Source organism: Diceros bicornis, chromosome 33 (genome assembly GCF_020826845.1).
Source record: "Diceros bicornis minor isolate mBicDic1 chromosome 33, mDicBic1.mat.cur, whole genome shotgun sequence".
In the NCBI taxonomy this organism is placed as follows: domain Eukaryota; kingdom Metazoa; phylum Chordata; class Mammalia; order Perissodactyla; family Rhinocerotidae; genus Diceros; species Diceros bicornis.
The window spans coordinates 25,623,104-25,767,282 of record NC_080772.1 but is presented as its reverse complement, the minus strand read 5'-3'; the positions used below and the strand labels follow the sequence as shown (position 1 = coordinate 25,767,282).

Here is a 144,179-nt window from a genome sequence, read left to right as displayed (position 1 = left end):
GAAAAAGGCTTATTTAAAAAAATATATTAACTCTGGGTGACAGAATTATAGTCAGAAGACTTGTTTTAAATCATATTTGAGTACTTAGGAAGAGGAGGAGGAATAAAAGGAAGTGAAAAGCAGGAAGAGAGAGGAGAAAGAGAGTGGAGAAGAGGAGGGAAGGGAGAGAGAAGGAGGAGTATCAAAAAGAAGAAAAATAACATAAGTAAAAGAGTGATAAAGGTGAGCTGTGAGGGAATGGAAAGGATGTAGTTTCTGGATTTAGAAGATCTGGGTTTGCGTGCTCCTAGTCAAACGCCCCAGAGTCTGACCACAGCTGCCTTCCCTTTCCTTCCTGTCCCCGTTGCCTGTGCCCCAGAGCACACCTCCCTCAGCTCCACATCTCATGCACTGGCCCTACTCTACCCTCTGGATAGGAGGCAAGGAGAGAGAGCTGGATATCCCAACTCAATGTCAATAAATCTCCAATCACTGAATTTAGAGGTAGAGTAATGGTTAGCTCCCTGTAGTCCAGCTCCTTCACATAATGAAACAGAAATTAAGGACCAGAAATGTTAACTCAGTTGCCCATAATCCCCAGCAGATCCAAGCCTTTCTGATTCCCAGTCCATCTGTCCATGAGGACATGTTATGGTCTTTACTTTTCCACAGGCTATTCTTCTGACTTTTATCCAAGCTTGGCCCTCAAGACCAAGAGCTGGAAATCAGGTCCTACAGACAATAAGTGTCCAGCTGAAGCCCAGATTAATCTGACAGGTGCATGGATAGATCTATAACATACATGTCCATGAAGCAAACTCAACAACTCGGTTCCCAGTCTTCTCTCAATGACCGTGAGATGTGCTAGGTCTCAAAATGAAATAAAAGAAACTTGAGACAGAATTCCAGGTCTTTAAGATTTTTACATACTGCGAATCCTTGTTGTTGCATAAGCTGGGATCATGGAGTCCACAGTCAGTTCAGGATGTAGAATGCAGCCATGTGTATAGGCATCCATGGGCAAAGAGTCAAGCAGTTCTCGATAATGTTGTACCCGCGGGTAATACATGCTTCCTTTATCAGGCATCAACCTGGGTGTTTTTTCTAAAATGCACACACAAACACATACACAAACATTAAAGGAAAAGTTACTACTGAGATGTTACATCCACAAGCAAAAACAATAACCCAACCCCCTCATCATTAACATTTTCAACATTATATCAAGGCATTTAAAAGACAATATCTCCGCAGCCCAGACATTCAAAATTTGAAATGGACTAATGTACCAGACCAGATCTGAAACCATGATCACACTGGCATTCTCTCATTTCTCCACCTTGCAAATTGCTACTCAACCCTCAAGGTCTAGTTATTTATGCCAACTCCTTGTGCATTCCCTGACCTCCCACAACTACCAAAATTTGACTGGGTGTGCCTTCCTCCGTACATGCAAAATACCTTGTACACAATCCGTTAGAGCCCTTATCACCTTAATTAGTTGTTTGTATCTTCTTGCCCCATGAATCCCTTCAGGGCAAGGAACCTATGATCTAGGGTCTAGCATGGTGCCTCATATATTTTAGGCCTTTCATAAAGGTGGGTTAAGTGAACGAAAGCTCACTCTGGGAAGATGATCATGGACCACTCTTTTCTAGGTTCCAACAAATACCAAGAGTGACCCTGTTGATGTTATGAGAATGTGAAATGACAATCTTCATGGAATTCACCAGGAATTTCTAATATTTTTTCTCTGGAAAGTGGGTTCTACATAAATCCTCATTTGCTGGTTAAAGTCTAGACTATAGACTCCTTGAGGGCAGGGACCATGTCCTGTTCTCTGTTGAATCCCCAGTGCCTAATATCGTGTTTGGCTCATGGTACATGTTCAATAAATTTTAATTAATGAATGAATTAATGAATATATTCCCAAGTTTCTAGTTATTAGAGAATATTTGAGCTGGAGAACCTCTGTAGTAGTTAATGAGGACACTGGGATGTAGAGACTAAGAAGTTCTCCCAAGATCCCACAGCTAATTAGAGGCAGAACAAGAACTAAAGTCATTAACTCCCAATGCAGTCCTCTGTTTTATTACATTACCATAACATTTTCAAAGGGTTTACTTTTTGGAGACTATCCAAGAACAATAAAGATGAACCACATGACCCAAAGATCAGGGCTATGTCCCTTCAGAATTACTTCTCACTTCTGATGCTCAAATTGCCCCTGAAAAATGCCAACTAGGTTATTCCAACAAGTGAAAAGAATAGCCTCAAATTTATTTATTTATTGCTTAGTTTAGGTTATTTATTTAATTTAGAATCCTTTTGAGCATCCCACACTCATTCATAAGTGTCAACAATTCAGAGTTGGTTGCAGAGAGTTTCAGGCAAGATCTCACAATGCCAGACCAAGTGGAACAAGCTTTTTTAGCCAACAGGCTATTTCTGACTCTCTAAGAAAAAAAAGACGGATTACTCCTCAAACCAGTGGGCAAATGTCTAATGCCCTGCAGGGGAGTCCAATTCTGAAGGCCGCAGTGGAATATCCAAGAATGAAGTGTCAGCCACATTGCTCATCAACAGCGGATTCACCCAACCAGGGTACACTTCCTTGCTAACCTTTCAGCATCTCACCAGCATCCCAAGCAATGCATGGTAGACATTTCCATGAGTACAACAGACTGGAGGTCTTCTAAGGCCCTTGAAATTATACAGAATTCTTAACCTTTTGTGTGCCACCGACCTCTTCTCAAAATAATGTTCTTAAATGCATAAAATACAAGATATAGGATTGCATAGGAAATTGGTTATACTAAAACATAGCTATCAAAATAATTTTAAATTATAAAATACTAATATGGGTTCCTATTATTAATACATTAACAAGATCTAGCAGCAGGTCTACCATAATTTTAAAGTAGTTATGAGCATAAGTGATATTTTAAGATATCTGTAATAACTTGATATGCTATGAACATATCTGTGATTTCTGTTGGTAACAAAGTCACAGGCTCTCCTGGTATTGCTGTGGATTATGCCTACATTGGAGATGAAAGGAAATAATAAATTTCCATTGGAAGTTAGTAAAAATAAGGTATAACTTTAATTTTTTCCCCATGTAAGTTCTCAGATCTCCTGAATTCTATTCCTAGACCACTAAGGGCAACAGTTCTCAAAGTATGGTCTGAGAATCCCTGGGCTTCCCCAAGACAGTCTCAAGGGGTTCACAAAGTCAAAGCTATTTTTATAGTAACACGAAGATGGTAATTGCTTTTTCACCCTTATTGTCTCTCAAGTGTACAGCAGAGTTTTCCAGAGGCTACGTGACACATGATGACTCCATCACTCTGACAATTCACAGGATGTGTGCTTGTGTGTTCTTGTGCTTTAAATTTTTCTCCACTTTAATTGCTAATACGGTAAAGATTGATAGATATGGCCCATATAAATAAAAGCTCTCGGGTATCCTCAATAATTTTTAAGACAAAGGGGCCCTGAAACCAAAAAGTTTAAGAACCACTGCTTTAAGAGTCCAAGAACCACAGGTTAATAATCATAAATGGTACAGCATTTAAAAACGCTTCCCAAATGGTTAAATTTATGGCTACTGGCTCTGGCTACCTTCTGGGGCCAGGCCTGGGGCTTGTCTCCAGAAGAACATACCACTTCTTTCCTGGGGAAGTGAATGAGAGCAGGAAAAACAACGCCTAATTGCTTTCTGGGGAAGTTCCATCTGGCCAAGGCTGAATTTGTCAAAGGAGGACAAATGTTTAAATCCATGAGAATAATTTTCTTCTATTCGGTGCACCATTGCTGGATAACTCCCTCCTGCAACACTCTGTGGGACAGAGCATAAGACACCCACTGAACCCAGGTTCTCTTCCAGGCTCACTTTCTCTCTTCAAGGACGCCCTGTCCAGTGTCACACCGACAATGTGCTCCATCCTTCTCCTCACACTAGAGCATCACGGTGCCCACTGCCTCTGGAAACACTCTTTCAAAAGACAATCGGGAATTTCCTTTGAATTGCACAGGAGAGCTTCCCTCTCACTCTCATCCTATTTTATTTTCCAATCCTTCCATAAAGCATCTTTGTTCCAATACTAAAAACAAGAAAATATTTTCTTGGTATTGTACCTCAATCAGGAGTGAGAAAGCAATAGCAGGCTTACAGGGGCAAGACGGGGAATCAGGGGACTTTTAGGAAGCAGGCAATGAGAAGAGTCCCCAGCACTGGGGAACACAAGTACAAGATGGAAGCAGGATTAGTGACTAAGCTGGAAGAATAAATAAGAATAAAGAAATAAGTTGGCATAAGACCTGACTTCCTAGAAGAACTGAGTAGGGGACAAGGCAGGTCTTGTATTGCACCAAATATAGGCAGCACTTTAGAAACAGGCAGAGAGACATAAAGCAGAAAGACGTGATAAACAGTGAGAGAAAACAAAAGTTTAAAAAAAAATCTGAAACAGTAAAAGTGTTCTGCAGCCATTTAATGGGGACAGAAAGCTCCATACATTCTCAAGTCCCCGTTTGCTGGTTAGAATAACAAGGGCCCTGAGCCATTTTTAAAAAATTACATTCAGTTTCCCCAAGAGCAAAAAATAAAAAGAATTTACGGGCTTAAAGGCGTAAGTTTCCGTTATTTTACTGAATTCACTTACTCTGATTTCCTACCTTCCCCAGTGATGGCAGATAAAGGAGGCATTATTATGCCTTGTTTTCAAGAAAGGCTTCCCCTAGGTCTATCTAAATAACTTCCAGGTCTTCCTTACTAGCTCAAGGAAAACAGATTAGGCTTCATTTCTAACTCTATTCCTTTGCTGATTTTTTATTTTACTCAGATCACTTAGTGATGATATTAGTATATACTATATATGCATATGCATTATGTAGCTGAACAAAATTGTACCCTTCAATTCCTCATACAGTAGGCTATTAAAAAATCTAATAATAATGGTAAACAGTTATGACCTGAAGCAAAAGATATGGTTACAAACTGACTACAATTCAAGGCTATTATAACTCTGGAACTAGAAAGATCAAATCTAAACAGATGAGAAAAATCACATGGTGTCAAATTACACAAGTTCACTATATGCATCCAGGATTTTCTGCGACAGAGCCAAATTTATACGATCATTTTCAATAAATTTTATACCTTAAATGTTTAACTACTTTTTATTTAATTGGTATTATATTTCAGACTTTTAAAAGAAACATTCGTAATCAGGGGGCAAAAACTCTTTTATTAGACAGTTTGTTCGAACTGCTGGATACACATAATATAGAACTAGGACTTCTGCATTTTAATACCTCCACCTGTTCACTACAATTGGACAAATCACAGAGAGGGGAAAAAAAGTTACTTTTTAAAGCCACTTTTATTGGCCCAATCATGAGTTTTAAAGACTCATTCTCTTTTCCTTACCATGTACCATATTTCCTCCAAACTCATTAGAAACTTGGTGCTATTCTGCAATTTCAGTAGATGTGCTAAAAGGTATATAAAGTTATTCCACTGTGTACGAGAGCCTTTTACCGAAGACACAAAATTATTTATTCTATGAACCTTAACAATAATTGGAAATTTCTTACATAAATAGCTATTTTTTAATGCAGCAGTGACTTCAGAATTAATGTTCTTTTTAAAATCTGATACAGTGGATTTTCAACATATATTGACAAAATTGTATCTATAAAATAAATTTTTATTTCCTAATCAAACTTATATGTGATATTTTAATATCATACCAGAATATGTTGATTATTTCCAAACCGAATCCTATTTCCTAATACTTCAAATGATATATATAGATATAAGACATGGGACATAATCTTGAACTGTTATATAATATATTAAATTGCCAAAATTCAATATTCATCACATGATATCCTTGATTCCAGGTTACCACTGAGTTATCTGGCAGTAATAAATAGTATATGTTTTAGTATTTTGTAGTTATTTCATGCCCACATTTTTTTATCATCTAGTGGCCAAGTTAAAATTCAATGAAAGAGGTTATTATTAGTATAAGAAATATCTAGATTTTAAAATCTACATTGTTAGTGTGTATATTCACTTGGTACATCCACTGCTCCTGAGTTTCCCTAGTTTGCTTCCTATCATATCTCATTGAGCTTAATCATTTGCTTGCTTTAATATAACTATTCTTCATTACATGCCCAGATAGAAAAAGGTGTCATGTACATGAAAGAGAGTCTGTAAAACTAGTAGTAACAATAGTACATGCATGCATTACAGACAAGTTTGGCATTATTAAAAAGTGCATAAAATAATCTTTGAAGATTAGTAAGCTTCTAATGATTTGGGATCTTTGAAATATCCCAGGACCTTGCTCCAGTTAATACGCAATAAATGGCTACTGAAGGAATGAATGAAGAGATTGCTCTTGGCCAGCCTTTGGTTCAGCAGCCATTACTGAATACTTCTAAATTCTTCTTTTGACCCAATTCTGACCTCAGGAACATCACTGATGTCTACACGAGACTTCCATGAAACTGCCTCCAAAAAAAATCAAGCATAGCCATCATCCAACTTAGACAGTCACATTTTTAGGCTAAGACTTGAAAAGGATTGCATTGGCTATCAAATTTTTACCCCCAAACTACCAGTTACTTAATGCACTTATCCCGAAAGCATGAGGACACAAATATGAAAATACTAATTACACAGAAAGGTTGAGAAAGAAGTCAGCAAGCCATCACTTTTAGTACAATCCTCAGCTGATAGACTAATAAGGGACAGCAAATAACAGGGAGATACCAGATGACTATACTCTGTTCTTTGGATGAATGGAGACAAAGTCTCCTCTTATAACCATGAGCAACTATACACCTCATGAAATCCATTCACTTATGATCATCCTAATTTGTCAACGTTCCTGAAAGTTCCATGCATAATTGAACAAAATAACCAGTTTAGAATGTAGCGGGTCACAGTTCGCCATGTTCTGAATAGAACCTATACTTCTGAAACAACTTAAGATTACACTAGCCTTTTATTTTATTATTGGCTTTTATTGGTAACTTAGTAGCAAGCCAGGTCTCCCATCCTTCATTAATGCAGCTGATTTTTAAAAACAAAATTCACATACATATTTAGCCTTGTTAAACTTTATCTTACTGATTTTTCCATATTATTGTTCCATGAGAAGCATTTCATAAGCTAGTCATCATTTTAACTATCCCAGCTTTTGTCATTCGCAAATGTAATAGTATTTCTACTGTGTCTTTCTTCAAGTCATTTATAGAATTGCTAAGCTCAAGTCAGAGAACAGAAGCCTAAAACAACACCAGTAGTGTCCGATCCCTGTCCAGGCTGACATCTATTTTCAATAATTCATTCATTTTAATCATTTCAAAGTATTTATTAAGCTTATACTAAAAAACATTCACCATACGAAGCATTGGGGATACAGTTGTTAATGAGACACCGTCTCTGACCTCATGGTTCTTACAGTGGTCTACAAGTAATTCAAATAATTAAAATAAAGTGTGATAAAATTATTCTAGGATAAGTAAAATGAAAATCTATAGCTGAATGGGCAACCTGATATAAGAAATTTGTAAATGAATATTCTTCAATACGATGGTTTATTCATCTGAAAATGTGCATTACTTTCATCCAGCCATATTTGCTCCTTCATTTCACAAAGGTATCACATGAAGTAATCTCAAATGCTCTACTTAAACCAAGATACACTGTATCTAGAACCATGCCCAGCAGATAACAGACTCATTTTTTTTAAGTTTTAGTTAAAGACATTCTCCAGTAATGTAAAACTTAAGCTGGTTCCTTTTAACTGAGATACTAAATATATATATATATATATATATACACACACACACATATATATATTTTAAGTTTTGACAATCCATTCTGGAACTCTGCCACATTTAAAGACAGTAATTTACAGCACTGCTTAAAGCTTAAGCAATTACTTAATGCACAGTAACTTGTAGCAGTGCTTCTCAAACTTTAATGTATGGATCTTGTTAAAATGCAGATTCTAATTCAAGAGATCTGCAGTAGAGTCTAGGATTCTGCATTTCTAACAAACTCCGAGGTGACACCAATGATGCTGGTCAATGGAACACATTTTAAGTAGCCAGTATTGGCAGAATGCACCTTTCCCCACTCCTTGACGACTGGGATAACATTTGTCTATCTCTTGTCAGGCTCTTCTCCTAATCTCCATGAGTTCTTAATGACAAATATAAATTTTAATTACACATTTGTCGTTTATTTTAATACTTTGGGATAAACTTCATCTGTGGACTAGACTAGCCTTCATTTATATCACTAATTGTTTTCTTGCTGTCTTCATATCTACCATGGGTTTTAGGTCCCTTAATCTTAATCTTCTTTGAACCCTTTCCAACTGAATGACTACCCTCCTGGGAAAGAGGAAAGAGCGAAATAAGAATTGATTGGACTTGCTTTATCTCTGCAACTGATAAAACAATATCACGTAACACAAAAGGACAAACAGAGAAGTCAAGTCACCAAGGATATGCAACAAGTTCATGACAGCTTCAGACTAAGAGCTAGGATTCTTGATTGTTTACTTATTCTCTTGGCACAACCAGAATTAAAATCCTTAGTTTCCATATGTTCATCTTAACATTCAGCTCACAGTGCTTTCTCCTCTGATTCAATAAATACTAAGAAGAACAACTTAGTATTTCCTTTGTTTGAGCCAGACTCAGAGTATATTTCAGTTTTGTTATTGTATAATCAAAGCAAAAGAAAAAGCATAAGGAAAATTTTAGGAAGCCTAATAATCATTAACATTACTATGTTATAAAGTAACATTTTACATTACTGAACATCTTAGAGGGGAAACAATGTAAGGAGAAGGAGAAGAGGAGGAGGAAGATGGTAGCAGTAATAGTTCAAAATATGCTAACAAAAGATTTAAATATAATTTTCCACTTACTGTATCTTTTTAAAGTTTTTGATTATTTAAAATAGAATTCTTATGCAATTATTTTGTTTTATTCACAGTATTATAATTACTTCTCCCAAGAAATACAAATTCTTATTTAACAGACTTGTCCATTTCCAAAAAGCTTAAGGTTGAGAAAAATTGTCTTTAATCAATTAAGCACCATTTTCAGTACAGTTCCCAGCATACAGACTTATAAGAGATAGCAAGTAATGGTGAAGGAGAAAGTAGTTCATTAAACTCTTTGGTTTAGATCAATGGCCACCTCTGATTAAAACCTTCAATCACCATCCTAGGGAACTAAACACTTGGATTACGTATAGGGGTAGCCCATTGCTAATCTAATTCCCTGGGGTTTCTCTACCACCATCACCATTTAGGTCCCATACCTATTTTCCTTCTAAATACCTCAGATGTTTTTGGGCCAGTAATTTCCATTCTCAGCTTCTAGTAGTTTAGCGTTATATTCTGGTTTTTTCTCCCCAATTAACATCAACATAACTGGCGATAGATGGAGAGTAACTGGATTTCATGAAGCTTATTTGTTCAGAAAAGTACTCAGCAGAAAGCTAGGAGCCCTCTCTTCTGCTCTCAATTCTGCCAGTGATCAGCTGTAATCTTAGGTAAATATTGAAACTACAGTTCACCTCTAGGGTTGTGATTAGGAACAATCAAGACAACGTATAAGTGGCAATGACTATGGGAGACAGTCAGTGTAACATGAAGGTCTGGATTTGAAAGACTTGCATTCCAGCCCTTCTCTGTCATAAAACAGCTATATTACCTTAGGCAACCCCTCTGTTTCTCTTTCCTCATGTACAAAATGGGAGTAATTAGTCTACCATGCCTGTCTCAGATGCGTTCTTTTGAAGACTGAAGAGAACAGAAATTATTAAGTGCCTGACATAAGACAGGCTGTCAATAAATGATTATTACTTAAAAGTACAATACAAATTTAAGCCCTATAATTCCTTACAAAAGATATAAAATTCAAACTATACATAAGGAACAAGGGCAAAGATCTCCAAGTTCACCAACATTCTATTCTCCCTTGCCTAATATTTATTCCTCTTTTTCCTTCCTATTGTTTTTAAGGTGGAACCATTTGGTAAACGAGATGAAACTGATTTTCACAGTGTACATTTAGAATCCATATTATGAATTTGACTTCAAGGCTAATAAATCACCACTACAAACCAGACACCTGCAAGGTTTTTTGCAAGTGAATTGAAAAGGAAAGTCTCAACATTAAAATTTGTAGTTTACATGAAATGTTTCAAATGAAGTTACACTGGCTTATACAAAATTTATGTCATTGACTTATTTTATATTTGTGTGCTTATGGAAATGGAAAAGGTTTTTAGCACTAAACCACCATCATGAAACCAAAAAGAGGGAGGGAAGGAAGGGAGGGAGGGAGGGAGGAAGGAAGGAAGGAAAGGAGGGGGGGAGGGAGGGAAGCAGGGAGGGAGGGAAGGAAGGTGGGTGGAAAGGGACACACATATTTGTGTTTAAAGTAAATCCAAGAAATCACAAATAGCCTTAACATTACCATCCAGGAAAGTCTGTTCAAGATAATCAATGATCTGAGTGGCCTCACAAATAATGTTTTCCCCGTGGATAAGGACGGGCACTTCTCCGGTTGAGTTCAAACGCATAAACCAAGGCTCATTGTGCTCACTCAGGGGCAGACTTACATCATGTTCCTCGCACTTCAATGCCTTTTCAGCAATTACCAGGCGCACCTGGAAGAGTTCACACCGGTTACCACAACACGTAGAGACTATCAATGAAACGACGTCCCCGAACACCACTAAGCCGATTTTCCGTGCTTCCCCGAGTTATTAATATTTGCAACATTCTTTTTAACTGTTCCTATGGTTGGAATTGATAAGTGAGATATATTCTACAGTCTTACTCTTATAAATTAGAAAAGATAATAAAATAAGTCATGAAAGTGATTCTAGCTATATTCATTTCACAGTCACTCTCTCCATCACCCCTGCTTTGTGTGTGCCCACACCTGATTACGTGAATCTGAAATACCGACATGCTAGGCCTCGCTGGAGAGAGTGAATACGAACAAGCATGAGGAAAAGAAGGAACCGTAGATGACGCGGCTGCAGGAAGGCCCTTGCTTCTGCCTCACTCTCCAAGGCCCAGGGGGCAAGGCCTCCAGCCTCCAGCATCACCGAAAGTGATGCTTTTTTGTCGCAATTCATGAGTGGCAGTGCCTGGGTCACAGCCTCTCCGTCTCAGACTGAGTCTGCCTGCTCCCCCACCGGGCGCACCCTGCCCTCCAGGGAGCGCCCCCGGGTTGGGGCGTCGGAGGCCCGTTTCTGGGTGGGCCGGCGCTCCCGGGCGAGACCCAGGGGGAGCTGTCCCGGTGCTGAAACCCGATCCGCGCGGCCCGCCCGCGAGGCCTGTACCTTCTGAGAGCTGAAGGAATGCGTCCAGTGGTACAGGATGAGCCTAACCTCCGCGTCCGACCTGCCCTCCGCCATCGAGGGCGCGCCCCCTCTCTGCTCGTCCTGCCTCCGAGCCATTGCCAGGTGCGCGAGCGGCCGGAGCGCCTCGAGGGTCCGCCCGGTACTTCTCCCACCCACACTGCCCCGCAAAGCGTCGTTAGTTTTTCCGCGACGCCTCCCGGAGCCGGGCAACACGAGTTCGCGCGGACGAACAGACCGCTGGGAAGTGTAGTTTCGGCGGCGAGGAAGCTGCGGGGCCCAATCTGCAAAGATGCGGGATTGTCTGCGCGCCAGCAAGCCTCTGCAGTACGCGAGTCACGTGGCAGGCGCAATTGATGCTTTCTAGGGGAAACGATCTAAAATATGAGTCCCTGATTATTAAAGTGCATAAGGAATAATGTTGATTGCAAATTACTCGTCAGTTTTGGAGGTGGAGTGGAGGTTGCTCAGATATAAAAGCAGCAATTTCCAAAGATACTTAGGGTTTCTCTTGGAGAGTCTGTGCCTTTAGCGGAAGGGAAGTTCCAGTTAACAGACGAAACAATAGGATAAGGATCTATGAGTTTTCATTGGAAGATGGTAGTATGGAGTCATGCAAATAATAAAAACAACCATAATAAATCTTACAAACAATGGTGAGTTAAAATAGCCTAGTTGTTAAGCACAGAATTTTTTTTTTGTTGTAAGACTGGCCCTGAGCTAACATCTGTGCCAGTCTTCCTCTATTTTTGTATGTGGGACACTGCCACAGCATGGCTTGACCCGTGGTGGGTAGGTCTGCAGCCAAGATCCGACCCAGGAACCCGGGGCTGCAGAGGCAGAGGGAGCAAACTTAACCACTACACCATCAGGCCGGCCCCAAACACAGAATTTTTAGAGCAGAACTACTTGGGTTCATGTCAGTTTTTCAATATTCCCAATTTTTGAAGTGGAGATAATATTTCTATTTCCCCCATAAGGTTTTTATGAGAATCAAATAATTAAATACAATGTTAAACACTCAAAACAGCCCAGCACTTCGTAGGTATTCCATATTATTCACAAATTCAGTTGCCTTTTAAATGTTCTCGTTATAGCCATGGTCAAAATCATACCTTTATACTAGTCTAGCTATTATTGTACACCTCTCAAAATTTTGCGTAAGAGTAAATTAATAAAATTTCTCTTTCAGTAAATATGCTTTAATATGACCATGAAATGAATGCTTGTATAATTCATTCAGCAAAGATTTACGGAGCACCTACCAGTTCCACACATTGCGCTGGGCCCTGGGAATACAAAGATGTGTAAGACCTGACACCTGGTACCCAAGATGTAAGTCTGGTGGCAGAGACAGCAAAATAAATAGACACCACAACAGAGATGAGAACTATCAGTGTTAGGGTGAACACAAGGTATTATGAGAAAAGAGAGGCAGGCATCCAACTCACATCAGAAAAGGCTCCCGGAAGAGACAAAATCTCATGAGGTCCTTCCTTCCCTTTACAACACTTCATTTGTTATTCTCTATAATTCTTTTATAATTTTTAAAGATTTTATAATGTCTTTTTATACCCTTAAGTTAATGCAAATGCTACAGCAAAAGTGATCCTTACCAAATTTGTTTATGAGTTCACTCTTCGGAGTAGAAGGGGAAAGAGCAAAACTTTGACATCCCCAGGGTGGGGTTTAAAATTCTAGTTCTACCCCTAACTTGACCTAACTTCATCATGTGTAAAATATGGATACATAAAAATACATGACCGCCATGGGAGTTCCATGAAAGACTGTATCTAAAGAACTTAGGACACTGCCAGCAATAGAGCAGTTGATGAGAGCATATGTGGAAAAGCCCCTCCATGACCTTAACAGGACATCATATGACACTTGCTCTCCTCTCTTTAGGCCTCAAAACTTTTACAACTACCAGTCGAATCCTCCACTCCCATTCCTCTTCAGAAGAACTTCATTTTTAATTCTCCAACTTCAGATTCCAACATACACTCTACAGTTCCCTTTTCTTTGTTTATTCGATCACCTCAATATCTGAATAAACTCAACACTCTCGTTGGGCCATCTGTCACTTGCAGCTGGAAGAGTCCTGACAGTAAAGCCCAGGTCTAGCAGACACGGAGCACTGTCTCTATCACACCTTCCCAACAGCAAAGCCGTATAGTAAACATTGAATGAATTGATTGATTACTGTGTTGGTGTTTAATATTAAGTATTCGCATATGTCCTTGGGAGTATAAATGTATACAGAGCTTCTGAAGAGAAATTTATCAATATGCATCAAACACCTTGAAAGTGAGCGTAACTTCTAACCTAGCAATTCCTCTATTTGCAATTTAACTAAGGAAGTAACTGCAGCAAATTCTGACAGTTGGCCCTAAAAATCTATTTTCCCCTTCTTCAATGGTAATAGAAATTTTAGCTAAGCATATGGCTGCTGAGAATAAAGACTGCGTTTCCCAGACTCCACTGCAGCTAAATGTGGCCTTGTGACTGTGTTCTAACAAATGGATGTAATGGGCATGTCGCAGGGCAAGCTCTGGGGATCTTCTTTAAAGAGACAGTTGGCCCTGTGCCTCTTCTTCGTCGCATCCCCCATCCTGCTTCCAGGAGTGTGGACGCTGATTTGGACGGGGAACAATAGGGTCACACCCTAGGAATGCCAAGCCCTGAGCTGCCCTGAGCCCATAAGGACATTGGGAAGCAGAACCAGCACACCAACCTCAGTCTGCAAACCTCCAGACTTACTTGAAGAAGAAATAAAGCATCTTGTTGAAGCCACTGTTATTTGGTGCTTTCCGGGTGTTATTGTCTTAACCTATTCTTATTAATACATCAACCTTGTAAAATATAGGTGGCTTTTATTTCTTTATGCTTTGATATATTGTAATTTTTCTACACTGAATATGTGCTGCTTTTACCTCTTAAAGATTCGAACATTAAAAGAATATCATTAAACAGATGAGATAAGGAAACCTGATGGTGTTTTGTTTTGTTTTTAAATCACAACAGGGGTAGAAACAGAACTGTTACATCTACTTTCATTGATCTGTAATCTCTGTTATTTTCCATCCTAATAAAAGCCACTTGTAAGTAATATAAAAACCTTATTATCCAATCACGTTTATTCAGAGCTTCTACCAAATTGTGTCCTAATTTATAGTTGAGGAAATAAGGTTTAGTGACTGAGACGAGTCCAACATCCCAGAGCTAGTAAGTGAAAGAGCTATAACTCAAACACGACTTTCCTGACTACTAGTCAAGTATTATTTTCTACTACACTCTGCTAGCTTTAAATCAAAGAGAGAAAGTTGTGGACTTTCAAGCTTTACCCAGCCTGGGGTAGACTTGGGGGAAAACACAGCCACCTTCTTGAAAATTAGTCCACATAGATATATACACTTCTATTCGAGCACAAAGTACTATATCAAACTACTGTTTATATGTCTCCCTTGTGCATTAGACTCTGAGCCTCTTAAGGGCAAGGAGCCATTATTATTCATTTTAGTATCCCCAAGAACCCAAAATAGTGCTTGGTACATAAAAGATGCTCCATAACTGCTTATTAATTAATGGAGGAAAAAAGTAGATCACCATCACTAACACCAACAGCAAACAATTACAAACACCACCACCAACAAATAATAATAATAATAACAATAATAAATTATAGCCTGTTTAGTCTACTGCTCTGGAAATTCTATGTGTAAAAGTAATTTCATTTGACAAAATTTGATATTTATATATCTGGACTGTTGATCATGTCTCTGTAAATTGACTGTCTTTTATGTTAATATTTATTGTAATTCTTTATTCATTGAAATATTTCTGAGTGAATGAAGTTAAAATGGATTTGATTGATGTTATGAAATAACAGATCACATAACCTTTCTAAGCCTGAGTCACCTTACCTATAAAATTATGATAAAAATCTACCAGATATGCTGGCTACACAGATATATCCAATTTGGGAAAATTTCTTGAGGTAGACAATTATGATTTGTTTGTGCACTTTCCTTTATGTTTTATGCTTCAATAAAGTTTTAATATATCACAGAGAACTGTTAAGGCTGGAGGAAATATATATTTATAAAAGTTACCATTATGTAAAGTCCTATTACTGATCTTATCTATTTTGGTAGGTATTAGATAATTCATATATATATATATATATATATATATATTTTTTTTTATGTATGTCAGCTAAGCCAGAGATCTTGCAACCTTTTGACGAATTGGAATATTCTAGGTTTCTGTTTTTTAAAGTACTTTTACGAATGACCACAAGGGGTCTCTATATTTTGGAGAATAATCAATCCCCTGCTATATTTTTCCTTGACAAATTAGAAAACAGAAATGGTGATATTCTCCAGAGAATATATTTAACTAATTAAGCTATCTAGTTCAAAACCAAATTTTCCAAAATTAGAAAAAAATTTTTTATACATATGTAAAAAATAGAATTGTCTCCACTTTCTCCTGATAGTAGCAACGTTAATACCAAGCACCCAACAGCTAATTTGCCTGCTCAGCCCTGACCCGTGCCAGTTATTTGACCATGTGAATTGCATAGGATTTGTAATTGGTATAAACATAAGAAAAAAAAAGGCTGGGGAAGTCCTTAATTAGAAAATATTTTTGAGAATTTTTATCTCAAATGAGAACAATTCCTGTTACCTTATATTCTCAAGCACTTACGAAACTCTAAGTATTATCTAATGGAATGAGATAAAAGATGGCTCATTGAGTACATCAATTTGGTACAAGAATACCAATGGTTCTGGCTAGTTTACAGGACCCCTAATCAACTTGACTCCTGTGTTTGATTTATCGCAGTGGATCTCAAAGTGTAGTCCTCTGACAAAAGGATCAACATCACCTAGGAACTTGTTAGAAATGCACATTCTACTGAATCAGAAACTCTGGAGGTGGAGCCCAGCAATCAGTGTTTTAAAAATCCCTCCAGTTTTTTAAACTGATGGAAAAACGTCCATCAGTTTTTCTGATGCACGTCAAGTCCGAGAATTACCAATTTAGCGTATAATTGATGAGCCATCCTAATTCTCAGTCCTTAGTTTTCCTCATCTGTAAAATTTGTAGAGCAGAAGAATGTATGCAAGTCAAAGGCTGACTTAGAGTATCTGGAAGAAAAGGTTAAATAATTTGGAACCACTTCCACAAAACAGCCCAGTAAAACCCCACAGCGCTAAACAAGCCACCAGTTAGAATTTAGAGGCTCAAGATGCCAAGATTCCTCCACTTCTCCCTCAAAAAATGTAGATTATCCCCTGCAGGCTTCTAAGCAAAAGCCTCAAAGACCTTAGAATAGCCCAGATCCGCTTTTGAAACTCTGAAGTGTTTCCTCTGGCCTTTCTTGCATCCCAGAGCAAATAATGGTATTTAATCCCAAGTGCAACTTACTAATTCCAGAGCTTCTCGCTGTGAGGTTACTGTAGACTTATAATAACTTGATTAATTTTCTAGTTTCTCAAAGAATGACTACTGACATTAATGATGCACTAAATTCTTTATTTTTTTAGCAGAGAATTCACTTTCAGCAGCATTTCTGGTGGAAAGAAGTTGACATATCTGTCCACCCTCTCTCATCCATCTTTACTGTGATGAATGGTGTATATTTCAGAATAAATACATGAATATGGACCAATACATATAATTCAAACAAAGATGCATTTGCACTACATGGTTGCTAATATGTTTTGGAGTGTGTGCCAGGAACTATTTCAAGGGCTTTACATGTATATTGTATTTAACACTTGCAAAATCCCTTAAGGCAGGGAGAGATATCATCCCAGTTTTATAGATGAGAATGTTGAGGCACAGAGAGGTCAGGAAATTTCCCAAACTCACACTATTAGTAAGTGCCAAAATTGGGACATAACCCCAGAAGTCTGGTCTAGAGTTCAAGTTCTTACCACTGCAAGATCCAGCCATAGTGTATGAGGGAAAGTGTATGAGAGTCATCAGCTGTGATTTCAGTAGTCTCATACGCAAGTATTACCTATTCCTTAAGTTACTAATTGTTTTACTTCAGGAATTTTTTGCCCAAGATTGTTTAGAGTTCATAGAAAAAATGGGGAGGAACAGGGTAGGAAGAATATCCTCCTTAAACTAAACCAACACTTATTACAAATTTGTACCAACATTTCTCTAATAATATCTAATTTCCTTCTACAAGTCTATAAAGAGCTTTAAAAAAACAGTACTCATTTGATTCTCCCAACAGCTTCCTTTTAGAGATAAGGAATCAGCACTGAGATATGAAGTTAACTACCCCACTAATAATTAGCAGAGTAAAAACTAAAACTCAAGGCTTCTAGCTCCAAATTCTAAGCCCATTTAACCACATCCCACACCTTCCACGTGGCCCACCACTTGCCTCAGCCTAGATACGGGCCAACTCTAGAGCCTTCTGTTATTTATGCATTACATCACAGTCTGACTTCTGTTCAGTTTCTTGGCTTTACGATGAATTAGGACACTGAGGGTCCTCTCATTGTATGAGTGCTGTGCCTGAGGTTAACTGTGTAATTTCTCCACTGTAACTGGACATTACCCTCCACCCCAGAACATGGAGTAGCAGTTAAGAGCTAAAGTCAGAACTGGATTCAAATCCTGGCTCCACTGCTCACCAGCTACGTGATCATGGGCACAGCTTCCTCACCTACAAATCAGGTAAAATAATAATACCACCTTCACTGGAATATATTAAGGATTAATTGTGATTTTTTTAAAATGTTAAATATTTAACACAATGTTTAGCACAGGATATATAAAAATTATAACACATAATAATACTAGAATGGTAAAAATAACTGGTATTTTTTAACACTCTGGGTAAATGTTAACTATTCATATGGAATGTCCTCCAGTGAAAGGAGCGCGACCGCTAGATTCTCTCTAATAATTTAATGTGAATTTTAGCCATTTATACTTTAAAAAATGCATGTAAAGGGGCCGGCCTTTACAAAGTGGCGCAAGCGGTTAATTGCGTGCGCTCCGCTGTGGCGGCCCGGGGTTCGCCGGTTCGGATCCCGGGCGTGCACCAACGCACCACTTGGCAAGCCATGCTGTGGCGGCATCCCATATAAAGTGAAGGAAGATGGGCATGGATGTTAGCCCACGGCCAGTCTTCCTCAGCAAAAAGAGGATTGGCAGATGTTAGCTCAGGGCCGATCTTCCTCACAAAAAAAAAAAATGCATGTAGAATAATCAGTATTAGGTGGAAATTAAATTTTCTAGTGAAAGAAATAACAAATGATAAAATACTGAGATGCTACTCACAGACCCACACAGGTTCATTTCTGGACTTCATGCTGTGCCCACTGGAATAGGTCATTAAGAGAACACTTTGATGACTATGTTAATATTATGCAAATATCACTTATAATATGAAGGTAAGAGAAGTCAAGGTGAAAAAAGTCACTTCCCAGTGTGCTCTACTGGTGTTTGAATAATATTAGCATTTCTTTCATTAACGTTACAACAATTAAGAAGTCTATTTATAAATGTTTGCAACTATGAAAGCCTCTAGGATATTTAGACACAATCTTGGAAAAGGCACATTCTGTAGAGGATAGTTAATGCTTAGGTCTGAAATTTCAGCTTTTTATTATATTTCCTAGAGTTAGGTGCTTTCTTCCTAATTTACAGTGTGCATGTGTACAGTTCATCCTTTCATCCTGTCTACAGAATGCCAGCCTCTCGGTGGAATGTGACTTTTTCTTCCTATTTCCCAATGAATGATTCAGGTAGTCTTCCCGGACACCTTATTTTATCATTCTCTTTCTACGCTTAAAGGAATCTTTCCAGGGATTTAAGATCATTTGGTGTTTATCTTTGTAATTCAAATTAGAATATTCAATAATACACTGGAATTTATTTTCCAATGTCTTTGCTTTTGTAATCTCTTAGTCACTAAATAATAAGTGCAGAAGTTAATTTATGCCTGCCTTGTCTCTGGCTGCATGAGAAAAATGGCATAAAAACTCAAAGACAGAAGCTTTAAAGAAAGAAAATGCTAATGTTGCAAGGATTACTCTAAGTAAGATTTTGCTTTGTGAATGTATAAATAGGACAAGATAAGGTTCTGGGCAGCAGCAGATCCTGGGCACCAAATAGTCGTCTGTGTTCCTTTGGCACCAACTTCAACACACTGGCGTGATTTTTTTCTTAACCACCCAACGTCACCAGGAACGTTCAGAGAACAAACATGAGAGCTAGTGCTATAAAAACTACTTCATTTATCTTGTTGGTCTTAATAAGATCCTAAAGAAGCATAATAGTGACAACAAAATACGGTGCTGAATTTTACATGGAGATATCAAAGCCTAAAGCAACATTTCCTTTAATTTTTTACGTACTACATTTTTCAAATAAAAGCAATATTGTGGTCCATAGACAAAAGATTAGTTTAAATCCTAAGCATATAACTGAGACAAACGAAAGCATGGAATTGAATCTGTGCCTGTTAAAGCTACATGAGAGAAATGGGTGACATGTGGCCACAATGAACCTATTTCCAGTGACTTCCCATGTGACATTGGGAACTAGTTGGAGAGACAGTGAACTACAAAAACCACAGAGAGAAGGAGCTTGGCTTTATAAGAAATTATATCCTTTTAGAGCAGGGAAGTTTAACAGAAAAAGGAAAACTGGTCAAATTCAGGTGATGCTTTGATTTTCAAAATACATTAAAAAAATCAGGAATGTATGTTAGCTTAAAACTGTTTCAGCCTAAAAGACTACTGCTGTTTGCAAGTTATGAAAATGTGAAAGCCCAATCCTGCCAATTCCAAGTGGCAAAAGAATGTAACGATGGTAACACCACAACCACACAGAGACATGGCTACATATTCTACAAAACTGAAATACATATGAAGGACAGATGAAGATGAAGGACAAGGACTCCCAGAAATGGCTAGAGCCCAGTGGCTTGCAAAGGGAGACTTGAGGAGCTTTGAAGCGAGGGACAGCCCCTTCCTCTAAGATCTCCCAGAGCAAAGGTGCTGATTCTGTACAATGAAGTGGCTGAAATCTGATGGGCCCTCTTTAAATAACTGATGACCCAGGAGAGCCCTCTTTTTCACCTTCCTCATTACGCATGTGCCTTGATGGCTGTGGCAGCTGCAGATAACAGCAAGTTCTCAGGCAGACGTGCAGTGAAGTTCTCTGCTCAGCTCTCAAGAGCCCTGAGCCAGCTGTCCCGAAAGCTGATTTAGAATATACTCCTCTGTGGCCAGAATGGTGCGGAGCCCCTTCTAGCTCTGTGGTGGCATCTGTGCCCTCTTTGTGCTAAGTCATAGCTCCGAAATCAGGCCTCTCCAGTTGTACATTTCCTCCAAACCCCTGAGCCAGCCTCTTGAAGCCAGTAGGCCTGTTGGGTGCCGCAAATGTGATCCCGTCTGTCGTTTCGGCCTCAGCAGAAGAGCGACATGACCATATTTATTGCTGTTGCTATTCTGGGGGCTGGATGACGTTCTTCTCCCCTTGTGGCTGAGCACTGCCCGTTCATCTTTCACCACTCCCTCCAAGTCTGCAAGGCTAAAACCAGTGATACAAATAGATTCTATCAGGAGGAAAATTAAAACGAGAAGTTCTTAAGTATTCCCAAATCGCTTTGCTGGATGGCATTAAAAGCTTTAAATTCTGTCGTCCTGTATTGCAAAGGCGTACTGTTAGTTTCCTACTATTATCTTAAACTGCTCTTGGTGGTAACTTTGCTAAGGAAAGAAAACATGGCTGAAGGGGGAAAAAACAACCTGACTGATAAACACAGCTTGGAAATTAAGCAAATGTCAAGTTTTCCACTGTTGAGTGTTGGGAGGGTCCAAATGTTACCAGAACGCTTGAAGATTTCTCACTTGCTTCAGTCCCTTCCTTCTTCCTTACTAAGACACTCCTCTTCTGTGACGTCAAAGGGACTAAATGACAAGCCAAAGAACTCCTATTAAGGATACAATGATACAGGGCACAGGTGACAGCTCCTGGAAAGGAACTATATACAGATTTTCTAAATGAAGAACTTAGACACATAAATAACTAATTACCACATTCATTACACGATGCTCCAAATGAGAGTGATTCTGACTTTACCACGAACTCCTATTCATTACCTATTAGTCAAATCTTCCACCACAGCTAATAATCTCTCCACGTTTGTAACTCACCTGGCTGATCACCTGCTCTTGGCAATAATGATGTCTCTAGATTTGCTAAAATGACCCTTCAGATTTCATGTGCCCTTCCGCAAATCCAATTTGTAACGTACACGAAGGCAGAAAGTGTAGTGGATGCAGAGGGTTGCAGTGGTGGCACGTGTGGGCTCTGGAGCCAGATGGCCGGGTTTGAATCCTGACTCAGCCATGGCCCAGCTGGGAGACCTCGTTAAGCCTCCATTTTCCTCTGTAAAATCTGGATGATAATAGTAATCCCTCCATAGGGTTGTGATTAGAATGAGAAAACTATACGCAAACTCAGCAAGATTAAAAGGCTGAGATCAGAGCCTTGTTTTCATTTTAGAGCAGAGAAACTTAACCTCACTCTGGCACATTTCCTTTGGATCAGTTATGGTTCATCTTCAACCTGCCTGTTCCCTCTGCAGATGACAATAAGCAGGAGCTGTGCTCCAGGTCTGGATGAGCCTGGCTGCTTGCCGGGGAGATGCCTTTTCCAGATCCAGGGTAGTACTGAAAGTGTACTATCAGCTGGCAGCTTGGCTAATTTTCACCTGAAAAGTCTATAAACTATAGAACTATTTAAATAAAAGCACTTAGAACAAGGCCTAGTCCTTAGTGTTAACCCATATATGGCTTTTTTGCCCTGATATTGTGTTTTTGTCTTTCCTCCCTTTTTTCAGTTGCATATTTCTGCATGGTGGAATAATGAAATGGAAATCCATTTCCACTGATGTTGGAAAAACTTTTAATTTTGTCCCTTTCAGGGTAACTCAGCCACCTCTGGTACAAATCCCTTTGGAGGAAATACTCAGTCACCCTTTCCCCTCCCTCTGGTGATGGGAGAGAAGGTAGAGAGTGGATCTAATTTTCTGGTGGCTCAGTATTCACCGGACCTCAAGAGATGGGCAACCATTTGACAGCTATTCTCTGGTCCTCACTGGCCTCCCCTGTGGTGTCTTGTCCAGATAGATCTTTGAGACTTAACCTCTGGCCTTGCTGCATCTGCTGAAGGGTTCATATCTGGGGTCACTTGTGGCCAGTCCTTCCAGCATGGTTGGGCATGGTCAGCATGTGGCCATCCATGTCTCCCCACCAACGCTGACTCAATCTTTGGCTCTAACTGATCCTCTGAAATTCAACCACATCTTCCATCCAGTCTCTGCCTTTGTGACATCCCCCCAAAGCTTTACCTCTCACCCCAGCACAGCACCTGCTTGTAATTCTCGTCTATATCAGGTCAGGAGAACTCACGTCAGGTTTCCTCCATACTTCAGACCTCCAACCCCAGAACTGAGGAAATCTAGGAGGCCTGCTGTAGCTGATGTTCTCCAGGAAACAGACTTTGTGATTTGTCTATAAAAGATTTATTGGCAAACGTTCTCCAGAACAACACTGTAAGGAAGTGAGGGAAGCTGGGTTGAGCAGAGAGAGACATGAAAACGGCCATGCAATTGCAGAGAAGCTGATTGCACAGGTTGCTCTGGAGCTGGGAAGGCCTTTTAGAAGTTGTTCCAATTGCAGCCAAGAGGCTAGACCTTTATATTCCCCACAATGGACCAGCCATTGGATGTGGGCTACTCCAGGAAGCTCACATGACCTTGGGCTAGGACGCCTTCTTTGGCTAAGGGCAATTCTTAGGAGAAGGGCTCAGCTGCAAGGCATCAGCTGCCAGCTCACAGCTGCTGGGGGAATGGGTGCCTGGTCCAGAAGAGGGATCTGGGCAGGGCTTCAGGTCTACTACATAGCCATCTCAGGCTCTGTCTGCCTAAATACCCCACACCGTCCCCTCTGTCCTAACATGGCTGTCCTGTGTTGGTTCTAATTATTTGATGAGGCTGCTGCCATCCATCTCCCCAGATGTCTGAGAGGGAAATGGACAATGCAACATTTCTACCCTTGGATTCTCAATATAGCTGGGAATTTCTATCCCCACTCAACCTCTCCCAAACCTCTCCAAACTGCTCTGATATCATATTCTACATCCTTTCTAATCTATGATTCACAGTAAACACCATGTGTTCAAGTCTCCAATTGATGGCTTTTGGGAACCCCATAAATAATTTTTTCTCTCAGCAAAGCCTGAATCTTACAAATACTAGCCTTGATCTCTTGTGTATCACTTCGCCTAAAGTTAAAATTTGTTTTCAAGTTGGAAGTATCAAGTTTACACCTTTGTACCTTGCCCACCCCTCTCCAGGAAGTAATGGACATCGTTGATGGATGGGAAGACTTGTGACACCTTGGAAGAGTAAAACAACTTTAGTTGACATTTCCAATATATTAAACTGACCAACTTACAGTTGTAGACTACATCTACATTACTTTTACTGGCTGCTCTTTGCATTTGATAAATTATACAAACTGTCAAGAGCTCTCAGTTTTACAGAGCCCCCACTCAAACTTATTTGAGACCTGTTCTTTATGTGTCTGAGGGCAGGGCTTATGTTTCCCAGGGCCCTAAATATTTTCTTCGTACTCCCCAGTGGATCGGTTTGTGCACCTAACTTGGGAAGTCAGTGCTGTAAGCCTTTTTCAGCCACATGGCCAGGGAAGCAAAGACCTTTCAGTCGCCTCTTTCTAATCTTGTCTGTCCTGAGTACTATAAGCAGGACCCACAAGGACTTATGACCACACCCAAGTTGGTCTCTCCTTACACTCAAATCTTAATGATCCCTCTTGACCCCACCAAACCTTGGATTCCAATGAGCTCTTTTTAGAATGTTAGAAGGAACAATTTATCCTGTCCCCAGGGCTCTATGTGAGAAGGAACATTTTCCCTTTTTCCTCTAGGAAGTCTCTGGGAATAACACACTCTCATATTTAGAATTATTTTCCAAATAGAAATCCAGGCACCCATGGGAGTTCACCCATGTATTCTAAGGGGGCTGGTAATTCTCTCTAGATTTTTCATCTCCATGGACTGTTACTTGGTTTTGGTGGCTGACCTTGTGTTTATGTTTAGACTGACTTTAGCACTGAGTTTTTCTACTTTAATTGTTTCTGACTAATGAAGAAGAGAGGCAGACCTAATATATAAATGACTGCGTCTCCACCAAGCAACAGCCAAATGGTATGCCGGCACACTGTACAAAGCAAGGCTTCCTAATAGATCCCATTGAGGAGTCTTAATGGCATCTGGCAGAATGCATGTGCTGAATCAGGAGAAGCCTCGGCGGTGCCATAACTTTTTAAAATGCAAGCAGCAATTTCATTGCATCCAAACATCATCTGTCACATTACATTCAGGTTGTTAATTTCAATATGATTTGTTTCCAATTTATGCTGGTTTTATGTTGTAAATAAACTATAAGCACACAGAGGTATACCTTATTTTATGGTTTACCTATTTAAGCATACATATACAATGATTGTGTATTTAAATAAAATTATTTAAACCGCCATGAGACAGAGATTGGGATAAATTTTTGTTTTCCTTCAAAAGCTATTTGTGCATTTCTCAAGTTTGAAAAACACTGTTCTGTAGCAGAGCGGGTCACATCTTGCTTCAGGGTGTACATCAGAATCAACAAGGAGGGGCTGGCATTTAGCACCTTTTTCATATTTTCTTTCCAGTACTACCCTTCTTCCTCTATTCCTTTCTCTGTCCTACCCCCAGCTATGGGGGAATTGACTACACAGTCATGATTTTTTACTTAGCTCTTAGAATAAGATCACAATCAGGCCCTGGTTGCTGCCTCCCTCCCCACCATCATCTGTCACCAAGATGCTCTCCCTTGCTCAATGAGCCTGAGCACACTGTCCTGTTTTTGGTTCCTCTATGTGCCAAGCTCTTTTCTACCTCAGTGTTGTTTCCTCTTCTCCAGCTAATCTCATACTTACTTTGCAGGCTGTCTCCTACGCATTCTTCAGAACTTAGTTTAAATGTCACTTTAGAGTATTTAGGTAGTATTTAGGTAGAGAAGCATCTGAGCAATATCTGTTGGAATGATGGATGGATGGATGGATGGATGGATGGATGGATGGATGGATGGATGAATGGATAGACAGATGAACAGATGGATAAGGAGGACTTTCCTGACCTTGCAATCTAAATGAAAATGTCCCTTGATATTCTTTTCTATAGCACTCCTTTTTCTTCTATAGTACAGCAATTTTCAATGACATATTGATTTGGTATCTATTCCCCCTACCCCCCAACCCAGTGGACTGTACATTTCATGAGGGTGGGTCGTTAATGACTTCATTAACTTACGGCATCATGGGATGCCATAAGAGGGCATCCCATTTAGAAGGTACTCACTATATATACGTTGAGTAAATAAGCAAAAGGAAAACCTGAAGATTATATTCACATCACTAAAATAGCTGTAAAGAGGGAAAAAGACCTTTCCTTACATTTTAAAGTCTTTTAATTAGTGGATTACATTAACATGGAACAATCCAAAAGAATGATAAACTTTGAGGAAAAGTAACATATGGCCTTTGAGATGAAAGAGAATCACAAAGTGAAACCGCCCTTGCATATGGCCTCCTGAGATACTAATTGAAGACAAAATATACGTACAGTATAATCAGTATGAAAGTGACCATAAAGGCTACAGATTTTTTAGCTAAATTCAGTTACTGCTTGAACATAATAGCTCTTAAGATATATATGATTCAGCAATCACCAAACATTTGCCAATAATAGTAGGAAGGAAAGATTTATCTTTTTCAACTATCTGACATAGCTATTTAAAAAGAAAATTGGAAGAGGTGGTCCAGGATCATGTGGACACATTCTCTTTCTGTGTGTTCAACTCTAAGCCCCTCCTATCTCAGTGCTGCTCTAAACCCCCAGGAATGACAGACAGGAAGGCCAGTTAATACAGGTGCCGATAATCAGGCACATGGGGCAGGCTGGTGTGCCCGGCTGCGACAGTGCCCAGCTAGTCCAGGGCCATGTGAAACTTGCCAGCAGGCTCAAGGCTATACTTCTAAACCACTGGAAACCTCAGGAGCTGGTGCTAGGGGTACTTTGCTATGTGGTAACCCTCAGCTCTTCCCTGCTTAGCCCAAGCCCTGTGCCCTTCCACTTCTCCAAGATGGATGAAGGAGACTGGTCTCTCAAGGCCAGTGATCCCTAAAAACAGCATACCTCCTGAGACCATGCTGCAGAGATGGTGGGCAAGGAACAGAGAACTTACAAGTCCATCAACTGATTTGGTCCAGAGTTATCAGATTTTTGTTAAGGTCACCTCATTAATGGCTTGTTTTACTTTGTAAATATTCACTGTCTATTGTACACTCCTCTTTACGAGGCATGCTCTTACACAGTACTTTTGAATTTTGCTTTTAAAATAATGAGGAGGATATTATTTATCATTTTTGAAGCACTTTGAAAGAGAATTCATGCAAGAAAGATGAACTAATGCTAAGATCACTAGTGTCAGGCAACTTTGAATTTATTTTATTGATTTATGGATTCTAAGGGAGTCCAGATGAAGGGATTACCCTACAATAATGTTTCCCTGAGGAACACTCAGAGCATTTATTAAAAACACAGATTCCTAGGGCCGGCCTGGTGGTGTAGTGGTTGGGTTTGCGCTCTCTGCTCCAGTGGCTCAGGGTTCATGGGTTTGGATCCTGGGCCTGGACCTACATACCACTTATCAACCCAGGCTGTGGCAGGCACCCACATACAAAGTAGAGGAAGATGGGCATGGATGTTAGCCCATGGCCAATGTTCCTCAGAAAAAACAGGAGGATTGGCAACAGATGTTAGCTCAGGGCTAATCTTCCACACACACAAAAAAAACCCCACAGATTCCTGAGCTCCAACTCAAACCCACTGAATCAGAATTCACCAAGGGAGAGACTTGGGCATGTGTATGCTTAACAAGCAGCCCCTGGTGATTGTCATCAGGGGAGTTTTGGAAATTGCCCTACAGAAATGATTCTTCGTCAGAGAAATACATTAGGATCACTGGGGAAGCTCTCAGAATGTATGTGATGGGGCCTCTCTGAGAGATTTTGCTAGGGGAGGGTGGAACCTGGGCAAGCTTCTTTTCAAAATGCTCAGCAAGGGGTTCTTACCTGCTTTGATGAAGTATGCCCTGAGTATTTAATATGGATCTGAGGTGTGGAAATGAGGCATAATTTAGTCTAGGCTATAATACTCAAGAAGGAAATGGTGGTGCATACTTGTTTCTAGAAGTAGCAAAACTTGCAGACAAGCAAACACAGCAGGACTGACACACCAGTATACAGCTGGAAGTTTCTAAATGTCCACTTCTGTCACAGTTAGGCAGACAGTCTATGAATTATTCAATCAGTTGGTGAGTCAGACATCACTCATGCCGTCTGGATTACCCAGACAGTCTTTTTCCCTTTGGGACACTAAGTTTTAGAGGGTCCTAAAATTCATTAGTTCCACTCACCGTTGTTGTATACATATTACCACATCTTTCTTTTCGATCACATATAAAGGATTGATTTTTAAAATAATAGCATGCTATGATGCTGAAGAATGACATTTCAATGTAATTACTAATAGGTAGTACAATTTCATCACTCAACATAAAAACAAATCCAAATGTTCTTCAATGAGCATTGTCACACCCACCCCCTTTATTTTTCTTTGTATCTTTACAGGTTTTTACATACATATAAGTACAGAAAAACACAGCACGTTACATACACCATTCTTGCTTTTTTCCCCCTACTAGATATGGGGATTTTTCCATATCAGTACATAGAGAGCTTCTTGATTCTTTTTTAAGGACCATGAAATCTGAATTTCAATTCAATTTTATTAAGTGCTAAATCAGACTTTCATCTCTCTTTGACCAAGGCCCACCTGTAAATGTAAGTGTGCATGTGTGAGTGTGCATGTGTGTTTATTTATAAAAGATCACTGGGTGTGTCAGTTGTGGACCTCTGAGAAGCAAATGCTAGGACAGAATTAGACATAAGAAATTTCCTGGGGGGAACACAGGTGAAGGACAAATGTCAGAGGAAGCAGGAGTAGGTAGGGAGACTTTAAGTCAAGATGCAGGTCTGAAACCTGTGAAAGGAAAGAGGGAAGGTTTCATCCCGGTCAGTGGGGACCACAGAAAATACCTGCCTGTCAGAGGAGGCCTGTGTTGAGAAGGAATGGCCCAGCTCCAGCAATCCCGTCGTGCTCAATTATTGGCTGGAGACAGTCTGGGTAGAGCATGGCCTCAGCATGACCGCTGCCAGGATCCAAAGATGTGGCAGCTGAAGGCTGCGCACCAATCTCCCTCCTTGCAGCAAGTTCTCTTGAAGGAGTATCTGAACAGTGCACAGCCATGGCCACCACAGTCTCCTCTTACATTGCAAAGACAGTCTTCTCCACACATGTTTGGGGAGCAGCTCCCACAGGCCTCGCTTCCTGAGAGAAAGCTTGAAAAAGGGAAGTCAACGGAATAGGAGCCCCCATCTCTGCAGTAGGTCTTGGGGCTGCAAATGGTTATCTTCTCCCTCTTTCTCTGTCCATTCTAAACTCCCCTCACCCTAAGCTATCATAGGAGCAGCTTCTGGTGATTTACGTGGTGGTATGACCCCAACCTTTGTTCCTGGAAGATCTAAATCGCTTGGTAAGTCACTCCCTTCTCAGACGAGGGTTGCTGCAGGCATTCATTCATAGTTACAAGGGGTCAGGGAGCACCAAGAAGCATCCAACGAATCACCAGTTGTACACATATTCCTTTCTGTCCTCTTTGTACAAAAGCCTCTTCCTGCTCATCAGGGTCATTATCCCTGCCAGTACAGTAATTCCTCTTCTCATCTGCTGATCCTTGGGCACAAGGAATCAATGGGACTGTCAGGCAGCAGTCAGAATTTGCAGTTCAACAGGACTCTCACTTTGTCCTCTTACAAGAGTCTTTCCCCACTGGGGACCCTGCAGAGCCCAGGATTGCAAAGATAAGAGCAAAAAGCCTTAGCAGGTCATTGGACGTGATGGTGAGTGGGGTACTCTTGCTTGCACCTCTTAATTCCCAGGCCTGGGTGTTCTTCCTACTGGGAATATAGTGCTCCATAGAAGTCTGATTTAGTGAATATATTGCATCCTGAAGGACACCATTCCATCTTTGCAGATTATTACCAGCAAACTGGAACTTCAGTTATGTCTTTAGGAAACCATTCCATCATTCTATGAGGATAGCTCCTCATAGATAATAGAGGTATATGGTCATGTAGAACGTAATAAGACCAATGGATCCCACAGTCAGGGCTCACTTTGGCACCTCCTTCACTGTGAAGTGGGTCCACTGGTCAGACATTTTATTGAGTGAAATTCCATGCCTATGGATCAGGCATTCCATAAACTCCTGGATGGTGGTGATACAGGCTGAGGCTCTGTGGACAGAAAAGGCAAACTCATACCCAGAATAGGTATCTATCCCTAGAGGGGACACTAACTCTTCTGGGCTGGAAGGGGCCCAATATAGTCAACTTTCCACCAAGTGGATGATTGGTATTCTCAAGAAACAGTCTCTGTTGCTGGCAGGTTGGCCATTCAGAGGCAGCAGTAGCTAAATTGTCCTTGGTAAGTGGGAGTTCTTCCCGATGGGCTCATGTATAACCTCCATCTCCGGCACCAAGGCCACTAAGTTCATGTGCCCCTTGTCCCAGATCTGGGATGGCTGATGCAAAAAGCAGGCTGACATCAACTGGCTGAGTCCTGTTGTCTACTGGGTTTTCAGTGCCTCTTCCATGGCTTAGTGCCCACTCTCATATGTTCATCCACGTTTCTACCCTAGGCCTCCATGTCTCCAATCTTCCAGCCCTTTCCTTTCTAGGCTTTTGACCAGATGGCCAGGCTGTTGGCCATTGCCCAGAAATCTACAAATATTCCTACCTCAGGCCACTTTTTCTTTCACACAAAATAGATAACCAGCTTCACCACTCACAGCTCTGTCCTTTGGAGAGATTTTCCCTCTCTACAGACTTTAAAGACTACTCCTGTGGGTGGCTGTAATACAGCCTCCATGCATTTTCAGCTTCACCCACATACTGAGCCTAACCATCCATAAAGTAAGTACAGGCTTTTCTTCCTCCTTCAGCTGGGTGTATGGAACCCCAATCTTCCTCTAGGTGAGAGCTGGAGAAAGGATGCTAGTGCAACCTTGGTGGGGGACCTGGGAGTCTACACAACCTATTCTTGCAGCTTACTCATGCCCGCTGGTTCTGCTCAGCTTGATTCTGGATATACCGTGTCCATCTTACAATAGACTTCCTCTTGGTCTCTCTGACTTTGTCTTGGCAGGTTCAACAGGACCCAGCTCACAATGGGAAATTCTAGAAGAACAGTCACTTGGTGTCCTATGGTTAAGTGTTCCTTTTCTACCAAAGTCAAGTAACTTACCAGGAACTGTTTTTCAAAAGATATATAACTCTCTTTTGCAGATGATCTGGCCTTGCTTCAGCTCCCCGTAGACCTGCATTGTGATTCTTCCTCTGGGGCTTGCCATAATCTTTATATTGTATCTTTTCTCACCACTGACACCAAACACCAGAACCAAAGGATCTGCCTGATCATATGGCCCAAGAGGCAGGTCTGCTTGCACCACAGCCTGGGCCTCCTGCAAAACTCTTTCCTGTTCTGAGCCTCTCACAGCTGGCAGCCTTTCTTCCATGTCACTCAGCATATAGGCTGGATCAGTTTCTAAGTGTAGTATATGTTGCTTCCAGAATCCAAGAGGCCTACCAGGTGCTCTGCTTCCTTTTTTGTATTACAGGCCTCAAGATGCAGCAATTTGCCTTTTACTTTGGAGGGGATGTCCTGGGCAGAGCGGGACCTTGATGAGAACACTGCAGCAGATCTGAAGTTGCAGCAGCTGGAGGCCATCTGCCAAGTACCCTCCTCACTGTGGGTTCTCTTTATGGGAGATCTGAGCAGTGCACCTCCATGGCCAGCCCATGGGGTGTTCTTGCTTCTCAGTAAGCCTTAAAAAGTGCTTGCCACATGAAAGTAATAAGTGAAACGCAAGAGATGACAAAAATGCTAGAGCGTGTTTAAGGCAAGGAAGAAGAATTTAAGCTTTGTCTGGAACGCAATCAGTACCTGAAGAATCCAACAAGGGCTTTGAGGTGTGCATGTAGAGGTGATATGTGGATTGGGACTCCAACACTTGGCAAGGACAAAACATTCCCGTCTGTCATTCAGTCAGAGGAAAGCCTTTTCTATTATTGGCTATTGTTTCAAATCCCAATTCAGAGCTCTTGGAACCATTCAGTCCCCAATTATAATTTACATTTCTTTTACTGCCTAATAATTTCTTATTTTCTCCTTCAGCAATCAGTCATTTAGCAACGACTTACTCCCTAGCAGCGCTTTCTGCAATATTGTGCCTCCCTTCTTTGTTCAACCGCTTTATGAAAAGGGCATCTCATCCATTTTCACAACTTTTAACATCTTAATACCAACACTTCCAAACACACTTTTATATTCCCTTGCCACCCCCAGTTTGTGCTATTTCAAATACTGAGTTGCCTCTCATCAGCCCTATCTTCAGAACAAAGCATTGTGATTCAATGTAGCACGAGAGAGAGGAGCTCATCATCTATCTTGTCTCCTCAGAGTCCAGGGACCTCTTTTCCCAGAAGTTTCTTTCATTCTCATAATCAGACATGGATTCCCATCACTCCTTCCCTCTGTAGAATGTCTCAACTCCAGAAGATCATTCCTTTATAGATGTCTGGAAGGATGACCCTTCCACTTAATCCACAAAGCTAAACAATATGCCTGTGATTCCCCAAAATAGTTTCAACCATGGCAGCCCACAAAATCACTCTGTCCTCTGAACACTGATGACACTTAGTGTTTGCTACTTATAGTTGTCTCCCTTGTGATTTTATTATTTTCCTTTTATATCTCCTGCCTCCTTAGAGATGTTTTATACCCTTATGAGTAAGGTCTTAGCCTTACTCCTCCGTGTCTCCAAACCTAACCCAGTAACCATATATACATGTGCAAATATATATATACATATACACATGCACATATATCTACATTTTATGGTTTGCTTCAGCTACTAGGTCTTCAATACAGATCTGCAATCCACTCTCTGTCTTCAAGCTTACTACCTCTTTTAAGTCTCCCTTTCACCTTTCGTTACCTTTCCATTGCTAGAACTTTCCTGAAACCCTCTGTAAGCCTCATCATTGGACACATATGCTGTTTAAGTCTACGTGGAGCTCTGCCCATTAGGAAGAGCAGGCACAGAGCCCCAAAGGATAAGTCATGGGAAGAAACCAAAGCACTGCCCTGGAGACTTAAATAAGGCTCAGCTGGTGTTTTTATATTGGAATTAGACTATGTCTAAATTAGACTTTGAGCCTCTAGGGCAGGATTGCCTAGTTGTATAAGATAAGTCCATAAGTATCCAGCAATTACACAAAATTCTGGTACCATGAAGCTAATGTTTTCAACACAAAAGATAGCCTAAAATTAAGGAGACTAGAAAGGGATAAGAGGGAAAACACACAGGGAAAGAGACAGCTGAAGTGATGGGAGAGGAAGAAGGAGAGGAGAAGGCGACAGATACAGGTTTTACAGAAGCCGAGGGAGATAAGTGCTCACAAGAATCAAATTCGCAGCTGCCACTAGCAGGATAGGAACTGAAGAGATGCCATTATATCTGTCAACCAGGAGGTCCCTAATGGCTAAACAAGCTTCACTAGACTGGTGAAGAGAGAACCCAAATTGAGCGGCATGAGAACGAAAGTGTGGAAGTAAAGGCTTGAACATAATATACTCTTTCAAGGAGGTCTACAGTTTCAAGAACAGACGTAGAGGACTTGAGGGGACAGCAGGACCAGGAAATGAGGACTGTTTTTACATGGAGGGCACATGAGCATGTTCGTTGGATGGAAGGAAAGAAATTAAAGCATACTCAAAAGAGAGAAGGAATTGACTCAGAACTTGGAGAGGAAAATGGACATCTTTTCCTCTGGGATGGGAGGGGGTAGGCAGAGAGAGGAAGAAAACAAGAACCGACGGTAAGTTTTGAAGAAAGGAAAGAGAGGGCAGGTGTTTCCACGTGTTAGCTCTTTTCCTCTGTGAGCGAAAAGACAAGGCCTCTGCTCAGTAGGAAAGAACTGGGCTGAGAGGGGCTGGGAGACAGTGATGGGCATCTGGGAGTTGCCTGGGAAGAGATCTGCTGTGCAGTATGGAGGAACTGACCTGAAGCTTGCCACCCACAATCTGCAATGGCAACTGGTAAATGATATGATTATCTCCAGCAGGGGCTTCCTCAGAGCAGGGATAAGAAATGGTGGTTTAAGATTGGAGACTGGACAGGCCGATGCACCAGGAGGTCACTGTGGAAAGGACAGTGCAGTGGAAATGACTCACTAGGGCCTTCGGGCAGGGTAGGGAAGGGCCAGGAGGACATGGAGGGCATCAAAGAAGTGGAGACTTTAATACAAGTCAATGGTTTGTTCAGCGAGTGTGAAAAAACAGAGAGTGTTGACAAAGAGTGGAATTGTAAAGTTCCAGTTTTCAGCATTGGTCTACGTCTGGGTCAAAGTAAGGTCCAGGCTGTGTCTGAAGACTTTAAGATAAAAGTCATAATACTGAGAGAGGCAATGAAGCTTGCCCAGGACAACAGCAGGGAACAGCATGTGGGGGAAGAGCAGATAAGCCATTAGACCTAGACGAACACGGGGAATGACCCAGAAAAGATGGCGGCAAGAGTGGGCCACTGATGGCATGAGCAGTGCAAGTCTCAAAAGGAGGCACTGCTGAACAATGGCATCAGAGAGGGGAGAAAGCAAGGATTATTTACTTGTTGACTAATTTGTTTTTCATTTTTGACCTGCATTACCAACTGCCTACTGAACACCTCCTCTGGGATATATTTCTGGATCATCTTTTCCTTAATGAACCTATCTGCCCAACCTCTGTAATTTACTTGTCTTCCTCCATTTCTTTAATTCTAGACAGTAGCATCACCGTTCATCTGGGCAGCTATTCTAAAAAATAAATAAAAGTCATCTTCACTACCCCTTCTTGCTCTCCACCCAGCCTACTTCCTTCCCTCATTTGATAGCTCTCACCCTTACTCTGACAAAGAATGGTAATAAAGAGAACGGCCTCTAAAGTCAGACAGACCTGGTTTAAATCCCAGCTCAACCATTTCTACCTTGAATGATCTTGGGCACATAAATGTCTTAAGCTTTATTTTCTTCTTCTGTAAAATGGTTATAATATTAGTACTAATCACAGAGGTTATTATGAGATTTCAATGAATTAATGCATGTAAACAATTTAGCACAGAATCCGGCACACAGTAATTGCCATCAAAGTTTTGAAGACCATTAATTTTGGAATTCTCTTCCTCTTCTGACCTCATGTTGTCTACAGAACTTACGACCAGATTTCTTTTTTTTTTTTTAATGTCTTTATAATTTTTTTTATTTAATTTTTTCCCCCAAAGTCCCCGTAGATAGCTGTATGTCATAGCTGCACATCCTTCTAGTTGCTGTATGTGGGACGTGGCCTCAGCATGGCCGGAGAAGTGGTGCGTCGGTGCGCGCCCGGGATCCGAACCCGGGCCGCCAGCAGTGGAGCGCGCGCACTTAACCGCTAAGCCACGGGGCTGGCCCCACGACCATATTTCTTAACTTTTGTATTTATTGTGGACAAATTTCTTAAATTTTTATGAATGCTTTACTACAAATGTGCTAGTAATACTCATTTTGACTTATAATAAATCAAGTAATTTTAATTGTACGTGCTTGTTTTACACACTTCGAGTAAATAAACACACTTTAGACAATAAACACCTACAGATTAGTTTTTTGTCATTTGTAATTTTTTATTAAAAATTCTCAATTAATTATAATATGTAAATAAAATGAAGTCACCAATAAATTTTTAAACACACCGTCACTAAAAAAAAAAAGATTAAATTCTAAGCAAAGCATCCTCACCAATATGTTCTTACTAGATATTCACATTCAAAATGGCTTACCTTTTGTTACAAAGTGTTCTAGATTGGAAATGTATAATAGCTGGGTTTTGAGCGTGGAGGAAAACAAACTGCTAGAGTGGTTGTTGGCCCCTGGGCTTTAATGGCCTCCCCCACCCCACCTGTCAAACCAACTTTCACATTCTCTTCTTACTAATCCCTTCTTAAAGCTAAATTCAACTCCCCCTTATCCAGGGCAAAGGTTCACAGAGAGGGAAAATAAGGACATTACCAACCCTAACTAGTAAACCACAGCATTATCCCACTACCTACGATCTCCTCTGCCATCACTCTCAGCACCTCCTCCTTCTCCTAGCTCTCTTTCCCAGTCTTCTCCAACCATGACCATTGAATATGAACACTACCATAATGAACACATCAGTGAGGCTGGGGAAACATGCCATTGTGATGATCACAGGTAAACAGAAGCATGGGCTGGATGGTTACTTTCCCAGAAACTGTTCAGTGAGCTACGGAAAATTCAATTTTCTTCCATGAAGACAGTCAATGGCAGAATCCGGTTAGGATTGATGACTTGAAATTTAATAGCGAATATGTGGTAGTGGATTCTCTCTTTTAATGGATGTTCCTTCCAAGGAATAGGGATAGCAAGAGGAAAAGATTAAGAGATAAATGGCCATATCTTTTATCCTCCCCAAATTTCCATGTTCTACTCAGATGTATATGCACCACCACCCTTTGTCCATCCACCACAGATGGACTACACATCCATTATAGAGGCCAGAAACTTGCTGTGCGCTGCATATTCCAGAAAATCCATAATTTGCATGAAAGCTAATTAGGAAAAGTAAAAAATTAAATGTTTCCACCATGCTTGCAAACAAAAACTTAGCCCTTAAATGTTCATATATGGATCCTAACACACATGGGTGGGTCCAAAAAAAAGGCAAAGGGACAAAGGTTACTCTGTGAAGAAAGTCAGTTTAAAGAGAGAAAAAATTGTTGGCCTGAGCAACCACACTGCTTCTCCCAACAAACAGAACCCCAAAATAGATGAAACGTGTCTATCTATGCTAGCTCCTAATCCTGATGTGTCCCATAACAGAAAAATGGAATTATGGTTCAGCTGCAAAATCCTGGGCCCTCGTTTTCCCAGTGGCCTAAATCAATCCTCAGTCCAAGACAAGATGCTGAGCAAGATGCGTAATTATTTCAGGCCACTAGGGTAAGCACTATTCCTGGCAACTCTGCAGGCAGAGCCATGGATGAGGGTTTCTAATTCTCTTTGGTGATTTGGTTCTGTGTAAACTGAGATTTTTCTTTCAGTGTTTCAGCCAGATAAGCAGGAAACGCCAGCTCCAGTCCTGAGTTAGAGCCGATCGAGGTCAATTTCTGGTCCTTTTCTGTGCAGTTTAGTCTACTTTTTCCCCCTCGCTGCCTTCCCTGACACCTGTCCTTATAGTTTTATCTGATTATCAAATACCTAGTGAGAGAACCTTTGGCAGCCCCTGGTGCTTGCTCAGCCATCCAAAAGTCTCTCAGCCTAAGGAATACCATGAATACTCTGCAAAGCAGTGTCCTTGAGAAGCCAACCTAAGACCCCCCCGCTATGAACCACTGAGAAGCGTCTCCTACGGGTATTTTGAGGGTGATGTTAAGACCAAATCCTGCTTTCACCAGAGGCAATACTGACGAATTCAACTTGCCTATTAACAAATCTCTAATTCTTGGCTTTGTATTGCACGCACAATATACTCAGTTATCATCTAAGATAGAAAGGGAAAGGCAAATCTCATCACTCCCATTTGGAAGATGGTGAAATAGAGGTTTTAAAAGTTTAAAGGAGTTGTCTAAAGCGAATTCAACAAAGCAGTGTTGTAGTTGGAAAGCAGATCAGCTGACACCTATCCCTGGTTTTGTAGGTCACCGACTCTGTAAGTTTAGAGCTGCGTTTTACTTACCATATTCCTCCTTGAAAGTTTCTATTTACTCTCTTAAACTGGATACCAGTGTCTGCAGGTGTACATTCCAAACACTTACAAAATATACACAGACTGAGCCGTCTGCCTGTTGGGTACACAGCGCTAGGCTGAAGAATTTCTAAGGTTATTAGAAGAACAAATGAGGTATTAGAGGGAACAGGCTCTGATGTAAAAGGAAATATGCTATATCTCTGCAGAGACATTAAAAATATCCTCTTCATTATTACAAATAAAAAACTAACCAATTTCTTCTGTGCTTTTTCAAACTGCATTGTTCTCCCCCTGTATCTTCATTAAATAAATGCAAACCCATGTGCTTTGAAATGGGTAGGTGTAAAAGAACATTCTGCACAATTATATCTAGGCTGCCGCAGATTTATATCACATGCATACATATATCTGGGAGATATTAATTCAATGATGACAGCTGAGCATGACAAATGCAACACTACACGAGTTGGAATGCGAAAAAAAATGCAACTACAAACCGCATGCAAACACGCACACATGAGTTCTTCAACACACGTGGCCGCAGTCACAGGCGCTTAAGCACATTGATAAACCCCAACACAAACACAGGAGGCTCCGCCGCCCGCGAGCTGCCCCCACACATGCAGCCGCGCCTTCACGTGCAGGCAGGGACTCGCGTGCGTCCCCGGGTACCCTCGGCCTCCCACCGGCATCCCACTGCGCGAACACACGCGCGCCAGCCGGTCCCCGCGCCCGGGAAGCGGCGGTGCCCGGGGCTGGGGGCAGGGCCCGGGGGGGGGGGCGGGGGGAGCGGGCGCGCCGCGGGGCCGGGCCTCGGCGCCCGGGGAGGGGACAGGGGCGGGCGCGGGGCGGCGCCCGGCTCACGTGGGCGGGCGGGAGCAGCTGAAGGTCCGCTCCGGAGCCTGGGCTGTCCTCTCGCGCGCGGCGCTGGCCGGAGCGGCGGCGGCGGCGGAGGCGGAGGCGGAGGAGGAGGAGGAGGAGGAAGAGGAGGAGGAAGGCGGCGGTGGCGGCGGCGAAGGAAGAGGGGAGGACGGGGTCGGCGTCGGACTGGAGCCGAGCGGCGGCGCGAGCTGCCCGGGGCGCTGTCGTGAGCTCGCCCGCCGGGCCCCCACCCCCGAGCTACACCCTGCGGTGCCCAGCCCTGCCCGCGTCCGTGCCCCCGCGGGGAGCGCGCCGGGGCTGCCCCCCGAATGACGGGCGGAAGGTTCGACTTCGACGATGGCGGCACCTACTGCGGCGGCTGGGAGGAGGGCAAGGCGCACGGGCATGGCATCTGCACGGGGCCCAAGGGCCAGGGCGAGTACTCGGGCTCCTGGTCGCACGGCTTCGAGGTGGTCGGAGGCTACACCTGGCCCAGCGGCAACACCTACCAGGGCTACTGGGCGCAGGGCAAGCGGCACGGGCTGGGGGTGGAGACGAAGGGCAAGTGGATGTACCGGGGGGAGTGGTCACATGGTTTCAAGGGGCGCTACGGGGTCCGGCAGAGCCTGTGCACCCCCGCTCGCTACGAGGGTACCTGGAGTAACGGGCTGCAGGACGGGTACGGCGTGGAGACCTACGGGGACGGAGGTGAGCGGCGTCGCAGGCGGCTCGGCTGCTCCGGGAGCTGGTGCGGTGGGCTTTGCCCAGGCTGCGGGGAAGCGGGGAGGACGCGAGGCGCACGTGTCCGGAAACCCGCCAAAACACCTGGGGTAGCCTCCCACCCACCGCCCCGCGCCAGCCCTCTCGCAGGGGGTGCGTTGGGACGCGACTGGTGCGCGGTGGTTTGATCCGACGCGGTTCTTGGAGCGGGCGATGTCCACACCCGGGAGAGCGAGGCGTGAATATACCTGGCCGGCGCTGCACTGCCATTAGGAGGGAGCGCCGCCCGGGAGGGTTGGGCTGGAGAGAGGACGCTGTCACTTGAGCCTGTCACATTACGTTCCTGATCCCTCCCTCTCCCGACTGGGTTTGAAATCGCCACTCCCGTGGAGTTAGAGCGAACGCCCTGGGCTTGTGAGGCTGGCGGTCGCTGCTGCCCGCTCCCCGGATTGGTTTCACGTGGAGTCGTATTTCACTTCTGGTCCTCCAGTAGCCTAAAGATAGAAGCCAGAACCCCATAACTAGGATGTTGGGGAATTGTATCTTATTTGGGGTGCATTTGGAAACACCCTAGTTATGGGAGCGGGGAGGTCACCTGATGCAGGTGGGGTCCGAGGGTGTGGGTTTTTCTTCCTAGTTTTCATTCGGTTCCTTAAAGTGTTGGTTTTCCAGCAAAAGGATGGTAGTCGACCTGGAGATCTTTGGACAAATTACTAGGAAAACATTTTAGAAATGAACAATGAAGTCTGCGTTTTAAAAATACAATTGGAGGGTATATTCTTATAGTTGCTAAGTTAGCAGCTGGTTTACCCCTGAGAATCGCAGTACCAGATCACTGATTTGCACTAAGGTCTATGACCTAAACAGCATGCTGGTTGTGAACAAAATTCACCTTATTTGAATATTTAACAATATTTGCAAAAGAAATTGTGTATATAATAGGGCAGAGTTCCCTTTTTTTTTCCAATTAGGTATACATTATTGAAATAGGTGTCAAAAGCTGGTGAATTTCCCTGTGTAACAAGTTGAGAAGGATGAATAGCTTATGCTTTGGCAAAATACATTTTCTGATAATGAACATAATCATAGTTAATTGAAAAGGATTGTAGGAGGCAATGTCACCTTTTGGAATTATGCAGCTCAGAGTTGGAGGATATTAAAGGGATCCAATTAAAAGTTTCTCCAGCCCACTGCAACCCCAGTTAGGCCACTGCTTATATAAAAGCTTATACAATTTGTACACTTCACTTACTCGGAACACTTGGGCCGTGTTTCAAATGCAAAACGGCAGAATGGTAGGATTTGCTAAAAAGGACATCTTTTCGTTCTACGGTATAAGGATATGGTTCTCATGGATTAAAACAGGGGGAAAAAAAAAGTTGCTCTAATACTTTTATATGGGCTACATGAGTCTTGAGTTCCACAGTAGTTAATTAGAGCCCTTTAATGTTCTGAATGGGCATAGAGTGCCTCTGTTGACAGCCTTATAAATATGTTAGCTTGTGATTGGATTTTATTGGAGGCCTCAGGTCTACAATATAACTAAATTCCATGCTCAAAAGTGGAATGCAAAATTTATTTTTTAAATGTGTGTATTATTTTTTAACCTTTTTAGGAAGGCTGTGAATAGTTCTCTTCAGTTTTGGAAGGTTAAAAATGAATTAGTCTTCTTTTAAAGTTACTACTCATTAAACAAAATCTCTTGGTTTAGGGTATTCATTATACCTAGCAGTCAAATATATATATAGCACAGTAAAGGTTGTCTGTGTATGTGTCGTAGAAGCTCAAATAAGTGTCCAGGATGACTTTATGGATAATCTGCCTTCTGTTTCAAAACAAACTTTAAAAAAATTTTTTTAAAAACCTCAAAATCTGGCATCACCATAGGACTGTGGTTTTCTTTTTCTACCAAAAAAAAAAAAAATCTAATGTGCTACCAATTAGGAAGGAAAAAAAACCTCTTAAAATCACTACTAAATGTCTACTCTGTGCTAGTCAATTTTCTGCCTTCTTTCATGTCAATCCGTTTAATTAGAAAGTCCTTAATCATAAAATGGAAGTCTAAGTGGAAATGTATTGCTATAACCTACCTCATACAAAGGTGTTGGCCCAAATAGGAAATATTACTTTCCCTACTCTTAGTTAAGAGTTAGCTTGTTTCCTGCCTCTGTACCACCACGTTTCCATCCCTGTACACTCTCGGTCAGACTTACGGAAAATCGGATCCATGCATTTTGTGGTGACATTAAACTAGAGGAGGAAGGAAGTAGTAATTCCATGTGAGAAGTATCCTGATTTATTTTATTAGTGACTTGTGTGTGAAGTGTTCCTGAAAATAGAAACCCCCTGAATGTTAATTAAGAATAAATTAGTACTATACTCATGAAATCCAAGTCTAGGAGGCTGGAATATTTTGTGCAAATTCTGATCTGTACTTCCTTTTTTCACCTGTCATAAAACTCCTGAAGATACCTAGGGAGACACATGGTTTTGTTAAGACATGCAAAGTTGCACATACCCATTTGTAGCATGTAAACATAAGTTTGGCAGAGTGCAGTCTAAATGTGACTGGAACTCGTTCTGAACTGGATGCCTTCCACTGCCAGATTGTGTGGTTACAATGGCTGTATCTAGAAAGTCAGCTCCCAGATGAAAAATCAGAGAACATAATTTAAAACAAAACCCAGAAAAATAATTTTTACACTTGTGAAATATGCATCTCTATTTAAGGCATCGAGGGGAACTAATTAGAACTTGATTTGAGCAGCAGAGAGAAGTTGGAACCCACCTGCTTAATAAAGAAATAGAGGCCCCTTTTACTTCTAGGTTCATTGACTAAACTAAACCTATTTAAATTTCAGATGAACTGCTAAGAGTTTGACTGTAAATCGGTTTCTAGCAATTCCATGGAGGAATTCTTCCATATACTCTGACTTAACAGAATAGGATCGGGATGTGGCCAATGCTGCTGTCGCACCTTGCCCACTTGACAGTTAAGCAGAGACCTAAACTTTCTAATTATTGCTGTTGCCTTAAACCGCTTAGATTTTCAAGCAATACTTCTTTGCAAATTCTAAATACTAGCCTTACCTTTGGAGATATCAGTTTAAGGAAACTAGCTGTTCATTTCCCCTCGATGTCAAACATTTACTAAGATAGTATGGTTGTGTTTTAAAGTATAAATGCTTATTAATATCCAACAGTATCTTTGGAAATTGTTCTAGCAAAATTGTCATTATGTAGAAAAGTTAGAAGGATATGATTATAGCAGTCCTCATTTACTTAAACAAAATATGAAAAAGATAAGGTGGTTTGTTTTAGTGCGTGTAAGTCAGGTTGTATAACTTTTATCCTAGAACTTAAATTTTATCTAGTTAAGCGAAGGAAAATCAAAGTTGAACTTTCTTAATAATTCAATTTCCTTCCCTATTAAAGTGGTGGTGTTTGAAGATAAGTAATATTCAGCAGGATGCCTCTTAACCGGAAATGTTCTATATGACTATCTTATCTTTTTGGGTTTATTCTTTTAAGAAAGCTATGGCCCATCCACTTCCTCAGAAGTTCATAGATGTCAGGTGAAGACTTTTACACCCACCCAGACTAGAACATTCACAGTACCAGACCCACTTAGTATTTCATTGTCGCCCTAGTGTGTATTTACATAACATAAATATATCAGAATGAACAGAAAGAGATGGTAGTCCTGAAATTAGTCAAAACTTTTGATTTTGGAGCTATTACAGTTTCATGTGCAATGAAATAATCAGTCCTTGTTAACAGAATGGTATAAAACCACTAGCAGTATTGCTCAGTATTTAACAAAAAAAAAAAACGTGTGCCACACAGTGGAAATCTTTGCGTGGCAATGTAAAATAAAAAGTGACTGCAAGTTAGCGCATTATAATCAGAAACTGAAAGAGGTCCAGACTCTTTCATGATTTATTTTCTATGATATTATGAATTGTTACAAATAATACAGAAGTAATTGTGTCTTAAAATTTCCACTTAGCTTCTTTTGGGGGATACTATAATTTAAAATTTGCCTTTAATTAAAGAAATGGCCTTGATTTAGAAAAGAAAATTCTAAGTTCCCTAATTTTAACATTAAATTCCTCCTAAGATTATTTAAAAAGCTGTACCAGGATATTTTTTAAACAACTTTGCTAATTTATTTAATAGAAAAACTTACTGAAAACAAATGCTTTAGATTAGAGATTATCATATTCCTGAAAAGGCATAATATTCATTGAAAAAGTGATCTGGTGTCAACAAAGTTTTAAGGGACACTGTCAAACATACCGTTGCTCTGAGATGAATTCCATAATGTTAAGAGGGGAAGGTTTCCTCTGGCCTTATCTCAGTTTTTTTAAAGGCAAATAGTGTACTCTTTTTAGCCACTATAGCTGTTTACTGTAAAGCCATCAAACACCTACAGACCAGAGCCATGAGTCTGGCAATTCCTGCCCTCAGAGTGATTCTAGTTCACGATGTGATTCACAATACGGTAGCAGAGGCTAGGGAAATCCGTGAGGAGAATGGGCAGGAAAATGCAGAAATTTGGCAAGTAATATGGGACAAATCTTGGCTTTTTCATTTGGAAGTACAAAATATTGACACGAACTGCCCATCTTTTCATGACGGTTGACTATATCAGGATATATATTTGTCAAACCAGTCTCAGCTCAAAAAGTTTCACCCAAATCTAAATAATAATCCTAAATATTAAAGTGTTTCCCAACCCTTAAAAAGGATGATGACTATGGCATAAAGAAAATGTAAGATAATTTGTTTGATGCCCCATGTCCAAGTATTCAGATCAGTCATAATTTTGAGTTTGTTGGAATGTTATACTGAAGACCTAGAAGTTTTCGGCTACATTGGTAAAATTAGAATAAAATTCACAAATAGAACTCATTGCATCTTCTACTGTGGCACTGCCTTCCCAGGAGGGATTTTTTGATGTGTTAATTTCAGGGGAGAAAAGTTGTTTTCTAATGATCACTCTTTTTGTCTTAGAAAGTAGTGGTTTTCATCCGAAACACTCGGATAAATTTTTAAATGAAAAGCCAAAATTACCAGAGTAGTGGAACGCCCTGTACACTTGCATGGAAGGCAGAGACGCAAAATGACAAGGCGGGAATTCACAAGTGGGTGAGAAGTAGACCTCCGGGGTGGACTCGGAGGTGTGCGGGGTTCGGCCGCGGGCCGGCCTGCTGTGCGCGCCGGGCACCCCAGCGCACGCCTGGCGCTCGCAGGCGACCGCGCCCCTCCTGCCCCCGACTCACACTGCTTTCTTGTGGTCTCTCGAAGGTACCTACCAGGGCCAGTGGGCCGGCGGCATGCGGCACGGCTATGGCGTGCGCCAGAGCGTGCCCTATGGCATGGCCACGGTGATCCGCTCGCCGCTGCGCACCTCCCTGGCCTCGCTGCGCAGCGAGCAGAGCAACGGCAGCGTGCTCCACGACGCCGCGGCCGCCGCCGACAGCCCGGCCGGCACCCGCGGCGGCTTCGTGCTCAACTTCCACGCCGACGCCGAGCTCGCGGGCAAGAAGAAGGGCGGCCTCTTCCGAAGGGGCTCCCTTCTGGGGAGCATGAAACTTCGCAAGTCCGATTCCAAGTCTTCCATCTCCAGCAAGCGCAGCTCGGTGCGCAGCGACGCGGCCATGAGCAGAATTAGCTCCAGCGATGCCAACTCCACCATCAGCTTCGGCGACGTCGACTGTGATTTTTGCCCCGTGGAAGACCACGTCGACGCCACCACCACGGAAACCTACATGGGCGAGTGGAAGAACGACAAGCGCACGGGCTTCGGCATCAGCGAGCGCTCCAACGGCATGAAGTACGAAGGCGAGTGGGCAAACAACAAGAGGCACGGGTACGGCTGCACCGTGTTTCCTGACGGCTCCAAAGAAGAGGGGAAGTACAAAAATAATATTCTGGTCCGCGGAATAAGGAAGCAGCTTATTCCGATACGAAATACAAAAACTAGGGAAAAGGTGGACAGAGCAATCGAAGGTGCGCAAAGGGCAGCCGCCATGGCCAGAACCAAAGTGGAAATAGCGAATTCAAGGTATGTGCGCGCAGGGTGGGTGGTTCTGCCGGGTCGCTCCAAACAGTAGAATATCAAATATTGTGTATGTCAGTCTGTTGGTGACATCGCCAAATAGGTTGTACAACTGCCGGAATCAGAGGTGGAAAGCCCTCCCAGAGGGCTTGTGGGGGGTAGGAACAAAGGATGTGGGTGGAGGTCGTTTTAGGGCTGTACCCCCTCCCCTTTGGGTATCTGCAGCATCTCCATATGAGTGCTCTGGTCGCTGGACAAGTTTCCCTGTTTCTTCTTTTATAAAATGTGGATGATAATGTGGTTCATAAGGCCACAGGGAAGAATAACGGAAACTAATACAAAACTCTTAGCAAAATACTTGGCACGTGGTAGGAACTCAAATATAGTAGAGATTTATTACTAGTATATACATGTGATATAATAATACTATGAGATACCATGAGAGTCAGAAATGTACCTGTACTGATCTGAAACTTTCCATCATCAAAAAATATTGAAGGCACATTGAGGTCCCCTTCCTCTTTTAAATTACTTCCCTAATGCTTAATGTGATGGAGTTCACTCTGACCCTGTGTATGTTTTCCGGAGTCCAGAAAGTTACATTAAACAAAAAAAAACTACTCCGAAGTACTGCCACGGAGAGCACTATGCTTTGTGTGCCAGAAAGAAAATACTCATCCACGTGGAAACATACTTAGTATAGTTGAGTCCCTTTATTCTGATATTTAAGTTGGAGGTGTGTACAACGCCCCCTATAAAATTATCTTAATGTATAAAATTCAAATTCTGTTTATTGCTGCTTGGTTTTGAGAAAGTCACCAAGATCTAGATGTGGCAGAAGTGAAAAGTTGCACGACAGAATCGGGCGTGCATTCTGTAAACAAGAGAGCTCGTCTCCATGGGAAAGGCAGAGGGCCTGAGGCTCACAAGAATGGCCAGGTTCTATGCAGGAAAGATTACATCACTGGTGTATTAAAAGGAAAGGGGTGGGGGGACCTGACATGGACAGATGGGACTGTCAACGTGCCAGGATTGGAAGAAAGGAGAGCAGTAGAGAAGGGCTGGAGTGAGTAGGAGAAAGCGGGTGAATAATAGATTGAGACTGGGGTGTATGTGGGCACAAAAGAACTATGTGCTTGAAGTTTTACTGTTAATAACAGGGTTCAGGGCTCCAAGGAGAGGGATGGGGAAATTTATTGGGAATAGAATTTTATTAGGAATAGATGTCATATGTTAGACCAAAAAGAAAAAGGATGATTATAGATGGAAAAACTTATTTTTAGGCTTAAGTGGGTACTGAGTGGCTAGTTTTGTGTGACTTGAGGCATACACTTAGCATAAAGTATTAAAAGTCCTTTTCCTGATTCAGTAATATTCTTCCGTAGAAGTAAACCTCCTTTTGAAACAAAATATTAGCATGTCTTCAGGTTTTTAGTCTTGACATCGAATTAATGAGCTTTCTTGATTGAACCGTATGAAATTTCTGATATTTGAACATTTTATGTATAAAAAAATGGCAATTGGATATGGTTCGACTTAATACTTCTAGACTTTTAAAGTTTCTTTTTTTGTTGTTTTTTAATGCCCATATTTTATGGCTACTGTTTACTTCTGAGTGTCTGAAACGCTAATTGGAAAATGGAAGAGGTCTTTTTTTTTTTCATTATTTGTAGATATATATTAAAAGTCTTCAAGGTTTCCATTTTATCCCAAACGAATCCTATTTTCAAGTTAATATTTCTTGTTAATTGGCACAAAATTTCGTGAAGGGTCACTCTTCTTTTCACATCTTTTATTTTAGATCGTAGTTTTCTCTGATCACGGAGGGTTGCATCTACTTGCTTTTCAGTTTGCTTGTAGATAGGATACTTGGCATATCTAATCTTGCTGGCTTCCCCAGCCCTCGGCTAACTTTTAGAGCTAGTGATGTACTTTCTGTTAGGCCCTAGCTTCTAATTTGAATTGCACTCCTGGATTCTTCCATTTTATTTTCACCATACAATCTAGTGATATACTAGAGGCAATTCAGTCTTGGCAGATTTAAGATAAACCTGGGCAGGACACTCTAGCAAATGACTTTCTTGTGCTTGCTTTAATTACTGACTTTTATGACTAGTTTCAGTTGGAGGAATCTACATTATGAAAGGGAACTGCTCGTAACACAAAGATGATCTTTGATAATACTAGTATCATAAAACTCTTACCTAAGCCCAAGCCACATTCTCTCTGTTGAAAGTCTTTTGGGGGTAGTATTATGCAGTTTGGGAGTACCATATTATACAGTTTATAATCAAGTCTTTAGGTTAAGATATTATACTTTTAGTTAACTTCGTAAAGATCTCAAGATTTAGCTGTTTAAAAAACACTGAATTTATTATGCTAACTGAAATAAGCCAGTCACAGGACAAATACTGCGTGATTCTACTTATATGAGGTCTCTAACTAAAATGGTCAAACTCAGAGTAGAAACAGAGAGTGAAATGGTCGTTGCCAGGGGCTGGGAGGAGAGAGAAGTGGGAAGTTGCTGTTCAACGGGTATAAAGTTTCAGTTAAGCGAGATGAGTAAGTTCCAGAGATCTGCTCTGCTCTGCAACATTGGGCCTGTAGTTGACAGTACAGTATTGTGCGCTTAAAATTTTGTTAATAGGGTAAATCTCATGTTAAGTGTTCTTACCACAATAAAAAAAAAAAATAGTGTTTGGATGGCACAAAAGACAAAAAATTAAAAAGCTCAATTAACCTGTTATATTTTACTTCCTTTGACTGTGTTAGTCCTCTTTCCAGATTCCTTGCTTTAATGACTACTTCCGATATGGGGTTTTGCAACTTGTTTTTGTAGAAAGTAGCTGAAGGACTGACATGCCCCTTATAATAGCTCTGAGTACAGAGTTCCACGTTCTTGTAAAAACCTTTTTAAAAATAAAGAGAAAAAAAAGATTCTGTTAATGTTTTGGAGATTGCTTCCTGGAGGAAGGGCTTCTAGCTATATTACTGTCATAAACTATGGCTCTTTATAATGCCTGAGTATCTGCTGGGTCCTTCCCGGCCCCTTTAGCGGTTGTTGTTATTAATGTTTTCATTTTTAAAAATATCGAAAGTTTAAGAACATGAAAGTGACACTCTCGCCCTGCCCTGGGATTGGCGGAATAAGAACTAGAAAGTACGACTCCTGGCAGCTGCCACTGTTGAAATCACTAGTTCACCATTAGCAACACAGGGAGATGATCAATTAATAGTTATTGATCGTGTCAGTTTGCCACCCAGATAGTGTTCATCATTGTTCTATGGCTGTTATTTCTTATGCTATAGAGATTTTTATTTAAGTCCCAGGGAAATAGATCCACTTTTGCACCATCACCCTGTTTTATCTTGAAGCGAAGCCTGAAGCTCTGAGGGAAAATAGTTGTATCCTCTGATAGTGTCTTCGCAGGGAAATCAGGAGCCATGGAGCCAACCATCGTTGGTCCAAAGATTCAGGAAAACATAGTAGATCTGTGGACCTTTCCTGTGCTTCTCTGAAGAAGGAATGGTGTGTCTTCCAGTAAACACACAGGAGGCTTATTTCGGAAGGCTTATTACGGGCCTCTGTTTAATTCTCACAGATCAGGGAATATGGGGGTGACATAACAGTTAGTAGATAGCAGAAATAAGGCAGCAGATACAGAATTAATAGATACTGATAGTTTACTAGCAGATTAGCACTTAAAGAGTTAAAATTGTAAGGGGTGCTAATAATTTTCTGACTCCTATAATTTTTCTTTAGGTTCTTATTCTAATCCCCAAAGTGCTATGTTTATTAGATTTAACAAAATGTTTTGTTCCCCTCATGTCTTGGTCCTGAGGGTAAACATCAACACTTGGAATTGAGCAAATGCCTCAACCTTGTGTTTTTAAGAAATGTTCAAGAAGTTGGGGAGTAACTCGGAACATTTCGAGCCCCTCATTTTCAAAGGCAGAGACAGAGACTCTGCCCAAGATCACTCCACTATCCCTGTTGTTTCAATTCCATTTCTCATTTGGTCATTTTTTACTCCCTTAATTCTTGTCGCTAATAATTCCTTGAGAGAGATGTCCACATTACTGTTCCTTGAGCAAAATATTTTAAGGAAGAATTTTAAGGTGAGGCATTTGGTTGAGATAGCAAATAAGCGGCCCTTAGAGAACCACACTTGCGTGGAAATGAAGAAATAAGTTAGAAACGGATGTAGACAAAAGAAGAGCTTTGTAGAATCTGAGCCGTAGAGGAAATAATTGTCATACTAGAGGATGGAAGAGATATGGTGAAGAGGATGGGAGAGAGCTGGCCTAAAGCAATTGAGGACCATTGCTTATACTAGCTTCGTTGTGTGGGACAGATTAGAAGAAAGAAAACCAAGTGGGAGGATAGAGGAGGATAGAGTGGAGTGGAGTAGTTCCCGCTGTTGGCTGACCCTGTGGCCAGCCTCACTGAAGCTAGGAGGATGCTGGCTGGGCAGGCTCCCAGCACCACTGTGGAGGGCCAGTGATGGGACAGGCCAGCCAGTTGTGCTGCTCTCAACCTCTCCCCAACCATTAGTGCCACTTCAGGTGGTACCAGCAGCACCTAGACAGGTAATGTCAGGAGGGGGCCCTGTGCTGTCCCCCGCCCAGCCTCAGCCCTACTGTGCTTGCCACAGATACAGCTGTACTAGGGGGTGGAAGCAGCCAGATAGAACGTGGAGGGCCTGGGGCTCAAGGGACCTGGTCGCAGGTGAGCTTGCTGCCTCTGTTTATAGAACTGGAGATTGGATTCCGTGTTTGCCAATTTGGGGCTTAAGTATCAAAATGATATCATTTTTTAAAAAAATCCTACAGGAAAAATATATTTCCCATACTTTTCTTTTAAAAAGACATATTACAGTTTCATACCACTCTCGCCCTTTCCTCCAGGCTCCGAGTGATTCAGCCTGGACAGCTTTCCTTCAGTTCTGAGGAAAGTCTTTGCTCATCCCTTCCCTCTGCCTGGCGCCCTTGCCCAGCTCCCGTGGCCAGCCCCTCAGGCTGCTCCCTCCGCAGGTTTAGGCATGAAGTCGCTTCTTCACAGAAGGTTTCCCTAACCCCACACCCTCCAGCCCACTGCCATCCCCCTCACTGTAAATCCCGTTAATCTAAATGTCGTCGTTTTTCGCTGTCTTTGTTCAATATCTCTTCCTCCAACGAGACTGGAGAGCCGGACCCTGAAGACAGCTTGGCTCGCCTTGGCTCGCCTACCCAGCAGCTGGTTCAGAGCAGGGCACTTCTGTAAGGGCTCTAGTAAATATTTGATGAATGAGTGAATTAAATTCTCACTACATGGGGTTTGAACACTGCCAGTGCTTCTAATTCTGTTTTGCTGGACGTTTATAAACCGCAGTTTTAAGGAAGGAAACATAGCTCTCATCATTCATCATACTATGGTCTGACATAGTCAAGGAAGTGTGGAAAATGCATAAGCATGTGTGACAGGTACCCTTTTACCTAAATCAACATCATTAAAGTGTCAGAACTGAGGCGTGGCCAGGGAATAAGAGCTTCGGGTTAAGCCAGACTGTTACCTCCCTGCTCCGTAGGTCTGAGCTGGTCCAGTGGTACCTGTGAGTTGCCTCCCTTAAACAGAGATGGAATCTCCCAGAAGTCGGCTTATACTGACTATAACAACAGTAGCTCATCCTGTGTGTTTGACATCACCAAAATATGTAATAAGTCAGAACATAAGCGCTTACTGTCTTTTAAAAATCTAAGTTTGCTGAATGTTCAGCTGTCTTGATTTCCTTTTGAAAGTTTTTCTTGTCCTGCCTCTTTTTTTGTCATTTTTCTTAAGATCAAATAAGAATATTCGATAGAACTGTCCCTCACAGCATTACTTGATTTGGTACACACTTCACTTATTAGTAATTAAAGCCCAAAGTCAACCATAAGTCAGTGTGCATTCTGGATCCAAACTAAACTTACTACTACCAATTTTAGGAAAAAGTTTAATCTCTGCCAAGTTATTGTGAGAGCCCAGAAGTTTGAAATTCTCAAATTCTGTTGGACAAAAGGATTCTCTTTCTCTTTTGCAAATCAAAATTATAGTTTATAGGCTATCTTGATTTCTCTTGTGTAATAGTAGTAGTCATATCTTTAAAAACAATTTTAAATTACCTTTTCCGTGAATTTTTTGTTTCTTCTCCTGGGGCTCTGGTTAATTTTTAGCCATTAGCATAAGTGATTTTTGCAGGAAGGTGAATTCCTTGTAACGCCTTGTAAGTCATTTTAATGAAGATAGGTAAAGAAATTTTATGAAAAAGCACCTATTGTGGGAATTTACAGCTGAGGAGAGCACTCATTATTTTCTTTAGTTGGTCCTCCTGTTCTTCCATATTTGCCTTTGCTACCTGTTGCCCTTTTCCACCTGTCATAACCAGCTGTTCTACAAACAAATTCCAGAGGGTTGAAACTCGTGGGCTCTGAGATGCAGAAAAGTTACTGTGAACAGGGATTGATATTTGCCTCTTTCTTCACAGAAGGGTCGTTTTAAGGTTGAATGAGAGAGTGGGTGTCACAGGGCTCTGTCAACTGTAAATCACTATATACAGTTAATGTTTTTGGAAATGTGTCAGTCCTACAAGTCCCATTCCCCAAGGTGAAAATTGCCGGATGACCAAGAAGCCAGACTGGGCTAGAGGTGAAGATGGAGAAGGGAAGGAAGACGGAAGGGAAGGAAGGCTTGGGAAGCAGAAATAGGGATAAGCAAAGGGAAGGGAGTTAATCCACCAAGCTTGACCACCCTGTGTGCAGATGTGAGCGTGTGTCATGACTGGGCCCGTTCCCAGCCGCAGACCTGTGTGAAGTCAATGTACTGTCAACCAATATTGTTTAAGACTGAAAAGAAAATGAACAGGGAAATGGCATATATACCTACATCAGGCTATGCTGGAGTACCACTCTGAAGACAAGAAAGGATAATAAAGATTTTACCTTCATATTGTTTAGGTATATTAGTGTAGGTCGCCATTATCCTTTATGTGCATTCTAGCTTTTGTATTGCACATACAATTTTTAAATACGTTTCTCCTCTTTAGCAAAGAACGCCCATTTCCCATGGGAGAAAGTGAGGAGGCTGTGCTAATTTCCTTGCATCCTTCTCCAGGCTGTTTAAAGAAAGACACAGTTCTCCGTATCACGGGGCGCAGGACTTCTTTATGGGCCGAGCAGTCACTGAGAATTCTCTGTGTGGGTGTGCGGAGGGAGCAGCTGAAACTGGGAAGATAACCTAGGCATCACCTCTGTCCTGCCCTCAAGCAAGGGGTAAAGCTTGGATATACTCCAGAGGCCTCACTGGGGAACACAGAAATTCCTTCCCAGCTTCTCTCCTTCAACCCTGGTGTTATGTCACTTCACCATTTAACAGGTCATTACACATAACATGGGAACGTATTGTGTTATGAGAACCTTATACAATGTTCTTAGGGTATCTTGTTTCTAAAGATCTTTCTTTAAAAAAACTCTTCATCCGGCCCTCCCAAGTCCAGGCCCATTCAGAAATCCTGAGGCCTTGAGGTCGGCATATGTTTTAATGATTAACAAGTAGTTTCAAGCAATGCAAATTTAATGAAAATTAGTCTTAGCCCATAACAATGGGAGAGTCACCCAGTTATCCAGAGTTTTGGCCCGTTAAAAACACTTTTCAGGAGCTGGCCTGGTGGCCTATTGGTTAGGTTTGTGCGCTCTGCTTCAGCCACCCAGGATTCGTGGGTTCCGATCCCGGTGTGGACCTACACACAGCTCATCAAGCCATGCTGTGACAGTGTTCTACATATAAAATAGAGGAAGATGGGCACAGGTGTTAGCTCAGGGACAGTCTTCTTCAAGCAAAAAGAGAAAGATTGGCAATGGATGTTAGCTCAGGGCCAGTATTCCTCACAGAAAAAAAAACCAAAACAAAAAAAATGCTATTTAAACCCTGAATCATGTAGCATGGCTCTCCACTTTGATTAAACAGGGAGGGCAGGAGAAGATGCTGTATATGATGTGAATGGGCTATGAGGTAATATTCAATTCTGCAGAGATCTCCTTGGTGAAAACTGGCTGTGAAGACTGGAGGAAAAAAACAACAATCCAGGGTGATGATAAGCTAGGTTTTTGGGACGCGTGTTGGCCTTGTTTTAGCTGTAGAGATCTGCGTTTGCTTTAAACGGTGCAAATTTCAGCAGATTCCATCTCATTTACCTCTGAAGTATGACATTTTCCTGATTCTGTAAATACGAAGAATTAAAGCAGCAATTAATTTTTAGGATAGCTTCATTTGTAATGAAAACCACCCTCATAGAATGTTTTCTTATAATGTTCCATCCTGTATGAATTTTAGCTTTGACCTGGAGAAACTGCTTTGGGGCGCGTGGCAGAGTTCCGTGTGCATGCTAACATAGCCGGTCGACTTCTCTGAGCAGCAGCTGCCAGGCAGCCAAAGCACCGCCTCACAACTTCCCATGATGGATTAAGCTGACTCTGCCAATCTCACTTTACCCAAGACACCAAACTGGACGCTTGCAAGACTAGTGCCTTGCAAATCTTTGAGATGCTTTTCTTATTATAGATGAAATATGAACATTGTGTTTAGGAACAGGATCCAACAAATGCCAAAGGTATTTATGTAAGTCATTCAGCTTTAGTACAACGGCCTCTTGAGAATAAAACCAAATAAGCTTTTAATAATTTTGCCCTTCTGTTTTCGTTGATGTTTCATATTTATTTGTATAATATGCTCGATTCAAAATAAGCTTCTTTATCAGGAATTTAATTAACATATAAGGAATCAAGATTGCCTCCAAAATACTCTGCCTCTTTGAAGTCAAATCTTCTTAGAATTTCCCTGTGTGCCAAAAGAAACTTAAGCCGAGTAAAAGACATTAATTCACTTTCTAGAGTTTTTAAAACAATCGGGTATGCCAGAGATTAACAAATAATTTTGTTATGTTTTTGTTAGTTTTTAAAAACTTTTAAATAAGGTAAAAAATTTCCTGAATTTTACTCTATCAAGTCAATCAAATTTTGACCTCAGTGACTTGGTCTAGAAGTCCCTGTGTAATTTTTTACATTGGTGTGGAAGCTTTTTTGAATTAGTATTTCGAGATTTCATATGTTTACTTCCGTCCATTAGGAGAAGGGTTTGAGATACATGTGAGGGAGCCTATTCGTCAAAACACGTTGAGGAGATATCCCATAGAAGCTAGCAGTTTAGGGTCAAGAGTGAGAATAGAGGAGCATCAGACGATGGGCTTTCACCCCCCTCCACCAGCCCTGGTCACTTTCCCCACCCCTGCTGCTCAGCACAGTGATGTGAGAACCAGTTGAGCTATGGACTGATAGATTACCTTGGAAAGATGCAAAAGATGCAAATGCATCTTTAGCCCTATCTGTCGTCAGTAAACACGTTAGTTAACACTCTAGCCTGGATTCACAGAAAAGACAGTTACCAGCCCATTTTATGAGGTTTGGTTCTTTTCTCCATGAAATAGTAATTTTAATCAGTCTTTGTAATATTAATCAGTTACGTACTATGTAAATGTAAAATTATGATTAGGACCATCATAGAATCTGATTGGGACGGATAGAAAAGCAGTTACCTATTGGATGATTGGCACCTTGCTAGGAACTTAGGTAACACAGGAGGAACTTAATCATAGCCTGGGGCTGAAGGCAGGATTCTGCAGGTGGCATCCAGCTTGAGAACCAAAGAATATGTGGATATGTTCGTTTCCTAGAGGAAGATGGAGGAGGGTGCAAAAGACAGTGGCCCGCATATATTTGGGGTACTGTAAGATGTTTGATATGGGTGGAAAAGAGTGGTAGGTGAGGGGTCTTGAGAGATGAGGCAGAGAAGTAAGTAGGGGCTCGTTGACCTATAAGGGGGAGTTTGGACATTATCCCAAAGACGGTGGAGAGCTCTTGATAGTTTTAAGCAGAAGAATTACATGATCAAATTGAGGAGGATCACTCTGGTTGCAGGCGGTATAGGGTTTGGGAAGAGTAGGGAGCAATAAAACTGGAGACAAATCAAGTAGTAATCTGCTAACTAGTAATCTAGGTAAGAGCCCCCGGGCTGAGCCAAGCGGTGGCAGTGGGGATGGAAGGAAGAGAATGTGTGGGTGAGATCCTCCCAAGCAAACTCAATAGGACTTGATGGTTGGTTGAATAAGTGTGGCGGGCCTAGAAAATGCCCTTAGAAGAATCAGACTGACTTCTGAGTTTCTGGCTTGGCCAACTGGATGGATGGTGGTACTTATTCAGACAGGGACCAGAGAGGAAGGTACAAGTTTAGAGAGGAAGATGAGTTTGGATTTTTGACTTCTTGAATTTTAAGATACTGGCCCAAAAGATAACAGGGAACATGGGCCTGGAACTCAAAAAGATTTGCTCTATACGTACAGAGCACAGACCCGAACCCTGAGGAGCAAAGACATTGATGAGGCATGCTGAGAAAGGGCTTCCACGTACTTAATACTAAACACAGTTCTTTTTAAGGAGTACAAATAAAGCAATTCTCACATTAAGTGACTGGGAATCTGTTGCCTTATGACAATGCAGTTCAAGTATCAGAATGTCTGTTCTTGAATTTGTGAAATTATGCTTTCTAAGATTTGTGCTCAAGGGACCTACCCAGTGAGCAAGATCTGTTGGCCTCTTTCTTTCTTGGCAATGGACTAGAACAAAATATCACTCTCACAAATTTTTATGCTAAAGAAACATCATTTGGCAAACACTTATTGAGTGCCAGTTCTGTCCAAACATGGCACTGGGCCCCAGGAATACAGAGATGAATAAGAAACAAAACCTGTCGTTAAGAGCAAACACCCTGGTGGGTTCGTAGCGCTCCTGTGCGGCGGGACAGGTGCTGTGAGCTCAGTGGGGCTGCAGGTTGGCGGGACCTGCCTAGAAGCACCTGAACCAGCCTGGGCGAGCTTGTCCAAGACACTTTCCTGGGGTTCTTTGCACAAGCAGCTGTCTGCCTGGAATGCCCTCATCCCCAGGCCCCTTTCCTTTACGTAACCCCTGTAAGTCTTTTGTGACCACACTCAAGGTCTGTAGCAGGCATGGACTAAATTAAGAAACCTAACAAAATGTCTCTTCAAATAAGTAATTCTACCCCTGACAATAGGGCCGCTATCAACAGAATATACATAAAGTGGATAAGAATTTTATAATGCTAAAGAGAAGATGACCAGTGATTTCTTTAAAAACATATTAAGTTTTTTAAGTAGTTTTAATTTAAATCACATTTTAATTTAATTTTAATTTATTTCCACATAGAGCCTGGAAGATATGATTTTTGATGGTAACAGGATCTCATTAGCAGTATTCGGATAGAGAGACATCAAAGTTAGCTATTTTGCATTAAATTGATTTTTTGGCCGTGTTTCCAGATATGGAAGCAGTGTAGACATTGCTAAATGTTGGTCTGAGGATAGCAATTTGCATAATACCTCTTGGACACATGCAAACAGAGCTGACGTGGCTTGGGTGGTTACCTGGAGCCTGGAGATGTGTTATGAACTTGACATCTGTTATTTCTTCTGATCCCCAAGGCCACCCTGTGAGTTGGAAAGAAACTGAGGCATGAAAAGGTCACAAAACAAACAGAAGACCTATCTAGGGTGGATCCCAGACAGTGTAACATCAGAGCCAAAGCCCTTACCTCCACTAGATTTTGAGAACTGGGGTAGGAATTTTTTTCTTTAACCCGCATGCTCTCCTTCAGCTCATAAAGGAAGATCTGTCTGGGAGCAGTATTATTTAGTCAAATATTTCATTTTGCCACTGTTTCATTTAACAGACATTATTCATTCAACAGCCACACATCTTGTGGGTATGACAAACATCAACAGATAACATCAGTATAATATGGTAAATTCTAAGAAAAAACTATGAAAATGCAAAAGGAGGAGGAACACCGAATGCATGTGGGGCTTACGGGAACCGGGCTGAGCCTGTGCTGTGGAGAGTGTCAAGATTAGGCAGGAAGCAAACGGTGACAAGGACACTCCAGATGGAAGGAAGATAGAGAAGAACAGAGGTGCTTAGGTCAGTTCCTGTGAGCAGTTGGATAGTAGAGCAGTGCTTCTCCAGGTGTGAGCCATCCGCCCACTGCGACAGATCACAAGGGGTGCTTAAAAATTCCTGGTCCCCCACTCAGTGCTGAATTACCATTTCTTTGGGTGAGGCCCAGAAGTCTGCATTCTACAAGCTTCCCAGGTTATTCTCAGGCACCCTGGAGTTTGGTAAGTGTAGGTTGGGTTATGATAGGAAACGAGGTCGTGAAGATTTGGGAGCTGGATTTTCTACTGCTGGCCTTGGGGAGTCTTTGAAGGGGTTTGAGCAGGGAGCCATCTGCCTTTGAGATGGGTTTAAGTGGGGCCAAGACCAGAGGCCTGGTGTGTGGAGAAGGTGATAAAGGCCCAGTCAAGGGCAGGGATGGTAGGGAGGCAGGGGATAGCATTAGCAGGAATTGATGGACCAGAAGTGGTGGATGAGGAACAGAGGCAAATCTAAGATGTTGGTGTGTGATATTCTAACGCCCCTAAATAAGTTTAGAAAGGTTCATTCATTCCCAAAAATGGGTGATTTATTTCAAACATATTAACCAAGTAATCTTTCTGGGTCTCTTTTTCTTGTCAATAGAATGGGGGTGAGGAGATGGGAAATGACCAGATGGTCACAGAAAGCCCAAGTCTGGGCCTCCGCTGCTGTGTGAATTTGCCTCCTTTTGCCCGTTTTTGAACCTGCCCTCACGTAACTATACCAGCGATGTTTCTTAGAGAAGTGATGCAGTTGGTAAACAGTGCAGCATCATGGACATTTTACTTTTCCAACTCCAGGTGCATCCTCAATCAGAGGATGGTGGACTGAGGGAAAATGTCCTACTGGGTAAACTGTTAGGAACAAGATTGTGGTTGGGAACACCTCAGCAAAATTAAAACCGTTTTGAAGTACCCTTCAGCGTTCCTGGGGCACAACTCACATCCCAGTCCTTCTTGATCATCTCAGAGGTATTGTTGAATACTTACATGCTTGGCAGGGAAAGACAGCCTGGGCCTGACCCTTCCACGGGCCTAGAGTGAGTTGGAGATAACTTATACACATAGGAAGTAGTTAAATAACAACACAAAGCCATTCTTTCAGTCGCTGTTTATTTATTAGTGCCTGTATCATTCTATACAGCTTTCGAGGCAGTTTACATAACTGTCTAAATGGTCAGTCTTACAGGACTTAAGAAAGAATAGATTAACTTGTTCATAAAGCAGTTCCAAAGCCTTTTTACTTAGCCGCATAGCCTAGTAATATTTTGAGTTTTTTTTTTTCAATTTTCCTGTATGAACTTGACACTAAAAGCATTTTTCAAAATTACATTGTTCATCTCGCTAAATCAGAATAACTTGCAACCCATTGTTGGAATGATTAAAATCTGATTATGGAGTGAGCAGTCACTAATGTTTAATTCTATAAAGGAAAACAAAGGAAAGGAGCATATTTAGGGGTTTTCATTTTTTTCCTTGGGCATCTTCAGTAATGTGTTAATTTTGTGGTGTTAAAGTTCAGTTACTAAACTTTAGTTGAAAAGTTTTCTTTAAATTACAGTTGCTATATTTGTAACAGTTACAGAGCCTCGGCTGTATTCATTGCCCAATAATAAGGTCTTAAAGATATTTCAAGGGAAATAGAAGGCGTAAGCCAACAAAGGAAAGAAAATAAAGATCTCAGACAAGCATCTCCCATAAACAGTGTCTATGTAAATGTCTATTTATATGAATCTATGTAAATGTGCCTGTATATGAATGCTGGCCCTAAAGAGATGCCCAGTAATGAGAAAAAGGAGAAAAATTAGCATGAATAAAGGGGTTCCCGGTATAATTGGTGTGTCTAGTGCCAAGTGGACTTGGTCTGGAAGGATTTCATAAAGAATTTGAGCCTTGAGCAACATTTTGAAGGGAAGCTAAGGCATGATTTGTCACAGAGGCAAACAGATTTTGCCAGGCGGGGAAGAACAGCATATCGGATGACTCACTGCCCAAAGAGAATGAGAACACTTAGAGGCAGTAAAGATCTCCAATGCTCATTCTCTGTGGGCAGTGTTGTTCTTGTGGTTTGCTGGAGTAGATCTTACTTGGAGCTTCGTAGCCTCATTAATCTTCTCCTAATGTCCTGGGTTGATGTTCCCTACTGACTCCCAGTGCCCATAGAACCTGAAAACAAGGATCTTTCATATGCAAACCCTTCCCTCTCACCCTCATCCTTCCACCAGGAAAAATGATCCAGAAAGTTAGTAAATTTGTGGAGAGCACTGAAATTCCTGAAAATTAATGCTGTTGGTTTGTAGAAAAGAATAAAAATAATAGGAAGTCGGAGGCTGGAGATGCTGGGTATAACAACCTTTCTTGTCAGATTTAGATCTGGAGCTGCATCCTCTTTGGAGAAGTCTTACAAATGTGTGTACAAAAACCCCTTCTGGATTGTGTGGCACCCTGCTGGTGTGTATAATCTAAGACTCCCAGCGTTTTCTTTTGCAGTGATGTAGGGCACAGCTGAGTCATGGTGAGAGAAGAGAACAATTAGATAAGGGGTACTGACTGTTAAAGGATCTTAAAGCACTAATCAGGTGTTATGCAACACACAAGTGGAAACCGTTTCAGAGTTCCGAGGAAGTTAGTAACATGAGCAAAACAACATCTGAGGAGAGTGATTTTAGCTGCCCTGCACAAGGTGGATTGCAGGCCACAGAAGTTGGGACAGGACCATCAAGGATATGAATAAATCAATCCAGGCATAAAGAACTAGATCCCCGAAATTTATAAAGGAGAACTCGTCTTGTGTAGAACCGATTGTGTACAAGGGAGATAAAACTCTAAGGATCTGAGCCTAGTTAGCCAAGAGCACGAGTGGACTATGAACAATGATGGAGACACTTTGGGGAGGAGGTTAATGAATCTTTTGATTCAAAGACGTTCAAGGAGAAACAAAACAGAGAGAGATGAGATTCCTGTAAGAATGGTACTTTGAAGCCTTGTGTGCCTCAGAGCTTCCAAAGGGAATGAAAGCATCAAAATCAAAGATTTACGTTGTCATTTATAATAAAGAGTTGATAGGAAAGTGAGTAGAGTGGGCTAGGGTAGAGCAATTCGTAAGGGATCGTCAGAGATGGTGACTCATGTCGGAAAAAAGATGGAATTATTTTATACTAAGATAATTTATACTAATATATTTTTTATATTTTTAAATATATATTTTATACTAAGATATTTTATACTAATTATATTTTATAATTATGCTAATATTATTTTATACTAAGATAAGGAAAGACAAGATAGTGAACAAGGTTTGATTGTGGTTATCACTAACATCTCTATTTGCATAATCCCATTGTCTAAAATCAAATTAGCAAATCCTTTTAATTTATTTCTTATTTATAGTCGTGTGTTGCTTAACGACAGAGATACATTCTGAGAAATGCACTGCTACTCAATTTCATTGTCATGTGAACATCATAGAGTGTACTTACACAAACCTACATGGTATAGCCTACTACACACTGAAGCTATATGGTACTAATTTTATGGAACCACCATCACATATGTGGTCCGTTGTTGACCAAAACATTGTTATGCAGCGCATGACTGTGCTCTATTAATAGACTAGCCATCACGATATCTAGCTGGTCAACCATACAGTACTCACAGCTTTCATTAAATCTTCATGCTGCCTGTTGTCTTTGACTAAGCGTGCCACGTAAAAGAGTGAAACCAACATCTATGACTTTCTTTGCCTTAGAAAAGTCATCTTTCATCTTTTATTAGTTGTTGTGTGTGCAAAATGGATCAAGAGAATAAGCACGTGGCTTGCATGAGGATACCTTCTTACTAGTTAAAAAAGAATGTGAAAACTTTGCAGTGGCTAATTTCAGGCCCCCAACCTTATCATCTGGGCTGTACCTCCAGAAGGACATTAGTAGGCATTTTACCTACATGGAGTAGGTAGGACCAAGAACAGTGAGTGAGTGAGGAGTCTACCAAAGAGCCCTTGGGTTCAGCTTAGGATCAAAACCAAGGGGCAGCCGGAGGTCTCTTTTGTGTCCATTGGGTTCCATGGTGCCTTCTGTGTCTTTTCTTTCCCTAGTCCCTGCTGTAACTGGTTGCAGGTTTATTTTTTGTGACCACCTCTCTGGTTTGTGATAGAGAATCCAGCTAGCCTCCAAGAGCTGGCGTGTCCAGGAGCACAGTCCAGCCTTCCTGCAAATCCTTAGCAGGGGCAGGGCCCTGCTTGAAAGGACCTCCTGCCAAGCTGGGTCTGACCAGCCACATGGGAAATCAGCCTGTCCTGCCAAATAACAGGCAGGTGTGGGGTTGCTTGATGAGGGACAGTGTGCTTTGTTGAGCAGTCTGATTTTCTATTAAGAGATTGTATATTCTGAATATACATGTATGTTCTGTTCTAGTTCATCAGCAGTTTTTCTTTTTGCTCATAAAATAGGAAAATAATGAAAGCAAAAAATATTTTTGCTAAATGGTGACCACTTCTTAATTGAATCAAAATATAAAATTATTTATATCATAAACTCTTCAGGGATAAATTGCTCTTTCAAAATCATAGATTACATTGAGTCAGGCTTTGTAATTTTTGTCTATATGAGGACTCTGAATTAGCCAGAGATGTAAAAGTTTAAGTCTTCAAGCCATGGAGATTAAGAAGGGATTTCTTTGTAGGAAAAAAATGAAATTTTTAGGCAAATCGGTGTATTTACAGTCCCTGCACCAAATAGGTATAAAGACCTTGAGGAACTTAAAATAGGCTGTGCATACCTGCGTGTTCTCATGACATTTTCAGGAATTTTTTCTCTTAATTTTTCTTTCTTCCTTTTCCCCATCCATTGCCTCTCTATAATGAGTATGAAATTCAGCTTACTTAAATTCTAAATAATTTTTAGAAGTCTGAATTAATAAATACTGAAATAATGAGCTGTAAAGCTATGCAGAATTGCTAAAAGTTTTTCCTAATAATTAAGCACAAATCCAAAGCTAGCTAGAATCATTTTTAGTAAGAACTCTGAGGATTGTACCCAGAATAAAATGTTTGCTTATACTACATCTGGAAGGAAAATGTATGAATAGGTCATTTTTAGACTTCAGTGGCCTATTTTATGCTTATTAATATATACGATATAGCTAATAAAAAATTCTATTTTTTATACATTGCATGGAACCTAGGACAGGTGTCAGAACATTATAGGCACTCTAAATACTTGGTTTTGATTGATTTCTCATATTTGAGTTGGTATTCTTCCTTAGAGATTTAGAATCTGCAGTACAAGGCTGAGATCCCAGGTTTCTGACAGTTCATATATTTGCTTAATACTACATAAATATATGTTTTTAAATCCCTTTACTGAGATCTCTGCATAAAAGCTGTTTAGTTTGATAGAAATGATCTTTCTTTACTGAAAGTGCTTTACGGTTAGTGACGCTGATTTCCTAGAGCTCAGCTAAAACACACACAAGAAACCTGAGTGATGGGAGGTGAGCAGATGAATGAGTTGCAGTTCGTGAGGTCTGATTGACTGTACCCTCTTCCTGAAGAGGCTCAGAGCAGGGCCCAGGAGCAAGAACCCAAGAGACTCCTCTGCAGGCCCCCTGCAGGAGAACGTCCCCCTCTTCCTCATGGTATGGGCCCCACCCTGTGTTTAGGGGCAAAGATGCTAGAAAGACTCTGGGAACTTAGTAGACTGAGCCAAGGTGGGAAGTTTTATTCAAATGTTGTCTAACTACATGACCTATTAGCCTCAGTTTTCTCATCTAAAAAATGGGACGATTTGGCAGCCCGTTCACAGGAGGTTGGGAGAATTAAATGAGATTAGTATATGTGAATGCCCCTGACACAGTAAGTAGCACTTAATAGGTGCTAAATAAACGGACACGGCCGACAGTTGTTGAATCCTTCCGTGCTGAGTATTGTGAAAAGACAGCCCTCAGAATGTTCATATGCTCGGGCAGATTGAGAAAACCAGCAGGTGTTATATGATGGGTTGGAGCAAAGGATAGTATATGTAAGAGCCCAGCAGAGGGTCCCTAAGCACTTGGAGGACCCAAGAAAGACTTCAAGGGGAAACTCTTGAGCAGTCTTGAGGTGACAAGTAGGTGTTTTCCAGGAATAGAAAGAGAAGAAGGGCTTTCCAAGGGGAAGGAACTGTCAGGGCTAAAGCATGGAGGACTCAGCTCTTGTTTGTTTCTTCCCTGCTAAAACGCTAGTGTCATTTGTGTTCATGTAGTTCCAGGGCACAGGGGGCGGTCCAAGCAGCTAGTGATTAAGAACCACATTGCAGCCACAGTCTGGGTTCAGACCCTGGCACTGCCGATGCTGTGACTCAGGTAAAGGCTTAACCTGTCCATGTCACACGATGGGAAAAGACTAATAGCAGCTCCTCACAGGATTATTGTGAGGGTAAAATGAGTTAATAAATGTGAAGTGGAAAGTGGATGCTAAATGTTTCATGTTAGAGTAAATTTTGTAATCATTTCAGCCATTTCCCAAATGCCTGCTCTGTGTAAAGCAAGTCGAGTTGGTGCCTTGGGAGAAGCCAAAATGAGAAAGATATGGTCCCCATCCTCCAGGAAATTTACAACCGAGTGACAGAGATGGACATGTAAACAACTAGCTGGAAATTAAATAAGAGCCACATGGAGGTTGAGGCAATGTGTGGGAGCCTCACCAGAAAAGAAGTTTATTCCAAGGAAGAGGAGCAATCCTTGAGGGAAGGGAGATTGGTGTCGAGTTTTTGCCCTGTGCTCCTCTGGGTCCGACGTGTGTGATTCAGGGCAGGTCCATCCAGGCCCGCTGTTGGCCCTATTTCATTCCCTGTGGCCAACTTCATCTTGGCTCCTCTCCCATCCCCCTGGACGACATTCAGATGCTTCCCTTAGAACTGGAGCTGGACAGGTGAGTAAGGTAGGTTTCTATTATCAGCCTGAAAGAGGTGCAGAAAGAGCGAGAGCTGAGGACTTTATCTTCAGTGGTCAGGTTACAGATAAGTCTCCAGGCCCTGGGCTTTGGAGCCCATTCACGTAATTCCCCTTCCAGCCACTTTGCTGCTCTCGTTGTGTGCTCGTGGCTCCACTGACTCCCACATTCAAAGGAGCTCCCTCAGGTTTGCAGGTTGCCACCCCCATCGCTCCCTCAGTACAGACCAGAGTGAGGCCTGCGTTGCGTTTTGGAGGCTGGGTCTGAGAAAGCAAAGAGCTGAGGGCAGCCTTCCCCTGCAGCAGATGAGTGCCCCACTGCTTATAGTACTCTGTAAGAGAGTCCCCGTGTCTCCCAGGGGCTACTGGCTCACAGATGGGAAATAGTTGTCTGTTGGCCCCCAATGTCTTCCAACAGTTTGGTCAAAACTATCCTATTTCTGGCATAAATATCTCGTGGATGGTCGTGTGTGCCTGGCTCTGTCCTATAGTTTGAGCGCTGATACAGTGCCATCCTCTCTTTTTGGTCAGTCTGGTCCTGGGAAGAGAGGTTTGTAAGTCAACCCTAATCCAATTATCATTGCCAGAAAATCAAGGAGGACGTGAATGTGAGCTGGCTGCATGGCAAAGAATTTCTGAAGGGAGAAAAAGAGGAAACAGTTCAAATAAATCTTTCACATGACATCCTGATTTTTTCCCAGAGAGGTTGAGAGAATTCTTTTGAACTCTTTCTGTAATGTGGTAGAGTAGTTAAGAGCACAGACATCAGAGCCAGAGCAACTTCAAGTCTTGGCTCTGTCACTTCTTAGCCTCAAGCCAACAACTTTCTCCAAGCCTTAGTTTGCTCATCTGTGAAATGGGTGTGATAATTAATAGTGCCCCCCTCACAGGGTTAGAACGAGTACTCCCATGGGTTGGTATGTGTTAAGTGTTTGGAGCAGTGCCTGGCAGTGTGAGCAGTGTGCAGATGTGAGTCCTTACTCTTGTTATGGGGCGCAGAGAGAGACTTAGGTGAAGTTGTTCTCCTGCTGCCTCATTGGGCATATCCAAGAATATGATGATGCCTTTGAGGCACCATCCATGGCTTTTATGAAGTTTAAATAGTATACGTGTTCAGTTACTGGGTTAATGGACGTTTATTGGCACTCACAGGTCTCTGAGAAAGAGAGCTGTAGAAATTCTTACCCAAATTCTGGAATAGGATGAATGATTTTCTCCTAATATGTCACATATAAATGTGAAGAAAACATCCCAGCCTCCAGTGTACATGGCCACACCTTCGTTTGACGTGCCTGAAGGCCGCTGCAGGGTGTGTGCAAACTGTGGATATCAAGACCAAGTCTTGTAATGCAGGTTTCCTTTTTGAGATTCAGCCCAGCCTGATTGACCATTGTGTGCCGTCTGCCATGGAAGTTTAAACAGCTTTGAGCTGAACACCTGTGTCTTTGTCCTGGGTCTTGCCTTGCTTAACAGGATTCGGTTGGGCTTCTCTTTTCATCTCAAGTGCCCACCTGCGTGGCTGCATTTTCTGCATTCCTACCTCATGCTGCTTCAGTCAGCTCATTCAGGAGAAACAACCAGACTTGAAAGTATGAGAAAATAACACTAAAGTTGAACAGAAAATTCTCCTTATACTACTGTTCTGTTTAATTAAAGAAAAAAGTGTGAAATGTCTATTGTAAGATTAGTAAAACGTCTTCATTGTATCCTTTTCTTTGTGTGTCTCTTTAGGCTGTAGGGAAATGACTGAAACCAGTGTGTTCCCCATATACAGCTGGGTAAATTTGCCATTTGCAAAATGACATCAGAAAACTAAAGTAAAATATAGGAAGAAGTCAATACTCACAGACCCATGTGCCCTGTATTGTGACAGTTGGTGGAAGACCTAGACTGCTGCCCTTTGTCACAATGAATATTGTTGATGCTTCCATGAGTCAACACTGCCAAGAGTTCAGAAGTGAGCATGAGATGATCCTGGCTCTCAGCAGCTCATTCTCTAGTCGTGGAACGTACCAGATCACTGTGTGACAAGGTGAAGAGTAAGTGCCATGACAGAAGCAGTTTAAAAGAGCACAGGGATTTACCCATGTGGGAGCATCGGGAAGGGCCTCGTGGGGAGGGAGTTAGAGTTGGATCTTGAACCGTGAGAAGGATTTGGGCCAGCAGAACTGGGGGAGAGCTTGAGAAAAGGGGGCAAATGCATGTGTGGTGGCAACAGGAGCACCATGGGGGATGTTCTGTAACGTACCCAGTTCCTGGTGTGCTGCTGAAGGTTTGTGGTTTTTGTACATTTTTTAATTAAATACCTTTAGGGTTATCTCCTTTTTTAAAAATCAAAGCTTTAATCACTGTTATACAGTCATGTGCCGCATAATGACGTTTCAGTCGACAATGAGCCACATATATGATGGTGGTCCCATAAGACTGGTATCATATAGCCTAGGTGTGTAGTAGGCTGTGCCATCTAGGTTTGTGTAAGGACCATATATATGATAGTGGTCCCGTAATATTGGTACCATATAGCCTAGGTGTGTAGTAGGCTGTGCCATCTAGGTTTGTGTAAGAACCACATATATGATAATGGTCCCATAGGATTGGTACCACATAGCCTAGGTGTGTAGTAGGCTGTGCCATCTAGGTTTTTGTAAGGACCACATATATGATAGTGGTCCCATAAGATTGGTACCATATAGCCTAGGTGTGTTGTAGGCTGTGCCATCTGGGTTTGTGTAAGTACATTCTATGATGTTCACACAATGACAAAATCGCCTAACAACGCGTTTCTCAGAGCGTATCCCTGTCCTTCAGTGACTCCTGACTGTAAATCTGTTAGACCATCTTGTTCTTGCTAAGCAGATTTGTGTCATCTTTCTCTGAAGAGGACCATACTGTAGCTGGTGGCATATTTGTGATGGATACAGACACTCGTTGCCGTGACTGCAGCTGTGTTAATCTGTGTAGTCATTTATTTCCTTTTAATCCTGTAGAGAAATGAAAATCTAATCTAACTAAACTATTGCACCATCTTCTCAAATGAGGTTTCTATAGAAGATGTATTTTCACCTTATTGAAGGTAGCTTAGGTGAATGGATCCTGTGGTTTTAGTATCGATGTATTTCTTTGGACTGGTTTGTTGGTATCTTTGCGAGTTTACACAGCATCCTGCTTTCCCGTAGCTCATCCACTCCCTTCACATGCGGGTAAGTCCATGTTTGCCAAGCCACAGGCTCTTAGGTAACATCCTCACTCCGTGCACAAAAGAGGTGCATAGTTGGAAAGTCATAAGGCTAAGTCAGCTCTATGCAGTTAAAATATTTACCAGCTCTTATCAGAAACGTGTGAACAAAAGATTATTCAAATAACCAAAGACTGTTATTACAGTTATGTAAGTCTACTGTTTCATGACCTCTGTTTATTTAGTATTGACTAAGGATGCACACACATTTGTTTGTCTTGAGAAATTGTCCCACGGTCTTAACTCTTTGTTTCACCTTCCTCGTAAAGCATATCCCAGAATGCTCGTGTGCTCCTTAACTATCTCTTGGCTTCTGCCTCTTGCTTTTTCTTGCCTTCCACCCACATCTGCCTCCCCCTACCCCAACATTTCCTACTTTCCCACTTTTAGACTTAACTATTCTCTGTCCTTCTGGATGTCCAGCTCTACTTGGCCCCTTTTTAGCCTAAAGTCATTTGTAGATCCAGTTCGTTCAATGGATGTTAACTGAGAGCCTGCTCTGCGCTGACATGGTGCGCAAGTTCAAGGAATGGGTTTGCAAAGGCAGCTCTTGCCCTCAGGTGCTGGTAATGCCTTGAGGCGAGACAAACAAGTAAACAGCCGATGACAAGTCAGAGTGCTGGCAGCTGAAACTGCTAGAGAGGGCGGCTGGAGGCTTAGCGACGGCCCCCCCCCCCAGGACAGGAAGATGAAACCTGTCCCTGCCAAAGCCCCTCTGGGGGCTGCTTCTCCAGCTACCCCCATCTTCCTCTCTGCTCCAGGGCAGTCGGTGCAGACATCTGTTTTGGTACTTATTAGGCAATATGTATGTACTAGTTTCTTTAAGTCCAGCCCGTTCTTATTGATAATTGTACACCTCACAGTTAATAGCAGATAGAACACACCCAATAAACTGTGGCTTCCCTGGACTTGGTTTTTTCCATCTGTAAAGTGAGGACAGTGACTTAGAATTCTTGCCAAGGTTTTTCAGGCTTAAAAAAAAACGAAATCTGTGATTATCAGCTAAAAAAGTACATATTTGTATTGAAAACTATGGATTTTTGTCTTTATTTTGTGATAATAGACATGGTTTAAAAGTGAATTTCTTTAGGAGGATTAATTTCCAAGGTTAAAAAGGAGAGAAAATGTAGTTTTTATGTTTGGTGTTTTTTTTGTTTTGTTTTGTCTTGTTTCTTTATGGTTTTTTTTTTTTTTAATAATTTTATTTATTTATTTTTCCCCCAAAGCCCCAGTAGATAGTTGTACGTCATAGCTGCAGGTCCTTCTAGTTGCTGTATGTGGGACGCGGCCTCAGCATGGCCGGAGAAGCAGTGCGTCGGTGCGCACCCAGGATCCGAACCTGGGCCGCCAGCAGCGGAGCGTGTTCACTTAACCGCTAAGCCATGGGGCCAGCCCTTCTTTATGGTTTTGAATGCCAAGGTTTGTACCAATGCCAGAGCGGTGGGCTTGAGTGAAATGTATAGTCAGAGGGAAATTTTACTTCACTGGATGAAATTCCACTCTTCTTCAAAAGTCTTTGCTTTCTGTCTTAAAAAAGAGAAATTGGACTAATGGTTAAATCGAATATGTATACTAGTGCAATTTAGTGACCTTTTCAGAAATCGTTTTGAAGAGATTTCAAGGATTCTAAGAAAGATAAGGACTTGGGTTGTTTCTAAATTTAGTAGCCCATGATTTTTAAAGACTTGAACTCTTTGTTTCGATCATTAGGACTCATCACCATCAGTAGATAATTTCTTTAACATTACGGGGAACAAATGCAATTTTTTTACTGACTGTCGTTCATATTGGACCATTTCTTATGGATGCAAGAGCACCAGAATGTAACTATCATGCACACATCAGCATTTGGAAATCGTAAATTCAGAATACAGCCCAGGGCTCTACTCTAGTTGTCATTACAGGTGGTTCTTGAGTCTTCAGAAGCCTACCTTGATTATTTTTTCCATTTTGTTTTCATTATAAAGCCTTCCTGGGAAATGATTTTTGTTTTATAGGCTTAATTCAGTTTAGCTAATATTTATCACTCTTCGGGCAGGCCCTGGAAGGCTCATTAGGAAGACAAAATATACACATAGCGTAATTAACCATCAATGTAAGAAAAACTGTGCCAAGTAAAATGTTTAAAGCCAGATTATTTTATCCTTACTTCCGTGGAATTCCAGTCTAATGGAAAAGATAGGGCCAATAAGTAAGCGTGTATCTTGCCACGCTTTTATGAGTTTTATCGAGTTACAGACATAATTGAAGTAAGCACAGGTGAGTCAGGGAGACAGAAGCTTCATTTAGGGAATGAACTATAAACAGTATTTTGAAGGAAGAGAGAGCAGCATTGGAAAGACCAGGGCGTGCTTAAAATACAAGTCAAGAGAAACTGGACTTCATGGTGACCAAGGAAGGCTGGTCCAAGGGATCCACTGAGAGTGCTTGTGAAACGTTGCCTGCTGAAGGCTTGTTAACAGGATGCATTTTAAATAGATCAGTCTCTTGTTGTATGCTTATAATTGGTGATTTTTTATAATTTTAATTTTCTTCATTTTTTGCATAGATGATATATGTTTATGGTTCAAAATTTTAAAGTTACAAAATGGTATAGACTGAGTAATAAATCTCCCTCCCACTCCTGCCTCCAGCTAACTGTTTCCTCTCCTGGAGCACAACCAGTGTTATTAGTATCTTCATAAAATTTTTCCAATATTTATGCTTGCAAATATACATTTTATCCCCTTTGATGCAGATGGTTACACATCACAAGTCCATAATTGCTTTGCAAAACATTTTGGGTCCGGATATGTTTTAGAATTCAGAATTTGTTGCATTTTAGAAATGCAGTACGGTGCATATAGCGTAAATTACGTAAGGCCCCCGGGGGCGGGGGGCGGGTCTGAGCGGCACCAAGTAATCAAATATTAATTCTCCAGGGAAACTGAATATTCACACCAAGTGGGAGAAATAAGAATCGTAAATAGCCTTATGCCAGTTGTGTTCAGGTGTTACGGTCAAATAAGTTTGGGCACTAAACTTATAAAAAGAAAATTTCGGTTTTTAAAGCTTTTTAGATCTTGGAATTGCAGATGAAGGATTGTAGCCTGGAGTGTGTACTATTCTGTACCCTGTGTTGTTGTTTTTTTTTAACAATATATATTGGAATTCATTCCGTATTAGTACGTAAAGAGCTTCCTCATTCTATAAGCAATTAAAACTGGGCTCAGGTGCTAGACTTCTTGTAGAAAATAATTGAAATACATATAATGGTTTATGTACCCATGCGTTTGTATGTGTGTATATAGATGGAGAGCTATGAAATTCATGTATATCGGTACAGTTAAGAGCAGAATCAAGTCTAGATCAAATTATTGACTTCTAATATAAGGCTCTTTACATTACTCTAATGCCTGTTTTTAAAAACTAGTATGGTTAGAAATAGTAATAATACTAGTTTATGAAAAAAATATACAGATTAGCCAAACCAATAGAGTAATAATATACAACATTATGAATTGCTCAGTGTTGGGGGCAAAAATGACCTTAAAACTAGAATTTAATTTTCAGTGTTCCTTCTGAGAATTCTTTGTCAAATCAACATATTGAGTTTTATTTGTAATATTATCATTATTCTTGGTAGGGAAGTCGCTATTAGGAAAGAGGCTGTTTAAATAACGGGGACACTTGTTTTAATTGGTGTGTCAGCACCAATGACTGAAGGGAGAGAGACTGGTAATAACATGCGCAGTTGTCACTCTGCACCGGGTTTCAGCAGCGGAGTCTGACTAAATAAGGCAATGCCCAAGTGAACCTTATCAGCGTTTGACCGGAATACGACGAGCAGCTGATATACGGGGCGTCCGCTCTCTGTAGTTTCTTAACTTCTTGGCAGGTGTGCGTTTATCACATATATGAACAGTTCCTACCTACATTGCTCAAAGTTGATGCTCTTGCATTTTATTTTCTGCAAAGCTGAATATGAAACATTAAGTCTCTAGACAGCTAAAAGAGAGTTCAGTTTACTGTTCCAAAAATGTGTTATGCATGTAAGCATGCTTATTTTTAGTGATGTGTCAGTGGAGAGTTTGTTTAGGAGTTCATTCACCACTGCTGGCTCTCGATGGCTTTTTCCCCAACCACCACTGCGCCTCCCCGACCAGCCTGAGGTTAAGAGACAGGACTCTCCGAAGCTGGGCTCCAAGGGAAGGAGATTTGCGTCACTGCCACCCCTGGGGTCCCCTGGATGCAGAGTGGAGGGGAGGAAAATCTAACTTCTAATCACATGCAGTCATTAGCTCACCTCTCTTCTCTTCATATCCTTGGTCTCTTGTGCTGTGCGGTGTTTATATTCTCCCAGTCTATGCATTTATAAAAAGAAAATGGAGCGTTTTTTATAGGAATCAATCCAAGGGCTTAATTCGAATGCCAACAAGTACCATTTTCAGTTTGTGTTAGTATTCAAGCCTACAAACTGGGCTTCTCCTCCAGGTGTGGTTGCACAGGGCTTAGGGGGTGGGGAGTGACTGTGTGCACGTTCACGCATTAAAGAGGTTCACCAAACTGGCCCTTGGGTATTATACCACTATAAAATAAAAATAGAACTCAAAAATGAATGTGTAGAGAGAAAGCTCTGAGCTGGATTCATAACTTGCGTCCATCCTCTGTGTGCTTTATCTTTCTCCTTCCTTCCTTCCTTTCATTCTTAACCCTTCAGTCTAGAATGTTGAAGTAATCACATCCCTCAGATCCTGGCCTTCTGTATGCAACCATCAGTGCAAGCCCATCTCTTGTTTTCTCTTTTTCTACTTGATCTGTTTCCCCAGGCCCATTCCCTTCGCTCAGTAACAGATGTTGATTATATGTCATTGATTCTGTATAAATGGAAAAGTGTAGTGTTGTTCTGTGTATTTTTTAGTTTACATGAATGGCATTATGTCTCATTTTCTTTTATTGATAATTATATTTAATATATTTGACCTTTTTATATTATTTTTTTGTTTTACTTTTTTGCCTCTCAAGAGTGTTTTAAGGTTTACCCATGCTGCTATCTGTACGCCTGGGCCATTGATTCTGATGGCTGCACAGTATTCCAAAGTATGCACACCCCCATGGTATTTACCATTCCCTTAGTGATGGACGCACAGGTTGCCACAAACTGCCCACTCTCACAAGCAGCGTACGATAAACATTGTCTTCAACTATCTTTTAAAAACGAAGTTGCAGTTCATTCAAGTACCGCTAGTAAAATCTGGGTACATATTTAAATTCAAATGTGTGCATTCTAAAGTTCTTAATTTAAGATGTTTCTCTACAGTTGAGAATATTATTGGTACCCACCACAGTGTGATGATTCTTCGCATCTCTGCACAGAAGAAAATAAAACTTTCTGAAAGAGTATGGAATGCATTCTGTGGTTGGGCAGATAGTATCTGGGTCTTCTGTTTTGGAATAAAATATTAACACATCTTCCCTAAAAATAGTTTGGGTCTTTTGATAGGCAAAACTTGGAGGCAGATTCTAGACTAGTAAGAGGGGACTGATCTTATTCACACTCTGTAATTTAAGGTCTTGGAGTGGGGGAAGAACACTTTCTTTGGAGTCAGGCAAAGTCTAGACTCCACCTTGGGCAAGTTCTTTAACCTCTCTCAGCCTTGGTTTCTTCATGAATAAAATTAGGATTAATGATAGAGCCCTCCTTATGGGGACACGGACAGGATTAAATGAGCTAATGTAGGAGACGGATCTTGCCTGATGCCTGACACACAGTGAGCCTTCCATAGCGGGTAACTGGGGACCGTCAGGAAAGTCTCCTCGCCTCAGGTTGGATCAGACAAGCTTTCAGTGTGTTTTCTAAGAGCCAGCTTGGTCCCTTCTGTGTCGCCTCTCCCCATCTTCTAGTCTGTCACAGTGTCAAAGATGACTGCTGCCAGGCACGCCTGGCCATGGGCAGCATCAGGAGATAGAAGAAAAGGGCAGGGTGTAGGAGGGGGAAATCCAACCACGTTTAAGAAGATTTATCCCCTGACCTAGGATCATTGAGGTATGAATGTGAGGGGATGATTGTGGGCTGAGTTAGGTCAGAGTTGGGCTAGCTCCCACTAACCACGCAGGACAGATGAGAACGGATCTGGCTCGCGTTGCAGACAGCCAGGGCAGGGAACTTGGATTCCAGCGATCAGAAGAACACCGAGCATCTTCTACAAACTATCATAGAAACAGAATGTTCTTATCAAACTTCACTTAGACACTTGTCCATAGACACTTGCTTCCAAAGAAGAATGAGGTTATTTCGGTATTTTGGATACCAAGCCTGGGTCTGTTCGCCTGAAATAATTGGGTAAACGCATCTGTCCACTTAGTATTTTCGGCTCTCTTAACCAGATTGGCCCACTAAGGGATCAGTAGGGTTTTTCTCCTACTATATTAAGGCAAGCCTTAAATGCCTGAGTGACCACTGGTAACATTCTGATCCTGGGAGGACAATGGTAAGCAGAGTTGGTTTAGCAATGCTACTTAATTTCCAGTTGTACTTTTATCTGTAGCTCACAGAATTGACAATTCTGAATGATCGACTTAATGAAAGTTCATTTTACAGGGATGATGTTTGACTTAAATACAAAAACTAGTATAATAAGCAAATAATTATCATAAGCTGGCAGATTCCCCCCATAACATTTTAATTATTTCCAGCTAACAGGCAGCATGATGTGGAGGAAAGATTGTGGGCTTTTTCATTAAACGCATTGGGTTTGGTCCTGATTCTGCTGTGTACTTTGGACAAAGCACTACCTATCAGAGCATGTTTCCTTATACAGGATAGAGAGAATAATAACCTTGAAGGATTGTTGGGAGAGTCCAGCACAATAATTTTGTTCATAGTGTTTAGCAAAGTTTCTGGAATATAGATGTTCAGTAATTGCAAAGTGGTATTATATGTTTATTAGTAGTAGAGTGTATGTGTGTGTATCTGCACGCACATTATAGTAGTATATAAATAAAATTTTAATGTTCACTTTTCTCTCAGGGACTAAGGAAGTTTTTCAATGTTAAACTTAACTCTAGAATATTATGCTTAGTTACTCTTTGCCGTGTTAGACCCACATAGTCAATGCACTGCCATCTGTCTTCTCTCCCCTCCTCACTCTCCCCATCACCCACCTTTCTCCCACTCCGTCCTCCCATACATTCAGCACTAATAAGAAAAGTGAATGCTTTGGTAGTATAATTAATTAAAACCAGATATTTGGGAAACATCTGTCTGCTTTGCTGAAGAGTAGCCGTGTTCTTAGCAATCAAATTGAAAACAGCCATCTCTGCACATGATGCATCTGATAGTCCCAGGAGGATGGCAGGTCCCCCAAGTTCTACCACCTGATGGCTGGTGAGGGGATGCCTTTTGCCCAGCTCGTTAGAAATATCAGTACTTTGCATCCTGCATGGCTCTGTCCTCATGCCTCCTGCCACGCTGTCCTGGGGGGTGCTAGTGGTGGAGAGGCTGGGGTCATGTGATACAGACATCTCCAGTGTGCACACCAGTGTGCGTGTGAATGTGTGTGTGTGACCTCATCTGCTCTCCATCTGAGCTTCCTGATCTCCACACATGAGTTGGAACTACGTGATCTCTGAGGTCTCAGTTTTCAGATTTTGTGAAACATGTTGATGTAACGATAAATTCCAGGTTTAATTAGCAGATTACGGGATGTTTAAAGACTGTGGCTAGCATTCGAGATCCGCTTATAAAAATAATCAGCCAGGAATATTTGAGGATTTTTGGGCTTCCTGCTCATATGTATAAACATCTGTGGGTAGACTTTTTGATCTGGGTTGTTATAAAATACATACAACTTGGTTTTTTTACTTTCCAAGGATGGTTTGATTGCTGTATATCAGCAATTATTTAGGGTTCATCATTCAAATTAAAGGAAAGTTTTAATTACAAGGTATATTCACTTCTCCTACTTAAATCTGATACCTCCAACTTAATTTACCAAAGCAAAATAATTCATCAGATTTAGTAGGAAGATTATTATCACTCTAAAAATAATTTTAAAAAAGTAAAAAGAGGTCTAGTTTTTACTTTTGTATAAGTGAATTTCCCTAGAAATAAAAGTGTAGCTACCACGGTTATTGAATCTTCAAGTTTAAGGGAACTTGAGAACTCTTTGCTTCCCCAGGGGTCTTCAAACTATGGTTTCAGACCTTGGAGCTCGCCGATTTTATGGAAGGACTGCCATAGGAGGGGAGAGGCCTCTGGTCATAAATAGTAAGAAATCGGCAATGGAACCCAAATCTCTTAAACCCCATGCAGAGCTTCTCCTTGACCAGTGCTCAGACCCCTGAAGAAGCATCAGGCCCCAAGGCGGCCAGGGTCAGGAACACAGAAGTGACAAGGGCCATCAGCCATGCTTTTAGAGGACTGGGCACGTTTGGCTGTTGCTGAGGAAATGAACACCACTAGAGTCTTCAGTGTCATCTTCTACTCTTCTTCCCAATTTACCCCTCGTTTATTTTCAAACCTTAAGCCTAGTGTCAAGTAAAAATTCTTGCTGACAGTTTTAGACCAGCTCTCAAAGAAACTGGATCCATGTTGGAAAAGTTGAACTTTTCCAACACGGTGCATGGAGCACACCCCACACCAGCTCTTTGTTCCTCAAGGGAAAGTAGACCTTTGTGACCCCAGACAAGGAATGTCATCTGGCCGGCCAGATACCGGGTTGGCAATAGAGACTTTGTGTGCGCCTCATCCACATACTGGTGTCTCCAGAGTAGAAAGAGGGGCCTTATGTGCTGCGGTAGCTTCTAACTGGTAATAATGCTCTGTATGTGTCTGTGTGTGTCTTCAAATTTACAAAACTCTTGCACACACATCTCATTATATCCCCACAAAAGTATGTTGACAATCAGTTCCACACCTTCAAGACTTTTAAGTAGTCTGCCCAGGGTTGCATAGCTTGCGAAGGGTGGGACCAGAACCCAAATACAGGCCTTCTGACTAGAACTCCCATCACCTCTCTGCTGCCCGTGCTTCACCTGGGTAGTTACACTCACTGTCATCTCTTGTCTCTCACGAAAGTCAAGGGGTACGATAATTGAGCACAGTATCGTGCCTTATGCTCTATTTGGTCACCGTTTTCTGGTTGCATTTCATGAGGATATAGAAGTGTTGTATATATTTCTTCCTTTTGTGTAGAAAAGGAGAAAACAGAAACTTATATTCCTATTTTCTTGCATATTCTTAAACTCTGGAAAGATCCTTTTAAGAAACAGCAACACTGGTTAGCTGTGGCTGAGTTAGTACTAGGGTGAGTAAGGAACAAGGTAAGAGGACGACTTTTCCTGTTATTTTTTATATTTTTTGGAACCATGTGAATATATTACTTATTCAGAAACTTAATATATTGGTAAGTTATTTAACTAATTAAATGGATAAATATTATCTATAATGATGTTGAGTATTCTCTGACTGACTTTATCTGCATTATCTGTTCTTAGGGCTTTACATGTTATTGTCTATAATACTCATAATAACCCTGGAAGGTAGGTGCTAGCACCATTCTCGTTTTACAGATGAAGAAACAGAGGCATAGTGCGGCTAAGTAACTTCCCCTAGGTTACAGGCTAGCGAGTGGTGAGAGCTGGTTCACCTCCAGGCCATCTGATTCTAGAACTCATGCTCATAACCACTTAGAGGAAGGGATTAGACAAACAGCAAGAAACTCGACTTTGAGTGTGTTCCAATATGATGTAAGCGGTATTTTTAGCTTGGCACTTTTGAAGTCTGTGAATCCTAAATAATATGTCTACATCTATAGAGCAAGCCCAGGGAGACCGTGAAATTTCCATTATGCTAATCTAATCCAAGGATTATGGTTATGCTGTGGCTGTAACAATATCCTGTGGATTGAGGTGTCGGGTTTTTAGTGCCAAATATTGCAAATGCTGAGACACCTAAGGACATGCCGAGGGCACTAAGTGGGGAGGGAACAGTCAGAGCCTCCAGATGGCAGGAGACAGCAGGGACCAGGATGGAGGGCAGGATAGCCTCAGGGTGGCCCAGCAGGCAGAAGGCTTCATATGCTGCCACCACGGATGTGAAGTGCCCGCCTTAGGGGGTTTGGTGTGTGTCACCGCTGAAACCCCAATGAAAGAGAGCAACACCTCAGCATCTTACGGGGGTCCAAGGGGGAGATGTTGCAACCTGGTAAATCCCTTTATCTTGGAAGAAAATCATTTGAAAACCTGGTGCAGCTAACAATCATTTGTTACTTGATTTTATCAATTGTACTTTTATTTAAACTAAAAAACGTCTCTAAAAGGTTATTATATACAAGTGTCAACTCATGCAAAAAGGAGAAATGTATGTGTTAACTTAAGAAAACTGTCGACAATCATATCGGGAAGAAAATGTTCGTCTTTTAGTAATTTAGATGATGAGGAAAACCAAGTCTTCACAGATAGAATGAAAAGAAAGACCACCATAGGAAAACTACAACTTGACTAGGATGGGGGAGGGGTGTGCGCACCATTCTTATCTTCGATTCAAATTAGCTCCCACCCTCAGCAGCTGGTAACACAGGGTGGATTTATTACAGGAGATACTGCATGTGAAGTTCTTAGAACAGTAAATGCAAGTTAAACTCAGCATATAGAAAGCACTCAGTAAATGTTAACAGAAATTATAAACATCTTCATCATCATCAATACTGTACTTACTTGCTTGGTTAACTTAATACAGTAAATATATCCCAAGTGTTTATATTTTTCCGATGGTGATACATTGTAGATTACAAGTTGCTGAATGGCCTAGGAAGAGTCTGCACCTCTTCTTTGTATCTTGTCCTGTCAGTGCTGGGCAATGACCAGGGGCGGGGGCTGACCTCCAAGCCACAGAGGGCAGAGTTCACAGGTCATCTCCCTGCTCCCACCTTCACAGCCTCGGATTAGCCTGTTGTTCAGGCTGCGAGAAGCACAGGCATGGCTGGTGTCAACTTCTGGGACCTGTCCCATCCATTCACCCCTTTTTAGCCCCCAAACCCAGAAATTTGGCCTGTGCCCCTTTGTTTTCAGCTCCTACCACCTGTGGTTTTATTTGTCTGGCCCTCTCACAGGCTCCTTAAGAAACGTGATATAATTTTTCTTAACTTCTCCTTTATCCTGTCATTCCTAGAAATAATGATACATAGCGCTTTGTTGATTATAATCTTGGAGTATGTGTGATCTGTATATGTGCATGTTTTAGTTGATAATCACAGAGAAGCACATGACATAATAAAAGTTGAACTAGTAATTAGGAAGTTATTAGAAATAGGCCTTTAAAAGCACTAATAGAGGCCAGCCCCGTGGCCTAGTGGATAAGTTGAGCACGCTCCGCTTTGGCGGCCCCGGTTCGGTTCCTGGGTGTGGACCTACACCACTCATTGGCGGCCATGCTGTGGCAGCAACCCACATACCAAATAGAGGAAGATTGACACAGATCTTAGCTTAGGGCAAATCTTCCTCAAGCAAAAAAGAGGAAGATTGGCAACAGATGTTAAGGCGAATCTTCCTCAGCACACACACACACACACAAAAAGTGCTAATAATCATCTAAATATTTTTTTTTTAAAAAAAGGCCAGAATTGGTCTCTCCTGCTTGACTCTGACCTAAGAAGATGACTCTCATAAAGACCTTTCTGTCCCTCTGTTCTCAGAGCGGGGCTTCTGGAAGAGCCCACCTCATTGTTACGTGAGAAAAATCCTGATGACTGTTAGAGCAGTTATGTTAAAGGCTCTGAAGTTCCTTTAGGGACATTATGCTTTCATTATCTGTTGTGCTGTAGCCACAATTATACTCCCGTTGGCAGCATTTCCGTGGCAGGTTCTTGATCCAGACTTGTAAACGCGTGATTTATTCTAAATAGTTATGCAAAGTGGTATTGGAAGAGTTGCTCCCATTTTTCATTGTCATACTGCTTTTAAGAATGAGCTTGGATGATATCTTAGGAAAAGAAAAGACCTTAGGTAATTTTCTTACCTAAAAGAATACCAAGGAGTCTGGGAATGCATTTGGAAAAGAAGACGGCATTTGATTTACTGAAATTTGGAATTAGCTTTCCAAAAGCTTAGAGCGCTAACAGTAGTCTGGGGTTTATTTAATTGAGTTGTGTCTTCATGATATTCAGAGCGTAATGATATTCAGTAGCACTTGTGTGACTTTTAGTAAAAACAGGCATCTCCGTTTTGATCCATTTTCTTCCTCTCTGTTTTGCTACTGTGGAGGTAAATTTGAAAGCCTGTAGCCCTGACTACATGTAACCAAATAGTCTGCTAATGGTCCCTTCTTTGTTAGGGACATTTAAAAGTGGTTTCATATTAATTGACTAATCTTTGTGAGTGAATACTCTTGTAACATTACGTTTCTAAAATGATTTTCTTGCTCATTCCAGAAAACAAAAACCCAGTCTTATTTACTGCCTGCTAGGGTAGTCAAGTTTATTCTGCAAAAAAATCAAGAAGCGTCTTGGCTTACAGCAGGTAAATTCTAACAGCCCAGGCAGTCAAAGTAAATATCTCAAACGTGAATAGGCAGAAATCCTGGTTTCTCTATTTCAGCTCCCTAGACCTGCTAGATGAATAGGATCATATAACCAGTCTGGATTTTAATTCCACTGCAGCAAAATGAGCATGTCACTACCAGCATTTCTACATTAAGGTTTCCAGGCAAAAGTCCTGGACTTGTACATTTCCTTAAAAGTTCACTGTCTTCTGATTCTTCGTGATAGATTTTGGCTTTCGGCTAGCTTTGGGCATGAAAGTTTACAAGACCTCAGCAGCAGTTCCCTAGAAAGGTGTTTTTTTACAATATATTTAACTTGTAATGATTAGGGTGCGGTTCCGACCTATTTTTCTTCTCTGAGGCAGCAGCGTAACTCCTGCTCAGAACTCAGACCTTCTGGCCAGCACAGAAGTATATAAACTGATGGCGGTGGAGGAGGGTAGGGGCAGCTGGGAGGGGCAGATTAGAACCAAGTGTTTCTTAGAATGTCCACTTCTAAAAGCTCAGAACTTGAGAAAGCTGGCTTTTTATGGGCATGCAGTTTCTCTTAAGACTCTCTCAATAGATGCATTCTGTTTTCTAAAATTCATATCTGAAAATTGGTCTCTGAAAAATTATTCTGCAAATATTCCAGTAGCACTCAGCCAGGAGCTAGAGACATCTTTACTTTTCCTTTATTGTTGTTCATGTTTCTCAGTTGACTCTTTGAGTTTTTGGTGACTGCTCCACGGGTCCCTGCCATGGCTCGTGCCTCTGAGAAGACCACCTCTACCCCACCTATTGGGTGGTGAACACCTGGGATGCGGGGAGTGGGAGCTGAGCCAGGGTGCATGATGCACAGTCTCACACAGCTTGACTCGAAGCCAAAGCACAATTGGATTACGTCAAAAAGGGAAAAGGTGCCACGTGCATTTGCCGTGTCTCTTCACAGAGCAGGCCAATTTAAATATAGCCTACTACCACAACTTGTCCAGAATTAAAATAGCCCAGAACAAGTGGCAAATGGCAGGGAGTGGGGCTCTTTGCCAAGAGATGGCTAAGGGACGGGAAAAACGGGCTTTTGAGGTGGATTGTACGGGCTCAGATAACAACAGACAGGACACTCCATGATCCTGCTTCATAACTTAAATTTCAGGTCAGCGTAAATTCTCAGAGTGTAAGAGAGAAGACTGGCTAAAATGCTCAGAAGCTTAGAAGGCTATTTCAAAAACTGAATAAAATGTGCTATAGTGTTATTTTAAAATTAAAACCCGGCTTCTGAATTCTAGTTTCATGATTTCTCTTCAAGACTCGGGACAATACCATTGCAATTAGGTTTTCCAGGCACAGGAGACATTTTTAACCATGAATTGAATTACATAATAACCCTGTAATAAAGCCTTATTTGACGAAGGAGCCTAGTGCTGTCAGTAATAAAATTATAATTAAAAAATATCAGCAACCCTGACTTAACTAGTTGCCAGGGCAGTGTTAGTACAAGAGTTTTAGCTAATATTTTGGTTAAATTATTCATTCCTGAGATTTTTTGTTTGGTTGGTTGTTTTTTAGTTTTTTTTAATTCTAACTCTGTCATGTTCCCTGGGATTCAACAAAACCAAAAACATTTTATTAGAGGATAACAAATACAGTCAAATATTTGCCCCAAATGAGAACAAACGAACCTTCAGGTACTCAGTGGTTAACATTTGTTGGTGCAGATATATATTTCAATACATACACTCAATACATTTTAGTATACGCTAAAATGTGTGTATATTATATATTTACATATATTTGTGTATTCTTCCCCCCAAAATTCACTCAGATTAAACCTACCAAGCAAACATGTAGTACTACTTTAGAAATTTTTAATGATACAAAAGATTCATTATCTTATAGAATTTAAATTGATAGTTACTTCTAAGATTATAAAGCAGATTAAAAAAATAATCATCCTAGGTCTTTCCATTATATTTAGAATGAAAAAAGTTTGCTTCAGAAATTAATTTCAGGCTTTTAGAACTTAGGTCGATAAGCTGTTTTCTGGAATTAGGCTGGCACCACGGAAAAGAGATTTTAACACGTAACTTGCAAGAAGTTATTTATCATATTAAACTATGTCACCTGTGGTAGCTCATTTGCGCTACTCTTGCTGTAGCGTATCAGGAAAACATTGCAGAGAAATCTCATATTTACAATTGACTGTTGCCAGCAGTGATCATCTGCCAGAGAGAAATTTAAGGGAAAAGAAGCTTTAATTTCACCACCAGAATTGCAGAGGGATCAGAGCAGGGTGGCAATGTGCACAATATAAATATGATAAGCAGTGAAAGAAAAATGAGCATGATATTTAGATTTAAGTAGAATTATGTGCGCCAGAGTAGCAGATGATTTAAAAGCATTTCTAGACATTTGTACGTCATGAAGTATGTTGAGGTTTTATTTGAGGTAGAAAACATTACGAGTTGATCGTGAAATGGGGATTTGGACACTAAAGAGATATCAGGAGACACAGGCCAGGGGTGATTATTTTAGGAAACACCAATTGAAAAATGATCTGAAACCTGGAGAAGTGTCAAGAGGAAGACAACAGCGGGACATGCGTAACATTAGTAAGAGCTCCTGACAGCGTTGATGTGAGGAGCAAGCTGCCTACCGGCCTCCGGCCTCCTTGTCTTGGATGGAAAGAGGCTTCTTAAGTCTCCTTCTTACTCTGTGGAACAAATGCCATTTTCCAGGGCATTCCAGTTCCTCTTTGGAAGAAGCCCTGTCTATGGGGCAGTGGAGTCCACACATACTCCTAAAGAAATTGAGGCCTCTTCAGGATGGGCTTGTTCTGGAATCATAATTGACTCTCAAGGGCCTCTCCTTTCCTTGACGTCCCTCACGTTTTCTGAGTAACTAGTTGACCCAAAGAGACTCCTTGTGAAGCTATGGAAGGGCTTTCCGTGCCCCCCTTCATTCATACCAGAACGAAACAAAGAACGTGAAGTATCATACTCCATCGTGTCCACTGCAGCATTATTTGGATCCAAAATTATAAATACATTTTATAGGTTTCTGCCAGGATCCTACAGAACCTCTCATAGCTACAGGGTTCTCTGCCTTAATTGCAAGGGGATTTTTCACGTTTCCTACTTCAGGGACAGAGTGGCCATAAGGCAGGGGCATATCCTTTTGTTGCCAAGTCTGTTGTCATTTCAGTAGATACTTAAGTATTGAAAAGGAGGGAAGAACTGTTTTCCAGTATTCCTGCCTCTGACTAAAACTTAGCCCATTCAGGAAGTCTGACTTGGAAAGTATAGCCCCATGCTCTGAGTTAAACCTGGAGACCTCTGGAGCAGCTGTCAGAAACCAGCAAAGCCGCGGGTGAGGCCCTGGACCTTTGCTAACACTGGACCACTCTCAACTGGGGAAGGGCAGGCTTTGGGGTTTGGCAGGTAACTCTTTCTGCCCATCCAGAGTTCCGTCTGACTTTCCCCCAGTTACAAGATAGCCATTAGTAGATTTTGAATTCTTGAGCCTCAAGGGAAATCCTTACCTTAGTGCAAATCACATCTTCAATTTCCCCCTTGTTCTTGGGATGTGCAGCATTCCCTCCGTGCCTGGAATTCTTGAAATTCTTAGGACTCCATCTGAATCTCTGATTGGTGAGGAGTAGTTCCTTTGGGGTAATGCATCTGTCACTAAGAAATGGAGTCTGAGAAGGCGGACCCTGCATCCCCCAGGGGCTGCATTGGGAGTCCATCCATCCTACCGACAGGCATGGCGTCCCAGGCCCTGGAGTCAATCCCACCGGAAAAAAAATAAAGGTTAAAAGTTTATCACCATGTGTCTAGATACCCCAGCAGACAGCAGTCTCCTGGTCAAGAATATTCCAAGTATTAAAAGCACCATAAGGATGTAGTATTGAAGCAGATTGCTGACAATCTATCAGAACCATAAGGAAAATATTCCTATTATTTGAGCCAGAATTTAATATGATTCTTTTACTTTATTTGAATCCTGCCTTGCATTTCTAACCACCATCTCTGGTGAAGGAGAAATATTTCATTTTTATCTCAATGTACCTGTATTCATCTTCAAACTGTCTTTGCCCCCTAAATGGTACCAAGCGTTACTTTTACTTAAAGGTACTAAACAGAAAACCAGTCACCCTGGTTTGTATATTTGTTTCTGCCTCCATTTTTCTCAGCATCCTTGGGTAAGCTATTATTTTATCTGGTGAGTATTGGAATGAAAAATTTCTCTTCTAAGTTGAACACAGCAAATGCCTAAAACAGGTAAAATCACAACAGAAATTTTTTGAGATTCTCATAGGAAAAAGAAGAAAACTTTTTAAGAATTCGGGAAGAACTGGATGATCTGATATTCCTTCTAAAGTTGGAGGCGTTAATTACTAATCTGGTGATTTGGGGAAGGCACTATGAGTTGGATGAATCTGTAGTATTTTTAACACCACCTAAAAATGTTCCTGCTAAAGAATAACCTTGATGAGAACCAAATCTTTCCTAGAGTCTTGGGTAAGATGTTTTCTAAGCTGTGTTATTTCATTTGAAAGTCAGCCAAAACTGATTTTAAAAAAATATGTAGGAGAAGAAGGCTCAAAATTTGCATTTTTCAATGGGAGTCGTAAATTATTAAAATTAAAGAATTGAATAGAGAAATAAGGAGGGCGACAGACTCAAAATAAAGAGAAAATGAATATAAGAAGATAGAAATATGGATATGAATGAATTTTTATAGGAGAAAAGAAAAATGTGTAACTAGGAGATGAAATAAGAACAGTGTTTGCTAAAGCAAAATCTAGAAAGTAGTAGTTAGAGAAATCTCTTTTCACAGCGTAGTCACACCCCTTTGCCCTAAAGGTTAGGAGACCTGGGTTCTGCCCTTTCATCCCCTACTGAGTTGCTGTGTGACTTTGAATATGTTCCTTAGTCTCTGTGAGTCTCAAATCCCTACAGAAGGGAGAGTAATTGCCTGACCACGGGGACCATGTGGGCTCTCAGAGGCCCTTCCAGTTCTCATCATGTTTTGTAATCTGTCTGGTCACGCAGAACTTTCAAGAGTCACTTCCTCAAAGCCAGAAAGTTCACATAAATCAGAGCACACCCTGTGTGCCCGTTAGGTGGTTGTCCCCAATGTCTGTTGCAGCAAAAGGCTGAAGATTTAAAGTAAAAATGGTCAAGGACTTCTTAGTTGAACTACTGAATGATGCCTTGTCACGGACCAGGCGTAAAATAAGTGGACTAACTGAGTTACAGTTCCTACAAGGAAGTGTGACATGAGTAAGGCTAGTTTGCTGCGAGAATCACTATATGCCTACGCTTTGGGCATTCCACACAAAGCAGTCCTCTCATAAATCCCTTTATTGTCCATATTGTTGATATTTAGGCATATCTAGACAGAACAAAGTGAAGTGGTAAACTGGTCCATTTGGGATTTTTAGAGAGCCATTTTAGGTAATATAAGATAGAAAATGGATGCTTTATTACCTACAAGAGTGTGCTTTAACTAGGAGTTCTAAAGGGTTTATGTGATTTTTAAGGAGTGATGTTTGCTTAATTTTTTTTAAATGTGTAAGTGTTTATAAAATGGAATAGTTCGAGCACCACAGAGTGTGCATTTAATGGGCGTTTGCAGCAGTAAGTGGAGATTAGGTCCACTGTGATCCAGAGGCTGGGTCAGTTTGTCACTGAGCTGAACACTGCTAGCTGCCATTGTGTGTTTTACCATTAGATAGTCTTAAATTGCTCTAGCTCTTAGTCACACGTTAATTGGTACCCATAATGAACCATTGATAAAGGACTAGAAGCATAACAACACTGATGTGGAAATAAAAACAGCATTGAAGTGAGAATTCTCGTCGTTACCCAGAAGGTCTCAGGTTCTGAAGGTTGCAGAGTTCCTATCAGGCACATCCAGCTATTATAGCACTAGAAAGAAAAACAGTCATGATGTTATATCTAGTTTTGTTTTATAGACTATGCATCCATTTTAAAATAATTTGACCCACTTTTTGTTCCCAAAAGCCTACTAGCTGATAATTTGAACTAAAGATATACCCTTTAGTAATAAGCCAGATTTAGTCAAAATAAGGCAGTTTCTATAAAATTTGCCATAGTAAAGACAGTAGCCTTATTCAATCAATTCAAAAGCACCTAAAACTATAATAATAGCTCGCATTTACATGATTTTAGTTACCAGATTGCTTTCACGTTTTTCACTTGATCCTAACTTAACCCTTTCTAATTCCTCTGCTCCAAAATCCATCATTGTCCATGTGCCCTTTCTCCCTACCCAGAGCTCTGGGGTGGGTACAACCCCATCCTCCTTGCTCAAGTCACTACCTTGCATCAAGGACACCTTCTACCTTCTCTGCTTCTCCCAGAAAAGAGAGCCCGGCTAGAGAAAGATGCAGAATCATGTCGACGTGAAGTTGGGTCTTCCTGATGCTTTTCAGCAGTTCCAATATCCTTTCTTCTATTCCGTAGAACTTTTGTACAGTGCTGATTCCAAATCTTTACCTCTTTAAGCCCCCAGATTCTCCCTGCCAGCCCTGAATTTCAGCAGAAGACTAATAATGGCCATTTATCAACTAAATACCTTCTCTAAGTTAGTACTAAGTACTATATGAATCACTTATGATCCAGAACAACTCTACAAGGTAATATCATCCCCATTTTACAGATAAGGAAGTTGAGGCTAAAGGGACACAAACACTGTGTGATAACCTGGGGTTTGAACCCAGGTCTGTCATGTTCCAAAGCCTACAGCACTCTAGGTCTCTTTCAAGCTTAGGATCCTTCAGAGAATCTTAAAACATTGGATCAACCTCTCACTGTTCTTACATTTTTTTCCTGTTTCTTTTCTTTCCCCTCATCTAAGACCCAACTCCAACAATTGTCACCTTCTCAAAGCTTCTTCTCTGAGCATCTTGCTGCCCACCTTCCGACAGGATCAGCTCTCATTTTCTTAAGATACGAGTAAAACGAGTAAAAAAAAAGATACAAGTCTTTTCCCTTGGCCCAGCTAATCCTTCTGGTTGCTGTCCGAATTTCCTCCTTCCTTTCTGGGTCAAAAGTCTCTGGCGTGTGGCCCACACCTGCTTCCTCTACTTCCTCTGCCCATTTCCTCACAGACCCCCTTCAGTCTGGCTTCTGCAGTGGCCTTGTTGTTAGAACGGCCCTCTCAAAGGTCCTCATCAAATTCAGTAGCCTTGCCTCAGCCCTCCCTTTTCTCCAGCACACGGCAGGGTTGACAAACCATCCTTTCCTCAGATTCTAACTGCACTTATTTCAATGACTACATGTAAGTCAGCCAATCAGTGTGGCTGCCCCAGAGAAGAGACAGATTCAGGTCTGGCCCACTTAACTCCCAAGAGGGGCACAGGATTCGTCCAAGAACAAGAGCTCTGAATGGTTCTATTGGAAGTTCACCTTCTACCTTTATGCTCCCGCCTCTATTTATGTATTTCCTTCACCAAGTCCCTAGGACACTTGTGTCTCCATCCTCATTCTTTGCTTTTTTGACTCATTTATTTGATGGGTTCATCCACCTTTCGTGAGCTCATCCCCTGTGATCGTAATGTCCACATTCCTGTCTCTACCCTTAACCTTTACATTGCCTTGCAGCCCCGTATTTCCAACTATAAATGCCTGTGTCGTGTAAAATCCTGCTTTTCACCTTCAAACTCCCTCCCCTTCCCACCTGCACAATTTCTGTGGTAAAGCCATTCATCGGAATACCAAGTTAGAAATCTTAGGCTTATCTTTTATGTTTCTCTCCCTACCCATATTTATTCATCCCACCAGTATTTGTTGAGGACAGCTTCTGTGCCAGGCTTTTTGTTAGGAGCTGGCCAAACAGACATAGAGGCTGCCTTCGTGTTTCAGAGTTCTGACAGTTCTTCCCTTAAAATGTCCATCGGTTACTCCTTTTCTTATGGCCGTTCCTCTCATTAGACACTTAGCAGGCCTTGGCTGGGGTTAGTGCAGCAGCCTCTCATCTGAGTGCCTGACCTGTGGTCTTTTCTCCTCACTTCATCTGGACACATAGGAAGCTCTATAAATACCTGTACATCAGGTGATTTTTTTTTTAATTTTTTAATTGTAAAATATGCGTTACATAAAATTTACCATCTTAACTATTTTTAAGTGTACAGTTCAGAGTGTTAAGTGGATTCATATTGATGTGCAGCCAATCTCTAGAACTTTTTCATCCTGCAAAACTAAAACTCTCTACCCATTAAATAACAACTCCTCATTCCCTCTACCCCCAGCCTGTGGCAACCACCCTTTTGCTTTCTGCCTCTATGAATTTGACTGCTCTAGGTACCTCATGTGAATGGAACCATGCAATATTGTCCTTTAGACACTGGCTTATTTCACTTAGCATAAGTCCTCAAAGTTTATCCATGCTGTAGCACATGTCAGAACTTAGTCCTTTTTAAGGTTGAGTAATAATACATATATGTCTAGACCACATTTTGTTTATCCATTCATTCAGTGATGGACACTTGAGTTGTTTCCACCTTTTGGCTATTGTGAATAATGCTGCTGTGAACATGGGCGTATGGATATCTCTTTGAAACTCTGCTCTCAGTTCTTTTGGGTGTCTACCCAGGAGTAGTATTGGTGAATCATATGGTAATTCTATTTTTAATTTTGGGGGGAACCACTGTACTATTTTCTGCAGCAGCTGCACCATTTTACATTCTCACCAGCAGTACACAAGGTTTCCAGTTTCTCCACATCCTTGCCAATACTTTTTTTTTTTTTATAGTAGCCATCCTAATGGGTGTGAGGTGGTATCTCGTGGTTTTCATTTTCATTTCCCTAATGATTAGTGACGTTGAGCACCTTTTCATGAGCTTATTGGCCACTTGTATATCTTCTTTGCAGAAATGTCTTTTCAAGTCCTTTGCCCATGTTTTAATTAGTTTTTTTGTTGTTATTAAGTTGTAGAAGTTCCTTGTATGTTCTGGATACTAACCCCTTATCAGATGTGTAGTCAGCAAATATTTTCTCTCATTCTTTGAGTTTCAGGTGATTATATCTTAAAGAGAAGTTTTAATCTTATTTAATGTTTTCGAACTTCAGAATGTCCTTCAGTAAAAATGACTTTTCTCTAAAAATTATTTCAGGAATAAAACATCCCTTAAATATTTTTTATGTCAGATTTTTCTCAGTGCATAAATTACATGGTAAGGTAAATTTTAGATAAATTTTATAAAATTCAGAATAAAGTAGAAGATAGCCAATTATTTGGCATATTCCAGCTGAGGATTAGAAATGTGCTTTTGACCTGGCCTATGAATATAGCCTTTAAGCTTTATTAAGTTTGATCAAATGTTAGGGAATAAAGTCTGTAAAGTACTTAAGAATGAGGACTTATTTTCCAAGCTTGAATGTTCTGGATATAGAAAAAAATCCTATGGAGGAAGTTGAATAGTAGGTTCTGCTGTCCCCAAGTTATTACATATGTTCCTGAGCGTTAACAGATTGTGAGGGGCCTAGAGTTCAGAAAACTTAGTATAACAAGAGCCTATTGATCCAGTAATTTTTTTTCTTCAATATCCTGTCAGTTTTCAAAAAGGATTTGCAGGGCATTATGATGAGTCACATATGTAATGGTGTTCGTGACGCTGGGGAATGTTAAAGCTGCGTAGTTAGAGAAGATAACCACACACATAGATTGAGGGCAGTTTTACTCCGAGTTTCCCGATAGTCTTAACAAAAAGAGAAACGATAGATTACGTAGTTGTCATTGCATGATGTAAGGAAGCACATCAGTTTATCATCAGAGACCAAATTTTTCCTAGCACTAAACTTGAATGTAGCACCTAGATCTTTATAAACATGACAATGATACACATAATGGACAGCATTTTACAAAAGATATGTAAACATTCTTCACGTGAGTCTTGGTTCCTCCTATCTCCCCTTGATAAAAAGCCAAGGGTATGATATGAATTATGATTCTACAAAGGCATTTCTATGATAGCTGAAGTAATATGGTTTAATTTCGGACCTCATAGGTGAGAGTCATCTATGTCCAGCCTGGCCTCAGCCTAGTCTCTGGCTATTAATGCTTTCAAAACCTTGTGTCATCATAACTCTGTGAAAGTTGGGATCCTTGAAGGATCAAATATCAAACTTCAGTGGGAATATCATGCCCCTTAGTTTATTTTGTATCTAAATAACTTGATGTCGCTTTTAGAAAAGGAAGAAATGAATTCCTGCCCTGGTGTAAAAGACAACTATTTGCTAATAATGTAATGTGTTTTTAACTAGAACCTAAGAATTCTGTCTTGAAGTTACTATTCCAGGGTCTGTTTTTTAGAAAACAAAAAAGCAATTCAGGGAGAAAATTAACATTCAAGAACTAATAAATGGTAAATATTGGACCCATAAGAAGTAGTCTTCCCAAACCAAATTTACTGAGAAACAGTAAATTTAGCAGGATCATTGTCCATTCTAAGTTAAAATCTTTATCAGCTGTGTCAGTGAATAGATATATAAAAGATTGAAAGTTAGAAGTTGGGACAGACATATAAGGGACTCGCATGTACCTTAGCAGGAGTCTATGCTGAGCCTCGGGTTGGTTTTATCAGAGAACCAAATCAAGATTGAAAGACCAGTTTCTTATAGGTGCAGTAGCTTAGAAATCATGGCTCTGCTTTTTAACTGAGATCTGTGGAACCACCTCGTTCTTCTTCATATCAAGTGTATACCTTGCTTAACAGACCGATTTCTTCTTAAGGGCTACAACTGCCTGCACAAGATAATTGGTTTTCGCAAATCTAAGTCTCTCGTAAATAATGTCACAGTGCAAAAGGAAGGCTAATGGGTCACGCTTTTTGCATTTTCTTACCGTGATGCCATAACCCAGGAAAGACTTTTGGTTATTGTCAGGCATTTTCAAGAGAACCGGAAGGGGTATAGAATGGTCGGTGGCAAGGGCAGAGCAGAGAGGTCAGTTCTGCCTTGGCAGTGACCCTGGGGAGAGATGAGCAGTGACGAGAACGAGAAATGGTTGGATTGAGGATATGTTTTGAAGGTGGTGCCAGCTGGATTTGCTGACCCTGGATGTGAGAGAAAGGGAGGCATCAAGGATGACTCAGAGGGTTTTGTCTCGAGCAACTGGAAGAATGGTGTTGCATCAACTGAGATTTGGATTCTTATGTACAATTGCTCTTATTTTTAAATTTTGCTAATAATGTTCCTTAGGTATTTGAGTGTGAAAGCAAATCCCATGTACAGCCCCTGAACCAAAGAGCTTAGAGCGCTGCCATCAAATTTTAAGAGTCAGATCCACAAACTGACTTTGACTTAATATATAAAAAATTTAAGAAGACGTCAAAATCAGCATATTTTTTGAAGCAGTTTATTGTTGGGAAGAGAATGTGTAAAAAGTAGAAATAGCAAAATTTGTTAATATACAGTTTTACTTTTAGCAGAATTGGCCATTCTAGATTCAAATCTTTATCAGCTGTGTCATAGTGAATAGACGTATACAAGATTGAAACCTAGAAGTTAGGACAGATATCTAAGGGACCTGCATGTTTACCTTAGCAAGAGGGGGATATGTCGGGCATGTTCAATGTATTGTTGATAGGCTTTTTTAATAAAACTGTTATATTTAAGAAAAATTGGGAAAGCCAGACTATTTTGTTCTGAGTAAGGTGACTTGAGAGTTCATGAAAAACTATTTCAATCATTAAAGAAAAAAAACTCAGATACTCATCAAATTACTGATTGGAAAAATAAGTTGTAATTAAATTCTTACGTGCAGGTGATGCCTAGCATTCAGAAATTCCGCATTTACTGTTTCAGCTGTTCAGGAGTGACCTTCACGGGGCTTGTGTCCAGGAGGGAGTCACTCAGTAGCTGTGTGAGCTTAGCCACCTGCCCAGGTCTCTGTATCTCTTCACCCATACGTAATCAAGTACGAAGTTCAACTCTTTACAAGTTAAAACTTTGGTTTATTTGTAGAAATATGGTTCTAACAGAAAGTCAAGAGCTGATGCCTAATGGAAAGAAGTTACTCTTCACTTACTTTTTACTACATGTTATGGGAGAAAGTATATGTGATAATGGTATTTGGAGATTTGTGAGGATCTGAAGACTTAATGGCTGTCAGCAGTCTTTTGAATAAATGAAAGGCTTCTTGGGCTTGCATGCTCCTTTCGTGTGTGTGCGTTTTCCATGTGACCAGCCACAGCAGCAAGGCATCCACTTTGAGTTGTTTCAGCTGCTCTCCCCAGACGGACCAGCTTGAACCCCCATCCCCCCAACCCATGAACAATGGCACGTCTTACCAGTTGGCTGAATAAAGGGGTCGTGTGTTGCTCTGGAACTGAGCCTGGGATTGAACACATGAATTCACTAACATGAGTCAGGGTCAAGCCCAGATTTTCCCAGGGCAAAATCTAGACATATCAGTGGCCTAGCTGCACAAAGCTGGTGGTGACAGCTAACTCAGATGGGTTCCTGTTCTCTTCTACTTCTTGTTATGAGGTCCAGGGCTCCCAAAGGTCCCAAACAGTCCCCTGGTTTCAGGTTTGAATGTGATTTTGACTCACTTGCCAGCTGTGCAGGAGCATTGACATGGGGGGAGGCAGTAGATGGAAAAGTCCACCTTCCCTGTTTGGTCTTACAGGAAAGATCAAGTGAAAAAGTAAAGGGTTAAGGCTTCACTGGTGCTGTGCTTCCAACATATATTTGCATAAGGCTTATGCTGTATTTGTCTATTCTCTAGTTTAGCGTATTGGAAAAAGTGGTGGAGATAATACTACTGTTTTATTTGGCTCCGTGGTGGTGTGTTGTGACTATGTCAGAATAAACTGTTTGTACTTGAGTTTTGTAAATTTATCATTGAAGGGCTAGCAGATTTTATTATAAGGCAGCATAATGGTATTCTTATGGCTTCATTAATTATCATGCCTAGACGTAATTAGGTTCTAGCTAAGAATAGATAAGAGGGAAAATAATTCTGGGAAAAAAGAGTTGAGATTCTGAGAAACTGAAAGAATGTAACGGAGGACATTTTTTGATTCTCAGGCACAGCACGTGGGACTGAGCATCAACCATCATCAGCCACGGCTCCCAGGAGGGGCTACCGCAGCGGGTTGTTTAGGAATACGTTCTTACCTTCTTGATTTCATTTCCATCTCATGAAACTCTATAGACAGAGGTGATCTAAATATCCTCCGTGATTCAGAAATAACAGTTTTGATGATTGGAAGTCGATCCATTCATTTTTAATTAATAGACTTAATTTTTTAGAGCAGATTTAAGTTTACAGAAAAATTGAGCAGAAAGTACAGAGTTCCCATACACCTCCACACACACAATTTCCCCTGTTATTAACCTCTTGCATTAGTGGGTACGTTTGGTACAGTTGATAAACCAATATTGATACATTAGTGTTAACTGAAGTGCATAGTGTACATTAGGGTTCACTTTGACAAATGCATCATGTCATGTAGCCCCCATTCCAGTATCATGCAGAATAGTTTCACTCCCCTAAATTCCCCCTGTGCTCCACCTGTTCATCCCTCCCCCAGTTCACCCTGAACTCTTGGCAACCGCTGATCTTTTTACCATCTCTATACTTTTGTCAATCCACTCATTTTTAAGTAACTGTCCAACTGTTCCTAAGGAAGCGTTATTCATTCCTTTATTCGTAAAGTGAGCCCTCGATAAATGCTGTGTGCTGGGCAGTGTTCTACACATTGGCAATATAGCAGAGGAGCAAAAATAAAAAGTCTCGATCTTCATGAAGCTTACAATCCAGTACAGTAAGCCTCCAGGCTCGGCTGGGTCCTAAGTAGGGGTGAAATGGGCCCCATGAGAGCACAGGATGAGAGGAGGTAGCTGGAAAAAGTAATTTGAGAATGGGGCCTCCTACCCGTTAGCCTCATGGTCTCAGGTCAGACCCCATCCTCCCCGTTTCTTCTTCCTGCAATCTAGTCCCAGGAGCTCGGTCTCCTCCAGCTGCCACCTGTGTTTTCTCTCCTGAGACCAGCTAGATAGAGCAAAAGGCCCTTTCCCAACTTTTCCTCTCTCCCACTCTCTGTGATATAAGTGCAGACATCTCTTTTAGACTTCCATTGGGTTTTTACTACTAGTTATGTATAGCCCTGCCTGGTGCTGATAAAATAGAATAGAAAGTTTACAAAATTATAAGAAATAGGTGCGCATAATCATCATCTGAATACTAACTGGACAAGGTCTTCTCCTTTGGAAATGGATGACCCCAAATTCTCTAAATCCCTTCTTCCTGGACAAGCAGACATCAGTTCCCCTGTCTTTCCATAAGAAGTCCCATTCTTTTCCCTACTGCCTTCTCCCCAGCCCTACTCCTCTAGAAACATAAGAGATTTCAGTGAGTGAGGATGGGCCAGAAAGAAGGTGGAAGACTGAAAGAGATCCATTTTTCTCCTCTCCAACTCTGCCTCTCTGTCTCCTTTTTTTTTTTCACACAATAAACGTGCTTAAAGAGCAACTAAATGGCCTCCTTGGAACCCTCTGGGTGCACTGTTAGAGCAGAGCCGGTGGTCTGCTCCTACAGGCTGCTGAGAGCTGTGTGCATCTCTTCCCGCTACACATGGCGACATCACGCTGGTAGCTTGACATTGGCGGTGATGGGAGTATTTACACTATGGGAGTCAGTCAATGCTACAAACCAGAGTTTTACTGTTTTTTTCCAGAGAGCTACTTTATCAGCATACCACTGAGCAGACCCTTCTTAATCAAATTCTTATATTGATTCTACCATAGGAATTAAATCCATGAACATTATATTAATTCATATGCTCTAATTCTACTCTCCGTGGTTTGAGGGTGGTGAATGGTAACCAAAGTCAGCAGACTTGATCCAGTAAGTTTTGAAAACCAGGGCTTGCATCAAGCTGCACAGAACTGGCTCATTCTTTCGTTTCTCTTGAAAGAAGGACTGAGACAATTTACAGGTTTCATCCACGTTGTCTTCATTGAAATCTCACAGCAATATGACGGTAAAACTTGCTATTGCAGGTGTGGGGACATGATCACGATTAGCGTTTCTTTCCCCTGGGGGGAACAGTTTGCTTGTCCTTGTGTCATTAACAAGGTGCGCCCCTGCTGACCGGCCTTTGTGCTCCGTGCAGGACTGCGCACGCCAGAGCAAAGGCTGACGCCGCTGACCAGGCTGCGCTGGCTGCCCGCCAGGAGTCCGACATCGCGAGAGCTGTGGCCAGGGAGCTGTCACCCGACTTCTACCAACCAGGTAAGACTGTTGTCCTGTGATGGGAGAGGGAGGGGCATTGTCTCTGCTTTCCTTTTCTTTCCTTTTCCTTTTAACTTAAAGGTCTGTGCCCCATGAATCCTAGCAATACTAAGTAGAAACATGGAGTAACAGGTATCTGAAGTCTGAGTGTAGCACTGGCCATTTGGCTAACCCCCAGTGCATCTCCCTCCTCCCTCCCCACTTCCAACAACACACTTTGAGCTCATAGCAGTAAAGGAGACGGGAGTCTAGAAGTATCTGATTCTAATAAACCATGTTAGTGTGTTAGTGACCATTGCAGATGCCGTAACCCCAAATCAGAGACACGTGTAGCAACAACATCAACAGTAAGAGAGGAGCCTATAAGTACTGTGGCTATTTTTTTAAATATACCTGAACTAAAGCTCAAAGGAAGTGGTTAGGAGGTAAAGAAGTATACCACTTAGGGCCGGCCCCATGGCTTAGTGGTTAAGTGCGCGCTCTCCACTGCTGGTGGCCCGGGTTTGGATCCCGGGCGCGCACCCACGCACCGCTTCTCCGGCCATGCTGAGGCCACGTCCCACATACAGCAACTAGAAGGATGTGCAGCTATGACATACAACTATCTACTGGGGCTTTGGGGGAAAAATAAACAAATAAATAAAATTTTTAAAAAGAGAAGTATACCACTTAAAGACAGATTACTCTGCACAGATTAAGAGGGAAATGCATGTCATGGTGGAAGAAATGAAAGAGACAACCTCAAAAATAAAACCAGTCCTGATTATATGTCTCTCAAATGTTATAAACTAGCAGTCAACAAATATTTGCAGTAGGTTTAAATATGTAACTCACTTCCTAGTGGTTTACTAGTAGACTGTTTCTGTCCCTTTCTATAACATACTGGTGATAATAAAATGGCAATAGGCACCTTACTATATATGTTTCTCCATTGTTTTATAAACAACATCTTCCTAGTGATTGTTTGAGGGATCAACAGATTTCTAGGTCAAGAGACCAAAATAAATGTTCTAAATTTCTAAATATCAAAATTTTTATTTTCTTGGCAAAGAATTTTTCCACATTGGTTTCTGTTAAATCACGCTGGATAACTAGCACCCTGCACAACGAAGGTGACATAATATTGAAATCCACAGGGCATTGGTTTGACTAAATGAACAAGGAAAGTCAAAGTGAACAGAATAGCAAAATCTATATAAAAGCTAGAAATTTGGCTATAATAAAGGATAGAGGAATCAGAAGGAAATCACCTGGTGATTTTATTTTTCTTTACTGCCAAGAATGAAGACAGTAAAAGGCCAGGTTAAGAAGACTTTATTGTTTTTTTGAGAGAGACTGGGGAGGGGCCCAGTCCCGTCACTCATAGAGTGACTTCTGTAATAGTTCAACTCCAAGGGAGGCAACCCGTGATAATGGGTGTTTTCTTTCTTGTGCATCCTCTTTAAACCTCTAGGTGAGATTTAAATCACTTCTACATATGTATATTTTGTTAGGAAAGGGAAATTTTCCATTTTTTTCAGTGACATCCTATAGGAATAAACTATTTGCTGGTGTGAAATGAACCCACACTTCCCTGGTACCTAAGTACATTGGCGACTACCTGTTCCAGGGTGTGAGAGCCGCAGAAAGGGTTCAGCCACCCCAGGGGGATAGTCCTGTTCTACCCCAGCCGTGCTGCCGTTGGAAGCAGCTACAGCAATCAGGAGACAGTGCTGCTTCTCAAGCAACGCTGGGCTTGAGCTGCTTTGAAAGCAAACAAACTTACCATTGTTGTCTGCAGATGGTAATTTCTTGGTTCTGTTGTTAATTCTGTTGGGGAATGGGGTCCCTAGAGCTTTCTGTTAGGTGTTACCAAGAGGTAAATGATATGGAAGGTCATCTCAGTTTCCCAGACTAAATGGTTTTAAAAGCCTTTTGTGGTGTAAAAGCATTTGAGAGAAAAAACATATTGTGGGAAAATGTAATTCCACCCTTTCTTAGCTAGAATAGCTTCACATAAGCAAGTTGTCCATCAGTAATGAATACATCACAGTAGCACGAGATGACAACGGGTCTGTTTGAGACGAGCTAAGGGACAAGGCTGCAGTCCCCTCTGACCCACAGCCAACGCTTCCCTCGGCAGCTGTATAGAAAGCCTTTTCTGTACTGAGTATTATTGATCTTCTCAAGGGAGCATAACTCATGCTTTCCACTCTGCATTTACAGGGTGATCAAATCAGATAGACATTTCTAAAAGGGCTTTCAAGTACTTTTTCTAAGTCAGGCTACTCATGTAATTTACATGTCTCAGATATAAATGTGTCCATTGTTTGGAATGTGTGTGTCGTGCATGGAAGTCGTTAACCCTGGGGAAAATGATGTCTGTCACAGCTTACATTTTGAACGCTTTTATGGTAAGTTACATATTTTCAGAAGCTGGCAATATTTTCAGATATTTACCACCTTAGTTAAATCATATGCTTCTAGTTCAAAACAGCTTAGTTAAAAACTAAAGGAAAAACATAGCCATGTGGGGTGGCTTTGAGTAAAGGGTTAAGGAACCCTTTATTTATCAGCTTAAGTTCTGATAAGTAAGAAAAAGCATACAAATGAATGTAGTATGGAACGTGTATGTCAATAGTTGCATACATCTACAGAAACCTAAATTGCCACGAGTATGAGTGACACGGTACGTCATCCCCCAAGAACTTAGGAATGAGATTGTTCTCTGAGAGTTAAACTTTAAAATGAGCCCATGATACTGCGTAGAGATATATAAAATGACCGTGAATGATATCATTGCTTTAAGTAGTGCAAGATTTCCTTGTAACCTGATTATGTTAAAACATCTAAAGAGGGGCCAGCCTGATGGCGTAGCGGCTAAGTTCTCCCCCTCCACTTCGGCAGCCCGCAGTTCACAGGTTCGGATCCGGGGCGCGCACCAAGGCACCGCTTATCAAGCCATGCTGTGGCGGCGTCCCATATAAGGTGGAGGAAGATGGGCATGAATGTTAGCCCAGGGCCAATCTTCCTCAACAAAAAGAGGAGGATTGGCGACGGATGTTAGCTCAGGGCTAATCTTCCTCACAGAAAAAAAAAAAAAAAAAACATCTAAAGAAAGAATTGGTCACCCAAAGAAGTATAGAGAAAAAAAGAGTCGCAGAGGCAAAAATTGGCAGTGCCCATCTAAAGACTGTCCAGAGGAGGAGAAGCTTTGGCCAAAACCTTGGAGTGTTGCAGTTGCATTGGCAAGGACGTTTCTATTATGGGGAAGGATGCAGGGGACCGTAGCCAACCGTGTATGGCTTTATTGGCAAGATCGTCTGAATGAGGAAGTGGATGCATCAGCCTAGCTTAGCCTGATGCCGTTAGATATTTGATTCATCTCATGCTTCTTGTCCTGATTCCACATCCACCAGTAACCTTCTAATCTTGATTGAGCTTCTTGTAGAGGTCTACCAGCAGGGAGAGCGTGCACCTGTGGTATCAGTGCAAGTCCCCCGGTCTGTGTGGCGTTTATCTTTTTCACTGCAAACTGATGAGTTGGCCTTTGGTATCATACGTCAGTCTCGTGAGCTTTGGCGATATCAGACTGCCCCCAGGGGTGGCTCTACTTGAAAGTGCCAATGAAATCGGATTTCTAAGTGAGCAAGGCTGAGAGGAGACTCTGGATGTCACTAAGGAAGCAGGGGAGAGTGGGACAGGGGGAAGGGTGACTGGACAACTGTATGGATAGCTCTTTGTCCCGCTCACTGTTTTAATTTCCTTTCAGTCAAGATACTTGTTTTGTTTTTAATTTCAAGTGATATTAAGTAGGGTATAAAATTTGTATGTGTATCAATTGTGGGAGTGACTTGGGCATGCATTTAAAAAGACAGAAACACTGCCCCAGAGTGTGGTGAAGGTATTACTTTGAGCCCTCTTGGGAGACAGCCAGCCCACTTCCCTAGGCAGCATCCTCAAAAAGCTTTGTCTTCCTATGTTTAAGCATGTGTATTAGTCAGCTTGGCTGCTATAACAAAATACCATAAGCTGGGCAGCTTAAACAACAGACATTTATTTCTCACAGTCCTGGAGGCTGGAGTCTGAGACCAGGTGTCAGCAGAGTCGGGTTCTGGTAAGAGCTGTCTTCCTGGCTTGCAGACAGCCATCTTCTCTGTGTCCTCACGTGGGCTTTCCTGGGTGCCTGCACTTGGAGAGAGAGAACTCTGGTGTCTCTTCCTTTTTTATAAAGGCACTAATCCCATCATGAGGGTCTCAAACTCATGACCTCATCTAAATCTAATTACCTCCCAAAGGCCCCACCTCCAGATACCATCACACTGGGGGGTTAGGGGTTCAACGTAAGGAACTTGGCGGGAGACACATTCAATCCATAATAGCGTTCACATGCATGAGTACACACACTGTAGGTTGATTATTTAAGGTAAAAAGTGAAGTCTTTGGTGTAGGTTGTTATGGACCAGTGTTAATGAAGCTCACATTTCTGGTATAAATTAGAAGTCTTTAGAAATCAAAGCATATTTTACTATATAATTATGCTTATCATTAATATGTAATATTTGGGGGTTAAGAAAAGGGAAGCACCCTGGAATAGATGACTTTGAACTCATTTTCCAAACCCAAAATTCTGAATAAATTTTTTCCTAGGAAAATGAAACAGAATAATCCACCAGTTGACATGAAATTGGTAATTCATGAGTTTGCTGGTTATTCTTACTGCTTATTCATTCTGGTGTGTCCAGTTCCACAAATGTCTGTTGAGAGCCAGCCATGTGCAAGGTGCCAGAATGGATGACCCAGGGCCTGCAGACAAGAGTGTTGTGGTTGTGTTCACAGAAGTTGCAGTATTGTTACAGATGGGACTATGAGGTCCTATAGGAAAGGAGCGTTCTTTCCATATAGAATATAAAAGTGATCCTGCTACCGGTTATATAATCTTTTTAGACTCTTTCAATCTGGTCCTCTTTTACTAATTGGCAGTCTCCATAGAAAACATCTAATTTCTATTTAATGGCTTGATGTTGCTACAAAGCATTTGCTATCAGCACTGCTTTTGTAGACATTTGCTTTGGGGAATCTTCATGGTGTTCCTTCTGCCTGTAGCCAGCCCACCAAGGCTCACCTATGAAGAACTAGTTGGATACCCTGCTGTTACCATCTGTCGTATCTGTTCAGAGCTTCCATGCCAACTGTAACAAGTACCCTTTCGGTGCTGGTGGATGACATGCGCTGAATGTTGTTTCATATTGTGTGGCATGTCACTGAGCAGGTGACCTGTCATCCCACTTCTTCCCAGTATGAATCCCCAGGGGAAAAAAAAATCCCTCAGGATTCATAGATACTGTCTATAAAAACAGATGAAAATGCTGACTACAACAACTATCAACACTTGTCGTAATTTTCCTGCCTGGCAGTATTCTGACTAGTCTTTTTAATGAACTGCTGCGTATCATCAACTTTATGCTGCTGGCATTGCGATGCTGACACGTTACTACACAGAACAAGTAGCAGGCACAGCGTGTGCCTTCCAAGAAAATAGTCCAGGAAAAACTTCTGTCCTCTGCATTATATTAAATGTCTTGTTTAAAAAGTATTTAATCTTACTCTGGAAATTTTAACTGTGTCTCCTCATTTAGCTGGCCAGTCTTCATATGGCTACGCCATGTTGGATCCATTTCCAACTGGATGTAGTCATGTAAGCTGGAATTAGGTCCACCTCTCGTCAACATGTTTTTTTGCATGGTTTTAAATGCCTATATCTGAGTACATTAGAATCACCTGGAGCATTTGTTAACATCCAGATTTCTAGGCTTCGATTTAATCGCACCCCAGGTGCCTCTGATAGGCAGCAGATATGGAGCCACTGCATTGGAGTACATTTATTCCCTTATTCAGCCATTTTTTAGTGCATAATAAAGCCAGGAATTTTTTTTAAATCTGAAAGTTGGTGCTACAGTATACTTCCACCATTCTAGTAAATTCTTTGAGCTTGACAGATTTTGAATATCGTCAGAAGTGCTGTAGATAAATCTATATGAATATGCCTGAAAACCACATCTTAGGAGAGAAGCACAAGTCATTGTGTAAGAAATGCCTTTCCTAATACATTTAGGGCAGGAAAACTGTGTCCAGAGAAGCAATACGTGAGATTTCTAAAGATCTAAAGGAGCGATTAGATCCTGGTATTTGAGAGTTAGTAAACATAATAAATACATTCAGTGGAATCTAAAAGATAGCTTCATTAGTCTATTAATATAGATTTCTCCAATGGCCAAATCATTCTCAACTTAACCTAATAATATGATAGCATAAATTAAGAGTTCTGTTTACAAAAAGCATTTGAAAATATGCTTCATGTTCAAGTATTGTAGGTTTTTGTTCCTTTTCCAGATAATTAAAGCATATCACTTTAAAAAATAATTATTATTAATTTTTCTTGGACCTATTATTACTGAATTGCCTGAGTTCCCCCCCCCCCCCAAATAAATGGTCTCTTGTAGCTGTTGGTGTTTCATCCATCTCCTCCTTTGCTGGTAGCTGTCACTTTTGTTGGGATCTGTCAGAGCAGCCCCCATTTCTGCTTCTCATCTGCTCTCTGCAGTAACTGTAGGTGGGACCGAAGGGCACCAGATAAATGCTAAATTTGTACGCTGCACTCTTACGGTCTCACCTTTTCAAGATGAAGCACGCGGGCTCTGTGACAGCTTCATTTCTCATGGTTCAGTGACTCTGCATCTTTCCCTTGCAGCTTTAAGAATGTGTAACTAATCATGTCTGCCAGAGTCTATTTTTCACCCCCACTCTCTTCTGTATATTTAAGTTAAACATCAGTTCTTACCGTGCCTTAATCTTAAGATAGAAAGATTTGCAAAAATAACTTTTGCACTTACCCCTTAGATTGAAGACATTAAAATTATTTTGTAATTTGTGTTTCAGAGTTATGTGGCTTAAATTAAAAGTCCATTGGCTCCAAGAGTCTTGGCTATTAATGATCTTTGCAGAGTACATTCACTACCATACCTAGATGGGTATTTCAGGAATGCCATGAAATTGGATAACAGTGAAGCACGAATAAAACCAACTGTGATGAAATTTTGGGTAGAGGGGTAAGAGAAAAGTATGTAAGCAACACTGCATCGAACTCTATCAGGTAATATCCTTTATCACAGAAGAGGAGGAGGGGTTTTGAAAAAATTAATTTGCAATAAAAATGCAAAGAAAAAAATAATGAGGGTCTTCTCTGTGAAAGACCAGTATAAATGACCTTAGTGTGTCTTAAAAAGTAGGGGCAAGGCTGTGGATGAAGAACATCACTTTCTGGTGCTGCTGCTGATTCGTCCTCTTGGTTGTATGCCCCAGTCACAGCACCAAGAAAGATTTCTGAAACAGAAAGACATCGTCTTTTGAATAGTTGCCGTTCCCCCTTTTTCTTCACTCAAGGGAGATGCCTTTCTCTGTGCCAAGAATTCATACTGCCATTTTTGATGGAGGATTTAAAAGAAAATTGCCAATTTTTAAAAAGGAGGTACTCACCAAGTTTAGAAAGGAAATCTCAATTGTTGACATGCAATCTTGACCTCTTTGGGAAATTTGAACCCCTTGGGGTGGATTTATCCCCTAGAAAGTGGGATAATACTATTATGTTTTTGGACCTGAGTACAACCTATAATTGTGGTCCTTGGGAATTCTCATTTCTGGGCTTAAAATATTACATCGTATGTTGCATTATGTTTTATCCTGAGACACAGGAGCTATGTGACTTTTGGTTTTTCAGCTGCTACAGCTGTTTCCACATCAGTAAAATCGGGATGACACCTGCTTCCTAAGATTTTGGTGAGGCTTCAAATTTTGGAAAATACCTTGCATAGTAAATAGCAGTCTCATAACCATAAATTATTACTCAGACCACCTTTAACAATTAAGGATGATGGTTCTTTAGCCGCTCTGGGGTGAGGGGTGGGAGGGAGGGCAGGAGGGAAAGTGAACAGATGTGGTACTGTGGAGTTGACAAGAGCTGTTTAACTCCCATCAGCAAGTGGGTGGGGAAGTTTCTCCCTTGCGTACCCAAGAGAGATGACGTTGTCAGCTCCTGCCCGTGTGCAGAGAAGAGGGCCAGCTGCACCATGTGCTCTTGACTTGACCTCAGGAGGTGAAAAGTGGCTGATGGGTGGGGTGGTGGCCGAAGGATGTACACGACCTGGTTATCAGGGAGGAGCAGAGAGGTCAAGTGCCTAGAAGGAGGGCACTGCCTTGGAGCGCTGTCTCTGCGAGCCCCAGCCATGCTCACTTTCTGGACTGCTGACATCCTTAAGCTCTCACGGCCTGTACCATCATGTGGTACACACTCTTTCTTTACTCCTCACTATCCCCAAAATCTCCCCATAAAATAGCAACGCACCAGGGTCCCTTTATTTAAATGAAAGTTTTCCCATTTATAAAAATAACATATGATTGTTATAAACAGTCCTAAAGTATTCAGAAAAAAAAAATCCTTAGACTACAGGGCCGAAGACAACTGCCTTGTCTTGACTTTGATGCCTGCAGAAACACTACTGATGCAAATCCACGCTGCCCTAGGACTCTATGCAGGTTATTTTGTGGGTGCAACCTAAACCACAGAAGTTGTTCCTAACTAGGACGTTGAAATGATCTTTTGATGAAGGATCATTAAAACTATGTTATCTGCAGGGGCTTGGCCCGGTGGCATAGTAGTTAAGTCCACGTACTCTGCTTTGGTGGCCCGGGGTTTGCAGGTCCAGATCCCGGGCACGGAACTACACATGGCTCATCAAGCCATGCTGTAGTGGCAACCCATATACAAAATAGAGGAAGATTGCCACAGATATGAGCTCAGGGACAATCTTCCTCACCAAAGGAAAAAAAAAAGTTATCTGCAGGTTCTCCTCTTTCTTACAGAGTAAATACTATATTAAATATATTAATTTAAATATTTTAATATATTCAGTATTAAACATAAGTCAGTTTGTTTCTTTATCTGACTGTATACTTTACATTTTAGTTATGCCACGTAGTTTGAACGTGCAGATTAAATGTAGTGTTGTTACCAGTGCTCCATCAACGTGAATTTTGCCTCCATGTTCTGCAGGCTGGCAGAAACAAGGCAATTATTAGGGAAGTCAGGGCTGTTTAAATTTTATAGCTAACAAAATAGTATGAATAATGGTAAATAGTAACATAAAAGCACTTTTTCAGCAATAAGTAATCTTTTCCCCCAGGGAATGAAATGTGCTTGTCTTGAGCCAAAGCCATGTAAATAAATTTAAAAGTAAAAAGAGGAAAGTCTAGGGGCCAGCCCAGTGGCGTAGCAGTTAAGTTTGTCCCCTTCACTTCGGCAGCCCGGAGTTCGTGGGTTCAGATCCCAGGCACGGACCTACACACTGCTTATTAAGCCATGCTGTGGCAGGTGTCCCACGTATAAAGTAGAGGAAGACGGGCATGGATGTTAGCCTAGGGCCAATCTTCCCCAGCAAAAAGAGGAGGATTGGCAACAGATGTTAGCTCGGGGCTAATCTTCCTCACACACAGACACAAAAAAGGAAAGTCTAATCTGAGTTAGCAAAATACATATGGATAGCCATGAGGAACAAGCATTTATGCCCGATTTTTATTTTATCAGCTTCCTTTCTGTTGTCCATTTTTTCTCCAGGCCCAGATTATATCAAACAGAGATATCAGGAAGGTGTAGATGCTAAAGAAAACCCAGAAGAAAAGGTACCAGAAAAGCCACCTACCCCAAAGGAATCTCCTCATTTTTATCGCAAAGGCACGACACCCCCAGGATCTCCCGAGGCAAGCCCCAGACAGAGCCGCTCTCCCCAGCCCTCCCCTACCAGGCCCTCGAAGAAGCAGAACCCCAGCTCAGGGGCCAGACTCAACCAAGACAAAAGGAGTGTGGCCGACGAGCAGGTGACGGCCGTGGTCAATAAGCCCTTGATGTCAAAGGCTCCCACGAAGGAGGGGGGCACGGTCGTGCCCCAGTCCAAGTACTCTGGCCGCCACCATGTCCCCAACCCCAGTAACGGGGAGCTGCACTCTCAGTACCATGGCTACTACGTGAAACTGCACCCCCCCCAGCACCCTCCAGTGGAGGAAGATGAAGGATCGAGCCAGTCTTCCTCAGCGCTGGGGCATAAGCCGTCACCCAACAAGTGGAGTCCCCCCAAATCTGTGACAAAACCAGTTGCCAAAGAAAGCAAAGCTGAGCCAAAAGCTAAGAAGTCTGAACTTGCTATACCAAAGAATCCAGCAAGCAACGATTCATGCCCTTCTTTGGAAAAAGAAGCCAATTCAGTAAGTTGTGCAAGACGTGTTTCTCTTCCTTTCCTCCCTTTGCAGGTGGCAGCATGGGTGACTTGCACCTTGATGACAGCTAGGTGAGCAGAAGTCCTGATGGGCACAGGGCTGTTGAGAGTAGAGCTTAGCACGTTTGTAGCTTGAAACAGCAAGGTCCTGCCAGGCAGAAATTCCTCCATGTTCACTCAGCCACCCGCCTTAGACATCAGTCAGGTAGGTTAAGATGTGACCAGCTTGTTATGGCATCGCGTTCTTGGTAAGCTTCTTGGCTAAGCTTCGTGGTGGCTGTGTTAGTTCGGGCTGTTGTGACAAAAATACCATAGACTGGGTGGCTTAATCAACAAACATCTGTTTCTCACAGTTCTGACGGCTGGGGAGTCCCAAGATCAAGGCACCAGCAGATTTGGTGTCTGGTGAGAACCCACATCCTGGTTCATAGACCATAGGAAAAGAAAAATGTTCTAGCCTTGTCACTGTGTCCTCACACGGCTGAGAGAGAGGAAGCAAGCCTTCTCGAGTCTCTTCTTGTAAGGGCACACTGATCCCATCATCAGGGATCCACCCTCGTGACCTAATTACCTCCCAAAGACCTCACCTCCAAATACCATCACATTAGGGATTAGGGTTTCAACATGTGAATTTTGGGGAGACACAAACTTGCAGTCCATAGTGATAGCTAACTCTCTGTTGGCTAGAAAGGAGTCATGGCCCCTCCAAGGCCCGGCCGCTCTCAGAGCTCTGGCTCGGAAGAGGGTTCCACTGCCATTTGCTAAATTCTTGGCCTGCCTTTTGACTCTCCCACAACAATCAGCATCTTTAGACAAAAGAACATCTTTTCTAGCTATTGTGAATTATTTTCATAAATGTTTAGTTTGGATTTTGCTTAATTGGTCAGGTTTTGAGGCTAGAACATTTTCCTTTCCCATATGAGAAATGAAAATTTTCAACTCTTTACGAAAATTACTTTGGTCTTCTAACTCCTCAGAATGTAAATGCTCCTAAAATTTCAGTTTTCTGGTAGATGCTAGTTTTACTATTAGTCTCGAGCATTTAAGGTTTTTACCATTCAACCAGAAAGCTTTCAGTTATTGATCAATATCTACATCCTCATTCAAATGCAATTTATTTGTTAATAATACATGGAATTAGTATTTTATCAAACTCTATAGAATTTATAAAATCTGAAGCTAAGTAATTTTTGATAAAAAATTGACCTATCGACTTAGTCATATGCCTTTGGAACCAGAGGTGTTGCATGTTAATTGTAGCTTAGGGAAGAAGCCATAGCCAACCCAATATTTACCAGTAATTTCAGAGATGTATTTGCATAAAGTTGTACAGTAATATCTTGGCCGACAAGAATATAATACAACCATCACTTTCTTACTTTTGTCTGTTCAATTTACTCAGAGGGTTAAATAATCGAAGTTCGTCTTTTTAGTTAACTTAAGTTTCAAATTTGTTAGGTTTTTTTGCTAATATCTATAAATACTGGTTCCCACCTTTTCTCACATTCTCTTTTTAATTATCTGAATATAAATTAATCAGATTAACTGGATTAACTTTCTGAGAGTCAAACTCCGTGAGGATAAATGGTTTTCAAAACAGAATAACTTTGAGACTCTGACTATTCAGTAAGCATTCAGTTTTTTTAAAAATTGTAACATTAATATGTCAGTATTTTATATTATAATAGATATGATAATATTATCACTGTTGAATTGCTTAAATGTAATAATTCACTTGTTATTTGGCTTTCAGTATTTATATCCACAGGTTAATAAAGCCTCACATATATATTATTAGTTTGCCTGGTTTACAGGGGGGAATTTCAAACAATGCAGGGCCATATAGTTTACACCTCTGGGTACCCAGTGGTGAGGTTCAGTTGATTTCCAGAACTCCCCAAAAGGAAGCCTATGCCCCAGTGTCCTACACTTAGGTGACTTACCTAGCTCTTATTCATAACAGTTTTTCTATAAAACATTACCAATAGCTATGTTTGGTAAATTCACAGCCTCCTTGTTTAGAAAAAGTATCTGTTTTTACTTATGTGCAGAATTGTCTGATTCTTGGAGTTAGCTAAGCATCCTCCAGCTCAGTAGGCTGGTCTCTAGGGTTCTCTTCCACATCCGGAAGGAGAGAGAGACCCAGCAGCTCTGCGCCTCTGCACCTGACTTGGGACCTTCGTGGGAAGATTTAACAATTAACCTTCTCTCCTCATAAGAGAAAGCTGCCTTTCACACTCCTGATGACTGTTTTCTTCACAGAGACTGAGGAAATGACAAAATTATCAGGAAGGTAGTCAGTGAACGACCTTTAAAACAAAGGAGTACTACATACAATTTTGAGATAAAAAGACACTGTAAATTAGAGGTTTATAAATAACTTGAAAATTCATAGAAACATTCACACTAAAGCAGACATTTGAGAGAAAACCAGACTGAATCAGCTAGTGCTGTTTGTCGGGCAGCTAGATCCAGTTTGAGTCAGAATCACTCTTTGTAGGGTGGCTAACCAACCTGAATCTGGAACTTCGGCCAGCTTCCTGAGACAGTACAGGCTAGTGGCTAAGAGTGTGAACTCTGATGCCAAACTTCCTAGGTTCAAATCCCAGCTGTGTTGCCTACGGGCTGTGTGACCTTGGGTAAGTTTCCTAACTGCTCTGTGACTTGTTTTTTTCATCTGTACCTGGATCATAGGGTTGTTGTGAAAATTAAATGAATTAAGACCTATAAAGTCCTTAGCACAGTGCCTAGCACATAGTAAGTGCTCAAAAAGCATTGACAGTTATTGTTTGCTTCAACACTGTATTAGTTGAAGCATAAATAGTTCATAAATATTCCAATAGATTTTGACCCATCCTCAGGATCACCATAGTTATTGATGATCTAGAAATACAGAAAATCTTCGGGACACAGGCTAACCATTATAGCAAATTAACTACTGGAGTAGGAGAGGTAGGAGAGGGGAGGCTGGCAGGGATTACTCTACAACCTTCCTTCAGAACTTTGTGACCCCTCTAGGTGCTGGTTACACATGGACTCATGTTCCAGGGGAGCACATTTTATGTGATACTAAAATTTTTGTGGGATTTTGCAACATGGTGACTCGGGTAGGAAGGAACCAGTAGAGGCATCTTTAGAGCCTTATCATCAAATAGACCAGTGAGGGGCCTTCTAATTAGAAGTCACGACCAACCCCTTCTGAAAACTGCCTGCACTTTTTTCTTAGCCATTACTCCGATCAGCTTCCAAGTTTGAGATTTCTCTAATCTTTCTTTTGAATTATTGTAAAACTTAGGGCCTCCCTGTCAGATCAGTTTCGAATCACACACATGATAAAAACAGTAAATACATATAATTAAACTTTGCTGTTAATACTAAATTAAATTATTTTCATATGTTTTTAAAGAAGTTTTAAATTGAACATAAGTACACTAGTAATTCTTCAGCAGGAAATTCCTCACAGTTTTAAATGAGTGATAGTCTTTTGAAGAAAAAAGGATTAATTTCTTAAGACTTCTTTCCATATTGACTTCCTGCCTTCCTTCCTTTATTTTCTAACTGCCTGAAAGTTTCTTCCAATCCGGGCTCGTGCTTTGCCCTGCCACGGCTACTTTTATTACACCTGTCCCCATCAGTCTTGAAAAGCAAGACTGATTTTTTTTTTCATTTTGCTATTTTAAGCTACAACTGGCTACCACAGTCATATTTATGAGACTTCCACCTTAAAGCTTTCCACCCTGTACCCAGCCTCAGTATCTGAAGAACGCAGAGGTCACATCTTGATAGCTGCCTATTAAACATAGCGTCCCAGAATTTATTTTTCACCTGGTTGCTGTTTGAGCCTTTTATTGCTGGTCTACCCTCATCTTCACTGAGTCATCTTTAAAAATAGCTTTATAAATGGAGCTATACTGGTTGGATAAATATATATGTATGTGTGCAATAGAAAAAATATGTATCCAATATATATAATATTAAATATATAAATAATATTATATATATATATATATATATAACCAATTCAAAAAGGTTGGATAAATTCATGGAACCTTACAAGGATTTATGAAATGGGAGTTCAAGGTTCAGACACACCTTAATTTTTTTCAGTTGGCTTCACTGAAGGCACTTTTTTCTGTTATTCCACTTTCCCTGGGTCCCCTGTAAAAACACTGAACTCTACGTTGTATTGTTCTGACCTTATATATTTTCCTCATCTTTCCTATCACTTCTTTGGGAATTATGAATTAAATCCACTGACTCAAAAGAGTTAAGTGAACCCAAAATTCTTAACACATTCATGAGCAAAATCTAATCAAAGTTTGTAATAGTAATAGCATTTCCTTAGTATTCGTGCTGAGTTATGATGTCGAGTTAATGATTTTCTGAGTTATAAGAGTTTCCTACATTATTTATATGTTCTAAGTTAACCATTTTTGAGGAGCTGCATAGGTTAGAACTCTCCTGTTAACTTAGAATACAATTATTTTATTTTATTTTTTTGCTGAGGAAGATTCACCTTGAGCTAACATCCGTTACCAATCTTCCTCTTTTCTTTTTTTTCCTTGAGGAAGATTAGCCCTGAGCTAAGATTGTGCCAGTCTTCCTCTACTTTGTATGTGGGACACCTCCACAGCATGGCTGGTGAGTGGAGTAGGCCCGCGCCTAGGATCCAAACCCATGAACCCGGCCTGCTGAAGCAGAGCATGCAGAACTTGAACCACTTGGCCACAGGGCCAAGCCCTAGAATATAACTATTTTAAAAGAGCAGTTCGTCATTATCAAGATCTGATGTTTTCCTGTTACTATGGAATCATAGGATATGGACGAAAATGCCATTTTAAAGAACTTGGTGGGAAATTATTATTTTTAAGCTAAAGCCTGTGGCTTTGATGTAGAAAAAGAACACGGAACTCTGAAGTGGACAGACTAAAGTTTGATTTTAGTTCTAAAATTTGTGCAAACCGGCTGAGTAACCTTGGGCTAGACCATTACCCTCTCAGAGCTCTGCAAAGTGGAACTAATAATCACTTGTGAAGAAGAAATAAAAATACTCTGCACGGGAATGTTGAGCACCTGCATTTATTTTCCTGCCATTTACTTGGAGTTTAGGCACTAAGGTCTTTCTTCTTCCTAATCGTTCCTATTTCAAGGGCACCCGTTTTTCCTTCCTCCTCTCCCCCACCCTGATTTTACTGATCACCCTGTTCTTCATTTAACGACGTAAGTTAATCTGCTTAACACATCCACAGCCCCTGGAAAAGTGCCAGGAGATAGTAGGTTTTCATTAAATGTCGGGTGCCTGAATGAACTGGTCAACCCCTGTGTGTGGGTACGGTGGTAAACAGAGCAGGGCCCCTGCCACTGTGGAATCAGTCTAGGGGGGAAGACAGCCATTCACAAGAAATGACAGTAAAGTGTGAAGGGTTAGACAGACAATGAAGGGCACTCTGGCCTCTTCCAGGGAGGTTATGGCCTCATCTGAGGAGGAGACCTCCTTGAGGAACATGTGACCCAGGCCCTAGAGCCTGCAAGATGAGCACTGGACCAATGGCAGCTCCAATCTTCCTTACGCACTTACCCCACGCCCCCAAAATCACACCAATACAACATTTGAGGACTCCGTAACATAGTTTCAATGTAGTCTCATTGGATAGTCAAATGTAGTACAACTGTTTCCTCATCTGTAAAATAAGAACAATAAACTACCTACCCCACCTACCTCATAAGGCCAGTTGAGAACACTTTTAGTGCTGTTATTAAGAATACTTTTGGGCCAGCCCTAATGGCCTAGTGGTTAAAGTTCGGCACTCTCACTGGTTTGGCGGCCCAGGTTTGTTTCCCAGTCAGGGAACCCCACCACCCATCTGTCAGTTGCCATGCTGTGGCAGCAGCTCACATAGAAGAACTAGAAGGACTTACAGCTAGGATCCATAAGAATGCACTGGGGCTTCAGGGAGAAAAAAAAAAGAAGAAGATCCGCAACAGATGTTAGCTCAGGGGGAATCTTTTCCCCCCCCAAAAAAAATGCTTTTAATGCTATTAACACTATTTTAATAGTAAATACCAAGATCGTGTCTCTGTAATAAAGATGGCCAAGTACGAGCAGATCAAAAAGATAAGTCATAAGGTTGGTTGGTTGGTTTAAACCAGTAAGCAAAGCTTGGGTGCCTTGGGCTAGCTGGTATTTTTCATAGCAGTATTTATGAAACTAGGATTCTGCATGGGGCTGGCCCAGTGGTGCAGTGGTTAAGTGCGCGCACTCTGCTTCAGCGGCCCTGGGTTCGCAGGTTCGGATCCCGGGTGCGCACCAACACACCACTTGTCAAGCCATGCTGTGGCAGCGTCCCATATAAAGTAGAGGAAGATGGGCACAGACGTTAGCCCAGGGCCAGTCTTCCTCAGCAAAAAGAGGAGGATTGGCAGATGTTAGCTCAGGGCTGATCTTCCTCACAAAAAAAAAATTAAAAAAAAAAAGAAGATTCTGCGATTTGTTAAATATTTTAGCTTGATTTCTGAAATGTGGTTGTGAGCAAAGAAATTAAAAATTAGACCTGTAAAATAATTTCTGAAAGTGTTCAACCTCCCACTGGCACTTTTTAATTTAAGGAGGGGGTAATATCTAAAAAGATGACGAGGAAGAGCAGGAGTCCGAGAACCTCATTCTGAATTTTTCCTAAATTTTTCCTGAGAGGCCTCATTGTCCTACAGGTTTTACTCTCACATTCTAACTGCCTTTATGAGGAAATAATTCTTCCTCATCTAAATTACACCATAACAAAAAAACGCATATCTAATTTCCGTTAGTTCCTAACCGTGGACTCTGTCTCATCCGGACTGTTGTCCAACGTTGTGAGGTGAATGAACTCGATTATTTTTAAGTCATTTAGATTTAATCAAGACTGGATTCATTTTTTAGTGAAAAGTTCAGAGATGGCTCCATCTAAACATGGAATTGCTATTTTTAGTTTATACCTTTTGGAACTGCTGTCATTTTTCATGCCTTCTTTACTGCAACTGTGTTGGGTTTTTTATACTTTTGGTAATTGGTTTTATGAGCTAATTTGTAGACTGATAGTAACACGGAAAAGTTATGCTTGTTTTGTTCTATTTCATTTCCAGGGCCCTAATTCAGTCATGATTGTCCTTGTCATGCTGTTGAATATCGGGTTGGCCATTCTTTTTGTTCACTTTCTAACTTGATTGGAATTAGGAGAGGTAAGAATAGCCTTAATTTCTGTATAAAATCACAATATATGACATTGTTCTCCCATATTCAAATTTACTTTTTTTTTTTTTTTTTTAAACAACTACATATTGTCCTTCGCTTTAATTTTGGCTGTGCCTGAATGTGATTCAACATAGTTACTTAATGATATAACTGTTTTGACCCTTCAGTGAAGTCATGACAACTAGTGGTGTTAGCCCACAGTTCTCTGCAGTGGTGTCATCAGCCCTTTAAATGGCACACCCCAGGCAGACTCAGACACAGGGAAGGAGGCTTGGAATTAGGATGGGATCGCGAGAGAGATGAAACTTGGAAAATTCAGCCAGAGGACCTGTCGGTTCCCCCGGGGAATGCTTGGTGGCTATGGGGTCCTCTGGGAGCTGAAGCAAGCAGCCATGTTGGAGAGCAAAACTTAATAATCGTTCTTTTCTAAAATCTGCTGAAGCAGCCCCAGCCGGCGGAGTCCTTGGCATTGGCTACTCCATCTGTCCTAGCAGAGTGTGACTAAACTGGAAATGTATGGAGCTGCATTTTTTTTTTTTTTTTTTTTTTTGATGGAAGTCAACAGCTGCCCTACTATTTTACCATCTGACGTTTTTAGTAGGGAGCTGGGGAAACGACTGCCCGCGGAATGCGGTTGGAGGATTGTGTTGCTGTGGCCGTGGTTCCAGCGTTCACTCCTATCTCATTAGAAGAAATAGGTAGCAGCATCACTCACCAGTCTTATGCCATGACCTGCTGTTTTAACATCTCCTGGAATGTTCCGGGGGAGAACGTTTCGTTTGCTTGTGCACGACTATGTTCATTTTTGCTGTTTCTTTAAATACGATGTATAGTCATCGACAACGTGCGGTCCTGGCCGGATGAAAGACACATGTTGCATCTCAAGGAAAAGAAACAACCAAGTTCTAGAGAAAATGTGTTGATTTTGATAGCAATACATCATTTTTCATGTCATTGAGTCTTCCTAAACCTATAAAAGTCTATTTATCCTTAAAATTTCGCAATTTGAAGGCATTATACCTTCCTAAGAAATCATTTTAAATATTTTTAACATTACTGAGATGAATTATTTATGCACTGAGGAGGTGCTAAATTTTAAAAGCTGAAAGACAACAGAATTCTAAGAAGTATAGTCGAAATGTTGCATGGATTGCAGTCATCGGTGTTTAAAGGATTCGGTTTCATTGCTGACGTACTTTACAACCAAATAAAACCTTGTCAGTGGCTATGTTAATTCCCATGAAAGTTAAGCAAGATGCTATTAATAACTGCTCTTCTCTTTCTCTTTTTTTTCCCCGACTTAAATTTTTGTTGAATACATTCAGGTAGAGCATCAAGCTTTGTTCAATCTCTGCTTCTCAATTTTATGCCTCGTGTTTTTCAAAGTCCTTTTGTAATTTTATTTCACATTTTAAAGGGTTAGACATTTTTATTTAAATATTTGTCTTTTGCAGTCCTCTGTTATTCTGACAATCTGATTTTTTTGCTGTTTTATAATTTATCCTTTATTAGAAGCATGCTTACTTAGAGAAACTACATAGTCTTTATAAAAATAATTATTTAAAAAGAAATCAGGGGAGGGAAGGTGTCTGTTAAATCTCTATAACACATGACATTGCGGAGAGGGAACTAGCTATTCCTAAATATTTTCACAATCCGCATGGTTTCATCAGATTCTTTTTACCTTATTTGCTACCTTTTCAATGCAGAAGAGACAATTCAGATGTTGGCACAGGTGTGGACTGAATGCCTTGTCACCCGCAAGGTAGTAACCCAGTGGTGTTTTTTGCAGAAGTACAATATGTTGAGAATCCTGGGTGTGACCAATATGGAATAAAGAAGAAAGCAGAAAGAGAGCAAATGAAAATTACAACTTGTATATTTATTTATTTTTTACATTTTGCTTTGACTTTTAAATTTAGGAAGTACGTTTTTACCCAAGAAACAGTTAAGTTCCTCTGTCAGTCTTGAAACTCTCACTGCTCCTTCCTAACCCCATAGCTCTTTATTCTGGGGAAGCTGATTTTTTTAAAAAAAAAATAAAATATTTCATCTTATTAAGTGTTTATTTAAAATGTGTAATGCTTTGGAAATAATGGGTAATAGATAACTAAAGGATATGTTTATAAAGTGAGCATGTTGGTTCCATTTATAAATATATGTATGATTTATAAGCTTTTTTAAAAACAAAGCTCAAATTGTTGGTATTTTTCTAAAATGTGCACAGCTGTATTTTACATGAAAGGCTCTTTCTAATGGGTTGTTATACTGTACTCAACATTTTGGACGGCACATGAAGTCTGCCAATGTACTTAAGAAAACATGACTTTGTTTATTTAAAGTTTCTTGCTGTGAAAAAGAACTCCGTACCTGTGAGTTCCTTTATTTATAATCCTTGAAACCAAAATGTATAATGTACAGTTTTCACAACTGGATCTGCTCTAATAAAAAAAAAAAGTTGGTTATTAATAAAATTACAGGTGTGTTTCCTTTGTGAGTAAATTATTGTCTTGGGTTACATGGAATTTTTTGGTGGTGGTATTGAAAGAGAAATTAACAATAGAAATGGTGGAGTTGCGGGGGGATGCTCAAAGAAGCTGCATGTCAGGAAGTAGTAATACTACACCATTATTTCTCTCTACATTTCTTTCATCCTAGGCTTTCCAAATAATTTTATAAAATAAGATTTATTGCTCTGCTCAGTGCCTTCATTAATTGGATTAGTGCCCTATCCGGGGTTTTAAGGTAAACTCAAAGTTGGAGCAAATCTCCGTCCTGCATGGGTACTTTTTAATTAATTAAAGTTTTTGACTATTGTGCCCCAAATAAATTAGTATGTTGCTATGGCGCCTAATGCTTAGGCACACTGTGCAGTTGAATAAACTTGCTGCCACTGGAACTTGCAGCCACAGGGCTCCCTTTGAAGCCATCCTCAGTGCTGGCCTGGGCTGGCTCGACACGTAGCAAGCTGCCTATGACGTATAATAAAAGGACCTTCTCCAAAGCAGCTTCCCGGGGAGCTGTATATACCCAAATTAGTCACTCTTGTTGAGGGCTAAAGGTGTTGGAGACCCCCGTATACCTAATGCACAAAGTTATCACCTCTAGGTATTAACAGATTTATCAACTTAAGTGATTAATCTCCTAGCACATCCTAAAGGAACGGAACACAGAACAGACTATTTTGGAGCAGGCGGGAAAAGCACAGGGTGCTAGAAAGATTATTGATTCCAGATTCATGTCCAAACCACACGTTTTGATGGCGGAAGCCAAAGCTAGAGTGAAGACTGTGGTTGGGAAATCTGGAAAATATTTTACATGCCCTTTTGGTGCAGTAACTATTTGAAGAGTCGTGGTGAGCAGGCTCCCGAGGCCTACGCTCAGTGCAACGTGCAGCCCTCCTCGCGTGCTTTGGAAAGTTGTATAGCCTCATCTTGCCGACTTCATATGTGGCCATAGACGTGGCACATTCTGCCAGTACGGTCTAACAGTTCATCAGGCTGTTTGATTATCCCAGGTTTTGTGAATTATATCTGTGCATTTCCTTCTTACCCCAAAGTACTGAAAAGTACTTTTGTATTCTGTAATAGTCTCTATAGGGATGTAATTTATGGGAGTAGGAGAAAATAAAATATATTGGATACAATGAATACTGATGAATGCAGTCAATATGGATGAAATTCTGGCTGTGGTCCTGATTGATTGTGGATCCTTCTCTAATCTGTGTCCCTGGTTTCCTCATCTGTAAAATGGGCGTAACCATAGCACTGACCTCACAGCGGGGTTGTGAGGATGGAATGAGCTTATGTACGTTCAGTGCTTAGTACAGTGCCTGGCGCATAGGAACTGCTTTGTAGATGTTAGCTTTTACTAGTTGGAGGAACTAGGAAAAAATTTTTAAATTGCTATAAGTGTCTCAAAAACATTAAAAACTATAGTGAGATCCCACTCTTTATAAAGGTTAATTATGCCACAGGTCATATGACATTCTTCTTGATGCTCAGTGAGTCTTTCTCACTGTGAAAATCAAAGGCTGCACTTACAGAGTTCCTTCTCGACACTAAAATGCGATTTTCAGTCTAGTAGAATATGAGACATTTGCTTTACAAAGAACTTTCAGTTCAGTGTCTCAGATTCTTACAAGATCCCCTATGCAAGATTTTCTGCAGTTCATTGACTGGCCCAAGGTCATGTAGCCAAAAAGTTATAAAAATTTGTATTGTAGTCCTAGATCTGACTCTAAATGTTGTGCTTTTTCATTTCATATGTTAGCATTATTCCACGCTGTCATACTCATCAGCTATGAAAAGGTAGAAAATATGGTGAAATTCAAGGTAAAAGTGTGGGTTGAATGAGCCCATTTTCATAAGTTCCTTCATGCCACTTGGTTGATGTCACTATAGCGGAGTCTATTAAAAGTTCTAAATAATGTATTCATAATCCTACTGTTTCATGACTCAGTAAAGTTTTTGATATTTTTGAATCTTATAAAATACTAAATATTATTAACAAAGTTTAGCCTTTAGATGATATCTTGGTATTTTGGAATAAGAGGCATATTATAAATGAACGTGCTATGTGTGTGTTTGAACTTGATCCCGACGATTAACCCAGAAATTGCACATAGTGCCTGGAAGACCTAAAAGATTTGGACAAATATCATGATGTTCTTTTGATACTTTATTTCAGTGTTCCATAAAGTTTCCTTGGTATTCTCTTGAATCCCAAGTCTGATTTAGGTAAACTATTAGTAGAATTAACACAGAATTAACCCTGAGATTGTTCAGCTAGTGATTGATGAATCTGTTCACTTACTGTGGTCAAGAGTATATCCATCTTTGAAAAGAATTTTGGAGAGAAGATTTGGAGGCAGAGAGAAATTCAGTGGAAGATGATTGTAATGTTGCTGTACAAATCTTTCCTTGTCTCCATCCTTGCCCTAAGCAAACTCATTCATAAAATATCAAGAACAAATATCGAGCATTCAGTGGAATTCATGATATTTGCTTGCAGGAAAGCAGTGGAGGTCTTCAGTTTCGGGACTGTATATGTCACATTCCCGCCATTTATGGAACATAATTGGAAGAAAAGAATCTGGTAGATAAATGTCATGTCCCCTGTGCAGTAAAAGCAGAAGCAAAGGTGAGAAGAAACCAAAAGTCATCTAATTTTCTCATGTGCTGGGCATGTTTTCACAACAGCTTCCAACCACTAGAACAAGTACCTAGAAGTCGGAGCTGCTTCTGAAGTTGATCAAGGCTAAGAAGATGCTCAAACCTAACATTGTTGTGGCGCTAACAGGTGGTGGAATCCATCACCTAAGAACTAGAGACAGCATCTTAAAAGCAGTTTTACATCAGATAATTGGGCCAAATAAAAGTGGAGATTAGAAACATTCAAATCCATACAATATTCAGAAAAATAGGTAGGTATCACTTAGGTCTGTTGTTACTCATCAGTCCATTGAAACCAAGCAAGAGTTTGGGAAGTAATCTTTGAATCTCCCAAGAGTTTGGGAAGTAATCTTTGACTCTCCCAAGTAATCTCCCAAGAAAGTGCCAAAGAATGAAATCTATCTGCTCAAAATGAGGTTTGATATTATCTACATCCAAGTTGTCTGTCATGATACAACAAGTAATATGAGGAATTCCACATAATTTTCCATTTCTCAGTGTCAACTTTGTTATTTCTCAACATTTCCTTACTTTACAATTTCAGTTTTTTTCTTTAGCATTTTTGTGCATAGAAATATCTTTCCATTTTTTGTAATAATCATGTCCATTTTTTTCTTCACCAAAGAGCATTACTAATCAGATCCTAGCAGACTGTATTTTTGGGTTTCTCTTGGTTCACTCAAACTATTAACCATTTACCTGTTTGTGTGACATTCTAAAGACTACCTGAGTAGATCATAAAAGAAGCACTCGAAACTTATTTGTGACCCTGCTCCAAGCTTTGGGGAATTGTAACACTGCCTGCAAGTTCAGTACGCTGGCTAATGCCTCAGTGCCCTACAAAACTTGAGCTCTCCATCGTACCTAATTACAACTTCTTGTTAGTCTCCCCAGACCAGTAGCATGCTTAGACACCCACAACTCACCAGTGCAGTTTGGCAAATGTGGCACCTTAACTGAGGATGTCACTTCAAATAGAGAAGCAGAAGAAGGCCTAAATTCAAGCATGCCACTTGCTCAGATGCCATTTTTATGGAACCAGCCACACACTTCCTTTTGAGTCATCCTCATATTAGGTGGATACACCACCTCCACATATCACGTGTCCATTTTGGGACACGCTAAGGATAGTTTTGGTGTCCGTAAAATGAGAACAATCTCTGCTTTATGGTGTTCTTATAAGAATCAAAATAGGTAAATTCAGTCAACTCCCTGGCACATAGACTCTCCACATACAGTAGGTACTGTTACAGTTAATAGTCTCACCTTTATTAGCAATTTTTACTTATTCCTTCATCAAACATTTATTAAGTACTATTGAAATAAACTTCTAGGCCCAAGATGGAGTCATTCCTGCCGGGGTGCCACATCAGCAAACCAAAACTTCGATAACTTTCGTGGCCCTGTAAATGCTCGGCTTGACCAGAAAGGCAGTCTGTCCAGTCAGCCAGTCCCCAAACCCCAAACGCCAACTCCAGGGCTTCTCACCCTAAACACGGTTGACCATGTGGCCCCAGCCAATCACATATTTTCTGTTTTTCTTTTCCTTGTTCTTTATTCTTTATCCTATAAAAACTTCCTGCTTTCCGCTCCATTTTGCACTTTCCAAAAAGGAGACTGTCCACTTCAAGAAGTTTTCAAGTTTGTTTGTAGTACCTCAATTGTTTTCTTTAACCATTCTTTAATGGTACTTAACTGACGTTTCTTTAAATTCATTGGAATGAAATTCTTTGGTCATTAAGCATCAGGTCCCTGCCCTAAGGAATGTATTCTGCATATAGAATCAGTTGTACTTTATGCAACTAAATGGGTTCCTTCTCAAAAGCAAAGAGCAGACAATTAAAATTCAAAACTCCTAATGGTCACCAGAAGGTACAGTGGTGAGCATTGATGCATTTCTCCTAAGAAGATTAGGAATATTTAATAATACAGAACACTCGTTATATACACTAGAAACAACTATTCGTTAATGTCTGTTACTCACAAAACCTGCATGATAAAAAGATACAATTAAGGTGTATGAGAAATGAGCCTGACAAAGGCTTGCCACATGATTCTACTCTTGGTTGTAGGAAGGAACTTCCTGATGCAGGTAGAGCATCAAGATTTTCACTGAGATGCAGAAATGTGTTAATGGGCCTAGCTCTGATGTTTAATTACCGTGGTTATGAACACAGGCAAATGTCTCTGGCTTTAAATAAATTAAAATATATTTAATCAGAAATAATAGCATGGCAAAATATCATAATGTCAGATCTTCCAGAACTGAGTAATCAATGTAGCAACCATTAGTTTATAAATTCTGTCATTAATATTTATAGTGAAAGAGCAGAAAAGAGGATAACAAGTTATCTGCTCCAGTTCAGTATAGACATCCAGGTAGTTTATCTCATATCCTGCATTAAGATAAACTGAAGAGCTTTTCTTTAATAGGTAACAGGAACAATTCTCCTGCTTGAAACATATTCACTATTTTAAGGAAAACTGCCATTAAATGAAAATCACCTCCTGGGACTTTAAATAGCTTTTTTATCATTAAAATACTCACACTTTCACTTCTTTTTTCCTTTCATCAAATCTCGTTCTATACTGATGGTGCTCAGGGCAGGCCACCCCAAGATGCACCACTCTAGTATGCGGATTCTTTTCAGCTGAAGACAATAAAGACTCAGAAGACTCAGGAAGAACATTTGAGTTTCCCCTCCCAAACTGCCTAAAGAATTTCACATACAAGATCTGTTTCATGAGCCAGGACCATATGATGGCTGTAGTATAATGTAAAATAAGGTGCTGTGATAGGAAAGATAGGAAAGTCACCAAGCCCATTTTATCAAAATTTCTGTCTCTCCCTGGCCACATTATCTATAGGTGGCCCTGAAAAGAGTTGTCAGACAAACATTTGCATTTCTATCTCCATGTGAACTGTCTTCTTCCCCTCTGAAATCCCAAACCACTACCTTTCCAACACCTTCCACGCCTTTAGCTAGAATACTTAAGCAAGCAGCTTAGACAGAAGGACAAGCTGCTCATTTCTGAGTTTCTCCCATGTACACATGTTATTAAACTTGGTATTATTTTCTCCTGCTAACCTGTCTTAATTATTCGGCCAGCCATAAGAACCTTAAGGGAAAGGGCTGAGGGGGGGAATTCTCCCTCTTCCCTGACCATACTGACAACAGAAAGGAGACTCTATTTCAGAGGTTCTCAAACTTGAACAAGCCTTAAAATCACCAGGAGGTAATTCATCACCAAGCCCTACCAGCACAGTTTCTGATCTGGGAATTTGCATTTCCAACATGTTCCCAAATGATGCTGATGCTGCTGGCCAGAGGACCACACTTTGAGAACCACTACTCTGTGTAATCAAGCAATGTAGAAGTATCAATCACCCACTATATTCAAGACCCTTTGCTTGGCTGTGCATGTGGTGTGGTAAAGCAAAGAAAGAGTGAAAAGGCATACATCCACACATACCTAACATCTGCATAACAATCATGTTATTTGATCCTTATAATAACTCAGTGAACTAAGAAGCATTTTCCCCATTTTGCATATGAGAAAACCAAGGCCCAGAGAGGTGGAGATAATTGTTTAACAAAACACAGCTGATAAGTAGCAGAGCAAGACTCCCACCCACGTGCCTCTGGCTCCAAGTCCTGGGTGCTCCTTGATCTACATCTCAGCAGCTCCACCTCTGTCCTCCCGCCACCAAGAAGAGGTTAGAACACAAGACACATTGGAGAGCCCTTCTGACTGCCATCAGACAAGATAACATGAAGCTTGAGTCCTTGGGGTTAATTGGGACAAAACAGTGATGTCTGAGATTGAAGAAGGCAAAGCATTGTCTATTTCATGAATAAGAATCATTCTCAAATTCATGCAGTCATTTATCTATAGACATTTCTCTCAAACCAAATATGAAATTGGACCTCATTTTTAAGGATTTGCACACTCGAATACTTCCGTTTTATCAGACAGTGCTCACATTTGCAAGCCTACACTTAATTCCCTCTGTCCCTCTGTGTAGACTTTCTCCCCTAGTTTTGACAGAAAAAAAAAAAAACTCTAAACAGTTAAAGATGATGACAGTTTCTGCACATACAGACTCCATCCCGTCCTGCTGACCTTCCCCAGCGACCACCAGGCTAGAAGAGGAAGTGGATTATCAGAGAGAAGGCACAGAGATTGGCAGGAAGCAGGGGGCTTTTAGGAAAACATCCTGATCCTTATTTTTGTCAGGAGATGAGTGTAGGATTTAGGAAATCAGTCCTTCAAAGAGCATCACACAAGTTCCCTGTCTGCCTCGGATAATTTATTTTCAACATTGAGATTTTCTACAAGTGGCAAGAATAGACAATACACAGAAGAGAAAATATGGTCAATAAATACGAAAAGAGGCTGACAGGTAGCCAGGGAAATAGAAATTAAAATAATGAGGTTTTTAAAATCCAGTGCCTGCCACATTGATGACATTCTCAGCTGAAATGGAAAAGGGCTCGATTTGGAGTCAGCACTGCATCTCAAATCCAGATCATTTTTACTTTCCGTCTCTGGAAGCTTTCCCAGGCTTCAAGGAACGTCCCTCCTCCTCGACTGCAGACCACCTTGCTTGATTCTCAGCACTTCACTGCCTAAATCTTCTGGTTTTCAAATCTGTCTCCACCACTTGGCTGTACACTCCTTGCAAACGGAGACTTTGTCTCTCTACCCCAACGGTGCCTGGAACATACACATGTCCAATAAGACTGATGAGTGAATTAATAAAACTGAAATAACCTTGCCCTTGGACAGCACACACACTAGTGTAAGACAGCGATCTTCCACAACATGCCCTGAAGAGGTGACCCCCAATTCTTCCGTCTTACAGTGTTAATCTTACTGTGCTCAATGGCGGGAGGGGTGAATATTTTGTGGCAGAGTAAGAAGTTTCAAGCATATGTAGAATCCTATTGAGATATCTCTCAATTCCATTTGGCAAAAATTATAGCTGAGTGCCTTTGTAAAACTGGTTTGCTAAGCAATTTGATAATATATCCAAGGATGCCGGCAGATCATTATCTTGGTTTAGAAAATGATTTCTAAACAGGTATAAAATTTCAGTTAAGCAAGATGAATAAGTTCTAGAGATCTGCTGTACGACATTGTGCCTATAGATAACAATACTGTATTTTAACACATAAAAATCTATTAAGACGGTGGATCTCATGTTGAGTGTTACCACAATAAAATTAAATTTAAAAAAGTTGTTTCTGAGCACTTGGACATTTTTTAGGCATTTAAGATTAGCAGATGGTAGAATGAATGCTAGGAGCTCATTTGGAGATGTGAGTTCCTGATTCCTTATTTACGTTAGGGTGGCAACTGTGGAGAGGAAGAGAAAAGGATAGAGTGACATTGAGGGGACAGAGTAAGGGAAAAGGAGGATTCAAGAAGGACATCAAGGTTTCAGGGTTGTGCAACTGGGTGCTTGTTAGGGCCCTTAGCTAAGACGGGGAAGGTGGGAGGAGGCGCAGGTGTGACCGGAGGAACTGAACACATCGAATTCAGTTTGATACATCGTGGACCTGAGGTGTTTGTGAGACAGGCCAAGTGGACAGAATACCATCAGGCATACAGATCCAGAGTTCAGGAGAACACCCCCTGATCAAGATACGCCCTGAGTGTAGAGGGAAGAGAAAACACCCACTTACATGCAATTATTTGCTCTTCTCTTTATAAATTATTCTGTCTATTCATTAGAGCAGGTCCCTCCGCAAGACTACATTCAGTAGTCTGGTTTTTTATTGTGGTAAAATATAACATAAGTTTACCATTTTAACCTTTTTTTTTTTTTTTTTTTTGGTGAGGAAGATCGTCCCCGAGCTAACATCTGTGCCAGTCTTCCTCTATTTTGTGTGTGGGACGCTGCCACAGCATGGCTTGATGAGTGGTGCATAGGTCCGCTCCCAGGATCTGAACCCACCAAGCCCGGGCCACTGAAGCAGAGCTCGTGAAGTTAACCACTACGCCACTGGGCTGGCCCCCCATTTTATCCATTTTTAAGTACACAGTTCAGTGGCATTAAGCACATTCACATTGTGGTGCAACCATCACCACTATCCGTCTTCAGACTTTTTTAATTGAGATTTTAAAAAATTGCCCCTCTTCATACAACTATTTTGTAATTAATTTCACTAATTTGGGCTTTTTAAAATTATTACAGGGGTGTTTGAAGTAGTTATAACTACTTGTTTTATCACTGGGTCTGAGGTCACTGAATTACATCAAATATACAATTTTTCTAATTCATTTTATAACAAGGAATTTGATGATAAAACTACTGTAAATACCTGTGAATGCTTAAGCTACCTTCCGCTGCATCAAGAAGGGTCAAAAAAGTTTTCTTTACAAGAAGGAGCCTGGGCCTTGCCCTCAGGCCTGAGGGCGGGAGAGGGGCTGCTGCTAATCACGACAGCACAAACCCCTTCCTGCACGCAGTGGAACGGGCTCCTTGGTCCACCTTCCTGTTGTTTTAGCTTCCTGTGCAATGGAGCCTACTGCTGAACTCACAGATAAATTTACAGAGCAACAACAAACTTTAATCTTGAAATCCACTCATATTTTTCAGTCATTACCTAGTTGGAGAGATCCACTATTTATTTACTGAAATTAAAAAAAGAAGGAACAACAAAAAAAAAAGAGAAATAAAGCTTCTGGGAAAGGGAAAGGGAATTAAAGCTTTTGCCCTAGGAAACCAAAAAGGGCAAAAATATCTCTTCTAAGATGTTCCTTCAGTTCTCTTATCCCCTAGAAAACAGAGAGGTTACCTACTCGAGTATCCATGAGAATGTCCACTGATCTACAGTTAAATGATAAATCACTGGATAAACCAGAACTCTTAAATTGCCAGAATCTTATGCCAAAATCTTAGCTGCTTAAGAACCTCCCACTAGGGTAGGGAACCACTGTCAGGCAATCTCATTAATCTTGGCCAGAATTTTGCTTTCTCGGCCTCTTTGCATCCTTGGAGATGATCATGCGACCTAATTCTGGCCAGTGAAACTCTGCTGAGTCTTCTGGAAAACTTTTTGCTCTCCTGATAAAAGGGATAGATAGCAGAAAACTCAGTGTTGCTCTACTTTCCTCTTTTTTTCTGTCTAGAATGTAGATGTGACACTTTATGCATTGGCAACCATCTCGCAACCATGAGGCGACAAACATAAGAACAAAAACCCAACAAGAATGGGGAAGCAGAAAGTTGGAAAGAGCCTGGCGCCTTAATAACATTGTCGAACTTTTCTTGTCAAATAATAAATGTCGTTATGGTTTAATCCCCCTTAAAAAAAAAATCTCAGGTGCTATTAAAATGATAATAAAAGGAAGAAAATAATTTCAACATTATGTATGTATGAAAGACGATCAACAGTATTCACACTTGTCATTTGCATCTACCCTAAAAAATAAAAGACTGTTTTATAAATCAACTGATTTCTGTGCTTGGGAGAATTGGACTTCTAAAACACCGAAAGCCTGAAGAGTCATCAGCACAAACTCGACTCCTCCAAATGCCCTCTGTGAGCAACTCACTAAGAACTGTTCATTCTCCTCTGCAGGTCGATCCCACCCGCCACAATCTCATAAATTACATTAACCAGACTACCCCATCACTACGATTTATTGAGTGCCAGTTGTGTGCTGGCCTGTAATGCTGTAAATGCTTCATGATATTTTCTCACTTAATTTATTCTTTACAATAAATAACTCTATGAAGCAGTCATTGTCACCCTAGATTTTACAAGTTAAAAAAAACAACAAATTAGACTCCATGAGGTGACGTATATCCAATGGCACTCTAGCAGCTAGTAGTAACAGAGCTAGAATTTGAAACCAGATCTGTTTTTGAAGCCTGTGTCACAGGGTTTGTCAGAACTGACTTCCCAGTTTCTTTTAATGGCATTACCAGCCACCATTCGCTGGGAGCTGAAATCGGACTTCACTCTGTCGGAGCCATTGTTACCTCCCACACGCTCTGCCTCCGGCATGTCTCAGATGATCCCCTCTTTTCCAGTCTCATTGCCACCATTCTAATTTGGCTCCTCACTGCCATGGTCAGGTGGATCACGGGAGCATCCAACTGGTCCCTCTGCCCTCAGTCTGCCCTTTCTATCGCTGCTGCTGAGACTTGCCAGAGATACAGAGCCAACTCTTTCTAATACTCAGCTCTGAGCCTGCGACCTCCTTATTAAAGAATGTACATGGCTTCTTCACTGCCCTAAAAATTAGAAGAAACAGAGAAATGGGCCCCCAGGCATTCATGGCACCAGGCTAGACCCTTTCCAATACAAGGTTCTTGGTGTCTGAAGAAGGAGGTCAGAGGCTACCCATCCTTCCCCACGGGAGCCAGGCCCCTGCTGAGTCTTGGCCTTCCAACTGGGCAGCACTGGGCCGTGACAACTCGGCCGGGGAAGGGGTAGACAGCCCCTCAGAAAACTCACTGGACACTTGAGTGCTGAGTTTGTACAACCACAGGCAAGCAAGGCAGGCTGGGGAGATTTTGTCAGGCATGCACGCTCCTGTCACTGGTGTGCAAGAGGATTCCTGGGGTCCCCGAGTTCCAGGAGCTGCTCAGCACTAAAGGGACACCTGCAGTGCTGGTCAACCAGATTATCCAGCTTCAACTCAACACGGCTTCAGGCTGCTATGTTTAAGATAGTGCTTCCAGTGAGGGGTCTCAGTCCTACAAATTATAATTTCATATGCATCAAGTGGAATAAAGGATAACTTGGCTTCTCTTGTCATCCAGACTACAGAAAATAAATCCCAGTGGAACTCTCCTGGTGGGGACCAGCAGATGTTGGTCTCTCCGTTCTGCACCTCAGCCATCCTTTTGAGCCTTATATTTGTATATCCATCTGAAGTGGGCACGGGTTAAAAGGATTGAGACCACTTAAGTGTCCTTCCCAGACTCTGATTCTCTTTCCCACTCAAGACGGTATCTCATTCTCAGCCAGTGACCCCCCCCACAACCTTCCTTTCCCATGATCTACTCCTCTCCCCATTTGAAAGAGCAATAGCAAAGGCATCTAGAAGCCTGGAGACTCCACTCACCACTCCTCCCTCCTCTTGACCCCCACTGCCCCACCACCCCTCCCCCACACACACAAGCTCTCAGCTCTGTCCCACCAGGCAGAAAAGAATGTGTCCCTCCTGGACAAAAATTTCAAGGGAGTAAGTAAAAGGTGGGGGACGGGGACAGGCACAGGTCCTGTAAGAGAATATACTAGTAGGCTCTTGGGTATCCACCAACCTTTGATGTTGACCTCTGCCCTCTCACCACACAGACCCAGAGAATGGTCTGAATCATGTAGACTCAGCTGCAGGCCAAAGCTACAAGCTATTCTCTGAAGGTAGATGTCACAGGTGAGGCTCCCCAGGAAGACAAGTGAGACAGGAGCAGTGTGCAGATGTCTGTTAGGGGGTGCTCTCAGGTCAGCACCTGTGGATGGGTGGAGAAAGAAGCAGAATCAGGACAAGGAGAGGCCGAGCTAGATGCAGCCCAAGGAGGACCCCAGCTGAACCTGTGGGGAGCTTGAAGGCTGAGCTAGCCTTCAGAGTTGTCCCGAGTTGGGTAAGAGGGCCAGGCCTGTCACCCGGCCTTGGTCAGCCGCTGGGCATGGGCTTCCTCTGGAAGGAGTGGGGACCTTGAGTGAGGCGGTTCTCTTCAGCTGAGGCAATCCCCAGAGGGCTGGCAGCTGAGGGCCATCTTCCCGCAACACGTCCGTCCAACCGCTGGGGGAGTAAGTCCTTCATTCCTAAAAAGGGTACCGGGTACCACCTCACAGCATCCACCACCCTGGAATTTTCTCTCTTCAGCAAAGTCCACAGGGAGGTCAGCTTCCTCCAGGATGCCCCTCTTCACCACAGCCTCTCACAGGAACTGCTCCTTGTCTGACCCAGCTAGAACCACAACTCTGTGGCAGCTTTGGCTTCGAAAGGGGCCAGGTGATAAACTCCTTGAAGGCAGCAACACGCCCCCTCCCTCTTTCCTCCATGGTGCTGTGTATTTCAACTGGAAGACTGTGGGCTCTGGGCTCGAATCCGGACTGGAATTCTTCCTTGCTAAAGCAGCTTAGACAAGCTATTTAAATTCTTTCAGCCTCAAATAATTCAACTATAAAATGATACATTGGCTGGCCCCGTGGCTTAGTGGTTAAGTGCGCGCGCTCCGCTGCTGGCGGCCCGGGTTCGGATCCCAGGCACACACCGACGCACCGCTTCTCCGGCCATGCTGAGGCCGTGTCCCACATACAGCAACTAGAGGGATGTGCAGCTATGACATACAACTATCTACTGGGGCTTTGGGGGGAAAATAAATAAATAAATAAAATTATAAAAATAAAATAAAATGATATATCACCCCCACGCCTCTCTCCAGGTTGTTATTCAGGCAGCAGACCTACACCAAGAAGCCATGACGTACCAAACACCCCTGACGTGTATTGTTCCTAGTCCTTACCATGTTGCTCTTTTTACATTAGCAGTGCCAGTCCAGAAGGGCAAACTGCGAGATGCCTCCTGGGTCTCACAGCTGTGAGGGCTATAACAGCCTTTAAACCTAAGTACGCCTGATGCCAAAGTCTGGGTCCTTCATGCTGCTTCTACACCTGTGAGACCCCACAGGGGTGGCAACATTTTGCTTTGTTCATCCACCACCATGGCCCTCAAATTTCTCAACACGGCATTCGAGATCCTCTGTGATTCGACGCCAAACCATTTTCCAACCTCATCTCTCCAGGCTTCACCATCGTGCCTGTCCTTCCTCTCATCCTCCCCAGCTGAGACACGTCCATCTCCCATAACCCAGCTGGAACTGTACTTCCTCGGTGAAGCTCCTCTTGTCTGCTGTTTAGAATTAACGGCTCCTTCTACGTGCAAAAACACTTTATTCCTACTTCATATAAGCTCTTATGTCATCCTCCTTTCTACCATGTCTAGTTACTCGTAAGTCTCTTTTCTTCAATAGATTATAAACTCCTTGAGAAGAGGGACAATCTCAGTCATCATTGTACTCCTCGTAGCGCTCAGCATAAGGGGTTTTCTGTTTTACAGTAACAAGTGCTCAAAATGCATCTATTGAATTGAGTTTCTTCAAAAACCATAGTTCTTTAGTTCCAGAAAGCCTTTTTAAAGCTCTAGTTTCATCTCCTTAAGAATTTTCATGATGAATTTTTTTGGTTCAAATTCTTTCCTACCTTGTCTATGGAAAGAGCTTTGCTGTGGAGAGAGTCACCTGGGCAAGATGTCCCACTTGGCTTTTGTATCCAGTGGCTGTGGTTCTTTCTTTGCCTGTTCATGATTCTGTGTTCCACACCCCCACCCTGCAAGCAGACAAGTCAGGTGGTCAGGGGCTCTGGCACATGAGCAAACCAATAAAGGGTTGAAGGTGGGCCTTCGGTGAGCATGCCAGCAAACCAGTACCACTCGCCTGAGGCTCGGGAAGGGGGCGTTCCCTCCAGGGTCATCAGGATCACCAGGTGAAAGTCAGGTGGGCAGTAGTTCTCCAGCTCCAGCCTCCCGGGCACTATGAAATGTCAGTGTTTGTCCCAGGCCCCAGGGAGAGGCAAGCTCTCTCCTCTTCAGCTGGTCCCTCAGGCCTCCTCAATACCAAAGAGAGGGAAACCCTGTGTCTACTCTCTCTAGACATCCTGAAAAATTGGTGGTCCAAATGCCTGCTCCAAGCCCGATGAGCTCACCTGAGAACGAGCTGGGAAAGAGAGAGTCAAGGATATAGCCCGGCTGCCGCCTTCCCAAAACAAGGCCACTTGGGTGAATTGACGTGAACTCCCTTTTCTCCTCGAAGCACACTATGTGCTCGGAGAAATACAAAAGCAAATTCCACTCCCCTGTCGTCAAACAGCTTGCGCTCTAGCGAAGGAGACAGACATGCACTGACTCTGTCTCCCCGGGGTTTCCTAGGCCTGAGGATGAGGTGCACACGTCTGTTATCTTGCTGTTGAAAAGCCAGGTCACGACAAAGCAAAAGCAGCAGCAAGAAGCTGGCTCGCCCACCAGCCTGGCACCCCCACTGACCAAACTCTCAGATGACGTATGCAATTGGCCTGTCTTTAGCCATCAGCGTTTACAGCTCAGATCAATGTGTTTCTAATTCCCAAAGAACAGACTGTGTGCTGGGAGCCCCAGCTGCACTGAGCAAAAGCTGCGCTCTGTGGAGTCTTGTTTTCAGGGCAGCACTGGCAGACAAAAGGAAGCATGCCAATTACCCGCATTTCCTGTTCTAACAACAGCTTTTCCTCCTTGCGAGGCATCTGCAAGTTCCATGCAATGCTCTTACCAAGGGAACCAGCAGGAAAACAAATTCCTTTGAATCCACTGGGATCCGGTGAGTTCTCCAACATAGAGACAAACCACAAAACAAGGAGGCAGTGGGAAAAAACTGGAAAGAAAGTCCTGGGTTTCTTCTTTCCCCAACCTGCAATAGGCTCGTTCAACACAAATTTGCAAAAGAGTCTTGAAAAAGGAAGGGAAAAAGGAAGAAGGATGGAGGGAGGGGGGAAGGGAAAGGAATAGGAGTCTGATCCAGTGATGTGATGTGTCAATAGTATAAGAAACTCCATATTTAAGAGTTCCAGTGGAAGAAACTGAATTGGACTTTGAAGGAAAAGTAGACACAACATTCTGTGAAGCCTTTTAAAAGCTTTGAGCCTGGCCCAAGTTTACTTAAAATGTGGTGGATGTTTACAAACCATATTTAGATCCCTAACTGAATTCAGTGAACCATACCCCGTCCCCCCAGTTCCCCAAAGCTGTAATCCTTGGTGTTGCCTCCTTTTCACTGGGAAAATCTAATCCATCACCAATTCCCATCAACTCAACATTCCCAAATATTATTTGAATCTGCTTCTCGCTTCATTTCCACTGCCTCTGATTTAACTGAGCCTCTCATGACTTCTCATCTGTATTATAGCAAACATCTCTGGGAACGAGGTCTGCTCACCTTTGTTTTTTGCTCCCAGAATTGTAGTACAGATCCCAGCATGATAGTTCACATGATAACCTCATGTTCACACCTGGAAATGCCCCATACTTCATGGGTCCTGTGACTTTCTTTATATGAGCTTTCACCCTATCTGGAATGTCATCCCTCTCCCCACACTGGTCCACTCAACAAACTTTACCTCATTCTTCAATGCTCAAGCCAATCATTATTTCTCCGGAGAAATATTCCCCTGACCTCCTCAGGATGAACTAAGTGCCCCTTCTATTGCCTTAGCATCCAATAATTCCTGGTTTTATTGTCTTTTTTCCTTCTCGACTGTTAGCTCATTAGAAATAGAGCCTACTTCTTACTCCCCTTTGCATTCTATGCTTGAGCCTGGCACAAAAGAGTTGCTCAATGAATACTTGTTGTATGCGTGAGTGAATGAACAAATCTCTACTGAAGGAAAATGACCTAAAACTAAGGGAGGATGTATATGGTCTAGATGTGATGCAAAACTTCCTGTTTTATAAAAATTTTTTTAAAATGTTTCACCCCAACCTTACATCATATATAAAAATTAACTCAAAATGAATCATAGACCTAAATGTAAGAGCTAAGACTATAAAATTTTTAGAAAACATGGGAATAAACTTTAATGATCTTGGATTAGGCAATGGTTTCTTAAATATGACACCAAGAACACAAGCAACAAGAGAAAAACTAAATAACTTGGACTTCATCAAAATTCAAAACTTTTGTGCTTCAAGGACACCATCAAGAAAGTAGAAAAAAAAAACAAGGAATGAAAGAGAACATTTGCAAATCAGATATATTATAAGTAACTTCTGTTTAGAATATACAAAGAGGGCTGGCCCCGTGGCTCAGCGGTTGGGTGCGCGCTCTCCACTGCTGGCGGCCTGGGTTCGGATCCCAGGCGCACACCGAAGCACCGCTTCTCTGGCCATGCTGAGGCCGCGTCCCACATACAGCAACTAGAAGGATGTCCAACCATGACATACAACTATCTACTGGGGCTTTGGGGGGAAAAATAAATAAATAGAATATACAAAGAACACTTACAACTCAACAAAAAAAAACAAATAACCCAATTTAAAAATGGGCAGCAGATTTGAATACACACTTCTCCAAAGAAGATATACCAATGACCAATAAGCACTTGAAAAGATGCTTAACATCATTAGTCATTAGAAAAATGCACACTTCAGTTCACACCTATACCTACTAGGATGGCTATAATTTAAAAAATTTAAAAAATGAAAAGTAACAAGTGTTGCTGAGGATGTGGAGAAATTAGAACCTTTGTGCATTGCTGATGGGAATGTAAAATGGTGCAGCCATTATGGAAAACAGTTTGACAGTTCCTTAGAAAGTTAAATATATACCTACCTTACGACCTAGCAATTCTGCTCCTAGGTATATATCCCAAAGAATTGAAAGCAGGAACTGAAACAGATATCTGTATCCTGATGTTCACAGCAGCACCATTCACAATAGCCAAAAGGTGGAAACAATCTAAGCGTCCATCAACAGATTCATGGATAAACTAAATGTGGTATAGATATACAATGGAAGTCAGCCATAGAAAGGAATGGAGTTTTGATACAGTCATGTTGTATTGTATTGTACTGTACATGTATTATGTGCTGCATAATGAAGTTTCAGTCAACAACAAACTGCGTATACAACCGTAGTCCCGTGAGATTATAGGGGAGCTGAAAATTCCTATCTGCTTCATTGAAGGCAATGAGACTAATAAAAATTTGAGAAGGGCCTGTATCAGACATAGAGAAATTTATGACGATCTGGGTTGAAGACCAGACACAGAACCTATCCCTCTCAGCACCATGACACTCAAAGCCAAAGCAAAAAGTTTGTTTGCGATGTTGAAAGAAAAGGCTGGATCCTACTATCTGACTATGATGTTGAATTTACCGCCAGCTCTAGGTGGTTTAAACAATTCAAGAATCACTATTCATTACATAATGTGAAAGTGAAGGGTGAGTCTGCAAGTGCTGATGTGAAGGCAGCTGAAGAATTTTTGGAAACTCTAGATAAGCTGATTGTGGAGGAAAATTACTTGCCAGGGCAAATGTTCAATATGGATGAAACTTCCCTCTTCTGGAAACGGACGCCTAAAGAACTTTCATAAGGAGGCCAAGTCAATTCCAGGTGTCAAGGCTTTTAAGGACAGGATGACAGTCTTGCCTGGGAGCAATGTTGCATGCTACAAACGGAAACTCTTCATGATCTGGCGCAGTAAGAACCCCAAGGCCTTCAAGCATGTCAATAAGCACAGGCTGCCAGTGTACTACAGGAACAATAAGAAGTCATGGATGACCCACCTCCTCTTCCAAGATGCCCTCCTGAATTGCTCTGCCAGCGAAATGGAGAAGTACTGTTTGGAGAATAACATACCTGTCAAGATTTTGCTCATTGCTGATAATACTCCCGGACATCCTCCTTTTATTGGTGATCTTCATCTCAATATCAAAGCAGTGTTTCTCCCTCCAATACTACCTCTTTGATCCAACCGATGGAGTTATAGCAGCTTTTAAGACCTACTACCTGAGGAGGATCTTTGCCTGGGCTATTGCTGCAACTGAAGAAGACACTGATGCAATTCTGGAAGGATTGCAACATCTATGACTGCATCAAGAACCTTACTTGGGCTTGGGGTAATGTCACCAAGGAGCATATGACTGGCATCTAGAAGAAGACACTCAAGAGGTCCATCCATGACGTCAAAGGATTTGCCAAGGATGAGAAGGTTGCAAAAATCAACAAGGCTGTGGTTGAGATGGCAAACAACTTTAACCTGAGGATGCATGAGGATGATATTGGGAGCTCCTAGAGGTGGTTCCTGAGGAATTGACTAATGAGGAGTTGTCAGAATTGGAACAGGAACACACAGCTGAAGAAGAGGCAAGAGAAAAGGAAACTGCAGGAGAAGAAAAAGAACTCCCAAGAAAATTCACAGTGAAGAGTTTAGCAGAAGATTGTACATACATCATTAAGATCCTTAAAAAGTTTGAAAACATGGACTCCGACACTCAAAGGTTTTCATTAACAGAGAGGAATACTAATTGTGCATGATCTGCTTACAAGCAAATCTATGATGAAAAAAAGGAACAAACCAAGCAAACCACCACGGACATATTTCTGAAAAGAGTGACACTTCCTCAAGGAGAGCCTCAGGCAGGTCCTTCAGGAGGTGTTCCAGAAGAAGGCATTGTCATCATAGGAGATGACAGCTCCATGCGTGTTATTGCCACTGAAGACCTTCCAGTGGGACAAGATGTGGAGGTGGAAGGCAGTGATATTGATGATCCGACCCTGCGTAGGCCTAGGCTAATGTGCGTGTTTGTGTCTTAGTTTTTATCAAGAGTTCAAAAAGTAAAAAATTTTTTAAAGTAGAAAAAGTTTATAGAATTAGGATATAAAGAAAGAAAATATTTTTATACATCTGTACAATGTGTTTGTGTTTTAAGCTAAGTGTTATTACAAAAAAGTCAAAAAGTTAAAAAAAATTTAAGGATTATAAAGTAAAATCGTTACAGTAAACCAAGGTTAATTTATTATTGAAGGAAGAAAAATATTTTTTATAAATTTAGTGTAGCCTAAGCGTACAATGTTTATAAAGTCTACAGCAGTGTACAGTCATGTCCTAGGCCTCCACATTCACTCACCACTCACTCACCGACTCACCCAGAGCAGCTTTCAGTCCTGCAAGCTCCATTCATGGCAAGTGCCCTATACAGGTGCACCATTTTTTATCTTTTATGTGGTATTTTTACTGTACCTTCTCTATGTTTAGATACATTTAGATACACAAATATTCATTATTGTATTACAACTGCCTACAGTATTCAGTGCAGCAACAAGCTGTATAGGTTGTAGCCTAGGAGCAATAGGCTCTACCATATAGCTGTAGGGGAGGAAGACAAATCCTCTACCCACTCTGGGTCCTTCTGGCTGGGCTACAAATTAAATTGACATGAGACAGAATAACAAGATGAAATCAAACAAAGCTTTATAACATGTATACATGGGAGACACTCAGGAAAACTGAGCAACTCGCCAAAATGGCGGAGCTGCCAGCTTAAATATCATCTTCAAAGGAGGATGTTGGGGGTAAAGACAAAGGAAGATGTTGGGGGTAGTGTTTTGAGACTTCAAAGGAGAGGAACGTGATTCACTTGGAGATGGAAAAGCAAATGTTTGGTAGATAAGAATAGGCTTAGTGAGGACTCTCACAGTCTACAGATACCCAGAGTTATCTGTGGTGATGGCCTGTCCTGGGGGCAGGCCTGCTATCTTAAATTCTTTTAGGCAGTTAGAGGGAATGTCAAAGTTTTTTTCAGAGTCTTTTGTTTTTAAAAATAATCCAGCCAAAGAGACACCTTTTGGGGTGGCCAATTCTGATCCCCCACATAACCTAGGTGTGTAGTGGGCTGTACCACCTAGATTTGTGTAAGTATACCACATGATGTTTGTACAATGACAAAATCGCCTAACAGTGCCTTTCTCAGAACATATCCCCATCGTTAAGCAACACATGATCATATATGCTACAAAATGGATGAACTTTGAAAATATTATGCTTAGTGAAATAAGCTAGACACAGGACAAATACCGTATGACTCCACTTATGTGGGCTACCTAAAATAAGCAAGTCACAGAGGCAGGAAGTAGAATAGAGATTACGAGGGGCTGGAGGGGAGGTAGAGAGGGGGATTTATTGTTTAAAGGGTATAGAGTTTACATTGGGGATGATGAAAAAGTTTTGGATACAGATAGTGGTGATGGGTACACAGCACTATGAATGTGTTTAATGCCCCTGAACTGTACACTTACAAATGATTAAAATGATAAATTTTATGTTATGTATATTTTACCAAAAATAGAATAAAGAATGAAGTACTGACACATACTACATCATGGATGACCTTTGAAAACATTATGCCAAGTGAAAGATCCAGTCATAAAAGGCCACATATTGTATGATTCCATTTATGTGAAATGTCCAGAACATACAAATAAGCAAATCCACAGAAACAGAAAGTAGATTAGTGATTGCCAAGGACTGTGGGGAAGGAGGGAATGAGGAATGACTGTTAATGGGTACAGGTTTCTTTTTGGGGTAAAGCAAATATTCTGAAATTAGATAATAGTGTTGGTTGTGCAACTCTATGAATTTATTTAAAAACCACTTAATTGTACACTTTAAAAGGGTGAATTTTATGGTAGGTAAATTATATATCAATAAAACTGTGATTTGTAAAGAATGCTTAAACATTTTTTTTAATCTATTAGAATGGATTGTAAATTAAGAATTTAAATATTTCTGAATCTTGAGGAGTAATATAAATGCCTATTGATCTAAACTGGTTTAGGGCCAGGAAATAGGTGGAATTGACAACTTCTATGATCACTTAAAAAGTTAATGAGAGGGGCCGGCCCAGTGGCGCAAGCGGTTAAGTGCACGTGCTCCGCTACGGCGGCCTGGGGTTCTCCAGTTCGGATCCCGGGCGCGCACCGACGCACTGCTTGTCAAGTCATGCTGTGGTGGCCTCCCATATAAAGTAGAGGAAGATGGGCACGGATGTTAGCCCAGGGCCAATCTTCCTTAGCAAAAAGAGGAGGATTGGCATCAGATGTTAGCTCAGTGCTGATCTTCCTCACAAAAAAAAAAAAAAGTTAATGAGACAATGGATGAAATTCAAATTGGCAGGATACCATTTTTACCCATCAAGTTGGAGGAAGTCATAAAGTTTAATAATACACAGTGTTATCTGTGTTTGTTCATAGTGCTTATCTGGAAGGCAATAAGTACTCTTATATACTTTTGGGTAGAATGTGAATTAATGCCAACACTTTGGAAAACTATTTGACAATATATAGTGAAACGTAAAATACAGTTACCCTTTGACCTAGCCATTCCTCATTTGTAAATATATCCTAGAGATATATACTCAAATAATGACTAAATACATATTTATACGGATGTAAACTGCAGCTCAGTTTACAATAGCCAAATATTGGAAATAATTTAAATATGTACTCATAAAAGGCACATTAAGTAAATTTTAGTATTTCCACGCAATAGAATGCAATGTAGGTATTCAAATTAATGAAGTAAGTCTGTATGCATTACTTTGGAGCAATATCCAAGATACATTAACTTTTTAAAAGCAAAGTGTTGAATTTGCATCAAATGAACAGCTAGTTGTCTCCCAATATTCATTCTTTCCTTCATTCTTACTAAATGAACCCTGATTTTATTCTGGGCTGCACAGTACCTATCAAAAAGGCCTTATTTCCCAGCCTCTCTTGCTGCTAGGGGTGGCCAATGAGACGTAAGTGGAAATTGTTGGGCAAGTCCTCTGAGAAAACTGCTTAAATGAGGTTAACTCAGCTAGGAGAGCACACCCTTTTGTCCTTTCTTTTTTCTTTTGGCCTGGTACATGGATGTGATGGCTGGAGCTCCAGTATCCATTTTGAGAACATAAAGCAACTTTTGAGGCTAGAAGCCATGCTAAATATGATGGAACAGAATGATAACCAGGAAGATGCCATTCCACTGCCTTCCTCCTGCCTTCCTGCCTTCCTCTGGCTTTTACTATTTGACAGAGAACAATAAATCTCTACCTTGTTTAAGCCACATATTTGGGGTTCTGGTACAAGCAGCAAAATCTTATCCTAACTGATAGGATCTCATAAACAGAGATGAATGTTTGTTATACATGGGATATTGTGGCAAACTATAGACAGTGACTTGAAGGTCTGTGATGAAGGGAAACTTATTTATTAGCTACTCTTTCATATTGTTTGAATGTTTACCATGTCTATATCCACACATCCTAGGGGCTGCCTCAGATTCTCTAGCTTCAGCTCTCTCTTAGACTTCTGCTGCTAGCTCCGCCCACCTGCCGCCATTGTGACACACTGGTTGCAGCAGGGAAGGTAAATGGCCAGCGTCTCTGGCTCCTCCCACCGCTTCAGATGGGGTCTGACTTTTCCGGCAGCTGCTAAGGGGTCAGATGACGCAACCTGGGAGTGCCGGGGCAATAACGGCTGTGGGTTGATCTTCAACTTATGGGAGGACAGGAGATGGCAGAGACCCAACAAATAAATTTCTTCCCCATTCATCCCCGACAACTAGCTAGATCCAGTTGTGAAGCAGCAGCCCCCTTCTGTGTCTATGTGAAGTGACACACCCCCTTATATTTGCTTCCCATCCTTCCCTACTTCCCTACCTCCACACCCCATTCCCTCCCTCTAGCCACCTGTCATTGTACCTCCCAATTAACAGGAGCACTTTTTTCTTCAAGCTCTATTTCCTAGGTTAAGGCAATGTGCATATATTTCATTTTCAATTTAAAAAAAATGAGAGAGAGGGGGCCAGCCCTGTGGCTTCGCGGTTAAGTTCACGTGCTTTGCTTCAGCAGCCTGGGGTTTGGATCACAGGCCCGCACCTATGCACTGCTTATCAAGCCATGCTGTGGCAGGCGTCTCACATATAAAGTAGAGGAAGATGGGCATGAATGTTAGCCCAGGGCCAATCTTCCTCAGCAAAAAAAAAAAAAAAAAAAGGTGAGAGAGAGAACTAGTTAACTTTTTAGAAACCCAACAAGCAAAACAAACGAGGACACTGGACCCCAGCCAGTGGGTTTGGAGCTCTTCTATTTCATAAACTCTTTTATTTCTGTAGTTAACCAAAAAATTATATATAAGTCCTTTTTTTCTAATACAGCCCAACATCCTTATTTTTCTCAGTGTATCTTGTTAGGCCTTTTGCATGGTCTAGCAAGCAGTAAAAATAGAAAGTTTAAAACCACAATACATAAAAGGATCTGAATTTTTACTGAATAATTGAAACCCAAAGGGACAGATCCCAAAACCAAGGACATATGAGAGCACCTGCCTGTGCTGTCCTCATCTGACTTCGTCTGAAATTTAGAGACGGTCTAAATCCCATCATCCCGGAATCCGATATCACAGACTGCAGGGTCAACGCGAAAGGCTCCAAGGCCGTGCAGTGGTTTCTGTGTTGACACGGATTCTGAAAATCACTGGCAGCTGGTATAAAAACTGCAGGCCTCGGGAACCGTGTCTTTGGAGCTAAATGACCTAAGTGAGAATCCTCATGATTGCATTTCTCAGAAGTTGGAGTAATGGCCACATTCCTCAGGCATTCTTTTGCTGTAACACAGCTTCAAAGTCATCAGCTTCTGCTTCTGCAACAGGGCGCCAATCCTGAGAGACCAAGGGATTATCAGACACACACATACAGCACTTACAGTACCAGGTATGGAAGACTGACTTCTACCTCCAAGACGCCAACCTCTGACTGTTCAGCATTGAAGTGCCCTTTCTTCAGCCGGCCAGCCAAGATCAGGTGGGACATGTTATATCCAGGAACAGACAGAGAGAAATGTATCTGCATAAACACATGTTGTGCCCATACACACCAATGTCACCCTCCCCATGTTCTCTCTGTCCCTTAGAGTCCTTCCGTGCAAAGTGAGGAGATGGCAGCACACTGCGAACATTCTCACGGCTGTGCCAGGGACCAGTTGTTGTGTCTAGGCACCAACAAGGCATTTTCAATATTCCAGGCGTGCCTCCAACAGAAACATGGCAGGCAGGTCCCGGTGCTGCACCGCCCCAGAGAAACCAGGTGTCCACTCCAGGTGTGAAGTCAACATTGCTGCTTTAACGAGAAATGAAGAACTTGCACACCCATGTTCAAGGCAGCAATATTCACAATTGCCAAAGGATGGAAGAAACCCAAGTGTGCATTAACATATGAATGGATAAACACAATGTGGTATATATGTACAAAAGAATGTTATTTGGCTTTAAAAAGGAATGAAATTCTGACACATGCTACAACATGGATGAACCTTGAAAACATTATGCTAAGTAAAATAACCAGACACTAAAGGACAAATACTGTATGATTCCACTTATATGGGTTCCTAGAACAGGCAAATTTGTAGAGACACAAAGCAGAATAGAGGTTACCAGGGGCTGGAAGGAGGGGGAAAATGGGGAGTTATTGTTTAATGGGTACAGCGTTTCTCTTTGGGACGATGAAAAAGTTCTGGAAATGGGTAGTGGTGATGGCTGCATAACAATGTGGACATACTTAATGCCACTGAAATGCACACTCAAAAATAGTTAAAATGGTAAATTTTACGCTATGTATATAACACACTTAAAATTTTTTTAAACCAAGATACAAATGTCATTCCGTGCATAGAAGTTTCTCAGTTAAAAATAAGCTATACCTCGGGCCAGCCCAGTGGTGTTGTGGTTGGGTTTGCGTGCTCCACCTCGGCAGCCCAGGGTTCACAGGTTCAGATCCTGGGCACAGACTTGTGTACCACTTATCAAGCCATGCTGTGGCTGCATCCCACATACAAAATAGAGGAAGATGGGCATGGATGTTAGCTCAGGGCCAATCTTCCTCAGCAAAAAGCGGAGGATTGGTAGTGGATGTTAGCTCAGGGCTAATCTTTCTCACCAAAAAAAATAAATAAATAAGTTATACCTTAAACACACATTCGTTAAACATCTATTATGTGTTAAATTTTGAAGTAGGTCTTTTGTGGGATGTGAAGCCTCAGGAATGGTCAACTCCCATAAGCAGTTGAGTAAACAAGAAATCAGTATGGGAAAAATCAAATAATAACACTTGTATGTGTATAATAAAGTTTAAAATAATTAACATTTGTATTAAGTTTACTCAAGACTCGCTTATTTCACTTAATGCAAACAGTGTGTGGCACTTGAACCAAGCTACGTGCTCAATAAAATATTAGAAGTTGGTACCATCATGTCTATTATTATTTTATTAATAAATAATAAATAGTATTATTTTAATAATAAAATATTATTTTACAGATGAATAAACAGAGAAGGTAATAACTTGCCCAACAATTATTATGGGGCAATGCCAAAATAGTCTTTTAATATCAGTGTCTGAACTTAGTCCACTAAATTTCCACTACCTCATCAAATGTGTCCCATCATGAATGGAGGTGTCCATCTTGGCCAGGACACCAAACACACTTTCTGTCTGGATTAGTGAGGATACAGCTGCTATAACAAATGCCAAAATATCAGAGGCTTAAACAAAATAGGATATATTTCTCTCTTAGGTCACAGGCAATGTGTAAGCAGTCCATTACTGATAACTATGTCCCTATGGTGTTGGGAACACGGGCTCTTTGGATCTTGGTGTTCTGCCATTCTCAGCACGCAGCCTCCATTTTTTAGTCTAAGATGAGTGTTATAGCTCCAGCCATCATGTCAACATTCCAGCCCAGAGAAAGGGGAAAAGACTGAGTAAAGACCTCATCCGTTTAAGAGTACAACCTGGAAGTTTCATACGTACTTCTGTGCACATCACAGAACTTAGTCACTTAGCCACACCCAGGTGTAATAGAGCCTGGCTGTCATGTGCTCAGCTCAAACTGGGCCTCTCTGACTAACGGAAAGAGGGAGGTTGTTATGAGTGGACAATGGGCAGTCTCTGCTGCACTCATGCCTTACATCTGCACAGAGTCAAGGTCCCTGGCTCCTAATCTCCACTGGGCCAGGCCTCTCTGGGGGGCTTCTCCTCCTCACCAGCAATCCATGCCAGCAATCCACTCTGCGTTGCACCTCTGTACTGTGCCATCAACCTCTGACAAATGAATGCTCTGTTAGGAAAATCTGCACGAGGAGATTGGAGTTCTGCATGGGGGGAAAGGAGATATTGCCTTAAATCAGCTCAGTCTGCTCTATGTGTAACACTAACCACGGGAGGTGAGAGAAATAGGAAACTATGTGACCTGCAGCAACTAGAACACACAGTTAAAGGAAGCCTGACCTCAGGAGATTCAAGAAAACAGCATTTGAAAGGCCAGGACTGTGCCCTCCTCATTTTTATGTTCCCGGCAACTAGGACAGCATACAGCCTACCACAAAATAATAACTAACATTTGTTTGGCACTTTGCAGTTTACAAAGTGCTTCCATAGACACTATCTAATCTTTACCAAAACCCCAGGAAATAGTTATCTTTATTGTGCCCATTTTACAGACCATGAATCTGCAGGTCAGGGAGCCGAATGAACCACTGCCCAAGAACACACAGTCAGGAAAGTTCAGAGCTGGGACTTGGATAATTTGGGGGGAAAGTTGAACGTAAAGAATTTTCTATTGTGGCGAAGTCTTCTTTCCTTCTAAAACTATCAGTGCCTAGCATAGCTTTTAAAATCTAATACTAATTAGTTATGTAAAATATTTGCTATTTATTCTTCAATACTATAGAGCATAATAACTATTGTGCACATCACCGGGTGTGTGTCAGATTTGCTGCAACACTAAATCCTGTTCCAATGTGCCCAGTGTGCCTATCTGGGGCTCTCCTTTCCCCCTCGATGCTGCTGACCCACTGGTTCCAGCGTAAAATAAGATGTACAGACAGGGATTTTAAACAGGATGGCAGTAGGTGTCTCATAGCCAATCCAGATGGGACATCCCTTCATTTCTGTCTCCTGGCTCCCCACCAAAGCCGCCTTGCACTCCCTGATGATGGCAAGCACAGAGTGAGGGGAGAAGCAATGTAATGATGGGGTAGGGCTGAAGGATGGCTCGGGGTCGGCTGTGGTGACCACAAACAGCACTGGACTTGGAGTCAGGTGTGAGGAGTCTAACCTTGGCTCTGACACTGACTTGCTAAGTGACCTTGGGCAAGTAACTCAACTTCTCTGGCTTCAGTTTTCTCATCTATAAATCAAGGACGACATCATCTCTACAGAGAATTCAGTGAAAAAATGAAATCTAATGAGATACCACAAGGTGCCCAGCATATAGTAGACCCACAGTAAATATATCCATAGACTTCTACAGCTGAAGGCCATTTGACCCAATCCTTGTGTTTCATAAATGAAGAAACTGAGGCTCAGAGAGGTGAAATATAGTTCCCAAGGTGACCCAGCCGAGCAGTACAGAGCCAAGAACAGATGCCAGCTCTTTCCACTCCTGGCCTAGTGCTCTCTCCTATATACCATGCTTGTGTAGGATTCTTAGACAGGATGGAAGGAGAGGCTATGGAAATCCAGATGAGTACACATTTCAGGAGCAGATTTAGAAAACTGCTAATCTTAGGGTTGGATATGTGGGTGAGCACACGGGCACACACACACTCACTGGACTTCTCCTGGAGGGCAAGGACTTTGTTGTCTCCTTCACTGCTATATTCCCAGTGCCTAGAACACTGCTTGGCAAATAGTAGATCCCAGCCAATATTCTTGACTGACTGATGGAAACACACACTCACACATACACACACACACACACACACACACACGCATGCACGTATGCAAGGCAGAGCACGCATTGGAACTCTACTGCATGGTCCAATAGATACAGTCAGCCCTAGAATTTGAGCCAGATTAGTTGAGTCTCAGAACCTTCTATCATCTACTAGAACTCCCTCTGCCCAGCGCCCAGGACCTTCAACATTCTAAAAGCTTTTAGACTCCAAACAGCTTTTCTGTCGTCCAAACTTAGCCTTCTCTCATCCCATTGCTCATGGGCCCTGACCCCTGAACAATCTATATGGCAACAGGTGGGATTTGTCTAATTAAACTAACCAATGGTCAGATTAGCAAGAATTAACAAAAAATCCTCAGCAGTCTAAATAGTATAAGGCAGGGGAGTGAGATATAGCAAAAGGTCAATGAGAAGTTAGCCATGGAACTTGCCTAGAGAACAAAAAAAGGACTAATTCACCACTGTTTCCCCTGATACCCAGAAAGGAGCATTGAGAGAAGGTAAGGGAACCTTGATCTAAATGACATCTGCTGTGATTTTTCTCTTTCCTTGAGGCTCTAGGCGATTATGATTTGTTATAAAGTAGGCTGATCCCCATTCCTGAGATCAAGCACTTGAAGAGTGTCTCTGTACACCCAGGCTTCTTAACAAACGGGATGTGGAATTTCTTAGACAGGATGGAATACCCCATTCAAGGGAGCCAGGAAGGAAAAGATTCTGTAAGACAACAGGGAATTGAAAGTGTCCAAAAGCTGATGAATAGAAAAGGAGATATGAGAGTAAAAGAGAAGGTTATCAGCTGAAAAAGGAAATAGTCTTCCTTCATTCATTCTTTGACCCATTTGTTTGCCCAGCTAGTACCTACTGAATACCGACTATCTACAAGCCCTGTGCTTGGCACCATGGAAACCGAAGGAGCAAACAAAGAATCAGGTCCTGCCTACAAAGAGATCACGCTCCAATGGAAGAGACAGATTTCAATCAAATAATCACACTTGTATATGCAAAGGTTTTACTTGCGCAAGTCCT

The 144,179-nt window shown here is 41.4% G+C and overlaps 2 protein-coding genes across 7 annotated transcripts in view; one reads left to right on the top strand and one right to left on the bottom strand.

The window, feature by feature from the left end:
• Positions 1–11,539, bottom strand: part of GDAP1 (ganglioside induced differentiation associated protein 1) — an 18,334-nt gene extending 6,795 nt beyond the window's left edge. Inside the window, exons 1-3 of the mRNA XM_058528906.1 lie at positions 11,384–11,539; positions 10,507–10,699; positions 910–1,083 (exon numbers count right to left, since the gene is read on the bottom strand). Of these exons, the coding sequence (XP_058384889.1) occupies positions 910–1,083; positions 10,507–10,699; positions 11,384–11,500 (484 nt within the window). The 5' untranslated portion in view covers positions 11,501–11,539. The remainder of the gene's footprint in view (positions 1–909; positions 1,084–10,506; positions 10,700–11,383) is intronic.
• Positions 11,540–38,498: 26,959 nt separating this feature from the next.
• On the top strand, positions 38,499–115,130 carry JPH1 (junctophilin 1). Of its 6 annotated transcripts, none has more exons than XM_058528904.1 (6): positions 38,500–39,052; positions 44,375–45,134; positions 94,997–95,115; positions 104,765–105,408; positions 112,539–112,634; positions 114,440–115,130. In XM_058528904.1, the coding sequence occupies exons 1-5, from the start codon at positions 38,674–38,676 to the stop codon at positions 112,617–112,619; spliced, it is 1,983 nt and encodes a 660-aa protein (XP_058384887.1). In that variant the 5' UTR covers positions 38,500–38,673; the 3' UTR covers positions 112,620–112,634; positions 114,440–115,130. The 6 variants fall into 6 exon arrangements, with proteins under 6 accessions (XP_058384888.1, XP_058384887.1, XP_058384886.1 ...); XM_058528903.1 differs by having other exon boundaries at positions 113,246–115,130; XM_058528901.1 differs by having other exon boundaries at positions 113,093–115,130.
• Positions 115,131–144,179: the final 29,049 nt, after the last annotated feature.

Bases quoted from the DNA above. Each gene is read 5' to 3' on its own strand.
- JPH1 (XM_058528904.1), top strand. From the start codon at position 38,674: ATGACGGGCGGAAGGTTCGACTTCGACGATGGCGGCACCTACTGCGGC. The intron at 45,135-94,996 runs GTATGTGCGCGC...TGCTCCGTGCAG, and splicing joins GTGGAAATAGCGAATTCAAG to GACTGCGCACGCCAGAGCAA. The intron at 95,116-104,764 runs GTAAGACTGTTG...TTTTTTCTCCAG, and splicing joins ACCCGACTTCTACCAACCAG to GCCCAGATTATATCAAACAG.